The 101,869-nt window shown below is 37.4% G+C and overlaps 3 protein-coding genes across 6 annotated transcripts; 2 read left to right on the forward strand and 1 right to left on the reverse strand.

Annotated features, from left to right (window-relative positions):
* Window positions 1-1,706: 1,706 nt before the first annotated feature.
* DYNC1I2 (dynein cytoplasmic 1 intermediate chain 2) lies at window positions 1,707-30,354 on the forward strand. Of its 4 annotated transcripts, none has more exons than XM_050976810.1 (16): window positions 1,707-1,869; window positions 3,726-3,843; window positions 5,193-5,307; window positions 8,379-8,469; window positions 12,539-12,654; window positions 19,973-20,062; window positions 20,290-20,452; window positions 20,545-20,644; window positions 21,140-21,265; window positions 22,205-22,351; window positions 22,676-22,789; window positions 23,145-23,278; window positions 24,266-24,410; window positions 25,231-25,371; window positions 26,372-26,497; window positions 27,180-30,354. In XM_050976810.1, exons 2-16 carry the CDS (start codon window positions 3,736-3,738, stop codon window positions 27,291-27,293), a joined length of 1,830 nt encoding a protein of 609 aa, XP_050832767.1. In that variant the 5' UTR covers window positions 1,707-1,869; window positions 3,726-3,735; the 3' UTR covers window positions 27,294-30,354. The 4 variants fall into 4 exon arrangements, with proteins under 4 accessions (XP_050832767.1, XP_050832766.1, XP_018767081.1 ...); XM_050976809.1 differs by lacking the exon at window positions 1,707-1,869 and adding an exon at window positions 1,887-2,124; XM_018911536.3 differs by lacking the exon at window positions 1,707-1,869 and adding an exon at window positions 1,887-2,097.
* Window positions 30,355-30,562: 208 nt separating this feature from the next.
* Window positions 30,563-75,873, reverse strand: SLC25A12 (solute carrier family 25 member 12). Its single transcript, XM_030241341.2, is given in 19 exon segments — window positions 30,563-31,005; window positions 31,007-31,169; window positions 31,700-31,790; window positions 31,974-32,132; window positions 34,382-34,520; window positions 35,859-35,999; window positions 44,359-44,439; window positions 44,636-44,688; window positions 47,826-47,984; window positions 48,442-48,526; window positions 51,784-51,868; window positions 52,432-52,525; window positions 53,718-53,856; window positions 54,958-55,104; window positions 57,561-57,700; window positions 66,564-66,679; window positions 71,361-71,503; window positions 75,272-75,325; window positions 75,807-75,873. Coding segments are annotated over 19 exon segments (2,034 nt in total). The 5' UTR covers window positions 75,819-75,873; the 3' UTR covers window positions 30,563-30,972.
* A 1,932-nt stretch (window positions 75,874-77,805) lies between these two features.
* Window positions 77,806-95,807, forward strand: HAT1 (histone acetyltransferase 1). The gene is made up of 11 exons (XM_009087991.4): window positions 77,806-77,912; window positions 78,765-78,836; window positions 79,123-79,198; window positions 80,818-80,938; window positions 86,256-86,435; window positions 86,666-86,787; window positions 87,288-87,392; window positions 87,731-87,837; window positions 90,218-90,369; window positions 91,580-91,696; window positions 95,412-95,807. Exons 1-11 carry the CDS (start codon window positions 77,906-77,908, stop codon window positions 95,577-95,579), a joined length of 1,227 nt encoding a protein of 408 aa, XP_009086239.1. The 5' UTR covers window positions 77,806-77,905; the 3' UTR covers window positions 95,580-95,807.
* The last annotated feature ends 6,062 nt before the right edge of the window (window positions 95,808-101,869 follow it).

Here is a 101,869-nt window from a genome sequence, read left to right on the forward strand (position 1 = left end):
TCCTAACAAATATTCAAATGTGTTCTCCTCTTTTGATGAGTACACAAACTTCCATAAAGGTCAGTGGGAGACAAGTGCACAAACTGAGGGCAGAATATAGCCTAGCATACAATACATCTGAAAATAGATCCTTTGAGCTGATCTCTTGGCACTTCTCATACTCTCTCATAAAACCACTGAACTAGTGCAGGTTTCAGTGAATTGCAGTATCCATTAAGAAGCTCTCATTATCTCCTGTCTTAACTACATAATAGAAAAAAAAATGAGAGTACCATATCAGACCACACTGAGGAAGAACTTGGAATTTTTCAGCTGGTAAACCTATTTTCTGTAGTGCTTGGCAGGGAATCACCCTCAAGTGCTGGACCATTCACTAGTGTATGTTTTATGCTAAAGGTTACTGGACTGCAAAAGGGTTCTGACATCAGAAAGGACCCATCATTCATCACCTTATTTTGACACGACAGAAAATAAATATGTCCATCTAGCAGGAACGGGAAAGAGGGGAAGAACTCTTACAAAATGTACGAAGGTTATTAAATTATCAAAAGCCATCTAAACAACAGAGGGTTTTTCTAAACTTTTTGAGGTACAGTATAAACCCTGACTCACATGGAATGTTACAGTGGAGTAATCAACACTGATTCCTGCAGCAATTGAAGTTTTCCTAGCAGCTATCCCAGCAAAGTATCAACCAACCTGTTCCGTTTATTGAACCTAACAGGACTGCTACAAAGCCAGACTGCAAATGAAGCCTTTTTCCAGGGCTTGTCAAGACAAGTTTCAGAAATACACTTGCCAGGCATAACTATTTGTAGATACAGTCACTGCAAATAAATTATTCCAATTCTGTAACAGCAGAAAAATTAACCTGCTCTGGGGTTATTGCCTCCAAACGCTTTGTTTCACAGGGTGTTGTGAACACACGCTCCACTTGAACTACAGCAATTTTCCCTGTAATTTTGCTTTGGCAGATCAGCAGGCTGGGGGACCCTGCACTTCACTGAGACAGAAGTCAGCAGCACTAGTCCAGCAAATACCAAAAACAGGTACAGGATTCTGATATGTGTTTCCACTGGATAAAAATGACAATATACTTATTTATTTAGGACGAGTGGGAAACAACAGTCACTTGCTATCAGTTTGGAGCTGCATCAAAATGAGCTAAGTTCACTCCTGCACGACGCTAACGATGGGATCCGTCGTGTCGCCAGGGCAGCCCAACGCCACGGCTGACAAAGAGCACACAGCACCGTCTGCGGTGACCATTTTGTCACCGGCCTGAGGCCCACACCTCACCAGGCTTTTATACTCCTTATCCCCAGGTCACTGGCGGGATCATGGCTACCGGCCGCACGTGGGCCCCGCGGTTAAAACCATACAGTTCCATCGACAATACTGGTTTTCACGCTCGGCCGCGGGAGGGGACTAACGTGGATAGTCTCTCAGTGCATGGAAGCCAAAGCAGAGGCGAGGGCGCTGTCCCTCCAGGGCCTCTGCCGAGGCGTCCGTGAGGGGAAATCGCCGCGCGCCCCCACCATCAGCGCGTATGCACTCCACGGCCGGAGGTGGCGCTCGCTCCCCGCGCCCTGCGGCCACCGAGCGCCGCCCGCTCGCGCGTCCCCACTCCGGAAGACTATTACTCCCATCATGCAACGCGCGGCCACGCCGCGACCACGCCGAGGAGCGCCGGCGACGAGCCCATCCAGCGGTGCGCGCTGCATGCTGGGTGTCGTTGTTCTCCAAGCGGCTTCGCCGGCCAGCGCCCGGCGGGAGGGGTGTGGCACCGGGCCTCGGGAACCGCCCTGTTCCTGTATCGCTTCGCGCTCGTTTCTCGTGTTAATTCCTTTCCGATTGCTGACGCTGACGGTGCGGATGAGTGGGGCACTGGGTGTTTTACTGCACAGATCTCAGCGTCCTTCCGCAGTTTCCGTAGATTTCTGCGCATTCCGCAACGCCTTCGGAGCTGGTTTGACCCTCGGCGTCTGCCGTCAGCAGCCGCCTGCCAGCTGTCGGCGCCTTTGTGCGGCGGCGGAAGGGGCGAGGGGCCGAGGGCGGCGGGCGCAGGGCAGGAGCCGCGGGAGGAGCCGCGGACAGGTGCTCAAGGGGCCGAGCCGCGGACAGGTGCTCAAGGGGCCGAGCCGCGCCCAGCGCTGCTGCCTCCCGGTGGGAACGCGTCTTCCTTCGGCCTCGCTCTGTGCAGCGAGGGCTGTGGCAGCCGGGTGGGGCCGGGGGCGGCCCGGCTCGCTTACTGGGAGAGGCTGGGAGTGCCGCCTTCTCTCGGGCCGTGGGGCGACCCTGTCCGGGCTGCCGGGCGCTCTCCCCGGGACGGCCCCTGTGGGATTTGGGTGGGGACTTGGTTCTGGCGGCACCAGGTGCGTACCGCGGTCATCTCCAGGCGGGATGGGGCGGGCTCCCCTCCTTTCGGGTCCGCTCGGTTTGTGCTGTTTCGCCTCCCCGAGCCGGCACTGGACGGGCGGCAATCCATGGTGTGACTACGCGCTTTCCTAGTGCTGTTTGAAAGGGACACGGGAATGCCATTTGAAAATGCTGACTGTGGGTTATTTATTTAGTAGCACCTTAGTGCTAATAGGCGGCATGAAGGAATACATACATCCGGTATACGTATTACTAGGATGTGGGGTTAGGCGTATGAGGCTTGCAACATTTTGTATCCCTTTCTGTGCTTAGCTGTGCTATGCAAACACTTGCAAGCATTCTTTATTTTGAAATAGCACACAATCATATTACTAACGCCTAGTCTCGTATCCTTATTGTCAAACTTACTGTAAAAGCATTTATAGTTACCTCATTTGTTATAGGACCCACTTGTGCATTTTCTTTGGTGACTTGACTTTGCTTAAAAACAGTAAAATTAAGTTCTTCTTCACCTAGCGCTTTCACAGTTTTTCTTACCTGTGTTCTATGGCTTTGTGAAGTTCTAAACCTGGAGGGTTTCCACCTTTTGTTGTTGGCCTTCTTGTTTGTATTTGAGTTAGTTGCATAGCAAAACTTTTTGTAGCATTTTTGTCTTTAAACGATCCCCAATTTTTTAGCAGTATAACAGTTTTGAAAAAAAAATTATAATGCATGTGCTTTACAGTTTTCTTAGACCACTCACTTGTACTTAAATTGCCTTACCATTTATAGTAATCCTACTAAATGTTTTAATGAATCTTTACTGTAGAAGGATATATAGCTTATATACTGTTAAGTTATAGCATGCCAGTATTTAGCTGTTGAAGTGAAAAATGGCAGAGAAATATTGTCTTGCTGCTTTTCTTGCTGTTTTCAATCTTGCAGGTGGTTTTTGTATCTGCAAAAATCCTATGGCAAGATCAAATACATCATTGCCTAAGGTTTCTTTCAAAGTAGTTCCTTCAAAGAGCATCAGACCTACCTTAGAAATGGATGCTGTCACCCTGCCGTGGTTTAAATCATCTGTTTGTTTTAAATCAATCACTTTAGTATTGAGAATGTGTTAAGTGAATGAAAAATAGAAATAGGAATGTGGGTTTTTTCAACTATTGTTGACTCAGGCTTCTGGTAAGCTGTTTTTGGTAAGTTAGGGTAATTTTTTTGAGGATAGCTTCTGGAAAGGAAAACTACTGTTTTGAAAAAAAATGAAAACAAAACAAACAAACAAACAAAAAAAAAAAAAAGAAAAAAGAAAGAAAAATCCACCCAAACAAAAGCCAAACAGTGACATGGTTTCTGTTGCTCAGTGTTTCAGCCATGTCTGACAAAAGTGAGCTGAAGGCGGAGTTGGAGCGCAAGAAGCAACGATTAGCTCAAATCAGAGAGGAGAAGAAGAGAAAGGAAGAAGAACGGAAGAAGAAAGAAGTAAGAAATAATTTTCACTTTGACTCGCATATGTTACTTGCCCAAAATTTAAGAGTAGGTTCATATAATCTATCAATCATTTTCTGTGTCCTGTTCAGGGAGTGTCTATTTAATGGTTGGTGCTAATATAAATGTAGCACTTTCGTTTTATAATAATGTAAACACCTACTGTTTTCTTTTCAACTGTCTGTATGATAACCTGGATTTAAAAAAAATTAAAAACTAGCATCTTACACTATCATAAAGGTCAGATTTCTAGAACTATCTCTGTGCATTTGACATCATTAATCACATCACTCTGATCCATTGCATGAAAGCTCTGCTTAATGAGTTGTGATAGGTGTTATCTAAAGAACTCATTTCTGAAATACAGTTCTGAGGATGTCTGTAGGAATTATCTGACCGTCAGTATTACCATTGTACAAACAATGTGCTATGTTCTTCTGCTCTTTGACCTATCTATAGGCTGAATTTTAAAATCAAAGCAACACTCAGGATGTATATGGTGCTTGTGTGTTACATTTAGTTTGTTATAACAGTTTTGTGGATTTCTCGCTGCTCAATTATGTGATAATCAGTGATAGATTACTGTTTCTCCTGAATGCACATTGTATCTTATAAAAGGAACTTTTACTGGTATGTTTTGGGTACTTTTTCATTAGTTCTCTGTGTTTGGTTATGATCTAGTCAGTGTTCTAAATCAGCATATGACATAAGACTGGGCATCTGCCAACCATATGATTCGGACAAAACGGAGAAAGAAATAGCTCAAATTGTGTCCTAATGACCTTGTAGCAGTGTATTGCCAGAACTGCTTTTTTAAAAAGCAGCTAACTAAGAGTAGAAAGATACAGTGTTCACCGTCTTTTGCAATAGGGCTTGCACTATTTCTAAATGAAAGAGAGTGAGGGTGTATTTTTTTATGTCTAGAGGATAACACAAAGAAAACTACTTTTCTTTGACACAGTTATTGTAATTTTAAAATAGGAACCACATTACTATGTCTAAAATACTTTTACACCCAGGTACAGGATATTTTTGTCATTATTTGCATTTTACAGTGCTTAGGAGTAGTGTAAGAAAAAGTACTCTTAATCTTATGAAGTGTTAGTCATTTTGGCAAATACACAGACACTTTTTGCATGTTTATATATGTCCTTTAAAGACAGTACCAAAGCTTTGGAACATTGTTATTCCTGTCTGTTTACTTTATCTACAAAAAAACCATCAGAATTATTGAAATTGAATATCTAATATACTTGGTAGGTTTCAGTATTATAAAAACTCTGTGGGGTCTCAAAATAAATGAAAGGTTAAAGGCTGTAACTTATTTAATAAATAATTTTTAGACTGACCAGAAGAAAGAAGTTCTTCCAGTACAAGAAGAATCTGATCTTGAAAAGAAAAGAAGAGAAGCGGAGGCATTGCTTCAGAGTATGGGGTTGACACCTGAGTCTCCTGTTGGTAGGAATGTTACTATTTGTTGGAAATAAATGTTTGGGAGAGGTTATACATGTCTTGGTTTTATACTCTTTCGTCCTTCATGATCTGTTATAAATGTCAAATGATGTGCTTCAGTACACATTGCTTAACATTATTTTATAAAATAACATCATTTACACTAGTGGATTATTTGAAGTATATTAGTTAATATATCATGTATGCATTTTCTTTTCCCCTCCTATTTTTCATGCTCATTATTCTCCTGTATTTTTTTTCCTTACTCTTTTCCACAATGCCAAATTTTAACGCTGATATTTTTGTATGGAGTTGGCTTGTTTCTTTTCCACATCTAGTTTTTCTTATCTCAAGTACCTGACTGACTTTGATGGAAAAATAACAACACTAAGTATAAAGATTAGCTTCCAAGGCTGGTGATTGGTATCTGTGCAGCTCTTGGACATGTTAGCATATTGGCTGTTGCTTTTTTGCCTTTACTTAAGCACATCCCTGTGGAAGATGAAAGCAAGAAACATGATAATGCAACTCTGCTTTTTGTCTCCAGCTCTGAAATCAAAGAGGTTTAAAGCTTATCAGTTGGCTTCTTGGGGCTCTATTCAACTGGGTTTGTAAATAAAATAGTAATAATTTCTTACACATATATCTCCGATTATATTTTCATAATTGCTATTGTGTAATCCTCAAGTGTTCAGAAGTGAACAGCATTATAGCTGCTCCGATTCCAACAGCCCCAGCAGTCATTTTTGGTAATTCAAACTGTTTTAATAGTCTAGAGACTCTGTTTGGCTCTGTTAGCACCGGTGTGCAGCTGTTTAAGAAATCAGTTCTGACCTGCTACAGATTTTCTTGCTAGACTAATATTTGAACACTTCCCTTGTATATAATGTGCTAAGGCAGTTGATTAAATTTTTGTAGGAATTTATGTGGTTGGTTTTTTTTTTTCCCACATCTGGCAGCGAATCTGAAAGCCACAGAATAGCCAGTTCTCCAAGCAGGTTAATGTGTATGCTTAGAGTAGGTGTTCGTGAAAAACACAGAGGTGCTGGCATGCAAGAGTGGGGCACACCCCTGCGTGTTGTGTTTAATTCCACTGAGCTGCTACTTCATCACGCCCTTCAGTGTACACAGGGAATTGTCTGTCTCCTTTTGAGATAACCAGGTCTGATGTGGATGCTTAATCAAGTTAAAATGTCCTCCTTGCTGCCTGCAGTTAGCATGCCTAAGGCTCAAGCTGTTTTTCTGCTGACTGGATGCCAGCAAGTACAGTGATTGTATGCCTGAACTGATGCTAACTTGTGGCTGAGCTGATTGGTGTGCAGCTGAGGTAGCTTGTGCTCACACTGTCAGTGGAGGGACGTTGCTTGACATTAGATTCTTTCCTAGAAAATTGTATTAATTCCTAAGGCAATTGCTGTGCTGTTAACTGTTAGAGAGAGAATGCTCTGTTAGAGGAGAAGGGACTGTATCAATGTCAGCATGTTTTGATATCTACCATACTTACTATATAAGAAGCCTTAAGTTAGTGAACCAGAATTATTTTCAAAAATATTTTATAGTTTAATCCTCTGGGGTAGGTGAAATTCCATCAGGTCTTTTCGTAAGACTGTTGGTCCTGCAGTGGAACTCACCTCAGTTCTGGGCAGGGTTTCCCGAGAGTCGCTTTCCCCACAAGAGAGCGCTGCAGCACCAGCACTGGGGCCGCGACCCCACCATGTCCTGAAAATGCGCACTGATGGCAAAGCAAAGGGCTGCGGGCAGCTGCTTTGCTGTAGATTAACCTGGCGAGGATGAGCTGGAGAATTCAGATATTCTTACAGACCCTCGGCTGTATAAGTATAAAGTCTAAAAGTGTATATGTATGAATTTATGAAAAACAACTCAAGACCTATAAAAAAGATCTCTCCCCTTGAGGGAATGAAATTTTAATAAATTGGAGAATTCACTGTTACTTTGGTAAAATTAAGGAAGAATTTTTGTCAATCGGAACCATGTCTCTGTTTTGAGACGAGGTAGAAAAATTCTAAAGAAGTCCCAATATACTTGTGATTTCAAGAAATTCTGTAGAAACCTTGTAGACCTAAATTCAGAGTTCTCCCATGCTTAACTGTTGACAGAGTAGTCAGCAGTTTGTATAAATAATTTGTGTTCAGTTGATTAAAAGGGTTTTTAAGAGTTGCTAAGCAGTGAATGCTTTACTTATTGCTGAAAAATGAAGCATATAAGGACCTTCAAAACATCCCTTAATTCTTGTGTTTAAATCCTAAGTTTCATTTAAAAAGGAGCATTTCTAAAAAGAAAAGTTGAAAGAAATACCAAAGTAGCTTTGTATTTGTATCAGATTGCATTATATCATTCACTATATATTGCTTCCAGAAAGAGTGTTACTTTTCAAATGGTAAATGCAGTCTTCATCTACTAGCAGGAAATGAACCAACACTTTAGAAGTTTAAATACAGTGGTACTAGACTGTTTACTGTCCAGCAAAAAAAAAAAAAAAAATTGTCAAGACCTAATACTAGAAAATTTGTAATACACAAGATTTATGTTTATTTGATTCAACCTAGAACAAAAATAACAGGATGCTGTATGACACAGCCACTTTTTTGGTCCACAGTTTGGTGATTATTTGTTTTGAAATAACATTGCCAGTTAAACACATTCATTGTCTAATCTTTAAGAAAGACTAATGTCAGAGCTGTATTAACAACTATCTTTTCTATGTTTAAGCAACATGAGGAGTCAGTGGAAATTACCCTTTGAAAATCAGTGTCATCATTTGTCAAAAGTTCAATTTAAAAATATTTTTTTCAATTCATTTTCTCTTTAATGTCTTCCCCTCCATGTCTTTTTGTATGCTCCAGATGCATAAATGCCAAACAATTGCATGAAAATCCAGCATGAATTGTTAACATTGTCTTTTCCCCTCTCTTTCTGCTGTTCATTTTCATCCATGTTTTTTTTTGTTTGCCATCACTTTTTTTTTAATACTTCATTTTTAATTAATTTGTAAACATCCTAAGCCGTGCAACCTCTGCGAGTAGTAACAGCGGATACCTGTCTGTTTCACTATCTAGTCCCTCCTCCTACCTCTCCGTCTTCCAAATCCGTCAGTACGCCAAGCGAGGCTGGGAGCCAGGACTCGGGGGATGGTGCTGTTGGATCGAGGTATGTCACTTTCCTTGCCCTGCTCCTTTGCTCCATACCTGAGTTCTGAATAATTCAGCTTTAGAATAAAATCATGGTTTATTATTTGATTGTAACAATATGAGGTTACAGTGTTGAATTTGTCAAAAGTGACTGTTTTGTGGAAATACTTGACTTTAAAATTTGAAATGCAACTGTACTTCATTATTTGAAGTTGCCAGCATTAATGTGGAGTTGTTTAAACTTGCAAGTTTGAAGTAAAATGAGTGTCCTGGGACAATAACAAACTCAAAACCTCTAACTTCTGCACTTTTCCCAGCTTTTTCTAGAGGTGAATGGGTATGGATGATAGGATATCTGCTTTTTCCCATGCCTAGTTGATCTAAAAAGGGTGCCATCTACAAACTTTGCATTACTTCTGATTTTGTTTTTCCCCTACTCAGAACCATATTTCTCATTATTTTACTTCATCTGTGTAGCACAACTACAGCAGTTGCAATCTTTTATCAGAACATAACTCCATCTCAGTACAGCCACTGTTGTTTTGGTCTTTATTCAGTACCAATACTTGTCACATTTCTTTGAGCATGATGGTTTGAGACATGCTGCTCTAAAGAAGAGTCAGATAAATACTTCTGTTAAACATCTCAAGCGGTGATATATGGGTGATAAGGCAGGAAAACACTACTTCCAAAGAGTATTTTTTACTGTGTCCCATGCACAGTCTGAAAATAAGAGCAGTAGCTACCTGTTAATATTGCTAAAATATTCTCAACAAGTGAAGTTTATGTACTTGAAATTTAGTAATTATACATTGTGGAGGAAGTTTAGTTAAAGCACAGTAACTGCAGCCGTTATCAGTTACTGTTGTCATTTTGGAAAAGGAGTCAAAGGTTAGACTGCTTTGAAACATCTTATAAAAAGACTGTAGTAACATCTTGTATGCTTGTGGATTATGCATCTTAATCTGAAAATACTCAAGAGACTAATGACCTGAACAAAGGTTATGTGGTGCCTATTTCTAAATAGAAAGTATTCAGTTAAAGCAGAGAATATATCAGATAGCAGATGTGAACTCAGACTTTTTGGTTAAGAGTGCTCAGGTATGATCTTGTTTGCCTGTTGTGTTAATTAACCAATATAATAGTTCCTTAATTCAGTGGCAAGCAAATTTTAATTATTTTAAATTGTTGTTTATTGCTTATTAAATTGTCTTTTAAAAATATATTTATATATGTAATTATGTTCTCTAGAAGAAAAAAAACCAAGAAGTATTTGATGATGACTTTTTGAAAGAAAATATTTTCTTTCCATTCACACCTAATTTAAATTCAGTATGGAACTGTATGCATAGGCCACATACCTGAAATGGAATGCCACATAGTGTACTGCATTTATTTCCACCTCATCCATGTACTGCACCCTGTGTGTTCTCAAACATAGTAATGCAATGTTGTATGCATGCATTTTCTTATGAAGCCTTGAGAAAACCCTTAGCCTGAGTCTCAAAAGCTTCATGCATTTCCAAACTTTAAATCTCTGTCAGGATTGGATCTTTAAGGCACGGAGGTATGAATATACAGCTAAATTGAAGGCATTATGGGGTTCCTGTTGGAGTGCCCTTGCTTTTTCTCCCAAGAAGTGGATTCTTCCCTTCCCCCAGTAAATGGGTGTCTACATCCTGGTTTATTAGTACAAGTTCATACATTTGGAATATGAAAGTTGGACTCATATTTATGAGTTTTTATGGCATTGTGTGTTTATTTTTCAGATCAACTTTAACTTTAGGAATTCTGCACCTAGTTAATAGAACATTACCCTGCATGGGATGAAAACCTAAAACTGTCTTTTATTGATTCATTGTAGTAAAATATTGCTTATTCTTCATATTTTTATTCAGAAACATTATTTTAAAAAATGCAGGTAACATATGAGAATGTCAGAAAAAAACATGCAGGTTAATCTGCTAATCTCTTACAAGTGTGTTACTAAAATTCTGCCCAAGCCTGATAGCCAGTAGACTACATGAAAATTTCTGAAGAAGGAATGAAGGCTAGAAATGAAGGTAGAGGGAATATTGATCTCCCCCTTGCTATTTCTTCTAGTACAACTTGGAATGGATCCCTTCTGTTTGTTATTCCACGTGACTTTGAAACATATTATTAATATAAAGCCCACAATTTATAAGAGATTTTAAGTGTCTTAGATGGAGTTGGCTTTAACTCAGATGACACTTACAAGCCCAAGGCAGTGCTTAACCCATAATTACTGCAATGTCAGATCTTGGAAACTCTAGCAGTACTTTATCCCAGTGGAAATGCTTTTTTTGCCCCACTACCAAAAGGCTTATGTGTTGACTAATTTCCTTTACCAATATGACAGTTTCCTCCACATATTTACTGCTCTGGGCAAGTTTATGTTATGTTAACAAATCTGTCTTCATAGAACTTGAAGAAATCTGAACATATTTTAAAAGGAATTTCAAGTTTTAGTGGTTCTTATCAGTATTTAAAATACTTTTATTTACCTTTCATTAAAGCAGCATTTGTTTGTGGACCTTTAATTTTCAACCTTTAAGATAATTTAATTCTTTCCTAATAGCTCTGAATTCTGTTTGCTTCTTAACTTTTGTATTTACTGCATGTGTTATTGCACTGAATGTTTGCTGGATTTCCCTTAACTGATGTTGCATTGCCTTGTTTCTTGTGAACAATAAAATAACTATAAGCTTGCTGTAACTCTAGAATTTCATAGTGTATATTTGCTTCACTAATCTCTGGCCTTTTTTGCTAATGCTGCATGATTGTTCAACCTGGGGTACCAGGACGCTGCATTGGGATACTGATCCATCAGTTCTTCAGCTGCACTCTGATTCCGATCTGGGGTATTGCAGAGATTTCTTATATTCCCTCTTTCATGTGCTTATGGATAATAAGTATGAGCATTTTTTCCTTTAAGACTTGTAGTTATTGTTGTTGTTGTTAAGAAACTGTTTTGTAAGTAATAGAAATTTGCTGTCCCTAGACTTAGCACCGTTTGCTTGCAATGTATTTTAATATACATTAGATGCTTATTTCCAATCAACACAAGTTTTGTTTTCTTTGAGTCTTTTTTTTGAGAAAATACAAACTTTAAGTCATTTATTTAAAATAAAAAGGCTAGCATGACTGTATTTAAAAACAGAGCAACTCCCGTATTTTCTTACAAATATGTTTTTAAAAGCTGTAGCTCATTATAAGCACTAACTAAAACCTGTATGGTGTGCTAAGAATTGTGATTCTGCCCACCAAAACCACCTGTTTCAGAAGGAGTTACACTTCTGCTTTTATATTGGGAGGGGAGTGGATAATAAGAAACTAAATCTGATATAGGTAAATTGTTGGATCATTGCTGTATTATTACAGTGCATACTGCAGTTAGGTTTTACAGAAGGCTACAATGCCTGAATTAATGTTGTGCAGGTTTTGGAATATATTATGTGTTGTATGATGCTAGCTATATCTACCTTCATTAAAGTCAGAAAGCTCAGTTGTTTTCACTATTGTGCTCTGAAACCATGTATTATGGTTAAATTATTTGTAAGTGTGAGTTCCAGGTCAGCCTGGCAGTTCTGCATTCTAGATAGTATCTTAGAGGTGGATAAAAAAGGGCAGCAAAGTTAAAAGACTAGAAAATGCTTTTTCCTTCAGTATAACTAAGTTGGTTTTCAAGCTTTCAAGCTAATCCTAGAACTGTTGCTGTACAAGCATGACTTGTGAGTAGATCTGTACCCCGATAACAGAGGTGTATCATATATGTGGCAGTATTCTGGTCAAGCACAAAGAGCAAAAATTTTAAATTATATCCTAATGTCCAGATATTTATATGTGCATATCTTCCTTTTTGTCACAGATATATAAATAGTTGCTGATTTTAAATAATAATGATAAAATAGTAGTCATAATCGTGTGATTTGTTCAAAGTTTCCACTGGATTTAAATTTGATTAAGCAAACTTAATCAAACTTAACAGTGCTGTGACATAATGACTTGGGTATTATTCTGAGCAAAATGTGAAATAATAAAGTTAAATGTTTTTTTCTGATTTTTAGACGTGGCCCTGTTAAACTTGGAATGGCCAAAATTACACAGGTTGACTTTCCTCCTCGAGAAATTGTTACTTACACTAAGGAGACACAAACACCTGTCATGACTCAGCCCAAGGAAGGTGAATGGTTAATTTATTACTATTAAGTTATTTTTTGTTTCTTTTAATATAATAATGATGAATTAGAACTAGCACTTGTGATCTGGAAACTTAATAAGGTAATGAATGTTGATTTGTGAGATAATTTATATGAATTCTATTACTAAATTTTTGTAGGTTTTGCTTAACTGTTACTGTTGTTCTGCATCTCTTTTACCATCACTTTTGCTACTAATATGTGGTACTTTCACACTCCTAGTATATGTTCAGATTAAACACCAAGTTGCTTAATTAGCTGACATCAAATACATAAATGGGATATATTTTGCATTTATGGTGTTCAAGAATCCACACGTAACTTGGCACATGGAGGACAGGGAGGTGATTTGAGGCAACTGGCATGGCTTTAACGAGGGCAACTCCTGCCTGACCAGCCTAGTGGCCTTCTACAGTGGAGTGACTACATCAGTGAGCCAGGGAAGTGTACAGGGTGTGTTTGCATTTCTCTACGGCCTTTGACATGATCCCCCCAACAGCCTTCTCTCTAAATTGGACAGAGATGGATTTGATGGCTGGACTGTCAGGATAAGGAATTGGTTGAATGGTTGCATCCAGAGATCAACAGCTCAGAGTCCTGTGTACATCAGGTGGTGTCCCTGAGGGTCCATAGTGGGACCAGTTATTTATAATCTTCATCACTGACATACAGAAGGATTGAGTGTACCCTCAACACACCTGCAGGTGGCACCAAGCTGAGTGGGGTGGTTGACATGCCTGAAATATGGGATGCCACCCAGAGGGACCTGGGCAAGCTCAAGAAGTGGCCCAAAAGAAAGCCAAACATATCCTGATCCTGCCCCTCTCCTCTGCTCCTGAATGCTGCATCCAGCTCTGGAGAGGGACATTGCCCAAGGGCATGTGTTTCACTGGACAAGGGGTAATGGCTCTGAACTGGAAGAGATTAGAGTAGATATCAGGAGGAAAGTCATTGTTCTGTGAGTGGTGAGACACTGGAATAGGTTGCCCAGTTAAGCCGTGGTTGCCCCATCCCTGTGTTCAAGGCTGGCTTGGATGGGGCTTTGAGCAGTCTGATGTAGGGAAAGGTATCTCTGCCAAGGGCTGGGGGGTGGAACTAGATCATCTTTAAAGATCATCTTCCAACTCCTAACATTCTATTAACTTATTGAAGGCTGTGTATTGTACAACAAACTTAGGAATTAACCCCCCTGCTTCTTAACAATTTAAATTTTTACACCTGGAGCTTATACTTTGAATTTTAAAAGAAGGAACTAATTTATTTATAACATATGCAGTTTCTGTTTTCAGCAATTGAACACAGGCTTGCTTTCAGTCATGACTTGTTTGCTTTTCAAAAAATAAATTTTTCTGAAGAAAACATGGCTGGCTAGCAGATTTTCTTTTCAATGCTGAAACACTTGAATTTGTCTGCAAATGAAAGTCTTAGTCTTGACCTAGTTTGTTTGTAATTCTACAACAAAATCTCTTGGTTGTTTAATATGACTGACTTTGAGTATGAGTCTATGTAAGCAATTTTAGGACCTACTTCTACATTCATAATTTTGCATTTTCCTGCTCTCGATATGTAAACTTTTGAGTGTTTATTCAAGGCTGTATCTTTCAAACTTCATTATTCAGTGAGCCAGAGAATATGATTTTTCTCTTAACTGTGTTTCTTTTCTATTCTTCATTTCATCTGTATCCCTGCACAGGTAGGTGTTTGGGGTTTTCCTGCTTTCATTTCTCCCATGCCCTCAACATTGCCTTTCTCCAATCCCTCTGGTCTTTTTTCCTCCCCTCTGTCAGGTTTGTGGAATCTGAAGACTTAGGTCACAGTTTGGGTACTTGAAGAGTTCTACTTCTGCCTGCTGACAGTAGAAATTGCTTGGGATTGTATGATCTGTTTCACAGTAGATAGGCTGTAGTTGAGGTTTGCTGTAGTGGGGTGGAACAGTGGTCATCACTATTCTGCATTTACCAAGAAGTGGTCTCAAGGCATGCATTGTCTCCTGATCCATTCCACCTTTCAAATACTGATTTCTTGAGGGCCATCATAATTTTCCTTTAAAATATATTTATTTCATATGCTTCACAAAATTCACAGGTGTCTTTTCATAATTTCAGTGTTGAAAATCTTTTTAAGGTTTATCTTAAGACCACCTGAATACGTTAATAATGAAGCTCTATATTCCCATTTTACAATGATATCTGAAATAGGACATAGGTTTAAAATGAAAGAAGAAATCATGCTGCATACAAAAAAGGAGTCACTAGGTAGGATATTTTTCTTGGTGAAAGAAAATTTTAAACTATTTAAAACAATTGACAGAAGCAATATGCTGAATTTACAGGGTGCAATTAGATAAATTTAAATTCTGTAAAATATATCTGATTGATTCTTATTTCTTCTCACAGTCTGAGTTGTGCTTATCTGGGTGCAAATACTGTGAACAAAAATAACCTTGTGAAGTACACCTGAAAATGGAGCTTGCAACTGAACTTACACTTGCAGTAGCTCCCTTATCCAGCAGCAATTTCCATCTGAGCTAGGTTAGTTCAGTGTTCACAGCTTCTTACAAAGTGAAGTAAACTGGAGCCTTCATAATATATTTTGAGATTTTTAAAGTGCTGTTGGAGCTGTGCTTTTGAAAAAGGAAAATAGAAGCAGTTTTTTATTAGATATGCTCTGCTGTCATTCTGCTTGTTTAGGTCCACTTGTTCAAAGACCTGATTTGGTGGGAGAGGACAGCACAAAAAATAAAACCAACAAACCCACAGCAAAACACCAAACTAAATAGTTCTCCTTGTTTTTGTTCTGTGTGCTACAGTGGCTGTGTAGTTACATTGTAATCTAAATTAAGAAACATTGCAACTACAGCCAGTCTGCCTGGTGGGACAGATAGGAAGTAGAAGTAAACTAGTTTTAGATTAAAACCATTCCTAGTTGTTCTGGAAATATTTGTGGCAACACATACCAAGTGAGTTAAACAGGAGAGATTTCATGTCCTCAAATAAAACTAGGCATTTGGAAATGCCTGGTTTGGATTCACATAACAGTTAAATTAATTTTGAAACATGGCAGCTTACTTAGGAGATTAAGACACTTAGTGTTCTACCAGTTCTCACAACTTCCATTATTTTATTGTAGTACTAAGATGTTGATTTATTGTGACCTCAAAGTATTTGAGAAACTGCCTTAGGAAAATTGATTCTTATATGTTATAAAACAATAAAATTGGGATGTCTCCTAGAAACCTGTTAATCCAAAGAAAGATGGGTGTATAGGGGAATATGATTTTGTTCAGCTGTCACAATTAAGGCTTTCCAGGACTAACTGGGTACCTGCTGATTAGTGCTGCTGTACTATACTGTGCATGTGCAATCACAGCTGGCTGCAGACAGTATTAGTGCATTAACTCTACTCTTTAATAATTGTCTGCTGACATCTCCAGGACACAGAATTAAAATATTAAGCAGAGTAATAAAAATATGATGTATAGGATTTGCTTCTTGGATGCTGGTACAATTAGGCATTTTAATATTTTTCAAAGAAATAATGGACCATTGTATATTCATGTATATGATCCTTGTGGGTCCCTTCCAACTCAGAATATTCTGTGATTCTGTATTATCTAGTACATGCCTTAAATGTACAGAAATACAGATAGGAAAACTTGATGTGAAGACACTCGGTTTAACAAAAGCCACCCATTTCACAGGTGATTTAACTTTGATTAACCTACTCTGCAGCAACAGATTACTCAGACAACTGCAACTACACTCTACAGTGTTATTGCTAGGTGCAGCCTAATTTACAGCACTGCTTTTCTTTCTGTCTTGCCAAAATACATCACAATTTTGATGTTAACTTAAAGTAAAAATTCAGTGGTTCATTAAATCTGTTTTTAGCATTCATTGGCAAGACATTTGTTGCTATTAAAGATTGCATAAAAATAGCAGCTACTTTACTGCTCAGTTTGTAACCTTAGATCTCCTGATTGCCTGTCAGAAACAACATGGAGTTAATCCCTTGGCATATTATAATGAATATTCATTGATATGTTGATGTGACATAGAGTCCCATTTCCTGTCTTTGTGGCCCTGTGACTTTTCCAAGTCTTTGCAGCCTTTTTTAAATCTGAAATCATATTTGGTACACTGACAATTGAAGTGGCTTAAAATGCCAGTAGATACAGTCAATAATGAATAAGGTGGATGCAGTTATGGAGTGCCCTTAAGGCTTCAAATTTAGATGGCTGATTTGAGATAAATGCAGTGCATGACAGTTTCATGGGTTCTTGACTTAGTAGACTGGAACTTTTTCAGAAATAGTATGCCCAATGTTTCACTGTTTTCTGGGTAGTGTATTATTGTTATGCTAATTCCTTGCCAGTTCTGGAATCTGGCCTGCTATTACATAAATTAAAGATGAAAGAAAAGACAGGGAAAGTAATTGAAACAAACATTTCTTACCTCATTTTTTTAGTCCGTAACCTTAATGGTGCCTTTTTTTGTGAACTGTGAGAAAGCTTCCTGGGTTTGGAATAGAAAGCATTCTAGTTTTGGATAATGAGGTCAAGATCTTGTATATGTGGGGAATTTTTTTTTTATTTTGCAGGGTTTTTTTCTCATCCCTTAATGTGAAAGTTTGCATGTGTTTCTTCTTTAGAGAGAAGGTTTTAGATTTATGCAGTTACAGATAAATCAGTGAGATGACATGTTCAGTTTCAAGACTGATACTTTGAGAATATTAAAATAAATGCTGTATCCTGCATTTAAATGCAATAGTATCAGCTGGCTGTATGCAGTGAAAGTAGCGTGAAGGAATTTAGAGCTCTGTATAATATATGCCATTTATGTTTCAAACATTAAAAGGCAGGAGCAATCAACTATATGATCTTTTGAATAAAATATGTAGATTAGAAGGTCATATAGCTCTAAGGGGTGACCATCTACATTTGACAAGAATTTGACTCCTGTCACTGAAAATGGTACTTAGAATCAGTGTAGTATGACTAATGGGGGGTTGGGCTGAAGTTTCTAATTTGGGATTTTCAAAGCTAGAATAATGTATACAGGGTGACCCAAAACCAAATTTCTAAATTTGAAGGCATCATTTAATTCTGCAAGATTGATTTGGCAGGGCAAAAAAGAGGGGGATTTTTATCTGAGTGGCCATAATTTGAATACATGATCCGGTATGTGTTGTTCTCAAAGTCATGTGTGTTAACTCATATTGCATTTTTTAATTAATCATTGTTCACAGCCTTAGTAATTTGACATGAAGAGTTCCCTTCTTTAAAATGGCCACAAGTTATCCAGTTTTCAGGTTACGAGTCCACTGTGCATGCGAATCCATCGAAAAAGGAGCAATGTCTTTCTGTTTCTTTGCGTGATTATTTTGCCCAAAAAAGCTTTCATTTTTTTTAAGTAGCACAAAAGCTGTAATTGGCATGCTTTGTAAGGAAGTGTCAATGTGCAAGAGAGTGGAGATCACTAAGAATTCTTTTACGGGTTCTTTCCCCTTTGCACCACCGCCTCCTCAGCAGGGTCACTGAGATCACTAGCTTTTCTTGAAATGGCCATTTTCACTGGCAGGTGCATTATACCCTGTATTTTCAGATTGTTTTTCCATTCTGAATGTTTGGCAGGTTGATTGCTCTGGCTGCATTGACGGAGAAAGGGCTGACAAATGCGGTTGGGCTGGCTGAAAAGACAGTGATTACTGTTTTCCTTTGTGGCTGATTGAGGCCCTTGAAAGGAAAGATTTTAACCTTCACCATTTGGTTCAAAAGTATGAGCATATATTGAAATCATTCATGCCATTTATCCTAGTTCTGTAAACTTGTCAGAACATAAAAATCGCTCAATTTCAAGTAATGTAGGATTGGCATACGTCATTATCATTTTGATTAAGTTGGAGTTTGTATTATTGTGTGCATTATACAGTGTCATTTAAAGCTTTCTTTCCTGCAGGTACAGTTATATTTTTATTGCCTATACTATGGAGTTAGAAAGATTTTCAGCCCTCTTTAAACCTATCACTATGTGTGTGGTTTGGCAGCTGGTATGGCCTACAAGCTGTATTTTGTTTGCAGGGTAAAGGCTTGTCTGTAGACCTCCTGGAGTGCTGGTAATTGCACAGGCTTGCCATTGGGGAAAGACATGATTGGAAGCAGTCAGGCAGAAAAATGTTGTGCCATCCCATTGCCACCTCATAGCAGAGAGACAATCCTTGCAGTACCATCTGGTTGTTGCTATCTAGTCAGCTGGCCTGGCTGCTGGGACCATGGCTTGGCAGCTGGTTCCCATCCCTTGACCACCCCTTTTTTTTAACTCTTTTTGTGTGCATGCGTGTGGATTTTGTTTTTTTTTTACTTTTTGTGTTAGATAACTTTGAACATGGGTCAGGAAGATGGCTGCAACAAACAAGCCTAGTCCCTGTTGAATACTGTCTCATTACTTGTGATGAGGCATGCAGCAGTTTCCTGCTGCCATTCCCTTATAAGTAGATGACGTAGCTGTTTAACCAATAAAAACAAGTCTTTTCAGAAGCTTATTCTAGAAAGTGGATGAAGAAAAGCCAGCATATCCCACAATTCAAAGTGATTTAAAGGTATTTTCTGGCTTATAGTATTCAAAGAATAAAATGTAGAAATGCAGAAAGTGATGTAAGCCTTGTCAGTATTCCTGAACATTAGCATTTTATGTTATTCATTGCAATTAGGGAAAACACATTTTCCTGTAAAGTTTTCATTGCCAAACATGATACAGATAATGAGACTTGCATCTAGAATGACAGAAAAAATGTAATCTCTCCGCTATTATCTTTAGCAAAATTTGCCTCTCAGAATAGCAACCTGAAAGCTAATGTAAGCCATCTTCATGCCATGTGCAGACCCATTAGACTGATGCTTTCAGATCATAAGTAAGCAGCTGCTCTGTGGACTATTTTAGACATTTGATTTTTCTTTATTCCGCAGCATTAATGTGTCAGTGTGTTACACAGAACACACATCCACCGCATGGTTCTGTGTGGAATCATAACTGCCTGTGAGACAGATTTCCACTTTGGATTCTTTACAATTCCCTGCGTTCCTTATTTCAGTTTATGCAACTACATAACTCAGTGCAACTGATACCCAGGTGGAGACAATGATATTTTGGTTTGTGATAATGTTATCCTTGGGACTATGTTTTACAAATGCAACCATTTTAAGCTACATGACACCATTTTACATCAGCTTATTTGAGACTCATAGAGAATGTTACTGTTCCCCTTTAGAAACACTGATGGTCTCACCATAATGTTTCTCCTTAGATGAGGAGGAGGAAGATGATGTGGTTGCACCAAAACCATTAGTTGAACCTGAAGAAGAAAAAACATTAAAAAAAGAGGAGGAGGAAGAAGGTACAGTTCACCTCAAGACATTCTAAGAGCTGTAAAGAAAGTCATCAGTACATTTTTAAACTTTTTGTTCTGTTAATTTAAAATTAATTTTGTTGTTAAATGCTAATTAGCCAGTAAAACATAAAATGCAAAAATTATTAAAAATCATTATAAATACTGTTTTTCTTTCTTGAAAAGAATTGGTGAAAGCGTGCAGTCCAGAAAATGTCTGTCTAAATTTTTTTCAGCTGCCCCTCATGAGCTCACAGAGGAGGAAAAGCAACAAATTTTGCATTCTGAAGAATTTTTAAGTTTTTTTGACCACTCCACAAGGATTGTTGAGAGAGCCCTTTCTGAGCAAATTAACATTTTCTTTGACTACAGTGGAAGAGACTTAGAGGACAAAGAAGGGTAATGTGAATGTTAAATAATTTTCTGTGAATTTCCAATACTTTTAATTGAAAAAGTGATCTAAGATTAATATCTCCCAATTGTTTTTATAGAGAGATTCAAGCAGGAGCAAAGCTGTCATTAAACAGGCAGTTTTTTGATGAACGTTGGTCAAAGCATCGTGTTGTCAGTTGTCTGGACTGGTCATCTCAGGTAAAAAACAATGCTCAAAGCAAACAGTTGACTTTGTAAATTGTTGTAATTCTGTGCATTTGATTCCCATAAAAGCACAGTTGATATCAACTGTATTTCTAAAGGTGTTCCCAATGTGCTCCATGGTTTGCAAAAAGTAGAGCTGTTAATCTTCTGTGAGAGGTAGCAAAATGTTCAGATTGTGAAGAAAGTTGGTTTTGGTTTATGGACTGCTTGGTCAGCTTCACTAAAAAGAAAGGAAAGCTCACTTAAAAGTAACGGGTTTTAGAGTTAAAAGGAAGTTATATGAGAGAACAAGACTAATGTGTATGATAATGCTGATGTCAGAGCTAAATTAGCAACAATTGCAGTTTTAACTGACAAATTTTCATGCCTTTATAATGCAAGGTGGTTTTTTAACCCTACTTTGGCAACAGAAGACAAAGATTCTAGGATTATCTGGACCCTCAGCCAGATCATCTTGCTTACTTTGAGTCTTTTTCACTTACCATGCAGTATCCAGAATTACTTGTAGCCTCTTACAACAACAATGAGGATGCACCTCATGAGCCTGATGGGGTGGCCCTTGTATGGAATATGAAGTACAAGAAAACTACCCCAGAATATGTCTTTCACTGCCAGGTATGATTCTGTGTGGGAGGGATTTTATGTTGATGAATTTGGACAAGTATCTTCCTTATGTTTGTCAATATAATAATTTCATTGGGCTGGCATTCACTTTAACCACCTTTATCTGCCAACAGATGTTAATAGCTAGACAGTTCAGCTGAGAATATAATTCTGTTTCAGAATTTCTAACATCATTCAGAATTCACTCTTGTTTGAGAACTCCTTTTCTTTTTTCGTTTAAAAAAAACAGGAAAACTTTCTTCTGCAATGGTTGAACCACAAAGGTTTGTATTTAAGGGGCTTTAGTGGAATTGTATACTACAACTTAGGTTACTGAATAAAATTAAGAAGCCTGAGGAAATGGAGCAAGGATGAAAATGAAAAAACATATGCATCAACAAAAAGGCAGATGGAGGTTTCCTAGTAGTTTTCTGAAAAATGAAAACATGCAAATCTCTTCCATTATGCCAAGCCCAGGATATCCACGTTTTTCCTATCATTTTGGAAAATAATACAGTTGAATAAAAATTTAACCTCATTGTCACATTACTGTCAAAGCCCAGATTGCTAAAGTAACTCTGTTATATCAAAATGTATTTCTGCATTCTCTAAGAAGTAATGACTACAGAATGTGGCAAAACATTAAAATCTTGTGTGTTACCAGGCCTTCCCTTGCTAATAAACCATGCTAGGAGGAATACAGATGGATGTATGTATGTGAAAGAAAAGAGGAGGAAAGCTTCATTTAATAATTATAAATTGAAACAAAAAGACTCTTGAGGGGTTACAAAGGGTGCGTGAATCCTTAAGTAAATGGGCAGTGAAAGAATGTACTGAATAAATTTAGTCAAAGAAGTAGTTCTGATATTTGGCCTCATTTTCTTTAGTTTTAGACATAGTGTCACTGAATGATGGTTGGTGTGTTTTGTTGTTTGTTTTTCTTCCTTTCAGTCTGCAGTGATGTCAGCTACATTTGCAAAATTCCATCCCAATCTGGTGGTTGGTGGCACATACTCAGGCCAGATAGTGCTGTGGGATAATCGCAGCAATAAGAGAACCCCAGTGCAGAGAACGCCTCTTTCAGCTGCTGCTCACACGGTAGGAGGTGAAATGTCTTCAAGGACTGTGCCCTGTTGAGATGTGTTTAACATCTAGGAAATTCTGTCCAGTGCACTTGATTGGCAATGCTTAAATGTTTGTGTCCATATTTTGACACTTAGGAACCAGGCTATTCATAAAAATCAGAGTGTCAGGAAAAACAAGTATCAGTTTTGTAGGGGAGTATCATTTAAACTTTTGATTGTGTTTAATCTTTTGTGCTTTGTTAAATGGTAATGTTGTATATGAATCGTACTGTACAATAATTATACCAGAACTGGTTATTACTTCTAAATTCTTTTCTGATAATATTTTGTTTCTTAGCACCCAGTGTACTGTGTAAATGTTGTTGGGACCCAGAATGCTCATAATTTGATTAGCATCTCAACTGATGGGAAAATATGCTCTTGGAGTTTGGATATGCTTTCCCAACCACAGGTAAGGTAACTTTTGATAAATAGATATATATATATAGTATCTATTCTAGATTAATATTTTATTAAAAATTCAGTTGATCTAATAAACATTGATCAACACTTTCCCAACACAGGTAGCTTGATATTTGATAAAATATTTCCCCACCTGTGGAATTAAATATTTTCTGTTGTTTCTTTTGCATAGTTTTGGTGTACTTGTGTTAGTGGTGAACACAAATGTATTAACAAACTTCCTTATTCCTGCCCAATCTATCCAAGTAAAATAAAAAGAAAAGCCTTCTATTCTGAAATCTATAAGATTTTGTAGGTGTTAATATTTCTTTTTATGAAGTAAGTTGCTGATATTTTCACTACAGGATAGCATGGAGCTGGTTCACAAACAGTCCAAGGCTGTGGCTGTTACCTGCATGTCTTTCCCTATTGGAGATGTCAACAACTTTGTTGTTGGCAGTGAAGAAGGCTCAGTGTACACTGCATGCCGTCATGGCAGGTGAATACAAACTTTAATTCTTCAAAGGAAGTAAAAATAGTGAAAGGATGAGTTCCTGCATGCTTTACACTCAAATTTTTTTAAGTTCATGCTTTCTCCTTTGCACTGAAGGAGTTCAGAATATCTCTGTCTGAATTCTAGTGCACTTTTTCCTGAGTAAGAGCTTCATTAAAAACAGAAAAGGTTGGAATATTGAATTGGTGTTATGAGTTGTTTGTGTTGAGGACAGCATAGGTCACTGTGGTTTTATTCATTTGAATTGTAGCAGAACATTCCAAAGTCCATATCAGTTTTGTAGATAATTGTATAGTAACATCACGCACAGATCTTAAATTGGCTAGCTGTTCTCCTGCTGTTCAATCTATTTTGAAATTGTCTGACTGTATCTTATCAATTGCTTTCTTAAATACAATTGAGTGTCCAGGTTTCATCTCAAATACACATCACCTCGCTGCACAGCTTTTTTGGTTCCAAAATACCCAAAATTGTGTCACTTTTGTGTAACATCCTTCCCATCTGTTTCCCTCCTTTTTCATCACCCCTGATAGGAGGCTGTTAGGGATATATTGTTACTGGTTTATGTCTGAACCTTGAGCCCTTGAAGTATATGCAACTTCTCTTCATTTGATGGGAGTTTCATGCTTATTCCTGAGTCCTGAGTCTGGATTTTATTCTTTGTATGAATTGAAGTTGTAGCTACTGCTTGGAGGACAACATAGTTAAATGTGTGGACTGGTACCTGAATGAGTCTCCTGTCCCTAGGATATATTTTGGCACTTAGTAGAAAATACATGTTCAACTTAAGGTCTGTTTTCAAGCCTGGTCTTCTGTGATCCTGTTGTGGTGAAGCCTTTTGCAGTGAGGTAACATCCATGTAAGGCAGCAAAATCTTCTTGTGGCTGTATTTAAATTGCATTTCAGTGCTATCTCTGTCTGCAGATGTTTGGTTTCCAAATCAATTAACCTTGGTTGTATATTCTGAAACAGCAAAGCTGGAATCAGTGAGATGTTTGAAGGACACCAGGGACCAATCACAGGTATCAACTGCCATGCAGCAGTTGGACCTGTAGACTTCTCACATCTTTTTGTCACCTCTTCTTTTGACTGGACAGTAAAGCTTTGGACAACGAAGGTAACTTAGATAGTTCAGTGGTTTTCTTCATAGCCCTTGACACAAGGTGGTGCTATAATGTAAGCTGCTTAAGGAAGTTCACAAACCTGAAGTCAAATTGTGTGAAGTTCTGAGGTTCTTAGCTGCAGTCCTGCAAAGAGGAGACAGCTGATGAGCAGAACTAAGATTAACAGCATAAAACTTTGCTTTCAGCTTGTACATCATTTGTGTATTTCTGATCCATTCTTTCAACCCTTTGTTATCAACAATGATTACAGTGTAATCAAATGTAAATCATGTTATAAAGTCAATTACCTCATATATTCATAAGGCAAATGTTTTGCTACAATTTTGTGGAGGAATAAAGGATAGCACCAAAACTAATGTCAATTAAACTTGATGAGGCTCACAATTGAAATATCTGTCATTTCCATTGCCAGAATTACTTTCTTCTCTGTTAGTCTGATGCCCTGAGGAATGCAAAGCAGAGGAAACAGAGTTAAAATCTCTGTGTTATAGTTACTGAACTTTCATTGCCTTAATTTGGAAGATTCTTAAAACATTAAATGTACAATTCATAATTGGATTGCTATTGATTGTTTTATAGTAGCAGCCATAAAAATGGCTGCATGGTTTGGAAAGCATACCTTTAACAATAATAAGCATTAGGTTTTGGCTGATTTTTGCAGTAGCAATTTTTTTAAAGCAAGTCAAAATGAAAATCACTTTTTACTTATTGCTGGTAATGCTGTTGAAGTTCTGTATTTTACTTTACCTGTTAGTTTTATAATTTTGAAATGTAGGTTTTGGGTATCCCATTGTTATCTTTGCTTCTTTTCAGAATAATAAACCTCTCTACTCCTTTGAAGACAATTCCGATTATGTTTATGATGTGATGTGGTCTCCAACTCACCCTGCCTTGTTTGCCTGTGTGGATGGGATGGGCAGGCTTGACCTGTGGAATCTCAACAATGATACTGAGGTGAGAAGTCAGGTTAACTGTCAAATGCTGCTGGAGAATTGTTTGTACTCTTAAAAAAAAAGTTGGGTGTTTACCTTAGTTTGTGGAGTTTTTTTACCATAGCTTGTTTTTTTGTGGTTGTTTTTAAATATTCTGTACTTCCAGTAGTTTCTCTGTAGTAGATAGCATTCTTTGATTACAGGGTTACAAATGACTCCTCTGAATGAATAACAGCAGTAATTAAATTGTTTTACATGTAACAAGAGAGGAAAACATCTGTTGGTGTAACACTGATCCATGTTGTGAAAGGGATTATAGACCTCCAACCCGGAGGCCTTGTCAGCCTGCAGTTCAACAGTGTGAACAAACCTGTTAGCACACACCACTGCTGTTCCTATTGCCACAGTAATACTGCAGTGAAAGTGCCATTGGTTTCTAACTTAGTGAATTGAATGTTCGCTGTTCTGGTGTGGGTTATAAACTTCATTACAGCAGAAACCTTTTCCAAGATTTGCTGGTGGTAGATCAGAGGAGAAACCTGACCGATACTTAGTACTTAAATTTCATCACCCGAAAACTGCATATAGAAGAAAGTTCTGCCATATGCCAGCCTGTGGCTTTAAATTGGAATTACCTGTTCTAGTCTTTTGGACAGGGCTTGACCTGCCGAAACAGCTGCTTTCATCCCTGTCCTCTGTCATAATCTTCCTGTGATCCCAGGGTGCCTCGCCACTGCCTGAAAGCCTGTCTGTGCCTCCTGTCCTACAAGAAGAGTGCAGATGTGCCTTTTGATAGCAGATGTTTGTACCTTGGCCAAGGGACAGATGTGGTCTGGCACTGGTGATAGCTTAAGGCCACTGAGGTGTTTGTTTCGTGAACAGCGTCTTTGATCTTTGTTCCATGCACAGTTGAATTGTTGGGCACTTCTTTTGCTGCAGCACAGATGGCCTAGGTGTGTTCTGTTATCTCTAGCTTATGGATACCTGATGCATTTTTAGCAATGTGTTTTAAACTGGTGCAGGTGCCCACTGCAAGCATCACCGTGGAGGGCAATCCTGCTCTGAACCGGGTGAGATGGACACATTCTGGGAGAGAGATTGCTGTGGGTGATTCAGAGGGACAAATCGTTATATATGACGTGGGAGAGGTATGTATGCCATGCATTGTGCAAAGTATATTGCAAACACTTGGGTTTCTTTATTTAACAGCTTGCCTTTTGTTTTTTCTCCTGTCATTAGAGGAAGAATAAATAAGTTTAATTTGTATTTTTGAATTAATATTTCCTAGTATTGTTTGATTTAAGGTGTTCTAGCATAACTTTTTAGCATCCCGTCATCCAGTCAAAAAGAAAAAGCTTTACATTTAGGCTGGTGAAATAAAAATCAATGGTTTTTTTAATAGAAATTTTATCTTCTGTGTAACTGTGGCACATGTGAATTCTGATCCTAGCTTGAGAAGTACCAAACAAAATATTTTGCCGTGGAGCAGCCTTGATTTTGTTCTTACAAGGAAGCAGTTGCTCTTGCAAGTATGTGTACTGCAGTAGCACATGATGAATTGATGGGATGAGGATAGAGCATTAGCATTCCCCTTGAAGGCAGTCTCTCAGGCGGAGATACGTAGCACAAGCTTATAATAATGTGATTTTACACTTCAGTGCAGGAGTCTCCAATTCTGCTTCTTTATTAGTTAGAGCTTTTAATGCTTACTCTATAATAAAGGTAAGCTTATCTGGAACTGGACCCTCTTCTGAACTTTAAGTGCTCTGCCATTCAGCATGAGGTGAGTTTGTTTCTCAGGAGGTTTCAGTAACTCTGTCTGTGCCACAGCAAATTGCCGTTCCCCGCGGGGACGAGTGGACGCGCTTTGGCCGAACGCTGGCGGAGATCAACGCCAACAGAGCCGACGCAGAGGAGGAGGCTGCAACCCGCATCCCGGCCTAGAGCCGCCAGCCAGCCTGCAGGGACACCAATCCCAGGGGCAGTTCTGATCACAGCCTAGGGGAGGAATAGATGGATTCAACAATGGACTTTGAAATGTATTAAGATCACTGAAAATCAGATTTTGCATTGTTTTGTTTTATATATGAATTACAAGCACATTCTTGGATCTGTGTAACTTTTAATACAGTTAACTTCGACTTTGCAGGGATCTTCTTTTGCTGAAACACTAATCTGGTATAAATTTGCTACTTGGCTTCTGTAAAGTCCAATCTGAAACAGTATCTTTCTGAAAAGTAAAAGTTTTGCTCCTAAAACTTTCTAGGTTAGTATTACAGACTAACCTTCATTAGGTAGTAAATCCACTAAGCACTCTTTACTTTGAACTCTTCAAATTACCCATGATATGCATGCATATGTTCCAAGTTTCATTGTTTATATATAGATAAGCCTCAGACTCTGGTAGTGGGTAATATATGTTAATAAAAATTTGTCTGTAGTTACAAACTTATGTGATAATCAGACCTGAATTAATGAAATACATATTTAATACCAGTTTCCTTTTGTCTGAATTGGTGCATTTAAAGTTGAGACTGATTCATAAATAAATACTATACGAGCACTTGTCAGCTGCCCTGACCTCTAATCTGTGTCCCTGCAGCAGTTCAAAGCTTCTGGGAGCTGATCCTTTTCTTTTACTACACACATCACAGGCTTGTTTTCTACCCTCAGCCACCCCTTACTGCCATGGCAACTGGCCAATAGCAAAAAGGCTCCGTTATCAAATTTTTCTTTCCCAAAGGATAAGGAACTAGAATTGAACTTAATTTCTATAGCATGATGACTTTCATTCTGTTAACTACAGACTTGCTACTAATTTTCTGTACTAAGTTCAAGATTTTTATTATTATTGATTTTTAACATTTTTATTGAAGCAAGACTTCTTAATGGCTCGAAACAGAATGGTTATAATTTCTGGTAAAGGTTACTTTTTTTTCTTTCTGAGCACATTATGAAGTTTTCTATCACAATGGGTTGCAGGGGGGCTATTTCTTTTGGGTTGTTTTTTTTTAATAAATACTGTGAGTTTTACTAATTAGGCACTAAATCAATTTTGTAGCCTTTAATTTAGGATTACCTTAGTTCTTAATCTATTACAAGCTTATTGTTTTGCCAGAAGAGCTGGTTTTATATACTTAAAAATAGGAAATAGGTTTATATCAATTTCATGTCCAGGAGTGTTGTCATTGTTTCTTCATTGTTTAACTTTTCTGTTTAGTTTTGGGGTTTTTTTTTCACTTTCCCCTTGTCTTGGTTCTGTTATTATGAGCAGCTTGTGGAGACACAGCAGTAACAGCAATTCTTTCTTCAGAAAGTTTTCTTTTTTGGTGGGTCTGGAAGTGAAATGTGTTTAGGCTGCCACTGGTGTTAGCATTTCAAGAGTGTGTGTCCCTCCCTTTTCAACACAGCCACGCTGCTCAGTTTGCAGACATTTATCCTCTGTGCTCTCCTCAACAGCAGCTCTGTTCAGCTGAGAAGCATGTGAACTGTGTAAGAACAGGCACATCATGAGATGGTTTGTACCTTTGGGCAGAAGAATTCTTGACAAGCACAAGTTCTCTTGGTTTGATGGTTTTGAAGGGAGGGGGGTGCTTGGGTTTTTGGTTGGTTGTTCTTGTGGGTTTTTTGAGATTATATTTCATGGAATGATACATTTCCCTAAGACTTTTAATTTCAGAAGTCCTGTAGGTCAGGCTTTCTTTTGCATACATGCAGATCACATGGCATTAGTTTTGTGTAGTTTGAACCTTCTAATAATTCTCAATTATTAAATTTAATACTACTCTATCTTTATTCCTGCTTGTGGTCCTCCCTCACAGAATAGCTGAGTACAGATTAAAAATGAAAAAGCCATACCTGCAACATTAAGACCAAAAGTGATGCTAGATGCTGTAAATGAGGATTCTGGGAGTCAAACTGTCCAGTTTTGGAGCTGCAAGAAATACAAATGCTGTTGTGCACTGTCAGGTCTCATAAGGCCTTGATCAAGGCAGTCAGCAAGCTGTGACCAAGATTAAATGCAGTGGATCCCCACCTTTTTTTCTCTATTTAGAAAAGCACAAGACAGAATTCATAGATACAGGAGAGAGTTCCCAGAAGCCTGCCTCTATCCAGAAAACAGTACAGAAATTCCTTAAACACAATACAACAACTAAAGAAGGAAGCCTTCTAATGGGGTTTTCTATATTGCAGAACAGTGATCAAACTTAATTTGGCTCTGGCTCACTAAATATTATTCAGCACCACAATTTTTAGCTTCCTTAGAGGCTAGAGCTGGAGAAAGGCTGGTCTGTGTAGTGTTCAGTTCTTAATAAGCCATGTCTTCATAAACTGACTTAATCCCTGATGGATTTAATCCTTGATCCTGTCACCTAAGTAAAAAAACAGAACCTGAAATCAGTTTATACCCTTTGGATATGCTCTATTCCAGGATGTTCAACCCTGTAAGAAACATGTAAAACTTCAGTAAGCAAGGCTGGAAACCCCCCCATCTCATCTCTGGTTGCAAGGACAGTGTGACTAATTTTCCTCCTTGACAGCAGAAATCTCAACTCCCCTGTTTCCTCTGACATTTTTGCATTTAGTATTATATCAGGGAAACTTTTGGTGGACACTAAGCCAGAAATAGTTCAACCTTTCAATTTCTCTTCTCCTTTTACTTCCACTTACCTGTAATATAAACAATGGGTTTGTTTGCATTTAAAAATAATACAAAGTAAGTAGAATAACAGAATAACGTAATCTCGTGATAAAACAACCAAGAAATAAAGAGAACACTTTCAATTTTTTATGACAAGTTTTCTGTTCAGGAAAAAAGGCACTCTGAGTAATAAACCCTGTAAAAATTCTTGAGTGTGCCAGTAACTGGCAAATCTCTCAATGTGTTTTGAATATGCTACCATAGAAGTAATATGTATTACACTTTAATATTGCCATGTATTTTGAGAGAATTCCTTGTCACAACATAGTGCTGCAAAATAAAATATTGCATGTGCTCATCTAATTAGCGTGTTCTCTAACACTTACAAGCCAGCACATTGCATTTCAATTCCTTTGCAGTAACTAGCACGAAGGGCATTCCTGCAGAGCTGTGTCCTGTCTCCTGTCCATTCATTAAATGGGTGCATCTGATCTTCACATTTCCTCTGTGGAGGGAAAAACAATCATACCAAACAACTTCTTCTAAATTAAAAGAAGTGAACTGACACAAGCATTTTTAAACATTTTATTGTCACGATTGTTAACAAAACACCTTCAAAACATCTGTACATTTCAAACTATTTTGAACTGCAATACCCATTATATAAATGTACGTGTATAGATGCCCTGATGTCTCTGTACAAAGATGTACAATATGTACAGTAACATTAAATGCAAGCTGTGCAAGGCAAAGTCTAGGCTACAGCTTCATGCCACTGGTTAAAACAAGGCAGAGAACCACAGCTTCAATCAGTTCCTTGTGTATAAATAAATAAATGCAGGTATGTATGAATATTTGAAAGGAGCAATTAGATTTGCAAGCTCAGTTCAGCTAGAACACATGCAGCTGACTGGAAAATAATACAGCAGTACTCTTGTGAACTCTTCCCACCGCATCACTTTGTTCATTTGAAACGTCGTTTCAGGACTCAGCTGCAACCCTGTGCTTGAGCTGAGGTGGTGGCAGGAGCTCGAAACTTTGGAAGATATAAACCAAATTTATTTTCTATACCAGCAAATGTAGCTGTAGCAAGTCTGTATCCTCCTATATGTGCAGGGTTAACAGGAGGAAGATCTGAAATTCGTGTTTTTGGGGTAGATTCTGATCCAGCGGGTTTGCTGTTTGAACAAAGAAAAAAGGGCATTTTGTTAGTCTAGATTTCCTAAGAAAGCATTTTAAATAGACTTATTTAGGCTTAAATACTTAAGTCTTTTGTCTGAATATGGAAGACTAAGTTAAAGCTGACCTTGATTAATTACTCCTATGGTGAGGTGAATGAGGTCAGACCGCTACTTAAAATTAAGTCAAACCCAAAACTGAAGTAACATTTTTATGGATACTTTTGTAAATTCATTTAGCTTCCAGTGTCACAAGGAAAATGGACAAAACTATCTTGCTACAATGGAAATACAAATTAGTGTACTGAAATAAATATTAAATGGCTCTCTTATCTCATCTGTTTAGAAGTGGCATGCAAGTGTCCCTCAATTATATAAAGATGGGGCAATTTTTTACATGCTGCAATTTTAAGTACAGGTGCTCAAAATCAACAAGTTTCAATGGGTCCTATGCATGAAAAAGTTTGGGGTTTTTTTCTTTACATTTGGCAGTTGTTTTGTGCAAGCTAAATAGCAAATATTTGACTTACTGGCCTCCAAAGTCAACATATAACCATCTCTGCAGAAGCTCATAAGTGACCAAAGTAACACCAAACTGGGGTGAAGATCTGAACACACGAGCTGTTAAATATTACAAATCATAGCGTTAAACAAATAAAACAATTCCTCAGGAGAGAAGCTAAACATTTTTAACAAGGTATTATGTTTTTCACAATCAGACCTTGTAAATACTGCTCTGAGTCCTTAATAAAGCAAGTGCTAATTTGCAGATTTGGGGTCAGCCTTAATAATTTTTTTTCTCACCTCCAGCTCCCTTCCACAAAGCTGAAGGGCCTTCTTCCCTTAGAATCTTTCTGAAGCAGTCAATAACTCCACTGTATGTTGTCTGACCGGCGCGAGCTGCCACTTGCAGTCTTGTCTTGATGACATCAGCAGGGGTTACCAAAGAAGCAGCAGGCACACCTTTTAGAAGAAAACCACATTTAATTTGCACAAAGGATCTTGTAAAAGATGAAACACTTCCAAGTGAAAAATACAAGTGCAAACTTTCATATTTTTTACAAGGGCTAGACATTACAGAAAAATGCAGGTTCTTACTCTTGATGCTTATATAAACTGTCGTGCCTGAGATAATCATTCTTTCTTCTAAATTTAAAGGCTGAAACTGGTAGTAAAGGAAATAAACTATCAAAACCCATTCTCAGCATCTTCTAGTGGTCTGGCTGTAGCAGTAGTTTGAAACAAGATAAAATTGGCTATACATATGTAATGTATAAAAATTAGTTGTGCAAATTTACTGTATTTGTTTATACTATACAAGGTATTTTGCAAATTACATAGGTGATTGATTTGGAAATTGAATCCTATGCCTCCATTTGTTAAAGGTGTTGATGAGAAAAACTACTACTTAAAGCCCCTATTCTATAGAAATATGTCTAAACTGCTGATTGGACTGTTCTGTAGGAGAATAGATGCTGCTTACTTCAGTAGGCAAGCCATAAAAAGACTGAGGACAATAAAGGTGTTTTACAAGTCTGCTTAGTACCAACAGCGTGGTATTAGCCAGCAGTGATGGAAGAACAAATCTCCACTTCCAAGGCACCACTCTCGGCTTTCTAGTCAAAGGAAAGGAGAAAGTTTTCAGAAATGTACTCCACAGTATGTAACTGTGTCATCTGAGATATTTCTGAATACTTCTAAATATTATAAAAACTTAATCCCCCAAAAAAGAGGAACCATCTTCTGACTTAAAATAATGAAATTAATCTTGACTTCGGTTAAACTTTAACAACCGGTTAACACTGAATTAAAAATGTTAACAAGTAACTGATTGCATAGGTGATGATAAACTGTGAAGTGTCACTGACCAGTCCAGGAGGTTTTAAACAAAAACAGAAGCACTGCAGTTAAGCCTGCAAGCATACACAGACAGCAATCATATGCAGATTTTCCTGACAGGCAGATCCCTTCAGACTGTATTCTTGCCTGCTGGGCACGTGTAACCGGGACTGAGTGAGCAATTGAGAATGTGAAATTTGCAATTCAGAGAGGCAGATTCCTATACATGCTATAAAACTAGGCCTATGAAATATACATGCATTTTTAATAGGGTTCATCCCTTAGTATGAGCAAAACACAAACATTAATGAAACAAAGAGAAACTGTGAAGTTTGCAGTCTAAAAAGTCTTATAGGAGATACAAATTAATAATATATATGAGTATTGTATGTATATAAGCTGAAGAATTTTCCATTTCTGGCAGCTCTGCAATACTAAAGAACGAACAAGGCTACAGATCTGTTAGATGTTTCCTAGGTGGTGTCCCTTCCCTCTGACATGAGGAACACACCAACTGGCACAGAGAAGGTGCAGCCAAGCTTATGTGTCAAGTCCTATATGGGAACTGCTATTCACACACAGGCACTCACCATTGATGTATATATCTATATAGTGACTCCTTACAACTGAAACAAGTAGCAAAGGGTCTTGCTCAGCCCACTGGTGTTTCTGAACAGCAGATTCTGACACCGAATCATTCACAGCTGCAAGGCTGTGAGCAGATACCTGGTTTTCATCTGCTGAGCTCATCCTGGCAGTGCAGAATCTGGCCATCTCTATTTGCATGTTTAAATATCCACCACTATAGTTCCTACATCTACTATTTTTATACCCCTTGCCTTTAGTAAAAATTTTTTGACACAGCTGCATATTGTCTTTATACTAAACTTGTTTGAGCTGCTGTAAAATATTTTAAATTTCAGAGTATGGTACTTCAGCTTCTTTACAAACTAATGCCCTATTTTCAGCAATTACATTAGAACAAAGTTTCTTTTCAGTTATTCCACAACCCAAACCTGGGTAAGTCATTTTCTTCTTAGCTCTTACGATCTCTCATTTTATGTTCATCAAAGATTCAAATTAGCCTTCAACTCTGAGAGCTCAGTAACAAGTAAAACCCCATTGAGACAGACAGATCAAATTTGACTACAAGTTGCTGAGCTGCATTACGCTGTTTATCCACATTATGCAAATGTAATTAGCTCTCATCAAAATTACATCGCCTCCCACTAAGGATAACAGTGATCAAATTTAGATTAAATCAGATACAATGGTACAGTACCCTTCCTTTATATGGGGCTACTGAATGAATATTAAATATTACTCACTAAAAGAAAAGAAAATTACTTTTAGGAAACATTCTGCAAAATTACCTGCAATGGCTCCAGCTGCAAGGAGATTAAGCCCTCCCACATGGCCACTTTCATCAGCAAACATCAGTTTACTATGAGCATAAACCGGAAAGTAGATTGCAGAAAAGGGAATGTCTCTGAGGAAACATGCTTTGGCACCCTGACACAGAGAAAAAACATAATGCAAAGAAATTCTGTAAATAAGGCTAAAATTGATATCCAGCAAGCAGCCTGAGCCCTGAAAGTACAAACTCATTTGATCTACCACATAAACAACACAGAAAATAAAATGTCTCAGGAAACAGATGATACAGAGAAGTTGAAAATAAGAATAAAGCATATCTAAACTAAGTGTCTGGAATGAGGAAGATTCAAGGTTCATGTATAATTTTGTAAGTTATACAAGACATCAATCCTGACATCAGTACTTAGGATAAATACTTTTTACACACTATGTGTCCAAAGGCAATGAAAGAAGTGACAGAGATCAGTCCTTACGTCTTTCTGACAGGGAAACAGCAAGACCAGTCCCTGCCAGCCTTTATTCCACCAAACACAAAAGCACTACTAAAATACCAGTAAGCATTTTAAGACCTCACACTGATCATCATCATCATTGACCAAAGAAGCTGCACTGGAAGATTAGCAAAAAGAGAAAAAACACTGCAAATTGGGTACTGTTTAATAAGGAAACACAATGGTCATGAATCTCATCTACCAAATTCAAAATCTTCAGCTCTAAAGTAAATGTGCACATGTTTATAGTATTATTGCAGGTCTATGGGCAAATCACATAAAGCAATGTTTTGTAAGTGCACAGCTAATATAACTGCTGAATTTACGTATTACCCCTTGCACTGGCAGAAGATACAGGAAGAATCACTCTTCCTTGTTTAAGGAAACTAATAGCTTCTGCTCCATTACACCTGATCTGTAATGATGGCAGTAAGTATACCTGCAGGGAAGGAATCTGTAGACTGGCATTTTGCTGAAGTACCGTACAGAACAGGCTTTTTTCAGTGGAATTTATTGACAAATCCCACCACTTAACTTCTTAAAAATCTGAATCCTACTAAACTTCACTACTGTTTCACTGCCATCAAATTATTAAGACAAAGAGAATATCCTGCTGCAAAGATAACAATAGAGATACAGAGATTCAAAATAAATATAAGAAAAACGCACAGGGAAAGCTAAAGAAACTTTTCACAAAACCCCACCAAATGAAATGAGCAGTGCCAGAAGCCAGCAGGTCTGCAATACAGGGCTCCCTGTAGCTTGGCATAAAAGCCCAAAGGATAGAATGGGGGAGTATTTTTTTGTATCCCACTGCCATTAATATAGAAGTGAGTTTTCTTCAGTTTTCCACTGTGGGGCTGCCCTGCAGGAAGAGATTGGTTTTAAATTCAAAAGATGTCTTTGTTTTTAATAGTTTTTGTTTCAACAGTATGAAAGTTTAGCATAAAATGATGAAGGCACCCAAAGCAGAAGTACATACCTTATAAAGACCAAGAAAGCCTAAATCTTTTATAACAGAGAGGGCACTGACTCTGGGTCCTGTAGTAATTTCTCCTGCTACCTGCAACCGAATCTTTACAATCTCCAGAGGATTAGTGAAGATGACCTGGGAACCTCCTGCCTGCAAACCCAAAGAAAAAGAAAGTAAATTGCGTTACTAGAGCATGTGGTGACATATTGACTTTTGCAAGGTGATGAGATCCTTCACTTCTCACTGCATTGGCTGATATTCTCATGTAAAAACAGATGAGATTTACTAAAGCACCTGTCTGAAAGTCAAAAGACCTGGATCAGAAATCGTGGGTGTGTAAAAATAGATTTTTACATATATATTTTTATAGCCCCCTGAGGTGAATTAATTCAGTTTGTCTCTGCTTTTCTCCTTGACATCACTTTCTGTAAGTCATTTCTGTGTTTAAAAGTCTATCAGATATTACAGGAAATACTAAACTAAAATAATCATTACACTTGTGCTACTAGAGCATCAAATACACTTAAAGACCTTATGTTTATTCAATAATAATCCATCACCAATGTGTAGACATGCTATTTGCATTTGGAAGTGATGCTGTTTAAAAGGTAAATTTGCATTTAACAGTGTAATTTTAAATTATTAGAAAAGGTGTTTGGAGTTTTGTTTAGCAGCCTGTAATAGTCCTAAGTGGAAACAAAATATAAAATTTAAATAGGAAGACTAATATTTCAAAATATGATACTAGACAAAAACAGGACTCATATCTTTGAGCTGGGCATGACAGATTTTACTTGAAGGAAATACTCTGCTGGCAGTGTTGAAGGACTGTCTTGCAAACTTCCTAGCAGGAGCATTGTAAAGCTGCTTCTGACTCTGCACTTTAGCCAAAGACTTTCAAAGAACTGTGCCCTGGGTTTGAGAGAGATTCAATCTGACAGTTTGCTTTCAGAGTTTTTAAACCTCTTTAGAATGACATGTTTAGATTTCTCCCTGGTTTGCTGTAGGTACTACCATTCACTTCTGAAGAAGTTTGTGGTTCATCACAATCCAGCTATATTTTACTAAGCTTGTTATGCTCCCCTCTTCCTAAGCCACCTTTTTTAATTTAAAAATTAAACACAGTTCCTTAAAAATTGTGGCATATAACTGCTTGAATACAGCCAACTCTCAAAAGCATTTCTTGCACAATATGAAAGCTCTTCTTATTTCTGATTGATTCCTCCAACCCATCAAATTTTAGTGAAGTAAACAGATGCAGAACATCTGCAGTTAAAACCTTTTACCACTTCTAAATTGCCCAAACAATAAACTCTTTTTGTGATGCTGGGGGCTGGGAGGGGGCTGTGCATACAGGGGTGTGGTGAAGTAAAGTCAATAGTCTGATACAGCATCTCCTGAAGAACCTGCATGGTGTTCTCTGCTAATTGATCATCACTTTAAAAAACTGATGAACACTAATCCTCTCTGCACATAGCACAATCTTCCTCTCTGCAGCAGCAGGCAGAATAAATTTGAGATTAGCCCTGATACAGAGTTTAGAAGCTGGCAATCTGAACTATTCTAGCCTAGAGACAAAAGAGCATTGCAACCCTCAGCAGCTCTTGCTGAGAATGACCCAACATTTCAGCAGTATCTATGGGCTGGGGGCAAGAAGCATCAACACCTTCACTGACCAAGCATCCCATACATCCCTGAGCCTTTACTGAGGACTGACAGCCTTTTACTGCAAGCCCTGTTTATTACTTCACTCAACACTGACACTGAAAATCATCAAAAGCAACAGCTTTGCTGAAGCACCTTGACCGAAACAGTGGGAGATCAACCACTGCTTTTGATTAATTATTTCCATTGCAGTAATTACTGTCTTTAACACTTCACACTCAAATAATGAGTCTATAAATTAATCTTCATTTTATTCCCTCACTTCTTCACCTCTCTGAAAGCAAATCAAAGCTTATGTTTTTGTGGACATTTGTTGCTATCATCAGGAAGACCACAAGAACTTCCAGACAAACCAAAGTGATTCCCATCTTCTATGTTCCTTGGACTTACTGCACTGTGTTTACTCAGTTATCTGACACCATTCCTATGTCCAAAGGCATTCTTCAGACTCTCTTTACTTCTCATCTCACCTTCTCCAGTTCATACACACCTATGCATGTAAGATGAAATGGCTGTCTCGCTAAGCAAAGTTCAAATCTAAATATAATTTATAAAATTTGCATCTGGCAAATTCTGTTAACTTTTTTTTTTTTGTTTGTATTGCATTAAGCATAAAACCAATTTCAAATGTTTACCATTTCCCTGTATCTTTTAAAAAATAATTTTGGTAGATAAAATGTTAAGCAGTGTGTTGTGGCTACGTAATACAATGGACCACACAAAAAAATTCAAGTAACTTTAGACTGCAACACTAAGCTAGAAATTCACTCCTTCTAGACAAATACCAGCTACCTACCTATTAAATATGTATTATTTGTTTACATGTATATGTGAAATTCCATTTTTTATTTTTGATGTTAAAAATTAGCACACTCTGCAGAGCAGCCAAAATAACTCTTCCTATTTGCCCAACACCCACCACAGAAACACGAATAGGCCAATTTGTAAACACTTCTATTTTCTAACCTGAATTCAATCTTCCTGTAATTAACATTTTCTTCTCCTAGGTGCACAGGTGCCTACCTTTCTGTTAAAATCAGCCACAGACCTCTTCTGATACAGAAAGCAAAATACACTGAACACAACACATTTTAATAATTTAGTAACAACACTAATTAGAAATACAATGTTACAAATTCTATATAGTAAAAATGGAACTATGTACTCCATCGGTATTAGAAGATTATTTGGTCGGCAGGTTATTAAGCAAAATAAAATACAAGGAAAACCCTACACTTTTATTATCAGTAGAAAATCCATTGAAAAGCTCTTAAATTACATCAACATTGTGAACATTGAGTATTTACAGTGCTGACAGACTTCTCAACAGGAAGCTTTCTCAAAAAGAGCTGTAACTACCTAGACACCCAGTTAAATAGTCCTATTAGCAGTATGTCCTTCTATCCAAGCCTTGACTTAGGCTGTTCTACTCGGAGCTTGGCAAACTTTTCTGCCCAGCAGTGATGTGATTCACACAAAGAGGAGCACTGCATTCAGTGGAGTGGCACATATGAGTTAGGTCCCTCAAGAGATCACAAGCACAGACAGGACAAGCTTTGACTTTAATACAGAACATGTACCACAAGAAAACTCCCATTTTCAATGGGTTTTTTTAAAAGAATGAATACAAGGGTGTTTTTTTAGTTTGTCTGTGTTTTCTATCTAAGCAAAAGGTGGCTACCTATGTGACAAAGAATGTGTGAGGCAGAGGAGAGTGCTGCCTTGGGGAGGAGAAGAGCACTCTGAAGAAAAGGATGCAGAGGAGAATGACACAAAGGATCACCAAATAAAAATGAACTGGAAGCATGTAGGTTTGCAGTACAAACCTCCACGCTCCTGTGCAAATCATTAGCAATCAGCATCATTCTTTTTCAAAATCTCTTACTTCAGCTGTCAGCTCTGTATGTTAAATACATGTGCAAGTGTATATGCACACAGAGGTATATATTGCACTCCCTGAATTGCTTTTGGAGATGGTGCAGTAAATCTAGATTGCTCTCTCATAAATCCTCGCTTCACACATAAATTGCAACAGACACTTTAAAAAAGGTTGACAAATTTGTTTCTGAATGGAGGTTATTCCTACACATCAAAAATACCAGTAATAAAAGCTTCTACTTAACCTTAATGTCATGTAAAATAACTCTACAAGGAGCAAATAAAGGAACTAAATCTGACAGCAAAGGTTATGAGAGAAAAGATGTAGTTTGAGATCCCACAGCAAACGCCCCATGACATGCCAAAGGCTGAAGGAAATACACAAATGACCCTGCAACATGAGACCTCTTGCCCTTTCCAATTCCACCCGAGAGGCATACACTCCAAAGGGGAGAGGCCTACTTCAAGCCCTTCCTTCCTTCCTTTTAGAAACCACCACATCCTGGACCACAACTATGTCCCAGAGAAGCAGCTAAAATAAGATGTTACTTAAAACAGTCTTGTTTAAAAACATCAAAAGAACTTGCATTTCTTTCTCTAGGCAAAGCTGACATGGTTCATGAACCTAGAGTGAGCTTACTGTCTCTTTTATTAAATAATCATTTTCTCCCTGATTTTAAATGTCCACAATAGAAATCAAGATAAAGTAGTATAATTTACCTCTGCTTCTAATTTTATTTTTTAAAGTCTAATAAAAGAAGTAACATATCTTCAGAGTTTTGAAGGAAAAGCAGTCTGTAATTCTGTATTTTTGTTCTTGTTAAACAAAACCATTAACATTTTTCATTATTTTTTCCAAACTAAATATTTGACACATTCCTATCTGCCTGATACACCTATATGCATTTTTGTGAGTATGTGTATATATATATATATATATATATATGCATAAATATGTATGAAAATTATTTCTCACAAGTATACCAAAAAACATTTAGACTGAATCTTAGATTTAATGTTTCTCAAAACTTCAAAATCAGTGGTAAATTTGAATCTCTCTGTGTATGTATGTGCAAACACAAACACACATACACACATCCCAACCTCTAACTATCAACAGATGCATTGCCTACATCTCCAAAGGTTCTCGAGACCCTTTCTGCCTGGCACCCCAAATCATCTTTCTTCCTACAGTATAAAGCAAAAACATCTTTCTGATGAAACACAATTCATCCATTCAAAATGTTAAGCACCACGCACAGCATGGGAAGAATCTATTTATTCCCACCAAACTCACAGGAATTATAGCCTAAAATCACAGTATCTTTGCCTCCTGTAACAGTAACCATGAATTATTTGCACAGCATTAGGTGTCTGCTTCAGCAATGCTTCCCAAGGGAGGCAGAGCAGCTCCCTGGAGCACCTTGGCCTTCAGGACCTACTCACGAGTGCGGTGCGTGTGAGCTCCTCTGGGAAGCACTGTTCATACCAGCCATGTGCTCCCTGCTTCCCAGGCCTCTGCTGGGACAGAGGAAAGCTTTGCCAAAGCCTCACTCAGTCTCCTGCAACTCAAAGCTAATGGGAGTTGAAAACTTCAGGAATGCAGGTTAATCACTGAATTACAACGGAATGTAATCCAATTAATTACAGTAACAGTAGGGAAAGAAACTGTTTGCTCTGAACACGTGTAAATATGGATAGTGCTGTTAATGATTAACAAACCAGCATACTTCAGGCAGGTAGGAAGATGAGATATCAGTTGCATCCATCAGGGACAAGAGCCCTTTCACTGACAGGTACGACCTGACTGCTGTAACTGAGCTGCCCGACATAGCTGCTCTGCAGTTTTCAAATACAGCTACAGCTTGAGAGCAGCTGGGAATATTTGGGCTCTGACAGAGCAGAGCCTGCACTTCCCAGTGACATTTACATTGCCCAGCAGCAGCAGGAAGGTTTAAAGGAGCATAGGGCACGGGCTGCCTGCGGGAGGTCCCTGCCCTGCAGTAAGGAAGGAAAGACAACAGACAGGCAGCTGACCACACCAACAGGCACTGCCTGGGCGGAAGTCTTTGGCAGCTGCTGGGAGAATGACAATGTTTCTTCTTACTGCCAACGCTGACAGAAGCTGAGAAGGACTGGAGCCTGAGAAGTAAGATTTTGGCCAAAGTGATTCAGTCTCTCAGTGCCAGCATTTCTGGAGGAGGGACATGCCTGTGAATGGCCCCTTTGCTGGACAGCACAGCACTGCTTCCAGATACTCCAGAGCTGAGGATACTGACCAGCCTACACAGGGTCTCCTGAACCACCACTGTCTAAATGTCAAAGGTTTCACCTGTCCTTATATGTGTGGGTCTTAGAAGACTGTAACACCATACATAAGCTTTGATACAGCACTGCCATCCAGAGAGGAGAATTTGCCACATCTGCTGGAACCTTTCCCAGGCTGCCTCCACCTCCTCACAAGAACTCTTTTGATTGCTGTTTGAGGACTGTGGCATGCACAATGTGCTTTTGTATATCTTGCAAGAGGGAAGGCTTTTAAAAGTATGAAAAATCTCTGCTGTAAGCTCTGTAAAATGGCTGAAAATATGCCTTGCTCATCTTGCTCAATCACCAGCAGTTCCATACCAGACATGATCAAAAACTGCATTATTCCTGTTAATGAGGGGATAGTTCAACACTAAACACAGGTAAGTGAGGGTCAGAGACAGTAGTAAGTCCATCTCTGAGAAGCCCATGTGTACATAAAGCTACTTCTTCTGATATTATTACAAGGTAAAAAACCATGGCTTTATTTTAGCCTATATTTCTAGTATACTGCTAGAAAAAAACTTAAGTGTTTTAAGTAACGAACAGTAACAAAAAGCCACAAAAACCTGAGTTACCCAAATCTAAATGCTGAAAAAATTTTGGCATATATAAAATCCAAACATTCCCACATTAACCCATCATTTTGTACTAAGAGAGAGAGAAGGAAGAGAATAAAGGAAAAATGAAAGGTAGCATCACCCAAACACAAAGCCTTTTGTGCCCCTACTTGTGGCCCTTCCTTGGATGGAATTGTTGATTGAGCCCCATAATATTTTGTAGAAAAACAGAACACAGTAACAACAGAAGTGTGACAATGAACATTATTTCCAACCAAGTCAATACAGAAAAGAGCTGTCAAAATGAGAATGAAAAGGTCTGAGGATGAAAAAAGAGAGACTAATGTCTAATTGCCCCTGCTTTAGCCAACTGATACTTTCAGACTCTTAACCTTAAAGGCTTCCTAACAAAGATTCTGCTATCTAGGAAGAAGTGAAATTGCTAAAGTTGAACTAAGCAGCAGAAGAGACAAAAAATTTCTTCAGCTGGTAAGATAGCAGATGATCCAGAGGAAGCTCAAAGAAACACCCCTCAGGTTGCTAAACTGTGACCAACAGTTCTATAATTTTGTTTAAAAGTCTCCCAGATTGAGTGAGATTAATATTATCTTGAAAAAGGAGCTGAAAATACCAGATCAGACAATCAGCTAGAAGGTGTTGTGTTTGGACAGACTACAAATCTGGTCATCTTCAAAAAAACACCCACATCTCTGAAAGCTTATCTGAAACTCAATTTCTCCCCCATTTTTGCATGTTCACTACAGTAAGACAATGAAGTTTTTTTGAAAGAGGAGTACCTAGCAAGTGAAAAAGGCTCTAATATAGAATGAATTTAGTGTTACATATTTCAGCGCACATTAATGTAAAGTAATAAAATTCATTATCAGATGTTTGACTTTAATTATGAATTTAAGCACAACACAAACACAAATGAATTCTGCTCTCTGCCATTACAGATGACCTGTATTTGCTTTCTATTACTGAGCTTTCCAGAAAAAGGTTAGTCTTCCGCTAGCTGCACATTAAAGCTGCTTTCTCACATTTCTCAGAAAATAAACTTTGTACACTGACAGGTGAAGACTCAAGCATGTACCAGGCTGCCAAATTCAATCAGGCAGAACTATAAGCAGCCTCCCTTCAGGGCTGTTTCTTTGAATTAAAAGTTTGCAGAGGTCAACAACCTTTCTGCCCCAGGTTTTGTTGTAAGCCAAGGAGGTTTTATACCAGCCTGTCAGCCTACTCAACTGGAAGTCATTAGTGTTCTCTGCTACAAAAGAAACCCAACTCAAGCCCTAAACATATTACAGGGTTAACAACTGTCGGGGAATCCCACAAATGAAATTAGCCAACGTGCAAAACCGAAAGAAATCCAGCATGAATATCAATTCAAACCACTTACAGATTGCTAAAACATCCACTGAATTACAGCCCTCAATTTCAACAAAAACACGGTTTGTTTTTTAACTGTGTTTGGATGAGGGATGTAATTAGCATCTGGATAACATAGCTGCATTTTATATAAAGTTATTTAAACAGACAATTCACTTATACACGTTACATGAAAGGTAAGGCTATATTGTTCATTTTTTCCATCTTTTCACAACAGTAAAAATTTCACATACAGCAAGTCGACAAGTGTATTTCTTTTCCTTCTTAAAATCTTCAGCAAGAATTAGATTACCTTAAACCATTCTAGACATCTCCATCTCTCCCCTGAAGGAAATTGAATCATGCTTATAATCCATTCTCAAGGAGCACCTGTATCTTCCCAAACTAATGATGAATGGCAACCCAGTAGAACATATGGAAAGGGAGAACAGGGCACCCTCTTCTTCAGACTTTGTGAATGAAACCACTGCTGAAACTGAAAGTTATAAACTGGGCCAAAACAAATAAGCACATTGTTCCAAGAGAACTTAATTCAGAAGTATGCTAAGCTTTCCAAACAGAAACAGTGCTTTTTTTAGTTCATGTGACTGGAAGAAAAAGAGGGCACTTCTGCTCAAATCGACAAAGCACACCCATCAACTGTCATTCCAACTATTCTGGACATGACTGAGAATCAATTTCAATCCTAGGGATACAGGAGAGATACTTACACAGCCTCCAGCAAGGATCTCTGCAGGCAATGGAATGGAACCATCTTTCTTGGTAAATTTGTCTCTGACAAAGTCATTAACCTAATAAAGATACAATATATTACACACTATTTTAAGTTATTTTTCTTCCTTATCAATATATATCAAGTAAATCTGTAGCCATATATGTTAGAATGCTTGTAAGTGGTCATCTCTCACACATTTTAGGAAATAAATCCTGTGCATGTTAACAAACAAAAGGATGCCAGGGAGGAAAGAAAAAAAAAAAGATACGTACAGTTAGCTTAATAGCCTTTTCTGGAGCAACACCTATCAGCTGTGGTAACAAGCCTATAGAAACAAAGACATCATAAGGCAACATTATCTTCCTAATAGAGAAAATAGTATTTTATCAGTGCTGTACAGAAATGCCTTTCTGCACAGGGAATATCCTTTGAGGTGGGTGGCATTTAAGTATGGGATGCTGCTAGAGCACTGCATATTCATACCAGTATAATTTTATTTTACAGATTCTGTTGAAAACTATAATGAAATGTGTGACCAGATCTGCCTTCCTCTACTGAGTCAAGTCTGATGCTGTTACTGTACAGAAGGAAAAAAGTTTAAGGACCAAACATAAACCTTGGATATGTCTACTACATAGGAGTTCGTTTGACTTTTTTAGCCCCTTGGCATCATTTTCCCATAAAGCTTCCAATCACTTTTTAAAATGGGATAGTAATTGTGAGATAGACACATGACTATGATAAATCATCAACTCACTTCTACTTGACTCCCTAACCTGAGTTTTCTCAAGACTCGAGCCAGCTAAGGGTAAGAAGGATTTTCTCTTGCTCAGTTCAACATGGTAGCATGAACTTCTTTAAACCCTATAACTAATGAGCATTTTTTACTAAGAGGAGGGATTAGTGGACAGAAACTGATTTTGTCAAGGCCCTTGCTCCTGGAAAATAGCTACTATGAAAATGAACTGTCATTTGAAAAACTGCACATGCACATTTCTAGGAACTAATAGGTTTAAGAAAAAAATCAGTAGATGGCAGTCTTAACTTCCAAACATAACACATTATAACAGCATCTGATATTTTTAAACCCATTTTCTCCACAGTCGTTTTGGCACAGGTCTAGACCATAAAACTTAAAAGAAAGTTATTTTTATTGGATATAGTCGCTTCCTAATGTTATAACAGGGTTATGGAATATCATTTTGGTCAAAGTGTTTGCCAGTTAACTAACAGAAAAACCCCACAGCCACAAAACTGCCTCAATGCCACCTTCCACTATTTGTTAAGTACAGAGAAATCATAGCTAAAAATTCAAAATTCCCAGAAGTTCTCATTCTGCTGAATTTTTTCTCTATTTCCTTAAAAGGAAGCTCAGAACAAAGGTGCCTTAATAGAAAGTGCTGCAGTTAATATACACAGTGCAGTGTGTTCTTCCAACACAGTACTTTCTGTGTGATTTACAGACTTACTATGCTGAGGAAAGGTAGCTATTAAACACAAAGAAAGGCTGACAGGAACAAAAAGAAATGGTGCCCTCCCAGCCTGAACTTCCAATCTACCATGAAAAGACAATCCAGTTCTGAATTGCCTATACTTAAAAAAACCAAAACCACCAGACAAAACACGGCAAGACAATCCCCTCCACTTCCTTTTTTTATGTAGCTGAACTCACTGGGCACATACATTTGGTGTGCCAGAGAACCTGGGAATAAACTTTATTAATTCTGAAGTTGGATGTCAAGACTCAAAAATATCTTTATTTTCTTGACCAAAAATCATAAGTTTTTATTTAGAATTCCAACATCTCCACTTTGTGTTCAGTTCTATTTTTTGAACTGCAGGAAACAACTACATTGTACCGTTATATTACAGTATAGATGTATTGTTATTTTACCATGCAATTAGGATAATCCAACTCAGGAATACAAGAACCCAGTAACAGACCCACAGTAAATTCCGTAAGTGTTTCTGCTGTTTAGTTTAACATACTTTTAACAGACCATCTAAATCTCTGAGTCCAAATCTTAGCAACATGCTCATCCTTAACTATAACAGCGTTGAAAGAACTGCATGAACTTCTTATCCTAAACAATCTCAAAAAACAATTATTAAACAGGCTATTAAAAACTTCAGCAAACTGACATGCTTTCAAAGAAGAGTATTTTTTTCAAGTGTAAAACACTGCTTTTAGCTCATCAATGGAATCATCCTTGATTTCAAAGTGCTTGAGTAAAGTCAGAAACAAAAATAAAATAACAAGTTATTTTAAATACTGCTGTGCAAAAATAGAGGGGGGGCAAGAAAAATAAAACAGTACTGTAGAACAGCACTGAAGAATCAGTTTCATAGATGTAACTCAAGTATTTGCTTTTAGGAGAGATTTAACATCATTTCCAGTAAGACATAATTTACATAGACTACAGCTTTTCATTAACTTTGCACCAACATATTCTTTCCCTTACTTACTTGCAGAGCAAAATCCTAAAAGACCACAAAACACTCTTTAGACAGAACACACAGACTTTCACACGTAAAAACTTATTGGATCCTGTCCATAAAGGACACTGCCCAGTGTCTTTACTGCCAGAACACATCACATAGCAGAACAAAATGCTGGAGCCATCATGTGAGTTTGCTGCAGCTAAAGAAGCAAGTGTGCCAATTAATAAATACCTTGCTGGTCCTTATGAAAACTGTGAACTTCATAAAGTTATGGGAAATTAGAATTAGAAATAGAGAATTCAACTAAGTATCTGTTCAGAGGGCTGGCAAGCATGTATGTAAGTCCCCTTACCAAAGTGATTAAAACTCAGCCTAATTGATAAAAAACGGAATTCTTAAGCTGTATCTTAGAGTTTTATTCTTTTTCAAAATTACAATTTTCTGAGTTTCACTGATGATATTTTAAAGTAAAACAGAGCAACATAATTCAAGAGCAGAATGCAACTTCTGTTCACAAGATAAAATTATAAGACAAGTCTGACTACCTGCAAAAGTATAAGGCACAAGATATTGCATCCAGTTTACAGATACATTTCCAAATTACTGTCTTTTGTCTCTTAACAAAAAATATTTGCTGCAAAACCAATCTTTATTCCTCAGATGCTAATTTGCTCCTGATGTCTGACCCCAGCCAAAAGTTGCAATCCTCAGCTTGTGAGATTACGTTTATATCCTCAAACACTTACACCCCAAAAATTAGGTCTTTAAGTTACTTAAGCAGCAAGGAGCAAATCACTAACAACAACAAGAAAAAGCCCAGTTTTCCCCGGCAATTGTTTATGATGAAGGGTGTGCAATGGAAGAAAAATACTGAGCTCAGAAATGAAAGCAAAATTAGACATGATATTAAGTATTCTGATTTTCTCTTGGAAACTAGCTGTTGAGGTATTAAAACAAAAAAAGGGTGACAGAAAATTACTGACTTTATATATTTTTTTTCTTTTTTTAAAATTCACTTACCTCTGTAAAGCCCAAAAAAGCCTTCAAAACGCAAAACCTTTTTAAAGCAGTCAAAGCTGTTTTTATACATCAACTCTCCCACGACTGAACCTGTGGAGCGCTGATTCTGCATCCGAGTTTTCACCAGGTCTATGGGGTACACTGCAGTAGCACCAACAGCTGTAAGAAAGCATCTGGAGCATTATTTCTGCAACACCATTGTTGGTGTAGTATGTAATTATTGTGATGATTTTCTACGACATTCATTTAAACACAAAGAATATATAAGCTGATAAGACACCTGGTATGTTGGAGGTAAGAATAATGAAGGTCTAGGAAAAAAGTCTCAAGGAGAATGGATAACACTGTTGCATAAAAAAAAGGTGTGCAGAATGAAGAACACCTGTCTGAATTACCACTAAGGAAACTTTTTACTGGTGTCATTTCAAAGGACTGTGGAGGGGTTCTAGAATCCAAGTGATAAGGAAAGAAAGGGAACAGCACAACCAAAATGGGCCCAACATCCAATATTACACATGTATAACCAAGACATCCACCTCAGATGAGGTGCAAGCAGTCTGGCAAAAGAGTGTTAAAGTACCCCAAGCCTGGAAACAGAAAGCAGAATATTACTCACCTCCAGCAATTGAGCCTAAAGTGAACCTGTAAGCTGACTCAGCTATCTGGAGCCAAATAGGTCTGCCCAATTCTCCAAAAGATTGCTGTGTGGGGGAAAAAGAATGAAAAAAAGCTTGAAAATCTGTGAATTACTTTTACAATGGTACAGAAAGAATCTGATAAAAATTATATGTTCAGGAGGAAGAAGAAAAAGCAATTACTAGCTAATGTCTATTGTGCCTAATGGATGAAGCACATTTTCCAAATACTTCTTCTAGAAAATATTCCTTACATATTCCTAGTTGTACCAAACCAGTACACCAGTATAACCAGAACAGTGATGCTCAAGAAAAAGAAGACAGAAACTCTAAAAAACTTTGCTGTTTTCTGTTCTATTGCCTTTGAATTTGTAAGGCTGGAACTCCCTTTTGACTCAAATAAAAGTCAGTATTTCAAAAGTAATTCACAGAATATCTCACAGACAGGCTCTATCAGCACAGGACATATTTTAAGATTATGTATCCATCAATGCATAGCACAAGCATGAGATTTCATGTCTTCAAAACAGAAGACAAGATTTTCCATGCAGTTGCTAATTTACAGAGCAATGCTGACCTCAATCCTTTCAATTACATACACTATTATAAATGCGTTAAGTATTTTAAATAATACAGTCTGCACAGAAAGTATCTGCAGAGACTCATAATTATGTTATTAAATGGCTATTAGAAACAAGGTAACTGATTAACGAGACATGTTCACAAACTTGCACTATAAAATATGTAAGATAGGCCAAAGTTTCATCCAAACATAAATAAGACAATTAGAGGGAAATTGATATTATGCAGTATAACTTGTCTGGGCTAAGGGGCCAAGACAAGTGGCCAAGACTGTTAAATTCCATAGTAAAGCAGATACTAAAGTCCACTTTCCAAACAGAAATCTGTTTTTCCTGAAAGTACCCTGTACTGTCAGCAGATGTGCTTCTGCAAGGACAGCTGGAATGTCCAGAGCCCAGACTGGTGCATATCAGGAGTTTTCACAAAGATGACCACACACACCCCCTTCTCAGCTCCCTGTGCAAGGTTACCCAGCCAAGGCAGCTCAGCTCACTGAAGCACCACAGAAGTACAGCACAAGCTGCTCTGGGCTGGTGTTACACTGGATGTGAAAAACCTGCCCACTCTGCACAAGGTGTTACACGGTATACCCACAACACAGAACAGCAGCCCCTGAGGTCAAGATGAGATCATTACCTGTAAAAAACCATGGATTATATTTGATACCCCTTTTCCACAGAATAAAAAGGTACAGCTAAAACCACTTCCCTTCACAAGACACTCTCCTCCCCCATAATATAGCTTAACAGAGAAGAATAGAGAAATTCCAGGTAGCACTAAAATTACACACTGCACATGCAGACCAGCATAAAAAACAGCATAAATCAAATGTACTGCCTTTACAAGCAACAGAAGCAATAAATCCAAAGAATATCCTCATTATTGTAAAACCACTATGCTTTCTGATTAAAAAAAAACCAAAAAAACCACACACAAAACCCCCAAAGGATAATAAAACCAAAATTATAATGAAAATAAATTACAAAATTCAGATATATTTCTTTTCCTTCATGTAAATAAAAGACACATGCAATAATATACCCAAAAAGCCTTAGAAGCAGAACTAGTTCTTCATTCCACTGACATTTTCTCCTAGCTTAGCACACCTGCTGCCTTTCAGCTGGTTTAAGATTATTCTTTTTGCTCGAAGCTTCACACGGTTCTCATCAAAATCCAATCATTGCATTTAGACATTAATCTTAGTGAATGCATCACTGAATGTTAAAAATCAAATTCTTTCTGAAGGAAATGTCACTTTTATATTATTAAATAAGTGCTCACAAAGTTTTCAGTTTACTTGTGTGTTCAGATGGATATGTAAATGAATGTAATTAATGCTATAGCTTTCAAATCATGAATATTTATAAAGAGAAAATTACTGTAGCTGTCATCCCCATAGGATATTCAGCTGCTAAGCTTTAAAAAAAACTTACACAATGAAAAAATTGACAATAAAGTAAACATGGTTGAAAGCAGGCTAATTTTCATTTCTGTCAAATCTATACAGAGTGATTTTATGTAAAAATTTAGATTTTTCTTTACAAAGGGATTTTAAAATCATATAAAACTGATTACAGAACTGGTTTCATTTCCCAGGGACAGCTGGACCACACTGAGATTATATTTGCTCTTCATGAACTGATATCTTTCATTTTGTCAATACACTTAATTTACTGTTCACTTAGGATAAGGTCTAATAAAAGACTGTTCCTGATAAACTAAATAAAATGAAATTATTTTGCTTTCTGGTGTCTGGTTTTAACACACAATGTAGAAAAAGATGAAAATATAATGTACTACTTCAAAAGTATGAAAAGAGTATATTCTGTTCTAGTGATGAGGAAAACTTACATCAGTGAGCTCATTTTGAAAGAGTGCCAAGCTACAAAGGTAGTTCTGGGAAGTGAAGTAAGTCCACTCAGAGAGGCGACTACGAAGAACACATTTATCAGCTTTACATTTAATATTCATATTTTTTACAACCTGTATTGAGTTTGTGTGGCAAAGCTGGGGGTGGTGGATACCAGGGTGGCTTTGTGAGAGGCTGCCAGAAGCTTCCCTCATGTCTGACAGAGCCAACACATGCTGCTGGCCAGGCCAAGTCCATCAGTGCCAGGGGCAGCACCTCTGGGATAATGTATTTAAGAATTAGCGTATTTAAGAAGGGGGAACAAACCCTGTGCAATGGCAGCTGGTAAGAGGAGAGAGAACATATGAGAGAAACAACTCTGCTGGTACAAATGAGCAGGAGGAGGTGCTCCTGGCACAGGAATAGAGATTCCCCTGCAGACCCTGCAGGACCCCACACAGATGGATGCATCCCAAGGAGGCTGCAACTGCACGGAGGAGCCACGTGAATCTATTCCTGAAAGACTGCACCATGTGGAAGGGACACACGCTGCAGGAGTTTGTGAAGAACTGGGTTCCACAGGAAGGACTCAGGCTGGAGAAGTTCATGGAGGGCTGTGCCTTGTAAAAAGGCTTTCCAGGAGTGAACAAATGTATTCATGGTAAGGAATCCAAGTATCCATACATGCTCATATCTAAACAGGCCATGCTGACATCTTATACGTTGTCTAGACAAAAACAGTACATAACAGCCTGCCCCATTTCTATCCTTCCAGCAATACACACAGTATGTTCCACTTGTCAGGAATCTGGTTCAAGTGCATTATTCTTATTTTTCATCTGCAAGTACATGCTAACATTCATCAGTTGCAATTTTTTTTTCTTCTACCCACCTGCCTCTGGAGCTCTGCCAGGTTATAAGGCAATGCACCTTCAGCCAGTGGTGCTATTCTCTCAATATCTGCCAGAGTTAAGCGCCTTTACAAAGGCAGAGAAAAGCAAATTCTGGTTAGATAAAGCATCAAACATATTAAGTACAGTATTCCTCGCCACACCCCACAAACTACATCTGAGTTTAAAAAAAGACACTTGTCATATCTGAATGCAGACCTAAGAAGTTTGCTACACTTCATTAGAGAATGTTTGGAGATGAAGGGAACATGGATTATTCAGAAGCAAGTTCTTTACTAATAGTAATAAAGAATATAATACACAAATGAAAGCATTTCTAGCTATTTCTAAGTAAGATTTTGCATGCATTTAATATCCATGCAAAACATCAACCAGTGCATTTGTAGCATTTTGGTAGTATTGTATTTTGCTACTTCATATGTATACCTATAATACAACAATTAATAATTGTGCCTGACATATACAATTCACTTACAAAACCCATGGACACAGCAAAATCAGTTTACATTGAACAAATTACTGTAACAAAATAGAACACATAACCCTTTAAAATTAGGACAAAAGTAAGAGGTCACACAGAAAACACAAAAGTTATGATGGCCAAATGATAGAATTCATTATTATGTTACCCAGTAACACTGTATAAGTCTGTAAGTTGGTAGAGAATATCTATTTCCAGTGGTGTAATTTGTCCAAAGTGGATTGCAGAGTGTGTAAATTCCTCTGGATTTAAAAGAGAAAGAGAAATACAATGTTTGTGTTATTTGTCAAATTTCCTCTTTGAATCCTTTCAAATAACTTTAACAATATAGAAGTCTATCAAGTCTATCACCAAGAAGCAAAATCCATAATGCAAAGGGAAAAGGTATCTTTAGGAGAACATCTATCCTAAAACAGGCGTTCCCAACACAGACCACATCTAACTCCACAACTCTGACTTATGGTAAATATTCACCAAACCAACAAAAATCCTCAAATTAGCAAGCTTAATAAAACAACACCTACAATTTGCGATTCTTGCTTCTGAACTTCTGCAAAACAGAACATAACAGAGAAATGGTCCATTATTCACAGCTTTAAGGGCAACTGACTCATCTATTCCCATCATGTCCAGAGTTCTTTCTCTCATAGCTCTATTCATCTAGCCAAATTACACAATATGTTTATCACATAATTGGCAAGTTGCAGTTAACAAGTCTGAGCAGTGAAAACACAGCAGCCTTTTTTCTCAGTACAAATTCAAGCAAGATGTATTTATGCATCTGTACCCAAACATACTGCTAGGCAATTTGTTAGGACAATTTGGAGGATGAGAACAGGCCTTTTATGCTTTCCTATAGGGAAAAATATGCAGAGCATATGAATATATGCTAAACAAAGAAGACGAAAAAGAATAAAAAGAACTTGGCAAGCTTTTTACCACACAATGGTTTGGCTGGTCCCATCCATACAGGTAGTAAAACTGGTGATAAAATCTGTCATAAAATGGCTACAAAAGCACTCTGCTAATGTCTGTGACCAGACTGAAATACTGCAACCTTTCACACACACACGGATTTGTTATGTACTAACTGGCATCATCTATACATAAACCACTCAGATTTAAAACTTAACCCATTCCACCACATTCCCTAGGAACTCCCTATCTCTAAGCAACAATGCATCTCTTTCAAGGAGATGTAAAATCTCAGCATTATACTGACTTGCAGTTACTCATTCAAACCATAACTCCTGCCAGAATCTTCTCTTTAATGAGCTAACTGAAAATACTGTGAGGATGAAAAGCACCCACAGCTAAAAACCCACTTTCCCAGTGGCCATAAACTGACTTCTGACTCACCTTAACCCATGTGCACCACCAATTACAAAACGGACAGAATTTAAAAATTAAGAAACTTCAGGAAATGTATCTTACCTTTTGTGACTTCAACATCTCTTCTTGTACCTGCTATGTTACTGTATATCTTCCTAACAAGATCCATGTTATTCAAAAGGGCATTAAATGCATTGAAAAAGGAGAAGCTGACCTGATGTGATACAGTTCCACCAGCTACCTTTAAAAATTAAATTAAAACAGTTAAGTGCCTTAAGCACTTTTACAGCATCTTATTACAATCACAGAAACACTCATTTGAGCAAATTATGAAAGAATTAAAGATACCTTTCTATTCCTTTTTAGAGATATTTTTAACAGGAACATGAGGGGAGAATTATTAAACAGGATACTATTTTTGTGGTAAAGATTGAACACTAGGAAATGATTAGGAAATAATCATGTAAGTAGGTTATTGCTGAAGTTATCTAATACACACATTGAAAGTGCCACCAAGTAATCTTCTGAAAGACAAATGCATGCAAATGCAAATGCCTTTAGATAAAGGCACCAACTGATCTCTTGCATCACATACATCAATGACCATTTACTCAAAGTCTAAAGTTAGTAGATACTCTAAATTTTATAGAAGACAGTATGCCTTATGAGTAAGGCAAGGCAAGATTTATAGGTAAGATAAAAGTAATTACTTTTATATCTTCTATATAAATTTCATTCTTATGTAATTTTCATACTACATACTTTCAGATTATAACTTGTATGTTATTACTTTACCTACAGATCTTGCCAAACTATCAGGGCTGTAACCATTCTACCTCTAGAATCTACATACTGATTTTCCAAACTCTGATCTGAAAAAGAAAAGAATGCAAAAGTATATAAAAGGACAAAACTGTAAGTAGTCTCCAGCTCCTGAGATGTCATATATAATTCAAATATAAAAACTGGATGCTTTTGTCCTAAATAACTTCCATTGGATTTGTTGATTTTAAGGGTCTTTTCCTATATGGTTCTACAATTCTATGATTATTTCTGTAGCAAGTACTTTGCCCTGCTCTGGTAGAAAGCATAGTAGACTAACTCAAACTGCTTCCAATGGCACTTTAAACATGCAAACCAGACTGCCAACCTTTTCACTACTGCAGCCAAGGAATGCTGCCATGTTTCACCCTGCCCACTCTATTATGAAGCTGCTAATCTCTAGCACCAAGGCAGTGAGTGATAAACAGGTAGAGGACAAAGTGGGAGAGAAGCCATGTCACACCTTCAAACATCACAGCTATTAAACAATGAAATTGAGGCACTTTGTGTTAACACTTACTGAAACTAAATTTTCTTCCACAAATGGAGTCAGCATATGGGAGCGAATGGTAACCATGATCTCATTGAAGTCCAGCCCAGTTATCAGACCACTTTTATTTTTGTCCTTCAATGCAAAGGCTTGTCTTGCATGTTCTGACTGCAGCTCCTAGAATGAATATTCAGAGACAGCAGATTAGAAGCAAATTCAGTAACCCACTGTTCACAAAATTTTCACTAATTTCATATTCTTATGCTCCAACAGGTCTGTGGATATAGACAATAGCGTAACTACAGTTTAAACTTCAAGGCCAGCTCAACTAGAATAAGAAGGCTGCATACTGATTTAATCCACAGATTCATTCCTCTGTCAAAGAAAAGCCTCAATTCAACTGTAAAGAAATATAGGCACTTTCACTAAATGATTAAAGAAATGAACTTCACACACCCATGTCCTGCCTGCTATCTATTCCTTAATTAAATACTTAAATGCTAGAAAAAACTTCTGATATTGATCTTGAAGACACAAAGTGAGGTGATCTCTTACATATCCAAGATGAAATATGACTGGGCTATTATATACTACCTCACTGGAAAATACTTGAAAATAAACAGGAGGACAGTGAAAATTACATAATATGGATTTAGATTGCCCCAAACAGCTATCTCCCATAATGTCACAAATGGTCACTCATTTCAGACAATTTAAAACTCTCATACAAACTGTAAAAACCTTCATACAAAGATCACTGTGGTAACCTAACCTCAAGATAATAACGATAGTTGTAAATTCTATGTCCAGAAAAAGTTGTTTCCTTCTATTCAAGCAAACAATAAAGCCCATTCAGCTGTCATTCAGACCTCTAGAAGCCACTAAAAAAATAACCACATTCTGACAGACAGTAAGAAGAGGGCAAACCATCTAGCTTATATCACCTTTACAATAACTTCTCAACTCTCATAACCTCATGAACAACGTTTTCTAGATCGGGGTACAACAAACCCACTCTGATTCAAGTCCCTAACTCCAGAAGATGGTGTTAGACCAAAAGAGAAAAACAATCTTATATAAAAAGAAAGGATAAAAATACCCAAATTGTGCACATACTGAAATTACTGCAACCCCTTTTTTTTAAATCATACAATGACAGTAAGAAGCTACTGTGTCTTACATGGCAGTATTTTGGAAACACAAACATAAAACCAGAACAGACATTTATCACTCTGCTCTTGGAAGCAGGTGCAGAGGAGGGCCATAAAAATGAGAGAGGACTGGAGCACCTCCACTATGAGAAAAGGCTCAGAGCTGGGGCTGTTTGGCCTGGAGAGGAAAAGAAAACAGAAAGTTCCTGGGAGACCTTACTGCAGCCTTTCAGTACTTATGGGGGGCTCATCAGAAAGATGGTGACAGACTTTTTAGTGGGGCCTGCTGTGACAGGACAAGGGGTAATGATTCTAAACTAAATAAAGCTGCTAAAGCACTGGAACAGATTGCCCAGGGAGGTGATAGATGTTTCATCCCTAAGAAACACTCAAGCTCAGGTTGAACAGAACTCTGAGCAACCTGAATTAGTTGAAGACATCCCTGCAGATTGCTGGGAGATTGGACTAGATGGCTTTTAAATGTCCCTTACAACCCAAAATATTCTGTGATCCTATGAGATATTTTTATCTTCATCAGTAATTACAGATGATCTCAAAGCACATCTATCACGCCTTACTTCTAAGACAATACACACAAAACTTGTCTTGCATTAAAGGCAGCTCTAGAAGTGCATAATCTATTTTTCTTCCCATCTACTAGACAGGCAATTTAAAGTTACATCACAAGGTGGTCATTGTATGTTAATTTATGGAATTCAGTGCAATTACCAGCAACTCTGTGAACTTCCTCTCCATGAATTACAATGTAAATTTCTCCTAATTTGCTCTTTCTCCATCCTTTATAGATGAGAATTTCCTTTCCTTCCTTCTAATATAATGTTCAGTTCACAGTATGTTTTAACTGTAACTTTTTGGCTAAGCACAAAGTGCAGTTCAACAAGTGAAATTCTTTAAAGCCCAATTCCTAAAGGGTAGTTCAACATCACAGGAAATAAGATTTTACCTACTGCAAGCTGGCTGCATTTAAGACCAAACTCCCAGTATGTGTGTGGTAGCATGCATGCCAGTGAGAGAAAGAAAGTAATAAGTATTAGAATGTTTATAAAAATAAAGAAATGGCACAGAACCTAAAACCTCTAAAGGATAGTTTTAATGGTCAATAATAACTGGTTCTATTAAGAATGCTAACTTTTTCTGGTAGAGTTTAGTTTTGCTATTGAATTCCTATGACAGAAAAAGCAGATCCTCAACCCACTTTAACTACTAGTAAAATAGTTAATTTCATAAACAGTATGTTTTGTCCCATTCTTTTAAAGGATGGTATTCAAGTTACAGCACAAGGAGTACACACTGCTTACAAAACCAGCATGGAGAAATAACAGTTCATCATTAGCTGTCAGGATTAGTATCAGATAAGGATTATCACCACCAGAATAAACTCAACATTTATAATGGTATTAGCGCATTATTAAAAGTTAAATGAATTTCAGTTCCAGATTTGGAACAAGGTTAAAAACTGACCTGAAGAAACTGAGTGAACTCTGAATAGTTAAGATGCTTCTTCCTGTTATGTCCAAAATGCAGTCGAATAAACTCACAGTCCCAGTTGAATGGGATTTGAAGATGAATAAGAGTTTGTTCAAATATTTCTTTGACATTTGCTTTGGGGAGGGAAAAACAACAGGTGAGCCTTGGGGTACAGTAAATCTACAAACATTCCAGGAGGAATACAAAAAAATTATGATTTCAGCAGCTGTTTAAGAAGTGTTTTAGCTTGTTAAAAATAATTGCTAACCAAACCTTTACAGACCTGTAAAAGAACACATTTGAGACACAAATGATACTTTTTGTATTATTGCAAAAAACCATGGAGTGAGTGTTTTATTTAGTTTTAATTAAGAAGCAATTTCCTTCATACATGACAAATAAAAGCTATTTTGCATTCTGATATAAAAATCAATAGTGGTTCTCTGTCTCTGCCAGGAGTCAAATTAAGCCCTTTATCAAGAGCACAAATACCTGCACTACAATCTCAGGCAATATTTGTCATACTAAGCATGGTTTGATTGAAACTTGATTATTACAATCAAACTGTCTGAATATGGCTATTGAAGATAGGTATAAGAAATGACATCTAAAACATATCATTAACTCAGCAGAAAGCACGTTATTAGATGCTTTTGATAAGGCCTTAGCACAAAAATCAAATCCTATAAAACATAATTGGTAGTCTCAGTTATTAAAATGTTTTAAGATAAGTGAAGATAGAGATGCCCTCCTTTAAATGAAGTAAAGAAAAAAACCTGCCATTTCAGATGGAATTCTCCACATGTATACTGTACAACTGAAATCTCAATGCTAAACATATTATCTGAATTCAGGCAAAAACCTCATGTGAAAAACAGCATGCATTATTCATACATAGCATTGCCATGCTGCAAAACAAGCCTGCTTTTTGTGCAGATTATCAAACACATGAACTGTATAACAGGACATCCACCCATAACACATGAACACTTTTCAAAATTTCCCTCAGAGTACCTGAAATAATTTATTAGCCTAGAATCTGTTAACAGCAAAACAAAATGTGGCACGCAGTTAAAATTTAAAACAAAATACAAAATATTCTAGCTGATAATGCACCTTTTATATGTTTAAACAGTTCTGCAAGACAAAATGCAGTAAGAACCTTAATTAGCATTTGATAACTCTATCACCTATTTACTTGAAGTAAATGTATTGCTTCCTCTATGCTAAAGGACTACTTGATTCATTCATAGCTTCAGTTCTGTAGTCTACTAGTTCTAGAGCAAATCTAGGAAATCCACTGCATGTTTTTAAGCGAGAAAAGGAAAGGAAATGTCCAGAATACATGTCTCAAAACAGGTACAAAGTCAGATTCCTTGGCTAGATCACCTCCTTCACAGTTAGACTGAGATTACATATTCAAAGGGCAGACTATGGCTAGTGATTAACCCTTACATATAGGTCAAACACAAGAGTCAAAACCCTACAATTTAAACCAGTTTCCACTGCAAGGTAGGCTAAAGGACTTGTCAGAGACAACAAGTAACCTAAAAAAACTCTTCTGACCATTTCTAACTGTCTGCTCATACCTACCCACCAGTATCAAGGTGCAAGGTGAGGGTTAAGGAAAAAAGAGAGAAAGCACTAAATACATAGTGCTAAACTATTTTATTTTACCATACTTCCCCTGAAAGTTCTGTTTGCAGTAGATTTATTCATCATAGTTGCAGATCAAGGAATCGAGGTATGCACATTTAAATTCCCTACTTACCACTAATTCACTGCAGCTTCTGGCCAAGCTAGAGTCTCCATGTACTACAAACACAAACAGGTCAGTGCAGCTCATTATGGAGCCTGAAAAATGGCAACGAACCATGAACAGAGCAGAAGACAGGCAGGCTTCACTGGCTCTACTGGCTCAGCTACTAATGCACAAACAAGGTGCCAACTGGCTGCTACTTACAAACCTGACTGCTACCACACACTGGGCTCCCCCAATGAAAACTTAGAAAAAAGAACCTGCTGAAGCAGCCAGAAAACTTAAATCTTATTTTCACTTGTTTCCAATAACTGCTTCTCTTAACCATAGAGAAAGGTAAAAAAAGCCTCATTTTTTTCTTTAAAAATTGTATTTTCTTATTCATTCATGTTCACTGAGACAGATTTTTCACTTGTTTTTAGTGAGACTTAAGCCCCTGGTGCTCTCATAACTCTCAAGCATTTAACTGCATACTGCTTAAAAAAAACAAGAATCAATTTCCTACACTCAATTTATTCTTCATAAAAACATTTACAACTCCTTATCAAAATATCTGAAGTCAAGACTCATCAGCATATAAAAATAATAATTAATAAATTTATATTCAATACTTGAGTGTATTGATACTTGATGAATTCCAGAAATGGCTAACCAGCTTTAATAAACAGTATCCAAACTAGCTTGTTGCCTCTCTGAAAACTGAGGTGCCTTACTCATTTCTCTTTTCCAGGCAATCTCTCACACTCAGTATATTCTGCTTATATTACAATAGCCTGGGTTTGAAGATATGCTCTAGCATATAACACTTAATTACTTCCATGTTGGCTTGGTTTATGAAACACTTGGGGTACAGAGGCAAAACTGTGCACTTTTTCTGAAAAATCACTGAGCCACAGAATGGTTTAAGATGGAATGAACCTTAAAGATCTCCTTGTTGCAGCCCCCCTGACACAGGCAGGGACACCTTCCACTAGACCAGGTTGCTCAGAACTCCATCCCACCTTGAGCACTTCTAGGGATGGGGCATCCACAACTTCTCTGGGAAACCTCTTCCAGTGTCTCACCACCCACAGAGCAAAGTAACTGACCCAGTTAAAGCCATAGAAACATTAAATACATTTTACCAAAGCCACCTGAGATTCTCAGACACCTCCTGATAGGTGCTAAACCTTACTATGTCTACCCAAGAGCAGGGCTGCTTTCTTCATAACTTATCAACAATACCTTTATAATCCAATTCTGCTGACTCTCCTTTTACATTAATGGAAATAGCCACCACCACAGCTAACAACTTGTGTGACGAGAAGCAGCAAACAGCCAATCACATTGCAGAAATTACACACAATGCGATCATCACCTACATTTTCACCACTCTGAATTATCAACAAATGTCCAATTTTTCTTTTTTTTTTTTTCACAGTAGAAGCAAAGCACTGACAACAAAGGAAACAAGCAACATTAATGTACAGATGCTGGCTTTGCTGATTTTTTTTTTCATCTTCCTCAGTCAAAACCTAGTAATGCTTCTAAATTAAGATAAACTACAAGTGTTTCAAATTTCCAACAGAGCTATTCTGCAGGGGGCAAACAGCAAATTATTTTTCAAGCCTTTCATTTTAGTAGGACATTTTACAGAACGCATTCATTGTCCCTGTCAATACATGTTGCTCATTTACTAATGTCTTCTACTCTTTGCTCACCTTTCTGTAGTGGAATTCTTTCCTACTGAGCTGATAACTTTCTTTCCAGGCTTACAGTAATGCATTTTCCTCTCAGATAGGCATACAAGTCAGCAGACTGATGACATACTCAACTTACCATCAGCCCCAGGAACAATAAACCTACTACTCTAGTGTACTAGTACATTACCTCCAAGGCGACACACATTCTCACAAGATTGCTTCAGAATTTCCCCACCCAATCATTTTAAACAAATTATAGATGCTTGGAGCAGCTATCTGCAGGCAGCACACACATGACTGGCTCAGCTTCCATCAAACACTGTTACCTATCATGCTCAGAAAAACGATACAAAACCCCAAAGATCCTAGGCAATAATCAAGTTCATATAAGGAGGAAGAATACTTTAAATTATAAACACTATGCGGTCTCGTTGGTGGCCCATTGTGGGGATGGGCCAAGTACTCCAAGTAAACCTTGCAGCAGTGCCTATTATTTATTTTGACTTATCAGCTCCCCAAGAAGCAGAGTGGAAAGCTCATACAATTCTAGAGCCATCAACCTGTTAACAGAGTTTGCCATTCCCTCATACCAGTGAAAAAAAGCAATCACACTTCTTAGGGACAAAAAAATATAAAAATGTTAAGTTTTAAGCAGAAGCGTAAGTATGGTAAAAAATTGTTGTTTAACAGGGTTGTTTTGGGTTTCTTTAGATCTGTCTACTCAGTAATCTATTGTCCAATTTGTGCATATTTCATGCCTAATGTATATAATAAATTTTAACATTTATATGTTGCTGTTGTTCACTATTTCTGCTATCAGCATATTTTCACTTTGCAGGATAAAATAAGGAGCCACAGTTCAGGGCTGAAAGACATTTTTGTAGCACCTAATGCAGAGGAAGCTTATTAAAGTAATCCAAATGTAATACAATAATTATTTTAATGTGAGAAAGTTTAACTAGAAATATTTACATTTTATTTCTTCTCTTATTTTAAAAGGATTACTGATTCAATTGAAAGATGACTGACAGCCATAATAAAAAGTTGTCAATACACATAATCTTAAAATTAAGTTCTTCTTTTCTGTTCCCTCTTGTTAACCATGGTTTTGAAAAAGAATTAGTAGTAGTAGTAGTAGTAGTAGTAGTAGTAGTAGTAGCAGTAAGAGGGGTTCCCATACTGCATTGCTCACAAGCATTTAAAACTGCAGTTCAAGCCTGAAAGAAATCATAGAACACGAAACAAAAGGAAAAAAGAAAGTCTTAAGAGTGATGTTTCCAATGTTATCTGTATGTGTTAAGCAAAAGACACTTTGAAAACAGGCAACTGACTAACTAGTAGAAGTAGTAGTTAGTTAGGGGCAACTAACAGGCAGCTAACTAGTAGAACTAACAGGAAGCCAAAAAAATTGCAGCTCTGGTTTATAGCTCTTGATGAAAACATGGATTTTTCCCTCATAGCCTCATGTCTGTACTCATGTGATCATGAGTATTTTTCTGTTTATCTTAAAATATATTTCCAGTCTTTATGGTTGCCAGCAATATTTTTGAAAGCAGAACTTTCAAGTTTAAATCCAAATACTAGCATTTTCAACCCAACTGCCCTTTTAGAAATGAAGGAGTGAGTACTAGAAGTGATCCCCTGGTCCCTGAGAAATAATACTCGTATGCAAAGCACGAACACGTATTCAACTCCTTTCTCTTGCTCATCTTCCTCCTAGTGTTCATCCTCCTCCTAGTGTTCTCAAACTCTATGTCCCGATTAAGGGAAACCTGAACTTTCCCAGATTAAAACTTGTCTAAGTAACAGACTGGGCAAAACTTCAGTATCCCTGTGTACTCAAATTCTGAAACTATTAAACTGCTGTTTATTACTTCAGTTCACCAATATTGTACTATTTTCATATAGTTGCACTATGAGGCATCTGATTGCCTTCCTCCCCCCAATGCCTTTGGAGAAGATGCCGTTATACTTGGCAAAATATTTGTAATTAGATTTTGAGTGCAGGATGTTTTTAAAAGCCTTAAATTCAGTTCCATAAATATTTTCCAATTATGTCCAAAACAATTCTGAATACAGAAGAATCACAAACACATTTTAGCTCTATCCTTCTATCCATACCAGCATGTGTACTCAACTGAAAAAGCATCTCTGAAACTGTCCAGTTTATCAGAGAATGGCTTTCTTTGTGGTGACTCCACAAGGAAGAACAGCTGGAAAATGCCTTGAAATTGTATATTCCAATTAAAAGTGATGCAGTCCAGATCATTGCATGGTGTGCCAGAGAGATAAACTACAAAGAATCCTTTTACTTTCAGTTAGACAATCTATTTTTCCGAGAGGTTTCGCAGATAATCACAGACTTCACCTTTTAAACACAGTAAAGATTATCCGCTTCAACATCAGAAAAAAACAATTAGCTTGAGCAGATTTAATATTCAGGTTTGCTTTAACCTGAATTCAGGTCAGAAGATCTGCACAGAAGAGAAATAAAAATAATATTCCTTAGTACAATAGTATTAATTTTACTGAGTGTTTTTGAATATTTCACTCATGTTAAGTAGCACAGTCAATACATCCCATAATCAAAGGAGCAAAGCGCTTGTCAGTCTTCTATGGCTAAAGACAGCAACCTGAAAAAAAATCACTTGTCTTCATCAGTTTTAGCTGTTAGCATTTAATTATTTTATGGATAATGCAGTATTGTAAGGGCTCAGCAGCAACACATTTTGCATAAAATATTCACCTAGGAAGCATTCATGAAGATGTAGGAGCACTTGGTTAAAAATACATGCTTTTTCTCTATTTCTCCACGATTAAAAACTTGTTTAAACTACACTGTCACTTGTATCAATGGGTTACTAAAACAGTAATTTTACTGCTTTTTATTCACAAAGCTGACAGCAAGTCCAGTGTAGCTGAAACATGAGGAGAGTACTGAGCATGCTGTGCAGTTTGCTCAGCTAATGTAGGTCCAGTTTCATGTCCTTGCAGTGGACCTAGTTTACAAATGTTGCAGAATACCAACTACACATTTATGGCAGTCATTCATACAGAATTTCTGAATGTCCAAAGCTCCTGGAAAAGTGTCCCAAAGCAGTAAGAAAATAGTAGATGACATTACAGCGATAGAAGGCTTCATGTTTCAACATATGATATGGCAAAGACATTGATTAACTTAGCATACAAGTATTTCTACAAAATAGCTACTAAAGTCTTCTTCTAAGACAGTTCTTCTGTGACACAATAATTTAATCAAGTAGCAGAGTGAGGCTCAAGAGGACTGTAAAATGCTGAAGTGCTTGAGCATGGTTCAAAATCATGTCAGTAAATAAATCCTAAACAGAAGTGAACCCAACTAGCGCAGCTTGCTTCCAAAAACAGAGACAGCTCTAAAATTCAACAAGCACACTTAACTTCCCCCAGATAATTGAAAATTTGAGTAGATAAGAGTATCTTCTGAGAACATGTTATCTCACACAAGGCCAGTGTTGATTCTAGTAACTGGTCTAACCGACCCAAGTTGATTCTGTCCCTTGCTTTGGATGCTTAGTGCAGAAAAACCTGAGCAAATCCATGTTGCTTCTGGCAAGACTTAGTGGTTTGAGACAGCTTTGGCATCAATGCAATCACCTCCACAGAGCATTTCATCTGAGCTAGAAAATCTTGACTTGTGTTTGCTGTCATAAGCAACATTGTTTACCTGCAGACTGGGTACATTACATAGTCTATAAAAGACTTGACCTGTCTGATAGTGATTCTCACACCAACTGACTGAACTTACTCCATTTCAGCATATTTTCAATAATTTACTAAAAGCTTCAACTTTAAAACTTACATTTCTATAGTGTCTTGTTTTTACATGAAACTAAACTCTGTGCCTTTCTGTTTACGTGGTATGACAATGAAAGGGTGCAGGTCTCATCTATGAAACTGCCATAAGATTGACTTGGAAATTGACTGCAGGGTCACCATATTCTGAAGATGCCACAGATCATCATTCCCATTTTTCACAGCTATATTAATATATATGATACACGTATGAAGTAAAAGTAAGTAGCCCATGTTACAAGCAAACAAAGACAAAAAAGCAGCAGTAAATGTGGGAACTGCAGCACAATAAATATGTACCATGTCATCTTACTAACACAATGTTAAATATAGTAATAATTGCAATATAATTAATTTTGTAAAAAGCATCCAAGAAACCAATAGTAAAATTCCCTCAAGAATTTCCTTTTCAAGATTTATTGGCCTTACAAAAAAATCAGCAGGAAGATAAAGAAAATTGGTGGTTTTTTCTGTTTTACAATTTCTCTTGTTTGTGTTTTCTTTTAGACTTTAATTATATAAAATAACAATTCTCAGTCTAACTGAGGAATTTGTATACAATCTGAAATGGCTTATTGCTCAATTATGGAATCAGATATTTCAAGTGTTCTCATGAGAGCTACCAAGTTCAAACCCCCATTTTGTAAGACTGTTAAATAAACCATCGTTAACACGGTCACATTGATTGTAGTAGTTTGTCCAATTCCTAATGACTGCATTTACAGACTTCACCTTTATTTAAATTCTAAAACATTTTCTTTTCAAGATGTTGTGCATCCGAACTGCTTAGTATCTGACTCTTCACTTAATGATGTAATTTAACAGGCACCATAAGTCAAACAATTTGTTTCCATAAAAAGACCTTTGCTTTTTTTTTTTTTCCCAACAAGTTACAGCAATTTTCATAATAATGAAATAGCACAAACAGCAAGTGGTTACAAATCCAAGCATAATCTGCATTTTCTTTATTGAGTGCTTTATTCTTTTGGATAGAAATAACATTTAATTCTCATTCCATTTTATTGAAATTTTTACCATTGATTTATCTAAATTTAATAAACACAAAATTAAAAAAAAAAAAGCCAAGTCCTCCTTAAACTGGAATGCTTATAACAGCTATTTAGCAATATCACAAAGCAGTATAGTTAGCCTCAAGATTTTGGTCTAATTACTAACTTGGGTGATTAGGTAACTTAGGTAACAAAACCGAAGGCCAGATTTTCTTCCTAATTTCGCAAATATATAATCAAGTTGTAAGTTACACTCATAACATTAAAGTAAGATTTGCTCCTCAAGAAAAGGAACAGGAAATCAAATTATTAGACCTCCTTAATTTCTATATTGAGCTCTTACTGTATGAAATGACAACTATTCAGAAACATGTGGAGATCCAGATATCTTAAAACTCCCTCACAGCTGAAGGAGTTTGAAGTGTAGGATACAGAATTTTACTTAGGATGACACTGAACATCACTGTATTTATTACTACTTCAGGAAAACGACAAATCTTGATTCAAGAAGACAGAGAAAAACATATTTTGTCTCTGTGTACTTCTTAGGCTTGAATTGGGAGAGGGAAAAAAGTTCTACTCACACAGTGTCTTAGAAAAACAGTACAGTACTGCACAAAATGCATTCCTATGCACCTGTGGTCATGAACCACTCTTATGACAGACACTATTATAATCAGTTTCTTAAAACTGTTTTTCTTTTAGGTATTCTTACCAAATGTTACTTCTCCATTGCCATTCCTGTCAAATAACTGAAAAGCAACAATGAATATTGCATCTGGAGTACACAAAACAGATTCAAATGCCAAAAATTCTTGGAAGGAAATTAACCTAGAAAGGAAAACAGAAAAGTTATAAAGATTTTTTAATTGTTCATAATACCAATGATAATTTATATTTGATACTGTAGAAAACAGTGTGATCCAAATATTAAATAAAACTCTAACTCAAGATAATTAACACTTTAGAGACTGAAAAGTATGTTATATTTAAGTAGTTAACACTTATGCAAGTTAGTTTCTTCCTCTATGAAGCAACTGAATTCTCACCAAACACCTACAAGTTATTACTTTTTAATTATAAAAGTAACCAGCACCTGACAATTAAGATATAAAAACACCACAAAAATCCTAACAACATGAAATTTACAGGCCTGTCATTCTATTACTACATATGTATTTCCACTAAGAAAAGATACTGCAATGCATGTACAGGAATACACCATAAAACACAACATTCATTGAAAAAAAAACAGGTTCAGAACAAGTTACACTGTACTAAGCATATGGAATGAATACTACACTCCAAAAATAACATGAACTGCCAAGTCAGGAACTCAGGGCCAAACATAAAACATCAGAGCTCCAGGACAGACAGGACAAGGCAGGGAAGGATCTGAGTGGAACAGCAGATCACAAGATTCTGAGGTGTGTATGCAAGACAGTGCACAACTCAGGCTGCACAGGTAAATCCAAGAAGCCCTTGTGGTCACCACAGACAAACTCAGACTTGAATATATGCACAGATATCTTATTAGGATAATAATCAGAAACTTTTCTAGAGGAACTCTGCTTATTCTGATTAACACAAAAAAAAACCTTCCAAAGGCATCCTAATGCTGTATGTATGAACTGCTGCAGAAAGATAAACCTGAAGCCAAGCACAGATAAAGGATAATGTTGGCACAAGAAAATAATGGGATAAATAACAGGATATGTATTTTAGCATTAAATAATCAATGGAAGTAAGAATTTCAACTACATCTTTTATATTTAACAAAAAATTTACTATATATCAGTAAATGCTGCTAAAGCAGAGAATATCACTGTTTCCTAGAAATTTTCCTACAAAATGGACATAATTGACCTCAGCTTAGTACTCATCATATGAGATCATTAGCTCATAGTGATCACTTCAAACATTACTGCTTACTGCTAAAGAGACAAGTATAAATTCTGTTCCCAACAGGGGAAAAAAAAAAGAGAACAAAAATCACAATATTCACACTATTCATTACTATATCTAGTCTTTCTCTGTCTAAGTACACATGAAGCAGAATTAAGATACTTTAAAAAGGTTAAATATGTTAACATTCTTGTATATAGGCACTGCACAAGAAAGACAGGAAGAAACCTAGTGACTTTGAAAGTAATTAAGACACTGAAAATACAAAATTATCATATTTACCACATTTTAGCCAGAAAAATCAGAGATATGAGAATGGCTCTTCACATGCAAAGTCAATTTCATCCAAAGGATGATTCTGATAAATAAAGGGTTAGTATCAAAGAAACAAATGTTCCTTTAAAATAATTGTAAATACTCTAATTTCCAAATATATCTCACATACATGCATAAAGCTGACACACAAATTAACTCCTAACCAGGAAGCTTTATAACTGACAAAATCAAGTGCTGATCTCTGTAGAATGCACTCGTAGAAGCCTGAACCTGAAAGAAGACATCTTCAGCAGTCTCACTATAAAAGTGCCTACAGCAAAAGGAGATAGGCACCTTCAATTTCCTTCCCACATATTCAACTTGCAATGCCTAAGAGCAGGCACAGCCTCTGTGATCCTCCATTAGCCACCAGGGCAGAGATAACAGGAGCTGGATTAAACAGAATGATGAAGCTTCCCACCCAATCACTACTCAAGTATTACTGAGTGAACCCACTGCATTACAGAGTCCATAACAATATCAAATCACTCACCTTTCGTTTTATCTGTAACATTTAAAAAAAAATTCTTTTCCTCTGATTTCTTCTGTACTGCTACCCTTCAAAAGCACATAAAGTAACCCATGTGCTTGCAATTCTTCTCTTTTTCCCTAGTGCAAGTCTTTCCTAATTTTTCCCCATACAACACAGCTTTTTAAACATTATGTGTAGCTCTGTTGTGAATCTCCATTAGGTGAAATATCAACTCTTTCTTGGGGACTTCACTTAAGAACACATTTCGAGATTTAAGAATGATGTACTGATAAAAGCAGTACCCAGAAACAAGTAGTTAAAATGAAGAATTTTGAACTACTACTGTGAAATTCTGTAGACTTGAAGGGGGATCAAAATATTTTAGCTGGTTTTGGCACATATATATATATATCTGTAAGTAAATTCTTCAGAGAGAGTATTTATCCTATCCCAAAACCAGTGCCTGCAGTCTGGAGACACAGGAGTGCTTTCAGCATCAGTGAAATCCTATTGTACTAAATAGAAAACAGGCAGGTTTAAAGAAAATAATTTAGAGGACATCACATAAATTTCTAAGAAAATGCATCTGTAACAATGAGGAATAAACATTTTGGAAATGAACAGTCAGCTGTTTCAAGAACTATTTTAATGAGCTCCACTAAAGCAAACCAGTCTTGTACAGCAGTAATGGGAGGAAGTAACAGTGCTCAGGAACAGTTAAGTAAGGATCAAGTTACCATGAGAAAAAAAGTAAAACAACTTTTTTTAAATGCATGCCTACAGAGAGCCAGTTCCAAAATGTGCTGTTTCTGTAAAGTGCCAAACTTAAACCTAAAAGAAATAAAAAAATATTAACAATGGAAGCAACCATCAACACTCTTGAGTACTTATTTCAAGGGCAAGCAAGGCTAAGAGAATATGATAGCAGATAGAGGAATGAAATTTTGTAACACAACCCAAAGCTTCTCAATGACTTGCTGCCTGACATTGGGCTGTCATTTAATGTAAAAGTATATATACAGAACAGGACTACTGATATGTCCTTGGACTTCATAAAGTCAGTCCTTAGAAAGATGCAATGCATCCCAGAATTCAGTTTAAGACTACAATAGCTATTCATGTTATTAGAGTCTGGATTTTCATCTATTACAGCTCACTACAAATGAAAGAATGTGAATGTAGAAACAACTTGATGTTGATAACAGGGCTGTAATAAATTCTTTAAATGAAATACAGATTGAATATAGATTAAAACCTTTAGGCAAAAAGTTTCAGACAAGTATTCAAAAAGACATACATTTTACACTTTGAACTATATAGCAGTGCAAAACAAAAATCCCACTCTTCTCATAAAGAAGGTGGTAAAGCACACTTACCCATACTTGATTATCTCACTTCAAATATTACCCAGATTTTTTTAAAAAGGTAATAAACAAAAACAACAAAAAAATCTTATTCACAGGGAAAGTAACAAAAAGCAATACCTAAAAGTTCTGTTCTAGCATTAAAACAAACTGATTTCTTACTGTAAGAAAGACCCTTTTATAAGATATTTTCTGAGGAACTGCACATCACAAAAGATAACCAACAGCTTCCAGAGAAATAACATGCTAAGCATGTTGGTTTACTTTATCAATTAAACTATTCTGAACAGATACATACAAAATTACCTTTTCAATCCATAATAAAGCAACAAACTGAAACCATGTATTGGAAATGGAGACAGGTTACTAACATTTATCAAATAATTGTATAATCAAATATATAATCAAAGTGCTGCAGCCTTATGAAAAATCATATAGCATTACATGAAACAGGAAATACTATATTTGTCATTTAGGGTAAGACGTATACAGCACATACAATTTCATTTCCATTGCACAGATACTGTGCAAGCTGCTCAGGATACTAAGCAAACTAATAAAATGTTCTATAGCACAATGCATGAAAACAAAATTTAAGTAACCAAGGCAGTGAACAAGCTTTCAATTTAAAATAAGTTATAGTTACATATTTACAAATGTATTGTCTACAATTTTAATAGCATTTTCTTCTCAACACAATAACCATTCACTTCTGCATTCTTGACCTCTTCTCTGATCCATCTTAACCTTCTCACTTTATATTAACAATGTCCGGGCCTCCTACTACAACCCAAGGCCAAAAGCAGAAGCCCAGTTATATACAGCAAAAGAAAAGGCTCCTTGGAAGACAAATGACTTACAGGGCACTACCTCAGCAGAGATAAATTGGTTTCAGGAACTGTCTAAAAGCAAGCAGGAGCATCTGAGTTGGAAAAGCTTTATGTGATGTGACCTGAGCTTCATTAAGCAAACAACTTGTTCCTTCATAAAGTCACTAGTGTCTCTCTTTTCTGGTAGTCAGTCTTTTAAAAAGACCTCATGGTTGGATTTGAATTGCACACTACAGAAATAAGAAAGCTCTTCCATATTTTTGTGTTTAATTACAGGTACTGAAGACCCTCCACAGTACCTGATGATGGACGCAGACATAGAGAAAAAAACTTTTCTAAGGCGACTGTTTTACACTTAACTTACCTGCTGTTCAACTTCCTCACCTTTTGTAGAATTTAACATAATATAATCAAAATAAATCTCAGCTTAAAAAAACCCAGGTTAAACACCATTTCTTCTCAGTTTTCACAAATTTATAGTCTATTGTACTTGTGAAAAAATCTTCTCATTTAAATAAATATAAAGTGTAATAAAATCAATAATGTATTTTAGAAGATGAAGTTATCAAACTCACACACTCACACATTTTACAATGCAAGTTTCAAATAGAAAGCAAAATTCTCACCCATCCTTAGTTTGATCTGCCACTCCAGCCAACAGCTGCACTGTTTTAGGATTGTGATGTGGATCTGTATGAAGTCCTAGGTATTTCTGCACAAAATCCTCTGGGGTCATGTAATGCTCACCATCTTTCTCAACGCTTGCATACTAGAGTAAAAATAAAAACCCAAAGCCACACAAACAAAAATTAATCCATTTAGATGCTAATTATCTGTGAACCAATATCTTCAAATTAAAAGAAAAACACATATTTCAGAAACTGTCAGGTAATTGTGAAAATTTATAAAAATTATAACCATGGTACAGCATTCCATTTGCAGCTACACTGAAAACACAGCACATACATTTTCTTACAATTTCTAGTAGCAGTTATCTTCTGAATAATTGTTCCTGATCTTTCCTATAATTATTTTGGGAGACATAAACTATTTCTTTTCTCTTTTTGTGAGAAAAAATGTTCAGATTCATTTATATCGTGAAAGTAATGTTTTTAATGAAAAATTCAGACACACAGACAGTGCTTGCCTCAGCATCTCGTGTATTTCTCAGCATTTCTTCCACAGCATCAGCCCCTCATATCACCTCATCACCTTTTACTCTCCCACCCTACAGCTGTCATGCCAGCTGTTTGCAAGACTGCACTGTAAACCAGATTACTGAATCTATGGAGAATTAAAAAGAATATTTCCACTAAAACAGGAACACAAAGCAGGGACAGGAGTCCCCTAACTGAGCACTGCTGCCAATATGACAATACAAGGAAACTGTGGCTTCATTGAATCAACTCTGAAAGGTTCTCTTCTCAGCCATACACACAAGTGACTGAAAAACACCTTATGAAGCACAATTCTGCTGCAAGACATGAATTCCAAAGAAAATGTTGTGTCTGAAGGCCCATCAAACATGCAGAGTATGGAGCATATCAAGAATCACCAAAGTCAGCTGAGAGAAGAATGCATATCAAAGACAAAATCTAAGTACCATCTTTTTTTCTCCAGACACCAATTTCTCTGAGTTTATCATAAATAACAATTTATAATAATGCCTTCCACAATAAAAACTGTTTGGGGAAGTTTTGTTAAAAAATATTGAGACAAAAATAATTAACTGACAGATACACTGAGCTCCATGTGAGAAGGTCATGGCATTTTGGAAGTTTGGCAGAAAGTCAATAAATTAAGGCCCAACAAAGTAGCTAAGCATCTAAGTACATTAGTCCTCTATGCACTGTATAACTTAAGTCAAGAATCTTTTAGCCCAAAATGGGCAATTTTAAATTATAGCCTAATTTGAATATAAAACATAACATACCAATTAAACCTTTCCTTTTCTCAGTCTTGAACTCTGTTACTTTATAACACAAACTTCCTAGTATACATTAGTAGATTGCCTCAGGTAAGCACTTGATGAATTTTCATGAGACATTTTTTTAAAACGTCCTCACATAAAACAAACATACAAACCCTCAACTCTAGTTTACAAGCCGGTGCTACGTATCACCACACTTTCAGGAACAATGCTTTGGTAATCTCTTTTTGTTTCCTTCTCCACCTTGCTTGAACAGGTTACACTTAATTCAACAGACAGAATAATTCAACAATATTTTCCAAAGTGACTGTGGCTGACTGTGTCTTGGCTAAGAAAAATAATGAAGGTTCACTAAGAAATCTGGTAACTGTTTTTCCACCCAACTCTTTTATCCTTCTGTGATAATTTGTTAAAAAATTTGGTTTTTTATGGTTGTTACTGAAGTCTGTGGTTAGCAAACACCTAGAAGGGAAGTTATTTGATGGCACACAGACATGAAATTTCAATGCTTGCATTTCACAGTTACAGGATTAGGAGAAATAACTAATCTTTTTAATGCAAATCAAACTTTATCTTTTTAACAGTTTGGAACAGTTAGAAGAAGCAGATAGCATGCCTCAGAAATTCTGAAGAGAAAGGCACAAGGTAAGCTGCATGGTGAGAGGGCACGTATCACATTAGAAGACATGTGTGAACAGAAGGAAATTTAAGCAGACTCTCTATGATTAAGGTGGATGGTGATGAGGCCTAGAGCTCACATCTTCCCTTCTAACCATTTCCAAGGGAAGCCAAATTTAGGAAGGAATGCACGACCTTTAGCTGAAGTTCACAGAAGAGACCAGCACTCCCAGCAAGGAGTACAACATATCTGACCCCTAAACACTTGCAATATTTTATAAAAAGACTTTCCACAACTTAAGTCTTGAAAATAATGATTCTCTTTTGTTTTGAAGCCTGCAACAACGTTTGAGATTTCTAAGCACCAAAAAACTCCACAATTTCAAACTCAACAAAATACAGAAGAAATACAAACTCTTTTTTCTATATATATATATATATTTTTTTTTTTTACTGCAAAATCTCAGATACTCAAAGAGAGAGGAGACCTTCATATTTTTCATTCCTCAGAGTATCCAAAAATCCACAACTTCATTTGCATGTTTCTTTGAAGAAAACAAGACAGATATGGGGAAGAGCAAAAAGCCATTTTTCTAAACATACTGTCTGCTTTTTAGGTCAATAAAACATCTACTGTCAGGAAGAAAATTGCAACAGCCAGTGGTACAATGTTCTTCCTCTCTGCTGTTGCCTGCATGACCACTATCAAGAACTTCAGTCGCTTATTTCCAGAAGCAAGAACTTCTACTGACTGGATGTCAAGAATGATAAAGAGCTCACATTTACAACTGAGTGTTTTGACACCTCATTTCACTTTTCTTCATTCAAATGTGCAAAAGCATTTTCTGAAAAGTTGAGAAAAGATATTCTAGAATCACATCTTTATACTGTATTAATATATATTTTAAAAGGTAATATTTTTATATTGCTAATTTTATTAACATACTCTAGTGTAATCTTTAGCTACAAAAGCTGAACGCTATGTCAATCAAAAATGAACCTGTGTTGGAGTATCTTTTACTAGAAACTAAATGTTGAGCTTCCACAGTTTGATGCCAACATTCTAAGTGTTTGCACTCCAGCAATGTCATAGTGTAATCCAGTATGCAAAAGAAAAGGCCACCAAAATTATGGCTGGGATATAATTCCTCTCTCTCAGGAAAAAAGCTCTCTCTACTTATCATATATGGAAATTGCTAGATGGTATAGTAGAACCAGAAGGTACATATAAACAGTTAAAAAATAGACTGTATTATTTACAATATTAGCTCTAATTTTATACTCCTAATTTTTTAAATAGAGAAAAGCTTCATGAATACACTGTGTAACACTCAACAGTAGGGGAAAAAACATATTTTAGTCATTTTGAAATATTGGTGGCCCTAATATGGACCTAAAACACAGTTCTTGTTCTTTTTATAATTCCATATGACTGATTCAAACCTTATTAAAGTTTTAGGATTGACTGGATTTTCCTTTCTGATCATGCTTTACTGAAACTAAGGGAGTGGAGAGACCTTCATACTATTATTTATATATGCTAATTCTAAGGCCCTGCAAGGGATAATATTACAAAATATGTAAATCTTGAGAAATCAATTTTAAGTTCTAAAAATATTGCCAGTGGTCCAACCACTTGTATGAACACATAAAAACCCCAAGGACAAAGCATACAGTCATGGAAGAGGAATTTTTTTTGAGTCTGCAAAGGTGTATTTTAAAAAAAACAGTACTTCATTATAATTATTTGCTTTGTAGAAAATTAGAAAAGAGTCCAGGAACTTATTTATTATTATAATTTGGAAATGGTATCACACTTTGTGCCAGCAGCAGTTTCTCCTCAATGCCTGACACCCCTGTCAATACACTAAGCCTGCAAAGTGAACTTCTAAGCGTCCCACCAGCACCACTGGAGTTTGATGCCACGGCAAAAGGCTGAAAGGGAAAAACACAGAAGTCTGACACTCAAACAACATTAGAGCTTTTTACCTGCAAAAAGATATTTCGTAGTTCAGCGGGATCCGCTCTTTTAGTTGAATGCACCTGTAAACACAAGCAAATTAATGCTTCGCTTAGCCGGGCTGCTGTCAGAGCGCAGATAAACCCCGCCGCGCCGGCCACAGGCGGCAACACGGGGTCCCCTGTCAGACCCACAGGCCCAGCCTCAGCCATGACCGCGCCGCGCTGCCGCGGGACGGCACGGGGCTCCGCACCGGTGACAGCTCTCAGAGCCGGGCTGTCTGCGAGCGGCGCGGCGCCCCGGCCCCACAGGACGGCCACCGCCGCTCCGGGGACCCCGGCCCGAGCCCCCCGGAGCACTTCGGCGGGCGGAGGCAGCGCGGGCACCGCCGTCGCTCCCCCGGGGCCGCTCCGCCATCACCGCCCCCGCGACGCCGTTCCCCGGCCCCCGCGAGAATCCCGCAGCAGCGGTGCCGGCCGCCTCCCCCCGCCGCCCGCCTGTCCCCGGCCCCGCGCGGGATCCGCCCGGCTCCTCCTGCCACCAGCGGCGGAGCGGGAGAGTCACCTTGACCGCCATGCTGCGCCCGCCGAGGAGGAGGAGCCAGCCAGCCGCCCGCCGCGCCGCCGCAGCCGCCGCCGCCTCAGCGCAGCGCTGTGGGGAGAGCGCCCTGCCTGCCCCGCCCTGCCCCGCCCGGTGCCAAGGCAGCGGCGGCGCGCTGCTGGTAGCACCTCCGCTGTGCAAAACGGAGCTTCTTTAAATGCTGCTGAATCTCATTTCTAGCGTACCAGATGCAGCCCCTGAGGCTCAGCAGAGGTGAGTGTACCTGTTGGTTTCAAGTGCCGAAACTGTTCACAGACTGAGGTTCTGGCGGCTTGGCTGCAAATCGGCTGTAGCTCAGTATTTCAAACACAGAACCAGAGGCCCAAAATCTGGCTGGATTTTGGGCCTCTGGTTCTATGTAACTTCTGACAGGCTCTTATAATCCTTTATCAGCAGAGCACATATATGCTTTATACTTCAAAATTAAAAGCATGCAGGCCAAAGTCTTAAGAAAGGGAAGGTTTATACTACTTTATTCCAGCAGTTCAATCACAGTGCTTATAAAACCTGACTTAAATAATACTGTGTATTTTGTCTTCTGTGCTATTTCAAGGGCCCAACCAAGTGTCTTTTATTAGATGCCACTGGAAAACATAAAAATGGTAGATTCTGTTAGTCCTCAAATAATACAGTGAGATATTAAAATACAGTATTGGAGCTGGTAGCTTGTAGTGGTGGTCATGAAACAATGACTCATTAAGTTTAAAACAACTCTTCTCTGGTAAACAACCTTTTTTAGCTACACGTCAACATCTGCATATAACTTAGAGTTCATATACTACATATATTCCTATGTCCCAGCTGACAGCAGGAAGAGTTTTGCTAGAAATCTGCCTATTTGATAAGCATCTGACCACCCAAGCACTTTGTTCAACAAATCCATATATATATACATGCTAGCTGCAGAGTGTCATTGTTTAAGCCTAGCCAGCAGCCAAGACCCACACAGTCACTCACTTGTTCCCCCACCAGCAGGACTGGTGAGAGAATTAGAAGAGTAAAAAGTAAAAAACTCATGGGTTGAGAGACAAACAGTTTAATAGGAAAAGCAAATGCCACGCATGCAAGCAAAGCAAAAAAAGGAATTAATTCACTGCTTCCCATGGGTAGGAAGGTGTTCAGCAGGAGAGCAGGGCTTCATCACCTACAGAAGACAAACATCATGACCCCAAACATCCCCTCCCTTCTTCTCCTCCCTTAAATACTGAGCATGATGCCATCTCATCAAAATATACCTTAGTCACCTGGGGACACCTGTCCCAGCTGCGTCTCTTCCCAACCTTTCATTCAGCTCCAATATCCTTACCAGCATGGCAGTACAAAAAGCAGCAAATGCCGTGGCTCTATGTAAGCCCTGTTGAGCTGCAACAAAAACATCTCTCAGCACAAATCACAGAATCACAGAATAGGCTGAGTTGGAAGGGACCCTCAAAGATGGAACTCACTACCCCCACACAAGCCACTGTGAAAAGTAATTCTACCCCAGGCCAAATCAGCACAGCAAGTACCAAAGTGCATCAAAAGCCAGGCCTTTGAAAGAAATGGCAGAAATCCCCATGGTCCTTCCTGCAGTAGCCGCAACAAGACGTTCAAGCATAGAGCATTTTAGTTTTTTGCTAATGACAAAGCTCCGGTTGTTTGCTCAGCCAAAGTGGAGCTGCAGCAATGAGCAACGAGATCTGAGCGTGAGGAAGGAGCGGAGGCGGCCCCTCGGAAGGCAGCTGCCGAGCCAGGGGAGTGCTCGGGGCCGGGCAAGGCCGGCGGCCGCGGGGAAGCGACGCGAGAGACCCGAGCGAAGCCACCGCACGTGAGAGAGGTGCGAGCGCCACAGCGCACGCGCGCTGGCCAGCCCGCCTTCTTGGGGGGCGGGACGGGGCCGGCCACGCGAGCCGGCGCGAGGCTCGAGGCAGCGCTGGGCATGCGCGCGGCCTGCGCGCGCCGGACGAGACAGCCATTGGCTCCCCGCCGGGTTTCGGCGGTCGGAAGCGGAAGCGCGCGTGCGCGCGCTCTCATTTCCGCCGGGCGGGCGCGCGGGTTGATTCGCTGCGCGCGGGGGCTCGGACATGGCGGGTGAGTCCCGGCCCGGGCGCTCGGGGAGCGGGAGCTGTCGGAGCCTCGCCGTGAGGGGCAGGGGGGCCCCGGGGGTAGCGCCGTGACCGGAGTGCGGGGCAGGGGAGCGTGAGCTCAGGGCTGGCAGATCCGGGTGAAGAAGGACCGCGGTGAGCGCGGGCGGACGGGGCGTAGGGTGTGAGGGAGGGAAGCCCAGCTGCCTCTGCCGCCCGGCTCCCATGGCCCTGCTCCTGAATGTCTACGGGCTTATGGCCACCACGGTCTGGTAGTGTTAAACCAGTGTGTGTCCGTGGCCACGAGTTTGCTGGCGGTGGGCAGCGAGTTAAAAACCCGTGTTATTACTTGAATTTTGCTGCCGGAAGTAAGGTGTAGCAGAACTTTCTTATGGTACTTCTCAGATGAAGGGAGGCTATGTTTGTGAAGCATTTGGAACATACCTGAGGTGAAACGTGTCTTCTGGCCTAGATTAGGCTTTGGAAATCAGATGAAATACAGTTTATTTGTATTTTTCTTCCACATCCGTTTTGGAAGAATAGCGCTGGCTAAATAATTGCTAGTGGTGTACATGCCACTGTAGTTCATTAACAGCAGTTTATGACTTAATGCCAACACATGAAGTGTCCTGACACGTGTTACTTATAATATGTTATACTGAATTCTTATTCAATATAACATGTTATAAGTAACATATGGGAAATATATATTTGATTTGTAGTAACTTAGAATACTTAATGTTTTTATAGTAATGATTTTAATTCTCAGAAACTGAAAAGAGATACCTGTATATTTTCTAGTTCCAGAAGAGTGTATGAGATAGATTTCTTCATCCTCTTTTACATTTTTTATTTTCAGGACTTACTGCTACGGAGAAGAAGCTCGCTGAATACAAGTGTAATACAAATGAGGCAATTCAGCTGAAGCTAGGTAATGCCAGTTTTTAATATTGTACCAGTGATACTGAAGTATTCCAGTATCTTCCTATGGAATATATACATGTATACATCTGTGTCAATTTCTCAGTTCTAGTCTGATTACTGATTTGCTACTCTTAGATCAAGTAACATGTATTTTAATTGTATAGGATGCCTTGATTTCATTTGTATGTCTCTCTCACATAGTTTCTTAACTATAGTTGTCTGACTCTAGTGGAGAGGTGCATGACCAGCCAGCAGGGCTTCTTGGTCATGCTCTGTTCTTTTTATTTTCTCAGTTCGCTTTCCTGAGGATTTAGAGGATGAGAACACAACATTTAATCCAGAGTACAGCCATCAAGTGTTTGGAGATGAGTAAGTTAAAGCTTCCAGCTTTAAACTAATAGATCCCAAAGGGCAAAGTTGTTTCCAAATCATGAAAACCCAAAACTATTTGCTAATACTGAGTGCAAGATAAGAAGTGCTGGCCTGGTGCTGCTGCTACATTTGCTCATAGAGGCCAGGATGTCCCTGGCCTTTGTGGCCACCTGGGCACACACTGACTCACTTATGTCCAGTCAATTGTCGAGCAGCACCCCCAACTCCTTTTCCAGCTGCTCTTCCCCAAGTCTGTCACTTGTTATGACCCAAGTCCAGCAGATCAGCACTCCTGTCCAGCCTAGTATTGACTGCAGTCTGAGTTAGGGAGCATTCAGCTCACTGATAAAGACATTAAATGGGACTGTCCCCAGCCCTGAGTGCTGGGGAGCACCACGGGGAAACAGATGTCTGGAGCATTTCACTCCATTCCCCACCACTTCTTGGGCATAGCCATCCTAAAGTGTAGGTAGAAAAGTATTGTTTCTTTTATTTTGAGTATGCGGAATTAATTAGTGCTGAAGTGTCATTCATTATTTTCAGTAGAGTATTTTTATTCAACAATCTGGCCAAAGATTGAAAAAAAACAAAACACCAAAAACATAAACAAACAAACAAAAAAATCCCAAACAAGCCTACGGAGAATCATCTGCATGTTTCTGTGGACTTCTTTAAGTTATGTTTCTTAATTTCAATTTCCTTTTGATTGCATTCTAAGTACTCTAGTTAGAATGATCTACCTATGTTAAGTAATAAATTAGTTACACTAATAGATGTCTACTGCAGCAATCATTGACAATAATTATAATTTTAGTAATCACAGAACTTTCCAGTCTGTTAGTTTAGCTAACAAGCAAATTCTTCTTCTGGCACATAGATTTCAAATTTTAAATTACGTACTACCATAAAAGAAAAATCCCAGTAAAAAAAAGTTTTAGCTATGCTTTAATTAAAAAAAAAAAAATGGCCTGTTTCTTTGTGACCATTACTATTTTCTGCACTTTATTTTAGAAAAGAAATTCTCTGTTCTTCATAAGAGTATAGAGTTTGTGTTCAGGCAGCTCATATTTTCAAACTGTAAAGAAGGCTTTTGTATTCTATACTTCTTTTTGCATGTACTAATTTCTAGTTAGATTGGACAACTAAACAGAAACTGTCAACTAGAAACTCCACAAATTGCTACACCTGGTTATCTGTGCTTTGTGCATTATAGATTGAAGTAGTTCACTCCAAAATATTATAGTCCATTGCAAAGTAATAATTAATAAATGTTAGCAATCAATGTAAATAACTGTTAATGAGTTAAAGCTGTTAAAAAAGCATAAACACAGTCTATGAGCAGTTTCACATATTCTTTTCTGAGCTGTCACAGTAAGGACACAGGCACTGGCTCACTGAGCTCAGAATATTTCCACTAGAGGAGTGAAATAATAGAAGCAGTGTAAGGTGTTACCTCTGTCCTATAGCACACATCCAGTTTGATTCCCTGTTCCTATTAGGGAGCTTACTTTACCTTACCAGGAAAGTTTATGTGAATGTCACATGAAATGAAGCTACTGTGATGTGAATGTTTTGTTTTGTATTGAGTTCCTGGTTGTTATTTTCTCCTTTCTCAGTGAAGTTGCTTTTGGCTACAAGGGACTCAAGATCCTCTTGTATTACATTGCTGGAAACCTGTCAACACTCTTCCGCGTGGAATACACATCCAGAGTTAATGAAAAGTTTGACTGTGTGGAGGTAAGTGCAGGTCTGCTTCTGTCTTTAACATAACATTGAGAAGGTTTACTTCAGTTCTAGGTTTAGTAATTTCCCACCTAGACATGGTTTAAATTAAAAGGAAGGAAACAAAGCTTCCATTTGCTAAGCTAATAAAAAGCTTTGAACTTCATTTCCCATTCCCTGATGACAGTACAATCAAAATTGTGTCAAACAGAATAGTCAGATGTGAGGTGCTGATGCCAAAGCCAATTCCACAAAATAGACCTCAACTTGGCAAGTCTGTATTTTCATATTAACTGAGGAGGAGGACTAGTATTGGGGGGGGGGGGGGGCAAAATGATTGCGAGAACCAGTGAGAAGGAAAAGGAGGTTTCTGTAAGAACTTCATGAGATAGTATGCTTGACTGTGTCTCTAAACATGGAGAACAAGTAGGGCAGAAAAGAGATTATAAACTTCTGTATGGGTATCGTGTATGCTTTACATCTTTCTTAAAGGAATGTGGTAATACAATTACCTGCAGGATTTTTGTTTGATTGTTTCTTCTTTTTCGTGCTGATTTTCTGGGCTTATAAAATTCTTGTAGAATAGCTTTTTTTTTTTCCTCTCCTTCTGTCTATATGTTCTCCAAATATGACTTCAGACTGCATTTAAGTTACTGATTTCAAATTCATTGGAGTTTATTTAAATAATTTTAAGGAAATGCCTACTGTAAAAGAAGAAATACATTGGAATGACTTCATTAAAATGATTTTAAAGATTTGCCCTTCCTTGTTTTGAAGGTGTATTAGAATATACTCAGTTCAACAGGCTAAGTTCCTGGACATGTCTGAAATACTTTGGAGCTAGAGCAACATGTCTTAGGAGTGAAAGATCATGCTCTTCAATCTTAAGGATTTTTTGGAAATAAGGAAAAAAAAGGAAAGGCTGTTGGCTGTATAGTAAACATATTAAAATCAATTGTTTCAGGGATATAATTTCAAAACAGAATAGGAATCTGCACTATAGCACCTTTTTACTTCATCTGTTTTCTGTACAAATGGCAAACCCAGTTTACTTCTCTTGAGGTCTAAACAAGGTCTGTCTTGCCCTACGCACGCTGCAATTTTTTGATTGATCAAAACAGTTGCTTTTTTCAAGGCCTGTTTCCTATATTGAATTATTCCTCCAATTCCTTTAAGGACTGAGATTGGACAAAAAAGATCTTTTTGAGCAGCACTTAGTTTGCCTTCCACTGCATTTACATGCCTTGACTGAAGGGGAAGAATGTGGTTGCTTACCCTGTGCTTCCCTTAGTGTTACTAGTACTGTACAGTCAAGTAAGCTGCTTATATTGCTATATCAAAACATATGTAGGAAAAAATACATGTCTTCTGCATTTGTATTTGTCATCAGTTTATCCATCCTAAGATAACACATTTGCAGAGGTTAAAACATAAGGTGTCATTACAGCAGAATGTTGATTTGAATGCATATTAACATTTATATTGCTAAGTTAACTATTTGCTGATCTCTCCTCCTGATGATAATTAAAGATGCAGACTATGCCACACATGACAGATAATCCTGTGCTGTGAATAGATGGCATTTAGGAAAGGACAGCAGTTTCTGCCTTTACCATAACTGGTTCCAAGCAAGTTGGTTTTAATGCTCCATGAAGTTATTCACAGCTGAATATTTTGTACCCAAATACCCATACAAGCTCATTCAGCAGCAGGTGGATTTATTCTGTAATACTGAGTTTGGTTTCCTTATTGCTAATGCAGCTGCTGCTATCCCTGCTAGGGACTAAGAGAAATATTCATCCCAATACCACTGATTTTTTTTTTTTTTTCCTCCAAGATATTTTTCAACATTTGAGATACAAAATGAAATGTCACAAAGCAGAAGTCCAGTCATATTTATGCATCTTAACATGGTTTAGATCCCTCTTTAAGGCAATTATATTATTGGGAAAGCCTCAGTAAAGTAGGATCATGTTTTGAACAGAAGCTGATACTTCATTTAGTGGAAGTAGATAAAATTTATCCCTTGAATGGCATTAATTTTTCTAAATAACTGAAGAGAAACTGCTTTCTTCTAGTGTAAATACTAATAGCAATGACCTCTGAATTGCTTGCTGCTTTGAGATTTGCAGCTGTTCCAGTATTTTCCTTTTTTCTGCATTATATGATGCTATGGGGTAAAGTATTTCACTAAACTCTATATCTGGCTTTGTGTCTAGTGTATGCATTTGCTTTATACAAACGTTAATTAAAAAGTATTATTTCAGTATTTGGCGCCTTTATAACGTAATACTGCTGATCACTCCATTTCTCCCCTCTGAAGTATGTGCATACAATTTTTAGAGAAATTCAACTCTGAAATATGCCTCCATTGTTATTTTAAAATAAGTCACTTTGAAACAGCTTCTACGTGGTATGCAAATGTCATAGCTGCCTATTAGTACAATAATAACTTCTAAATTAAAATTACCCAGAGTTAAATGACATTAAAGAGTTAAAGAGACATTACCCACTTAAACAGTCCTACTACAAATCAAGTGTAGTTACAAGCCCATTCCAAATTTCCTGTCATCACCTTACATGATTCTGATTGTGAAGGTAATATATTACCGGCAGCGCTTCCATGAACCATAAGCTTAACAACTCTTGGCTGGCTTAATTAAGGTTTTTGCATGCTTCATTGTAAGTTGCTTTGCCTATGTTAAGCATTGCTGTAGTAGTAGCAAGGTTTGTTTTTCTGAGGAGAAATTTGTGTGCATCCATCCCAGTTTCTAAGATATGAGCGTCTTGCTCTGATAAGTAAAAATTAGCCTTTCACCAATATCGAAGAAATGCACAAGGGAGGGAAGTAAACACATTTTGGTAGCTCCTTGGATTATGGGATCCTCAGAGAGAAGTATTTGAAAAGGACCTACTAAGTAATGAATGTTTCCATTTAAAAGTACAAGTTTTAATGAAATAAATTGTTTTTTATGTGGATCTATTGAGATTCCAGTATTTCAGGTCTTGTTATCTGAAAATTGCATGACTTAAGCTTCTGCCACTGCTCAAACTGAGGACTCTGGGATTTGCTCTGTAAGAAGGAGAGATTCTGTTAACCCTAAAAGTAATTGAAGACTGTATTTTCTTGTGTCAGACCCCATTCCAAGGGGAGAGAATGTTGTAGTCATATAGAATCAAGAAGTATCATCTAGTGCTTTATTTGCTAAGCCTCTGGCATATTTTAATATGCTGTATTTTTACAGCTTTCTGCTGTATTGAAAACAAGACTTCTCTGGTGGCAGCCAGTACTAGATGGCTGCCACTTGTGCAGGTCACAGTTTGGCTTCCTTCTTATCTCTAATGAAGAAACTTAGAAGTGTGAGGGGAAGCAAAAGTACTTAAACATTGTGTATAAAGTACTTGCTACTGCATATTCACCCTTTTTAGATGTCATCTGTATGTCATCTGAGTTATTGTACTGTTGCTTGGAAATACTGTTTTAATTCTAGATTATTTTTGCGTGCTTATTCAGCTATATAAAATGCAAATTGCTATGGATTCTTAGTTGTGATTTCTTACAGCTCTGTCAGTAGTGCAGACATAACAGCCGTGTAAACAATGCATTTTCACAATTTAAAAAAAGGCATTTCTAAATTGTGTTTCATATAAATATGTTTTTAATATAATTCATTGATTCAGAAGAAGTGGCTGGTTTTGTGTAATCCCCCTTAAACCAGCAAGTGTAAAAAAAACATATTTTAGCTAATATTGGTTTATGAAGAGTGGTGAAGGCACCAACAAATTATCTTTGTTTTGAGAATGAAATGAGTGTGAAGACTGTACATGTTTTTACTGAGTTCTTACACCAGGTACTGTAAAGTTGTATTTTAACTACTTAATAGCTCTCTCTCCAAATATAAATATAAATGTTGGTAGTACCAACCATTAAGAATAAAACTTGTTTGTGCTGAACTAAGTCTATCTTTCTTTACGCTAAAAATGTAACTGAATGATAAAGTGCTATTCATTTGCAGGTGCATTGCTTCTGCTTAAGGGCCCATGGTTGAAAGGAAAGGAATTAGTAGCATGTTGTATTAGCCTTTTGTAGTGTATTTTGTTCTAAGCATCTTAATTTCCCTGTTTTGAATGCTAAGTAGCAAGAGTCTTGGTTTTGAACTAATACCCATCATGCATGTAAACGGTGTGAAAGAGCTGCTTAGTAAGTTAACACAAAGTGTTCTTGTGTCCGCCCTTGTGGAAATAGATACAATACAAACATTACAGCTGAACTCACGGCAAACTCCATTAAGTAAAAACCTGGATTCATTGTCCAGAGGAAAGTTTGAATTGAATGTAAGCTCATTTTGTTGAATGTAATGTCAGGCTTTTAGGGGTTGTATTGAGGAGTATGGTTTTGTTAAGTTGAGACCAATTCATTAAGTTTTATTGCCTGGTGAGAAGCAGTAATACGTTATTGTGAAGCTTCATCAAATATTCATGGTTAAAAAGAAGTAGTAAATGTATTCAATCAAGTGGTCTTTTGGGGGTCTGAAAAGGATTATGAAGTCTGCTCAGCTGATAGTCTCAAACTTTGGCTATCTGAAAAGAGTAATCTCTGAATTAAATTTTGGTGTCGGAATATTTTGTCTTCCACAGTATGTTAGACTACAGGTCAGATTTGCTGACAGTATTCATAAGTTGTACTATTTTATGGTCAAACTTTGTTTTCAAAACTTTCTTTTATTAGAATGCAGGATGTGGTTGTCTGAGTTTGTACTGTTTTGCAGCTGATTCTATAGACAGGCATTTCAAGCAGGGGGCTGTAAGAATGCCAGAGTGTGCTAGCTGTCACTTCCCTATTTGGGAGCTACCGTTTTTGGTCTTTGTCCCTTTTTCTCTGCTTAGTTTTGCATCACCCAATACCTCTTGTAAGCTGCTTGTTTGGGAACCTGAGTTCTGCAAGGCTGTGTAACATCGCATAGTCTTGGTGAATTACTGTCTAGAAGGTCTTGGCTTTTGAACATTCTGCACTTACAGAATAGCTACCAACACTCTTAGTCAAGCTTCAACAAATATAACAATCTCTAAACATAAAAATGTTCATGAATTTAGGCTGTAACCAAGAGCTTTTTGATGCTTAAAAAGGCTGGATTGTGATATTTCTGATCTCATGACTGTGGCTTCTTTACTTACTGGAAGATCACTAATGACCAACAAGAATGCTTGCTTTTTGTTTTTTTTTTTTAATTACTGATAGATATAGTGTGACTCATTTCTTAAACACAACAGTGACATCAATGCTGTATTTTTCTAATTTTCCACTGATCCTTCCCCTTTTTGTAATCTCCAGGCAGATGATGTGGAAAGTAAAATTAGAGAAATCATTCCGCCTGGTTTTTGCACAAACACAGATGACTTTGTGTCTCTGCTGGAGAAGGAGGTCAACTTCAAGCCCTTTGGAATGCTGTTACACACATATTCTATCCATAACGAGGAAGCTGGTGAAGATATAACGTATCAGATATACAAGGTATGAAAAATTTAGTTAAACTTCTGCTTTTGAGCAACCAAATTCAATTTTATTTTGCAGAGATGCACCTTCTGTAGTGACTCAACTGTAGTGTATAAATACTATCATTTTATCCGTTTGTTAATCATTAACATGTTTTTTTATATTAGAGAATTTAATTAGGTTTTGCATAGATTTTCCTCTTGCATCTGTGATAGGTTTCACCTGACTTCTCCTGGCTTTTTCCCTAGGCTGACATGACATGTCCAGGCTTTCGAGAATATCATGAAAGGCTTCAGACGTTCTTGATGTGGTTTATTGAAACTGCTAGCTTTATTGATGTAGATGATGAAAGATGGAACTACTTTCTAGTGTAAGTACAGTTCTAAAGCAACAGTGGACCTTATTACCTCCACAAAGCCTGCATTTTAATTGTGGCTGGCCAATTATTGGAGCAGTATAATGATATTTTTCCCAGGAAAGAAAAAACATTGTTTATGAGGCTTGAGTTTTCCTCCATTATGCTTTGGGAAAGCTTGAGAATAGAGCTGAATTAAATGCTGTTGTCCGTTAGAGCCCTGAATGTAGGCTTAAACAGTAAAATGAGCTTTGCCTGTGTTTTCTTTTACTTGCCACCTATTCATCTTTATAATAGGCAAGTGCACTGAAGTGCTGTAAAGAGGTCTGATTTATCCAAGTTGCTGCACACCAATTAAGTGAATTGTACATTCAGAACATAGCAGGTGTACCCATTGGGCCCTCACAGAGTAGCTTGCTGACACTGAAAATTCAGTTGGAGAATGGAAAAGAAAATGGACACTGCATGGGAGCGCAACTGTAATTGACCTGCTTGGCTTTCTGTTTTATCTGCAGATTTGAGAAGTATAATAAGGATGGAGCTACGCTCTTTGCGACCGTAGGCTACATGACAGTCTATAATTACTATGTGTACCCAGACAAAACCCGGCCACGTGTAAGGTAATTGGTGGTGTAACTCGTGCCTTGCCTTTTATTTTAGAAGAGGGAACTGCTGAAGTTCCCAATACTTGTTTATAATAGTGTTGATTTGTTTAAAAAAATCCCCATTATTAGCTGTCTATGCACTGATTTTTTTTCATTGTTCCCTTCTTGAAGCGGAGGGAATCTCAGACAAGTTTTGAATATTTAACAGTTTTAAGATTCTGTTAAAAATTACATTTTAACATGAAGATTGCACATACCTTAATCTAAAATGAAATACCATTTTGTTTTTAAGATTTTGCATTATGTTTCCAAATGCTTGCATTTGAACTGAAAATGCATTCCTTTGTCTGTAGCCAGATGCTGATCTTACCGCCATTCCAAGGAGAAGGCCATGGTGCTCAGCTGCTTGAAACAGTTCATAGATACTATATGTCTTCTCCTACAGTACTTGATATAACAGGTTTGTGTTAAATTTTTAATAAGGAACTTTACAGGTTGTTGTCCCACAAGCTAACTTTTATGTTAATTTGTGTGAATTTAAAGCCTTTTGAAGATTTAGCTTCTGCTCAGTTCAGAAGCTAAATTAATAGTACCCTGGTTTACAGAAGTGTATGTGGTGTAGCTTCTTAACTCAGAGAACAGCACACCAGGAAAATTCAATCGCTAGCATGAACGGATTACCAGCTAATTAACTGTTTTATTATGAGATACACAGCTGAGTTTGTCAAGAGGTCATGCTTTGTGAAATTCCTTGTTCAACTTACTCCTATTAGCCAAAACTCAAACTTGAGGGGGGACACAACACACCTAAGTAAAATAGCGTGTTTTATATTAGTGTGCACGCTGAAATTTCACAGACGGTAAGAGTTCATAGAGAGCTTGTGGTCTAGGAGGACATATTGCTGGCTGAAGGTATCCATGATATTAGATGTATGTGCACAAATACTTAAAAACAGAAGATTGTGAAAATGGCAGATAAAGGGTCCATGTGCATAACAAAACTAACATTGAAAATTGCCACAGGCATGACAGCAGTCCTGTGGTTTCAAGTCTGGTATAGGAAGAAATGCAGTTCAAACACATGTTTACCATTCAATTCTATGTGTAGTCTCATAGTTATAAATAACTCTCCATTCTAATTAAAACCCAATAGACCACTTGCTTTCATAATGCGTTAGTGCCCGATTATCATAACAAAATAATCCACCACATCATTTCAATCCAGTTTGTGGGAACCTAAGAAAGTATAACTTAGTTCATGCAACAGGAACTCATGTGCAGCATGTATATTTCCTTTTAGTAGTACAAACCTTTAGGTACCTTTTATAATTGAGGATGAGCAAAGTCTTAGCTTGCTACTGCATAAATCCTATGGCGTGTTCATAGCTCAGTGCCTTAAGTGCAGGGTTGTAGAAAACAGTAAATGTGCACTAAAACATTGGTCCATTTTTTTGTGGAATGAAGCAGGAGAAGGCTTGCAATATTCTACATGGCACTCAAATTATGAAAGTTAAGACTCTTAGAGAAGTATTTATTGTCCTTTTTGAGGGGGACATCGACTATCTTAATATGGCCAGGATATTTAGTTACATATCACCTAAAATTGTGAAATAAAGCCTTTAGCTTTTCTGTAAAGAGGAAATGGAGATCTAATTAATTTCTTAGAAAAAGCTAATGATTTGCTAGTTAAAATTACTTCTGAGTTTCACATTTGCAGCAGATATTTTGTTCTGCTTATACCTTGTCATCCTGACACAAGCAAAATGTATGCTGCTAATGCTTACTGGACAGAAACTGCCTCATTCTTCTTTTAACTACTCTGAGTGCAAAAGAATGAATCAATTTACTTTAGTGCACTTCTCCAATCTCTTTTGCAGAATAAGTGCTATAAGGCTTGCCATACTGGATTAGGCCACTCATACACAATACATTTTAACCCAACCCAGAAAAAGAAATTGTTAGTTGTGCTGTGCCAAATACACTACCTGGCAAAAGCTTCTATCCCAGTCCTTGGTAGCTTTGTTTTGCTTTTGATCATCCTAAAACTGCAAGTTTTAACTATTTATAGTGTTAAACTAAAGGAAAATGCAGCTGGGATGTAAGTTGGGATGTTAGCAATAAACTCCACAATGCTAGCTCCCAGAAAAGTGCATGTTAAAGGGGAAGCATGGCCCTGCATCTTCCTTTTGTATTAAATAGTTGCATATGCGCTCATGTTGATCTTAACTGTGGCCACTTCTCCATTTCAGTGGTTTTTTCTATAGCAACAGTTTTGATAGCTATGCTCTATTTTAAAGTAAAATAGAAGTAACTTGAAATCATATCAGCTTTTGCTTGGGTCCTTTCAGCCTTGTAATTTTGGATAATCTTGCTCTTTGGCTTCTTGTACCTTTTCCTGCCTTCCCTGCTAACAAAGACTAACTCCTGCTCAATACATATCTTCAACTAACTTGTGTACAACAGGATCTTTTCACTGATCTTTTCCTTTTGCTTGTTTTTTAGTAGTTCTACCACTGTCAAATAAAGAATAGGTGAAAGATACAAGGAAAAAGGTTTATAGGCTAGTCTTTTCCAAGGAGTTAAATGGGTTTAAACAAGTCCATTTCACAGTCCATATGTACAACATGTATGGCATTGCATACACAAAATACAGAAGTTTCTCTTAATGTGACCTGTTTGATGTCTACTGTTGAAACCTTTGATAACAGTGCTTACAATTCAGCACAGTTGTTTATATACTGATGAATACTGCATCTGCTTTTGTTTTCCATAGTTCTTTGTAATTACATACCAGAGATGAGAAAACAAGTAATGCTGATAAGCTTTTTTATTCTTTCTAGCTGAAGATCCTTCTGAGAACTATGTGAAGCTTAGAGACTTTGTTCTTGTAAAGCTCTGTCAAGATTTGCTTTGCTTTTCCCCAGTAAAGTTAATGCAAGGTTTCAGTCAAGAAATGGTGACGGAAGCTCAACAAAAATTGAAAATAAATAAGGTATTAAATCAGTCCAGTTGTAGTTGGATGTATTCTTATCAAACTAGAACAATACAATTTAAACTTAGAGAGAGATGGAATTTACACTCTTGCTTATTTTGACACCTGTTAAGGATGTATCAGGAGATACATGGCTCATGGTTTTAGATAAATGCCTTTTTTACCTACAAATTCTATTGTAATAGAATTTGACATGGTTTTGAGTTCTTTCAAGAGTGTGCAAGTAAGTGTTGCTTTGGGAATGCAGAATGCTAAAGTGGCAAACAACTTACTAATGCAACTCTAAACACTTGTCCACTAAAGAGTTAAATTGATCAATTAAATTTGATGGTAATCTTGAGTTATTAAACTCATTTTTGAGTATGGTAGTGAAATAGCAAAGTTGCTTAATTAAAAATGTATTTGAGTGTGGATTACTGAAGACTTTAAACCTTGAGGGTAATGTGAAGCCATACTCAGATGTGTTCATGAAAATGGTATCGCTTATATAAGGAAACTACATCTGCAGCCTTCTGTATTTTAAATCTGAAAGAATAAATTAATTTCATTTGGTTTTTTAACAGTATATAAACATGTGGTAGTGTAGCAAACAAACTACTTTAGTTTTGTTGTGTTGTTCAGAAACAAATACTTGGTCTCAAACGCAAGTTAAGACTAATATAGTAGCAACGTACTTTTCTCCCCAGATGTCATACTTTCTGATCCTGATAGCAAAAGCATTCAGTTTTTCTATTTACTAATTTTCTTCCCCACTAAACAGAAAAGTTTAAATCTTGTTGTTTCATTTTCTTATTTATAACTTTTAGGGGGCCTTGTGAAGGGCAGTACATATAAGTGGATTGTTAAAATTAGCAAAGTGGATACTGCTTGGTATTGCTTCACATCACTCCAGTTCCAGTCCTTGTTCTTAGAAGTGTTTGGACTCTGGCTTCTGGGCTTTCTGCTGTTCACTTACAGCAAGTCCTTCAAGCACCTCTATGGCTGGTGCAACACTTGAAAGATCAGACACTGGGTGCATGGAAGAAAATGCTTTTCAAGTAAAAAGAAAAATGTTTATTCACTGAACTCGCCAGATAGGACAGACTGATCCTTGCCCCATCTTCTGATTAGATGAAGAATTACTCTAATATTTCAGTATTTCTGCACTTGGAATTCTGTTAAGTGATCTCTTTATTCAGATGTGGTTTTTATTCTCCTTTCTGTTCATTAGCAACACACAAGACGAGTTTATGAAATTCTCCGGTTGCGTGCAACAAATATGGGTGATGCAGAACAGTCCAGAAGCTATCGGTTGGATGTTAAAAGAAGACTGATTGGGCCCTATAAGGTGTATATGACTTAAGTATCATTTAATATTTATTTCAAGGCTAATTATACTTGATTTTACTTTAATTTCCATAAATGTAGTTGATGTCAATTATGTTGCCAATCAACTACTATTAGTTATGCAGTGTTCAGCTGACATATATACAGATGCAGAGGACATTTGTACGTAGCAGCACAGAAGATCCTGTGTTTGGCTCCTGACGTTTCCTGCCCAGTTCCAGCAGGAGGTTACTGTTAAGGCTATGCTATGTAGCTGCAAGTGGCATTATGGCCAGGTAGGTTTAACAGGGGAGAATGGTCAATTTCTTAAAGAGGTTAAAAACGTACCTTAGATAGACAAGCCAGAAATTTGAAGAGAGGTGAAGTTTACACTGCAGACTAGGTGTAGTTTAGATTCCTGTTCTAATTGTTTGCTAGGTCTTAAGAAAACAGTTGCTAGAAGTAAGTAATTGATATCAACATAGGACTAATCCCGTGCAGATGGAATATAAAATAATACCAGCAGTAAAATTCAAACAAGTATTAAACATAGTACCAAGTAATTTTCTTAGTTCCTATTATTTATGCATCCTGGATTTTCAGTTTGGTTGGTCTGTGTTGCATAAACTGAACCTTTGAGATTTGGATTTAAAAAATTATATCTTAGTTGCAAATGGCATCAGTCTTTGTATCAAGAGACAGAAAGGCCACAAATCTAGGTTTATTGCTGTAATTAGCATGCTGGCTACTGTTGTCAATTAAGTACTTGCCAAGCAAACCAAAATCCTGCATATAAAGGTACACAGAGCACAAGGAGTACCTTGATTAGCTTGAAAACCTTTCTAAAGCAGCATTTACCATGTTATACCGAATAGCAAAAACTTTGCTTGTAGTCACATTGGGCTTACAGGGGCTGTTAGTAGAAAAGAGAGGCCGGCATTGAATTATTAAATATTTATCTGATCTAGTGATAACTTCATTACATGCTGAGTGCCAGAACCTTAATCAAAACACACTCTCTTTCATGAGTGTGTCTCATTTGCTAAATTTCACTCAGTGTCCACTACAAATAAGGGGATTTTTCAGCAACTGTTTTTCACGACTATTACGTGGTTTCAATTCACTCACTCATCACTGAGGTCCTGTAGGCAAAATCTGAAATTTCATAAGCAGCTTCAATTCTAGTGCTTCTAGCAGGTGTTTCCACTTCAGTTTTTGCACACAATAAGTGCACGGATAATGAATGGATTTTGTATCGCTAAATATGCAATATTGCTACTTTAGAACATTGCATTTTTAGGTTTTTTGTTATTTCAGTGGGGATTCAAAAGAATCCTTAAAGCAACCAACTCCTTTTTTCCCTGATTTTAAATTTCATGTTCTGAAATAGTCATCTTGTTTATGGTAGTTCTACCTAGTAAATAGCTTGCTCATACATTCATTTTAAGCAGTTTCCAATAAATTTTAGTCACACTGCCTTTTTCAACAAGTTTTCAAAAATGTAATGAAACTAACTTTCAGTATAGAGAGGGTAGTTTTGAGGGGGGAACCAAACTTTATAAATATATAATCAGGAATATTACTGCATACTCTAATACTGGTGTCATTTTATTGCATAAACTGTTTGATAGCTTCATTTGAACAGTGCTGTACAGATGCAGAGTAATTCTAAGTTGATACTACCTTAGTTTAATAAAAATGGTATTCCATCTTGGAGTTATTTCCTGACTAATGGTTGCAGTGAAAAAAACTATGCAGAAAGCTCAGGGGAAAAACATGTAATACATCTATTCCCCTTGAAGTCATTACATTAGCAAGGAGGTGGTTGCTAAAGAGCTTTCTGCATGTGGCATGAGTAGCTTGAGAAGACTGATGCAGCAGGGTGTGTTGCTGTCTGTATAAGTAGCACTAATACAGGAAAGAAAATATTTGGTCAATTAGTTAACAGGGTATCACTCCACAGTAGTTTAAAGGGTGAGCAGCTTGTGAAATTTCAGTTTCACTGTGCTTCTCCATTTCTGACAAACTCTGCATTTTATTAGTAGATGGTGCTGGTAGACATAGCTCCTTGATCATGTCTTTGTTCTTCATGTCATCCTTTTGGAAGTAAATGCCAGTGCTGCACTGGTTTTTTAATTGTGATACTTTGTTTGCTTTTCTGCCCAGCCCAACAACTTGAAGCTGCCCAGGTAAAATGTTACTGATGGCAGTTTTCAAAATCTTGTGTACCTGGATATGCTTGTAGTATATTTGGAGGGGGGAAATGGATATTGAAACAACTGATTATCTGAAACATGCAAAGAGAGTTTGCTTTTTTAGCAGGAATCTGAAACTTAAAGGTAGCCTAATGGTACAGTATCAGATGTAGTGGGCCTTTAAAAGCTGACACCCGTTTTTTCAGAGCTAATGTTTATAATCTAAACAGACACTCCTGTTAATTAGCCAGACTTTGAATTAATTCTAGAATAAAGTTTTAGTTGTTCTGCCAACAGAAGCTTGGCCAAAAGGTACTCATCTCTGTTCTCATTTGGGCAGCTCATCATCTGTTTTGAGTAGCTTACTCATTTTGACTACACAGAGCTAATATGAATCTAAAATTTAAACATCTATGCTGCTTTTCACATCCTTTCAACAAAGAAAGGTTTCTTGATTATTGGCCAGAAATGTGCTTGAACTCCTCATCAGGGCTCAAGTACAGAACCTCCTTTTCTGAACTGAACTTTGTCTATCTGTGCAATATTTGGGATACTGCAAAAGTTTTTCAGGTCTTACTCATTTACAGTTCACTGTAGTCTCCACTCCTCCCTCCTGACTCTCAGCATCAATCACAGAATGAAAACTAATACTCCTTTGAGAGACAAGCTTAAAATTAGAGCACAAAAGGGCTTTGATTATGAGACTGTAAGAAATGGAATAATTTGGTGAAGTTTTGTTGTTTTAATACATTGCTTCCATAGGTATTGCAAAGATTTATTGGTAAGACACCAGGCATACATAATACTTTTTTTAAGTGAAGTATTGAATGAAGTGTTCTGCTTTTACACAAAGCTAGAGAAGACTGAAGAATGAAGAACTGAATAGTTCTGAAATAGGTATCACCTGTATAAAAGTATATCTGGGTAAAGAAAATACAAAAGTATTTTGAGGTGTTTTTAAGAAACAGGTAAAAATCACGTGACAGAGCAAGGACAACTTATCTTCCTGTACAAAACTGTTTAGGCTTATAAATAATCTCACTGCTTTTCAGTGCTATTACTGCTAGTCCCTGGTAACTTGAATAATTTGTATGAGTTTGTGAAACTTTTTCTGTACTGGAGGCTTAAAATTAATTTATGATAGTTATATGGAAATTATTTGGCTGAATAGTCATGTAATGGGGCACCAGTGCAATTAATGTTCATGTAGGACTAAATATCTGGTCAGAGTTCTACAGTCAAGTTTTTTGTGCCATACATCTTCAGTAGTAGGTGTACTGTTAGACCTAATCTGTTTGGTTAAGGAACAAAATCTGAAACCATTTCTCCCTTCACTAGTTCATTGGTAATACAGAAACTATGAGCCTTTAACAAAACAAATGTAGTACTAATCAAATATGGTTACTGCTTCTCTTGGGATTAGGGACATCTTAAAGAACTAGATACTGAAATAGAATAAATTTTAATGAAACACCATAATGAAATACCATATTCTTGATAATTATTGGCTGTGTTCAAACTACTGTTTGTTTGATTGCTTAGAAAAAACAGAGAGAACTTGCCAAGATGAGAAGGTGTCTAAGACCAGAGGAGATGACAAATCAGTTGAACCAAATAGACCTAAACTTGCAACGTGAACAGTTAGAAGAGAGCTTCCAACAGCTTGTTTCAGATTACCGAAGAGTCCTAGAACGACTTGCACAAGCATGAGGATCCTACTTGTACAGGAAACTTGCAGATATCTATACAGTGTTGTAAAACACATCCTTAATTGCCACTTACCTGCAAAAAATCTCATGTGACGTTTTAATCACATTAAAGGTGACTTGTGTTCCTGTGCATTTTGAATATTTTCTATTTTTGTGTTGTAGATTTAAAAATGTTGTACTTTAGGTTTTGGGGCACTTCTTGATGAAATAAAAAATGTAGATTCTCAGATACAGTGTTACTTCAATTGTCTGAATTTTCTTTTACCCTTTTGTTTTGATCAAGACTTAATAGATATTGAATAGCAAGTTTATATATAAATCTAAGCAATCTCCCATTTCTCCTAATTTGATTCTCCTGGGGCTGTTCTCTGGGGATCCTGTTGTACAGGGTAGGGCCTGTGCAGGTTTAATGTCATGAACAGGGGACAAGGTTGGTTCTGTGGGCTCTTGGGTGTTTCCTGTGTACAGACTACCCTTTGCTAAAAGGGGATCCTGCTGCTGAAACGGAACAGACCCATTTCTGTGCCTCAAGCACATTCTTCTTCAAACCCCCATGTTTTCAGGTTTTTGATGTTCAGGTAGAAACCTCACAGCTGGGAAACCAGCCAAGACTTTGTGGGGACTCCAAAAACACTTCTAATAGTGAAAGAAACATAAATCTGTAGGAAGCAACTGCCTTTATATAGTTCCTTGATTCTGTTCTGCTATCCATTACTTCTCAGACCTGAGGTTAGTTCAAAAATATCCTGTCTGTCCTCCCTCAAAGGAATACATTTTTATCTTTTCTGTAGTTCAGGCATTAGAAGATTTAATCTGAATAAGGATCATAGAAATTTATTGGCCATGTTTTATGGTCCTAATGGGTTTCAGGTCTAGCTTTCAAAACTGGACCTTGTAGGTTGACAGTTCTCCACTACCTGATGTGATGTGGAGGAAGTAAAATAATTTTTAAATGTTTTCAATCTGTGGGATTTTTTGTATTTTTTATTAAATTATTTTTATGAATTTTAATTCCAGATTAGGGTATCTTGGCTGTATGATACATCTTTCATCTACTGTAGTATCCAAATCTATTACTCAATAGTAATAATCATTAAAAGACCTTTCCTGGTCATAATAGCAAGGCTGAAGTTAAGCTGGGGAACTTGAGGTTTGTTTTTGTTCTGTGGGTGGTTTTGTTTTCTAATTGAACATGTTCAGAACTTGATAAGTCAGCAGTGGGAGAGCTGAACTGAAGAATTGTGCCTAAATTTGGTTCCTGTGTAGAGGTCCAAGATACTTCTGGGGCAGCCTGCAATAACGCCCCCTGAGCTTGAGCCATTGAAGAAACTGTAGGACTGACAAGAAGAAACACTTCCTAATGGGCTGTTTGCCCACTTAGAAATTACTGAGCCAAAAAGCACAAAATTGCTTTCCTTAATCACAGTTTCCTTTTGCTATTCACAAATAGCAAAACTTCTCTCACACAGTGATGAGGGCAGATCCATTTTTTCATAACAGATTTTTTTTTTTTCTTTTTACATTGACATAGTTGAAAGAGTTTGAGTTAGTGCTTCCAGTTCCTTTAGTGGTTTCTCATTCCAGTATGGTCTTGGGAACATTCTAAGATGTTGGGATGTGCCTGTGAACTGCAAAACTTCTTGGTGTGAAAGATAGGAATAAACTGCTTCCTAGAGGCCTAGAAACTGAATCTTTCCATCCTGCAGCAGATTACAGCTTCTGCAGCTCTGCTGCCAGGAAAGACCTTGTCAGTGCACCCTAATCCATTACAGTAAATTAAGCCAATTATCTGAAGTAATCTTCATCAGCAAATTAAACTAGCCCCGCTGACTTTGCCTGAAGTGGTCTTAACTGTCTGGACTATCCTTTCCCTCGGCAAAGAGAAGGAGGCAATAATCCTGTTGGACAGCTAGAAAACTACAACAGCTCTTCTGACACTCCTGGGGGGCACATGCTAATTTCCTTCAGTAGGCTTGTGGGGTGCATCTGTTTGAGCTAACATTTCAGAGCTTCATGTTTGAGCTAACATTCTTGGTATAATTGACTAAATACCCACCTTTCAGGATGCTGCTGGACAAAGCCCTAGCTTGCCAGTCTCGATATTTTGTACATGATTTTCAAACAGGATAACTTCACCTACAAGTGATCTGCAGGATGCTTGTCTCAGAAGTACACACAATAGCAACACCAGCTGTTCAGTGAGTCATATTGTGAAATTAAAAAGTGTAACACTATTGATAAAAGTTTAGTAAGTTTTGTGTAATGTTTGTATTTCTGCATTAACATAACTACAAACAAGTACTTCCTACTATATTTAAACAAATACTTTGAGGTGTAGAACACAACTAGTGTTGTTTGACTTCTGCGTGCTGGGAAGACCGGTGAGCTACTAACAGCTGTCTGTATGGAATTGTCAGCTCACAAATCCACAGAACTAGAGGGGCTCAGTTCTGTGGATTTGTGAGCTGACAAATTAACACTGAGGCTTAGTAGCAGCTCTTTCACTCTAGGTTGGGGCCAAGAGAATTAGATAGCTGAAGCTGAATGCTATTGGAGCCCTCTCCTATTCTGGGCACGATATGATGCTAAAGTAATCCTGGATTAAAAATATTTTTGTTCAAATACTTAATCTGTTATTCTAGGTTTCTTAAGCACTATTGTTCTTTACAGTTATTACTAACTACAGAAACTTAAAGCAAACACTAATAATAGTCTTATTAATAATAGTTTTATGTGACTTTTTTTCTGCATTTTGATAAAATCCAGATTCTTTAGTTGCTTCACTCAAATTTCAAGTGAAACTTTACACAATATACTGGTAAAGCACTTTAGAGATTTTTTTACATTTGAATACTCAGAATGTTCCTAAGATCTCTGAGTATATTTATAAAGTTTTTATTTGTAGATGCTTCTGGCATCAGGATGCTGGTATGCCCTTCTATCACTTACAAATCCAGCCATGGCAACAGTGAATCTACTTCAAAAAGTTCAGTAAAATAGTGAATTTAGTTCAATTGACAGACACAAGTTTTCTTCCAATGTAAAGGTATTGTCAATGGTGCTAATACAAGATTTTGTCCTAAGAGGTAAATAAAGCTCTGAAAAGTGTTTTATGTTCATAAACCTGGGTCAAACTGTTCCCTTTCAGGTATTTTGATACATAAAAGTTACCTACTGCAGATACTAGGAAACGACTTGTTGTTCAACAGCTTATCTCAAGAAATACAACAGAATACCTATAGCTTCAGAACTGAGAAAGCAAACTACCAGGGTCTGCAGGATTTGAAGGACTAACTGCTGTAGTTGGAGGAATAAAGGTCTGTGTGTTGCTGAAGGAGTGTCTTGGGCAGCAAATGTCTTTGCCTCCTATGAACCAGCACACAAAGCTGCTATGTGGCAGTTTAGGCAATTCAAGACTAACCTATTGTCTCTCTCTGCAATAGCAGCAGGAGGGTAAGCAGCCCATAATGTCTGTATGAAGGATTTGTGTGTGCTTATATAGATTTTTTTCAATTCCTTTTTTTGTCTCTCACTGAGACTTTGTTGTTCTTTATGCTTCTCCTTTATCATATTTTATGGCTGTCAGACACTAGAAAGCTTGAAAAACTTATGTTACATATTTTGCCATTTTACCTTTCCTCGCAGTGTCAGTTCTGACCTGCTTTCTTCAGTATCAAACTGTTGGAACTAGAAATACCTGTTACACTGGTAAGCCTATCATATACAACCTTGGAGTTTCAGTTTTCAAATTTAAAACTATTCTGTAATGCTGCTGCTTTGTGAAATGTTGCTTGCTAGGATAATTTGGACTTGAAGTTGAAAAAAAAGACAGCATAATAAATATTAACATCTGTATCTCATAAGCAAGTATGTGTTGCAGATATTTCCATTTTCTGGAAAAAAAAAAAAAAACAGCCTAAAGTCATCAAAATATTTTTCCCCAAGCTGTCATTCAGGATTTTCAGTAATTTCAGCTGATTTACTCTGCTAGCTCTTTTCTCCAGTGATCAGAAAGATTTCACTCTAACCCTGGATTTTTTCTATTAAAACATTCCATTTACAAAAGGCAGTTAACCACACCAGTGACAATATTTGAAATTGTGAGGCTAAAAATTTAGTGCAGCTAGTAAAAATGGAAGGCTGTTACACAAAGCAATACAAATAGATGCAAGCTTGGCTCAGGCAGAGCATGCTATCTGCCATCATACTGGCTTATAACTGGTGGGAAAATTGTAGGAATGAGCTTGCCTCCCTAACACTCATCTTTTTTACAATGTAAAAAGAAAAATAATACAACTACCAGTTTCTACTCATAGCCACTCATTCAAATACATGCTCACCAGGTTCTTTGGTCCTTGCACTAAAACCTTGAGTAATACACATTGAAAGAAATAAGATTACACACTGTGGCTGAGCTTCCTTTTAGATCTAGAATGGTACAAGCTAGCAAGGATCATTAATCTAACAGCTTTCACATTTCCATGTTCAAAATATGTTTAATTCTCCAGACCAGAGGCAGAGAGAAAAGGTTGGAAAAAATGTCCTACACTGACTCTTCAAAGCTCATTTCAGATATAAAGCTCCCACCCAAACTGGAGGAATCTCAGGTTATGACACCATGAAGACAAAGCCTTGAGAAGAGGATTCAGAATTCCCTCTTTGCCTGTACAAAAAATCTCTATAGCAGGAGCAGTACTGTGCACTGTTTTTTTTTCTGAGAGTACCACTAGCTTCTTTCTTCAGTAAATAAAGAACATGTAATGCTGTAAACATTCCTCACACAGGAGGTATGTGCTCCATTTGTGGTTGTTGCACAGTTTGAGCTGAAGAGATAAAACATAAAGAAAATCTAGATCAATGGGAAGAGCTTGGCATCCCTTTTTTGTTTCTAAATGGTAGGGCAAAAAGGGAGATATTCCATGTTCAATAGCTGCTATTTTTAGATGCTTCCCTTTTCTAGTTAGGCTTTTCTCTGAGCTATATGGGGTGTTCATGTTTTAAAACTTCATAGTTTCATAGAAAAGAGTAAATCTTTGCCTAGAATTAATTTAATATGATGAGGATCTGTAAATATGTTATTTTTCTTTCCCTCAAGGTGCAATGTAAGTTTTATTTAGTGTAGCTTTACCTGGTTATATATATTTTGTGTCACCAACATAGGAGATTTCTGGGTGTTTGCAAGTTCAGGGCTCCAAACTCTCTCAACCTGGATCAGATGAACATCAGTGCTGAAAAAAGAACACCTATTTGTGATTAGAGCAGGACCTAAACAGCACCAGTCTTATCAGCAAAAGCTGCTGTGGAACTAAATAATCTTTTAAGACAATCTCAGATAGGAAAGTCTAAACCTAACCTCAGAAGTTAAGATCTAAGCCTAACCTCAGCTTCTATACTTAAACTAGAAGCATTTTTCTACATTGCTCTATAAAAGATTTTGTGTGTGCATAAGATACAACTCTGTTTTACAGGCTGTTACAGACTGCTTTGAAAATTGCATGTAAAAACCTAGCTTTATGTCAACTTTAGCACACTTTTGCCTTTTTTAATATCAGCCTGCCCAATTTTGGGAGGAAATAAAGTTGAGATTCTGCATTTAGTGCTTGGTGGCTTTCACAGCACAGAACCAATATAAGTGAGATGGGATGTGAAACCTTCTTCAAGGAGAGTCTTTCACACAGATGAAAAGTAATTTCTCCAAAACTGCCTCTCAGCTTGACACTCAGGCCATCTTGAGACATCACTGTCCATCTTAAATATTTTAGGAGGATTTGTCAACTGTAACCAAAAGACAATTATGCACATGAAGAAGAATGTGATGTATTTGCTTTTGGTGACAACTTGAACGCAGTGGAGTATGATTTTTTTCAGGTTTGATGTGTTAGGATCTGGTATGTCCCTCTTTCCAGAGATATTCACTCCATTTTACTGCTATAAAGGTCCCAAAAACGATATCTGTTGTTTGTATTTCTTAGCAAAAGGAGAAAGCCTGCATCTAAGCATAAATTAGAGACTACTGAATAATGACTATTGTTAGGCTTAAGATGCATCCAGAGACTGCAAAAATTACACCGTTTGCTTGAAATGTAATTGATCGTAATTTGATTGATCCCCTCTTATTTTCTGGCATGCAAAAATAATTGGTCCAATCTAACCACTAGTCAGTACCTACAAGTATTTGTGAAATAGCCTGACACTTAAGGACAAGGTAATTACAAAGGTGGTAGCAGCATAACTAGAATTGCCTCCATTTTCTTATGCCATCAACCAATTTTCAGGCTGTTACAATAAGGA

Source organism: Serinus canaria, chromosome 7 (assembly GCF_022539315.1).
Source record: "Serinus canaria isolate serCan28SL12 chromosome 7, serCan2020, whole genome shotgun sequence".
In the NCBI taxonomy this organism is placed as follows: domain Eukaryota; kingdom Metazoa; phylum Chordata; class Aves; order Passeriformes; family Fringillidae; genus Serinus; species Serinus canaria.

Excerpts from the sequence above, each read along its gene's own strand:
- DYNC1I2 (XM_050976810.1), top strand. The coding sequence starts at position 3,736 with ATGTCTGACAAAAGTGAGCTGAAGGCGGAGTTGGAGCGCAAGAAGCAA. Across the intron at positions 3,844-5,192 it reads AAGAACGGAAGAAGAAAGAA|ACTGACCAGAAGAAAGAAGT; the intron begins GTAAGAAATAAT and ends AATAATTTTTAG. Across the intron at positions 20,453-20,544 it reads GACTTAGAGGACAAAGAAGG|AGAGATTCAAGCAGGAGCAA; the intron begins GTAATGTGAATG and ends TTGTTTTTATAG.
- HAT1 (XM_009087991.4), top strand. Across the intron at positions 86,436-86,665 it reads TAACGTATCAGATATACAAG|GCTGACATGACATGTCCAGG; the intron begins GTATGAAAAATT and ends CTTTTTCCCTAG. Across the intron at positions 90,370-91,579 it reads AAAAATTGAAAATAAATAAG|CAACACACAAGACGAGTTTA; the intron begins GTATTAAATCAG and ends TCTGTTCATTAG.